Below are 136,075 nucleotides of genomic sequence, written 5' to 3'. Positions count from 1 at the left end.
CCAGGGCCAGTGCTCCAGGACTCAGTTTCCATGTCTGAAACGAGAGCAAGGAGCTCAAAGGGTTCTTCAATCGGGGAAGCATTCTAGTCCAGCCCCGTAAGAAATCGTCACCCCATCTCAGCTCACGCATGTCCTGTGGCTTCTGTGTGACACACCGTGAAGGGCCAGCATCACCCACGATCTGTCCTCACCCAAATGCCTCATCACCTGAGTCCAGCAATTTTACTGGAAGTACAGGAGAAGAAGGAACGCACCTAACAAGAGGGGAAACAGGGAGACAAATCCTGAAGGTGGCACATTTTGCAAGATAAGTGGTCCTATCTTCCCATGTCTTTGTCATAAGAAAAGGATCTGCCAGACCAAAGGAGCCCAGAGGGCATCCGACCAGAGGGTCCTGACTGCACCCTGGCTCCCACGAGTCAGCCTAAAGGATGGTTAGCAGACAATGAGGGCATTTGAATACAGCTGTGCACAGACAAATAAAAGTGTCTTGGCAGGGAGGGGTCGAGATTGCTAACTGAAAAAAACCAAAAAGCTGATTGCAAAGCAACAGGGACACTATGTTCTCGTTTTTTGTTTGTTTGTTTTGTTTTGTTAAGATTTTATTTATTCATTTGAGAGAGAGAGAGAGAGAACACAAGCAGGAGTAGAGGCAGAGGGAGAAGGAGAAGCAGACTCCCCGCTGAGCTGGTAGCCCGACGTGGGGCCTGATCCCAGGAATCTGAGATCATGACCTGAGCTGAAGGCAGATGCTTACCCATCTGAGCCACCCCGGTGCCCCGATCTCATTTTGATTAAAAAAAAAAAAGTTATATATGCATAAAAAGATCTGGGAGGACAGACAATAAGGCGTGGTAAGTGATACAGCCCGGATGGTCGGAATAAAGGGGATGTGTTTTCCGAAGTTTGCTAATCGGTGTGCTCTAACTTCCTATGATATACAGACACCGCTTTGGTGATTTTCAAAAGTTATTTTAAGTTAGAGAAGTTCTCATGGCGCCTGGGTGGCTCAGTCGTTAAGTGTCTGCCTTCAGCTCAGGTCATGATCCCAGGGTCCTGGGATCGAGCCCCGCATCAGGCTCCCTGCTCCTCGGGAAGCCTGCTTCTCCCTCTCCCACTCCCCCTGCTTGTGTTCCCTCTCTCGCTGCCTCTCTCTGTGTCAAGTAAGTAAATAAAATCTTAAAAAAAAAAAAAGAGAGAGAGAAGCTCTCTGCTCAGTCCCTAACTCTGCCGGTTTCCTCTGGCCTCAGCCATGTCTCCCAGCTCCCGCCTCATCTGCGACACCATCCGCATGACCTGAGCACTGACGTCTGGGGCCATAGCCTCCTTCCCTCCCTCTCATCATGTCTCCTTGTGGAGGAGTGTCCACTGAATCACAGTAACCTTCTGGCCCCTCTCCCACCTCCTCCCTTGCAGGGAAGTGACTTATCAGATGGCCCAGGCTGGGAGGAGCTCTTTTGGAAGCCCTTACTGACGGTCTGCTCCTGCTGGGCAGTCAGGAGCCTCCTGCGTCCCCACTTTGGGCCAGACACTGGGTGGTTTCGGTGAGGGAATGTCGTGTTCAAAGATGAGATGGTAGGAAGCCCCTTGGCCATGAATCTGAAGTCATAGCCGTAGGGAAATATTTTGATCTTTATCTGTCTGGCTGTTGTGTGTCTGTCTCTCTCAGTTGGTTCCAAACTCGGAGCGTCCTTTACTGGATTCTCTAAACCCAACATGCTGCTCTCCCGCTGTGGCCCCCGAGCCCCCCAGCTCACCTCTAGGGCCTGGAGGAAGCCGATCCTTTAGAAACGTCGTCTAGAGATGGAACCTCAAGATTGAGTCTCTACTGAAGAGGAGAAGACTAGGAAGTCCCTGGGTAGAGCCAGAAGTGGATGGTGGGGACTGGGCATCCATCCATACAGAGGAGACTAGACGGGCAGAGGCAGAGGCTGGTGGCCCAATGGGAGGGGAGGGGGAGCGGAGATGGGGTTGTGCCTTGCGCATGGCTCACGGGGGGCTCCGACTTGAGCCACGGAGCACCCAGGGCCACGGAAGGGTTTTAAGCAGAGCTGTAACAGTGTCACCTTCGTATATTTGGAACATCTCTTAGGGCCGCTCCCTGAGGACAGATCCAGGAGCAGGGAGACCAGCAGTGGGATTGTTAACTCTGAACATTCACAGAGAAAAGGAAAAAGAGCCATTTTTAAAAGAATAAATGGCAACAGCCTTCCCATTCAGGGGAACTGAGAACTTCATCTCAGGAACAAATCACTCCTGGTTGGCAGGGGCTCAGAAGTGGGTTTCTTAAATTATGCCAAGGGGGGCCCTTGGGCGGTGGTTCTCAACCCCGTCAGACCCAAGCCCCCTTCGGATGGCAAATATTTTGTAAGGTGCTGTTCACCAAGCTGAAATGAAATTCATAAATAATCACAGATGCTTTAAAAAAAAATCAATGTAATAGCCTAACCGTAATATGAAGGAGAAATAAAAGGAGAGTAATTTATAATAAAATAATTTTGGGATGAAAATGCGCAAGCTGACTGCATCAGGAGACTGGCTGACGTGGCCACACACTTGCTCCTAGAAGTGGGGCCACTGGGAACACCACAGCCAAACAGGCAGACGGACCCAGGTGGTTCCAGTGGTGACTCAGACACCTCGAGCGGTGTTGTCACTGCTGATGTGAAATGGGCAACAGGTCTTGGCAAAATTCCGAACAAAACAAAGGACGATCTTCGCTCTCCATGTACATAATAGTCGCCTTCCTGGAAAATTCTGTGTATGTTAAAAGCATGCAAAAATTATTTCATGTTTTTATATAAATAGGTCACACACACACACACACACACTATGACAAAGGAAATACCCTTACAGATTTCCCAGACTCCTCCTGAGGGGGTTGTTTTGGCCTCATTGAGCATCATTATCTTAGATATTGACAGTAATTGAGACCAAAATGTAGATGCTCTGCAAAATCAACTTTGTATCTTCTCCAGGTGGCTGAGAGGGGGATGGGAGGCTGTGGAACTGGGAGGAAGGTCCAGAGAAGGAGCTGGTGAGCAGGGCCCAAGAAATGGCATCAACCCCGAGCCAGAGGACACAGCTGACTGGGGAGAACTTTTCTGTGATGGGGATGGACATGATAAACGGGGCAAGAACTGTGGTTCAGTTGTAAGTTGTTCTGATGCTGTAATTCCCCTCCCCACCCTAAACCTCCCATAAAATCAGTTCCACACAGTACTGCTTGGTGGGAAATAAGTAAAAATGAGGGTTGGGGCACCTGAGTGGCTCAGTGGGTTGAGCATTGGTTTCAGCTTGCTTTTTGGTTTTTGGCTCAGGTCGTGATCTCAGGGTCATAGGATCAAGCGAGACCTGTGTCGGGCTTTGCACTCAGTGTGGAGTCTGCTTGAGATTCTCTCTCCCTCCCCTTCTCTCTCTCTTAAATAAATAAATAAATAAATAAATAAATAAATAAATAAATAAATAAAATCTTTTTTTTTAAAGATTTTATTTATTTATTTATTAGAGAGACAGAGAAACAGCATGAGAGGGGAGAGGGTCAGAGGGAGAAGCAGGCTCCCCGCTGAGCTGGGAGCCCGATGTGGGACTCGATCCCAGGACTCTGGGATCATGACCTGAGCCGAAGGCAGTTGCTTAACCAACTGAGCCACCCAGGCGCCCCAATAAAATCTTTAAAAAAAAAAATGAGGGCTCATGCCTCCTAACTGCCAGGCACTGGGTTCTCTACCCACATCAACTCCTGTGACCTTCAGTCAGCTCAGAGAGGGGCTGTTTTCCCTGTTTTTCGTTTTTTTTTTTTTTTTAAGATTTTCTTTATTTTTTGACAGAGAGAAAGTGAGAGAGGGAACACAAGCAGGGGGAGTGGGAGAGGGAGAAGCAGGCTTCCCGCGGAGCAGGGAACCCGATGCGGGGCTCCATCCCAGGACGCTGGGATCATGACCTGAGCTGAAGGCAGATGCTTAACAACTGAGCCACCCAGGCACCCCTTGTTCCTGTTTTATAATGAGAAAACCCAAGCCAGAGAGAGAGAATACCTTGCCCAAGGTCAGCCAGCCTGTGGATGGCAGAGCTGGACCTGGAACCCTGGCAGTCTTGTGGTCCTGCTCAATCACCCCGTCAGCAAGGGCCCGGGCTGTGTCCTGGTGAAGCACCAGGGAGGGAAACGGCATCCGCAGGTGCAGAGCTGGGGGAGGGGAGCAGAGAGCTGCACGAAAAGGTAACAGGAGACTGATCACAAGCATCCCTCAGAGATTCTCGGAGACACGGAGAAGGATGCTAGATTTCCCCTGGGACAAAGAAGAGGAATGCAAGCCATTCAACTGGGTCTTTCAGGCAGGGCTGACTCCAGGGAGGTGAAAGAACCAAGTGTTCCATCATCACACCCTCCCCACCCCATTTTGAGAAGCCCAAAATGGCAGCACAAACTTACACCCAGGGCCCATGTGAACACTTCTGTTTTCTACACACTAACATGTCCGCCATTTTACCAATTCCCACCCCATTTGCTAATAACTATATTTTTATGTATTCATTGGCTGAGAAAATATAACACAAAAGACCACTGTGAATTCAGAAACGTTTTTAGTGAATTTGAACGTTATTAACACAATGGCATCCACATGCATTTGAAAAACATTACATATGTGAAAATGCTTTCCAGCTGCCATGCTTGGGAAACGTACGGACACTGCTGGCTGAAGGTACAGGTGGGAACTCAATCCCCCAGGCCCCAGAGCACACCCCTGGGGAGGCTCTGGGTCACCGCGACAGTCCCAATGCATGATATGTCACCTCCTCCCTGCTGGTATATGCCCGGAAGACAGGCTTTGACTGGGTGGTCCTGATGCCACACGACTTTTGTTCCTGGCCCCAATTCCAATGTGTGGGGGAAGGGTGAGGGGCATTCCCCACACCAGCTAGGAATTCTCCTACACCAGCAGCGTGTTCAGTTCAACTCAATTCTAACACGGTCTACCTGGAGACCGCATCAGATTCCACAGGTGAAGGGCTCAGTCCCGTAAGACTGTACTCCACTTTAGGTGCCAATTGCAAGTCCAGGGTGTTCCCTGTGCTTCTGACCAACTAGCTATATATCAGAGGTTCCCATAACCCCCTCCTTGGGTTCCACTAATTTGCTAGAGTGGCTCACAGAACTCCGGAAGCCCATATACTCACTAGATTACCAGTTCACTACAAAGGATATGAAAGATACAAATCAACAATCAGATGAAGTGACGCATAGGGCAAGTTCTGTCCTCGTGGAATTTGGGGCCCAGTATCATGGCACATGGAAGTATTCTGGTTCCCCAACCTTGAAGCTCTTCAAACTCTGCTTTTGGGTTTTTGTGGAGGCTTCTTTACATAGGCATGATTGGTGAACTCATTGGTTATTGGTGATTGATTTGACCTCCAGCCTGGAAATTAGGATGTGGGTATGGTTGGCTCCCCTGGCAACCCTCCCCCATCCTCAGGTGCTTTCTGAAAGTCACCTCATTAACATAAACACAGGTATGGTGGAAAGAGGCTTGTTATGAATAACAAGACATCCATTTCACCTTTATGTCTCTGAACGGATTTCAGGAACTGAGGACAAGAGGCCAAATATTATAACAAAAGATGCTCCCAAGGCTCTTTTGCTCAGGAAATTCCAAAGGTTTTGAGATCCGTGAGCCAGGAACCATGGAGGAAGACCAAATATCTATGAGAAACATATTCTGGTCATCTGAATGACTGAATATATATTTCTTAGGAATCACAACACCACACACTCACTATGGAACAGCTCAGTGGGGTGGAGCTTAGACCAACTCCCACCAGGGGCTTAGCTGACCTGTCCAGCCCATACAGTGGCCTTCAGACTGGAGGCCAGGCCAGGGAAATCAGCTCTGACCAAGGGACCCACTGCAGTGGATGGGGAAGAGAACACACTGGAGACCCATTCCTCAAAAGGTGGCTGGAAAATTAGCTAAAACTGAAAGGAGTGACCATACCAAATGTTGGCAAGAATGTGAAGCAACTGGAACTCTCATACTCCATGAATGAGAGTGGAAATTGGTAAAATCACTTTGTAAAACTGGAAGAATTGACCAAACCTAACAAACATATGTCCTATGACCCAGCAATTTATCCCTAGGAACATACTCAACAGCAATAGATGCATGCATAAGTTCACCAAGACATATACACAAATGTTCATAACAGCAAATATCCATCAACTATATAATGAATCCATATTAGGGTGAGCATTATGAAATGGCCTTTTTTTAGTAGACAAAAAGGTTGGAGATTAGCAATTTCATTTGATTAATCCTCATAGATTTGGCATATTTATGCCATGGAATATTATACAGCAATGAAAAAGAATAAGCCCCTGCTACCTGAAATGATATGGATGCACCTCACAGAGAGAACAATGAATGAAAGAAGCCAATCACAAAAATAAATATACTCTATGTTTCCATTTCTTTGAAGTTCTAGAACAGGTAACCTTATCTGTGGTGACAGAAGGTCAGAATGGTCATTTTCTTCAGGTAGTACTGACTGGGAGGGGGCATCAAGGACTCCTCCAGGATGCTAGAATGTTCTAAATTTGGATATAGACAATGGTTACCCAGTTGATTAATGAATTAATCAAGTTGTTCAGACTTAAGATTAGTATGTAACGGGCGCCTGGGTGGCTCAGTTGGTTAAGCGACTGCCTTCGGCTCAGGTCATGATCCTGGAGTCCCGGGATCGAGTCCCACATCGGGCTCCCTGCTCGGCAGGGAGTCTGCTTCTCCCTCTCCCACTCCCCGTTTGTGTTCCCTCTCTCGCTGTGTCTTTCTCTGTCAAATAAATAAATAAAATCTTTAAAAAAAAAAAAAGATTAGTATGTAACTTTTATCTCAATGAAAGAGTAAAAACAAAGCAAAACAAAACAAAAACCACCTTAAAGATGGCCAATAAGCACATGAAAAGATGCTCCACATCACTCATCATCAGGGAAATGCAAATCAAAATCACAGTGAGATGTCATTTTACACCCATTAGGGTGGCCGTTATAAAAAACAAACAAATGGAAAACAACAAGTGCTGGCGTGGATGTGGAGAAACTGGAAGTGTATTACTGGTGGGAAGGTGAAATGGGCAGCCACTATGGAAAACAGTATGGCAGTTCCTCAAAAAAATTGAACACGAGGGGCACCTGGGTGGCGTCAGTTGGTTAAGCGTCTGCCTTCGGCTCAGGTCATGATCCCAGGGTCCTGGGACCGAGCCCTTGGTTGGGCTCTCTGCTTGGCGGGGAGTCTGCTTCTCCCTCTCCTTCTGCAGCTCCCCCTGCTTCTTCTCTCTCTCTCTGTCAAATAAATAAATAAAATCTTAAAAAAAAAAAAAAAAGAAATTATCACAGGATTCTGCAATGCCACTTCTGAGTATTAAAAGCAAGACAATAGGCCCAAAATGGAATAGCTTATGCTAAGCCTCAACTACCAAACCGAGGCTTTACTTCACGACGCTTTTGGCTCTCCCAGAAATAAAATCTTAAGCCAATCAATCAGGAATCACCTGATGGGCAATGAATCACTGGATTCTGCTCCTGAAACCGGTGCTGCACTGTATGTTCACTAACTTAAATTAAACTAAACAAAAAGGGCGCCTGGGTGGCTCAGTTGGTTAAGCAACTGCCTTCGGCTCAGGTCATGATCCTGGAGTCCCGGGATCGAGTCCCGCATCGGGCTCCCTGCTCGGCGGGGAGTCTGCTTCTCCCCCTGACCTTTCCCCCCTCACGCTCTCTCTCTCTCTTTCTAATAAATAAATAAATCTTAAAAAAAAAAAAAAAAGGAATCACCTGGCCAGCACTCATTAATAATCTGCCTGATAAACGCCTGCCATCCCCTAAAGGAAAGTAACTTAGCAGTACCTAACCCACTTTCCCTTGTTCTCTCTCCCTTCTGCCTATAAAAGTCTTTCATTTTTTTTTTAAGATTTTATTTATTTATTTGACAGAGAGAGAGAGAGCACAAGCAGGGGGAGCAGCAGAGGGAGAGGGAGAAGCAGGCTCCCTGCTGAGCAGAGAGCCTGATGCGGGGCTCCATCCCAGGACCCTGGAATCACGACCTGAGCTGAAGATAGATGCTTAACCCACTAAGTCACCGAGGTGCTCCCGAAGTCTTTCATTTTGGACAGCTCCTCAGGCTCCTTTCTATCTGCTAGATTGGATGCTGCCTGATTCAAATCAATTTTTGCTCAAACTCTTAAAATTTTTAACATGCCTCAGTTTCTCTTTTACCATAAAGACATACCCCAAAGAACTGTAAGCAGGGACTTGACCAGATATTTGTACACCCACGTTATATCATTCTTGTTATTATTGCCAAAAGGTAGAAACAACGTAATTGTCCATTGATGGATGAAATGTGGCTTCTGTATACAATGGAATATTACTCAGCCTTAAAAAGAGGTTCAATTCTTTTGGGGGGGGGTTTATGTATTTAAGCAATCTCTACACCCAATGTGGGACTCAAACTCAAGAACCCTAGATCAAAGAGCTGCATGCTCTACCAACTGAGCCAGCCAGGTGCCCCAAGATGCAGTTCTGACACCTGCTACAATAAGAATGACCTTGGGCCGCCTGGGGGGCTCAGTTGGTGAAGCACCCAACTCTTCATTTTGGCTCAGGTCATGATCTCAGAGTTGTGAGATTGAGCCCTGTGTCGGGCTCCTTGCTGGGTGTGGAGTTTGCTTAAGATTTTCTCTCTCCCTCTTCCCCTGCCCCCCCATTAGAAAAAAAAAGAAAAAAAATAACTTAAAAAAATAGGGATGACCTTGAAGACATTATTCTAAGTGAAATGAGCCAACTCACAAAAGGACAAATATTGTATGATTCTACTGATAGGAGGTTCCCTAGAGTAGTCAAATTCATAGAGACAGAAGGCAGAGTGGTGGTCATGGGGGGCTGGAGGAAGAGGGGAATGGAGACTTCTTGTTTAATGGTTATAAGCTTTCAGGATGGGATGACGAAAAAGTTCTTGAAATGGTTGCACAGCAATGTGAATGTACTTAATGCCACAGAAGTGTACATTTAAAAATGGTTAAGATGGCTAATTTTATGTTATGTACATTTTAGCAGACACACAGGATGTTTTTTTAACGGCTAAGAAGGGGTGGGGGACGGGCAAAATGGGTGAGGGGGAGTGGGAGATCCAGGCTTGCAGTTATGGAAAGAATAAGTGACGGGAATAGAAGGCACAGCACAGTGATATTGTAATAGCCTCGGATGGTGACAGATGGTAGATACACTTGCGGTGAGCGCAGCATAATGTATAAACTTGTCAAATCACTATGCTGCACACCTGAAACGAATGTAACATTGTGTGTCGGCTAGACACAAATAATTATTTTTTAGAGAGGGAGAAAGAGAGAGAAAGGGGGGAGGGGCAGAGGAAGGGGGAGAAAGAGAATCTTAAGCAGACTTCATGCCCAGCCCCATGCAGGGCTCAATCTCACGACCCTGAGATCATGACCTGAGCTGAAATCAAGAGTGGGATGCTTTAACCGACTGAGCCACCCAGGTGTCCCTTAAAAATGTGTCTTAAAAACTACGAAGGAGAGGGCGTCTGCAATCCAAGGCCAGCCCTGTGGTTTCCTCGACTGGCCCCACGGGTTGCAGCCGGGCTGGTTCTGTCCCCTCTGATACCTGCTCTCCTAGGGAGACCCACGGCAAGCCTGTACCAATGTCCTACGGAGCAAGAGCTTGCTCACCCTCTGGACACCGACTTCAAAAGGCAGGGAGGCCTCTGAAAGAGACTTTGGAGCCCATTAGGAAGCCGCTGTCAGTCATAAATTTACCAAAAAGTCACCTTCTGACTCACACCTCAGGAGGGGACGTGTGACGTCAGTCGGTCTGATCTCGGGATCAGCCTGGAGTTTCTGCTAACTATGCTCCAGTTTGTCACTGAAAGCCCAGGGCAAAGGGCAAAGCCCCTTGGCTGAGCACCTACTATGTGCCAAGCGTGCCATGCCTGGAATCCTTATCACCGCCCCACCAGGGCAATACGATTAGACCCATTTTCCTGACTAGGCAACTTGAGCCTCAAAGAGGGTCTCACAGCCAGAAAAGTGGGGGCAGGGGGTGGACTTTAAAGCCGGCTTTACTTGGCGCCAAGGCCTGTTTGCTGACCTTCCCGCTTCAGGCCTGGCCCGGGAGAAGCAGGTTCTGGGAGCTTGGTAGCCCAGAAGTACTTTCTCAGAAGAGGCAGGAGAGAGGGCAAAGTCCACTCTTGCAGGCCTATCAAAATAGAAGTCCCAGCTCACCCCACACCCTGCGGGGCTTCTTCATCCAGAAGTCGGTCTGGTAGAAGAGGCTTCTGCTAGAGGGACTTCCGGGGTCTCCCACAGACTATAGCTCTCCTCTCGCCTTTGCCTGTCTCCCCACCCACTGCCAGGGTCAGCTTGACCCTTCCCAGAAAGGAAAGCCTCAGGAAGAGAGAGAGTGCATGTGTGGGGGTGGAGGGCGGGGACAGTAATCCTGAATGGAGGAGAAGCTGATGGCTCAAAGCAGGCTGAGGGGGGTGGGGCAGGAGGGATGGGGAGTTGGTGGGGGGTGGGGGGGGTCGGCTAGTGATACCAAGTGGACGGAGCCCTGGAATGGAAATCAGGGCCTTGAGTTTTAGTCCTAATAGCCTCCATCATGCTGTGCAGCCGGGCGGATTCCCTACCTTTTCCGTTCCCCACAAGCGTGGGGTTGGAGTTCATGATTGCTAAGGGTTCATCCACCAATTACCCCAGTATAAACTGAGACTCTGGTCTAGCCAGCAGCCAAGTTGTGGGGACACAGAAGACAGACGGGTCCCCTACCCTCCTTGGGTTGGGTCTAGTGGGGAAGATGGACACTGATAAGTAATCACAAGCACACTGTGTGCCATGGGGGGAGAGACATGGGGGGCTACAGAGACCCATAGCCAATAGATCCAACCCCACCTCAAGGATCAGGCTCCAAGAACAAAGAAATCAGCTCAAAGAACACCCTGCTCTCTGTCTGGCCTTTATTCTGGGACCCCACATGGCTCCCCCAAGTGCTCTAGACCCCATCGCCTGCGAGCAGCATGTCAGGGGCACAGGGATCCCAAATGGGGGGCTCCTACCCCTGCTTTCCTGATGAGCCTGGGAAGAGACAGAAACCTTCTTTCTCTGAAATGGAAGCTCTTCACACTCGACCAGAAAGGGCTGAGAGGAGTGAGGGCAGAAGAGCCTGGCACAGAGCAGCTTGCAAAAGGGAGCAGTGGAGACCGGAGAGGTCCCGAGGGCTCTTCTGGGAGGCCAAGAGCAGAACAAACGTGGGTCCTGCCAGCACCGTGGTTCTCAAACTCCACTGCATGCTGGGATCGCCCAGAGAGCTTTACAAACTCCTGATGTTAATTCTTACCCCCGGAGATTCTGCTGTCACTGTCATGGGGGGCAGCCTGGACAGATGCGTCTAATGAGCTAAGCTGAGGACCAGTGACCTGGCAGGAGGCTGGAGTCCGCTCAGAGGCCACGGAAGGCGGTTCGAGGAGGCCAAGAGGTCAGGGGGCACCCAGGGGACCAGCAGTCTGTGTGATCGGAACAGCATGGGGACACTGGTGCCCAGAAAGGCCTGCTTGGTGGTGAAGCAGAGATTAATCCCCACCTCACCCGCAGCCCCACCCTAACCCTGACCCCCACCTCGGATTGCCAGATAAAATATAGGATGCCTAGTTAATTTGAATTTCAGATAAATGGCAATAATTCTGTATATGTCCGTGCAATATTTGGGACATACTTGTCTTAAAAATATTATTTGTTGTAGGGGTGCCTGGGTGGCTCAGTCCGTTAAGTGTCTGCCTTTGGCTCAGGTCATGATCCCAGTCCTGGGATGGAGCCCCAGGTCGGGCTCCTTGCTCAGTGGGAAGCCTGCTTCTCCCTCTCCCTCTGCACCCCGCCCCCCGCTTGTGATCAATCTCTCTCTCTCTCTGTGTGTGTCAAATAAATAAATACAATCTTTTAAAAAAATTATTTGTTGTTCACCTGAAATTCCAATGTAATTGGGCATCTGGTTTTTTTATTTGCTAAATCTGGCAACCCCTCCCCATCCCACCCCTGACCTGTTTCAGAGAGACCTGTTTTGGGTCTCAGCTCGGATTCTAACATGTGGGGGAGGGGGAGGCTTGGGCAACTCACTGTCTGTTTCCCAGTCTTGGTCACCTCACCCACTTAAAAATCCCTCCTGCCTTGGGGGCCAGGCCAACTCTTTCCAAGGCAGTAAGCATGAGTCACAGGTCCCTGGGAAGGCATCGAGCTGTCTGTTAAGGAATACAGGGCCTTTCTCACTAAGAGATCATTTCCCTCCTGGGGGTCTGATGCACATGAAAAGTTTTTTAAGAGTCTTCTTGCCCTGGGGATCAGGCTCCAAGAACAAAGAAATCAGCTCAAAGAACACCCTGCTCTCTGTCTGGCCTTTATTCTGGGACCCCACATGGGTCTCGGTCTCATCTTTTCTCTCTCCTCCTGTCTTCTTCCCTCTTCCCTGCTCCTCCTCTCTGACTTCCTCCTTGAGTCTACTCCCCCTGCCTCTCAAACAGAAACCCTTCATCCAACATTGAGCAGGTCGGTGCTGTGGGCCTGCTGTGTGCCAGGCACCGGACGACGTGCTGTGGACACCGCGGTGACCCAGAGTCTGCCCACACGGAGCTTTGGCTGGGCGGGGAGGGGGCAAGACTCGATTACTTAAAGGAACATGCCATGGCAGACCTTGACAGGGCCCTGGAGAAAAAGAACACATCAGTTAAGGAAACTGATCTCCCTCCTTGAGGACATATCCTGGGCTCTGGTATCTAAAGAGTCAGGGAGGGGGTGCATGCAACAGTGGGAATGGCACGCGCAGAGAGACATCTGGGGAATAGCGTGGCTGGTGTGGCTCACATGGCCGGAGAGTGGAGGACAGAGCAGAGAGTGGCTTGAGATGGGGCTGCACCTGCTGGCAGGACCAGACATGCTGGGGGTTGGGGACCGTGAGAGGAATTTGAGACGTTAGCCCATCCTAGGACCTAGCAATTCCACACCTACCCATCCGCCTGTACGAATTTCCTATTGCTGCCACAACACATCGCCACAAAATTGGTGGCTTAAAACAAAAACAAATCTACTATCTTATAGTTCTGAAGGTCCGAGGTCCAAAATGGGTCTCGCTGGGCTAAAATCAAGGTGTTGGCAGGGCTGCGTTCATTCTGGAGGCTCTAGGGGATGATCCATTTCCTTGCCTTTCCCAGCTCATTCTTTGGTTCATCTTCAAAGCCAGCAATGGCTGTTTGAGTCTTTCTCTCGCTGGTTTGCTCATTGGGCTTCCCTTTTCTACGTACAAGGACACCCTTGTAATTACAGGAGGCCCACCCAGATAATCCAGGATAATCTCTCCATCTCAAGGTCAGCTGATTAGCAAACCTAATTCGATCTGCAGCCTTAATTCTCCCTTTGCCGTGTAATGTAACACATTCACAGTCTCTGGGGATTAGGATGTGACATCACTGGAGGGCCATAATTCAACCCATCACACTATCCAAGAGAAATAAGCATGAAGTCCACCAAAAGACTTGTACAAGAATATTCATAGCAGGCTTATTCATTAGAACCCCAAACCAGAAGAGACCACATATCCATCAATAGCTGAAGAGACAAACAAATCATCGTATATTCACCCAATGAAACACTACACAGTAATAAAAAAAAGAATGAGCTACTGATATACAATAACATGGGTTAATCTCACAGACTTAATGTTGAGCAAAAGAAGCCAGACATAAAAGAGTACATGCTACCGATCTTCCTTGACTTACAGTGGGGTTATGCCCCAATAAACCCATCATAATTGAAAATATCGTTAAGTCGAAGATGCATTTCATATACCCAACCTACTGGACATCATAGTTTAGCCTTGCTTCCCTTAACTGTGCTCAGAACATTCACGTTATCTCTGGTTGGGCAAAATCATTGACGCAAAGCCTATTTTATAATGAAGTGTTGCCTTCCTCATGTAATTTATTGAATAGTGCCCAGCATCGCAAGAGAGGATCACACTGCATGTCGCTAGCTTGGGAAAAGATCAAAATTCAAAAAAGTGTGGTTTCTACTGAATGTGTATTGCTTTTGCACCATTGTAAAGTTGAATAATCTTAAATTGAACCATGGTAAGTTGGGGACCATCTGTATATGATTCCATTTGTAGGGGGGGCGCCTGGGTGATGCAGTTGGTTGAGCGTCCGGGACTCTTGGTTTTGGCTTGGGTTGTGATCTCAGGTTAGTGAGATCAAGCCCCGCTTCCAGCTCTGCACTCAGCTTGGAGTCTGCTTGAAATTCTCTATCCCTCTGTCCCTCCCCCGGCACTTTCTCCCAAATAAATAAATAGGTCTTTAAAAAAATGATTCCATTTGTAAGAAGTTCAGGAACAGACAAAACCAGTCTATGGCGTAGAAGTCCGAATAGTGATTACTTCTGGGCAGTGTGGGTGGGTACTGATTGCACCAGGAATTGGAAATGTTCTGTATCTTCCGCAAGCTGTACATTTTACTGTATACTGAAAAGAAATGGGGTCTGTATTTTAAGAGCAATAGGAAACCACAGCAAGATTTTAAGAAATGACATGACATAATCTGATGTCCATTTATAAAAGGTCACACTATTTATTGGATAGAAAATAAATGAGCAGTCAGAGCAGAGAGGAATCTGTTGCAGTTGCCCTGAAGAGAGACAAAGTTGTCCTGGATTGGGTGGTGCTGGTAGAAATGGATAGAAGTGAGTAGTTTCAAAGACAGTTAGAAGGAAGAATCAAAAAGACGTGATTTAGGATATAGTTGGATAAATGGATGGGAGGATGTATGAAAGAGTTGATGGACAGATGTGTGGATGAGTGGATGGATGGATGGATGGATGGACGAGTAGATGGATTGGGTGGGTGGATAGAGGAGTAGGTGGGTAGATGGATGGATGGATGGGTAGGTGGGTGGGTAATGGACAGACTGGGTAGAAGGGTGGGTGAGTGGATGAATAGGTGGGTGGCAAGATGGATGGGCGAAGAGGCAGGTGGGGGAATGAGTGGCCGAGTGAATGGGTGTATGGATGAACTTCCTCAAGAGTCTCTCTTCTCTTGTTATTTGTGTCCAGAAAGTGCAGATGAGTTGCACTAGTCAGTAAGCACGCAAGCTTTCCCCTGAGATATCTGTGTTTACACTCCCGTAGTTCCCCAGGAGAAAAATTAGTTACTACAGTACCCATCAGGGAGCAGACACTTACAAATAGGCTGGTTTAATGAGATGCAAGGATCCCCCAATCCTCTGGGCATTACAGTCAAAATGCTGGTGATACCCAGGTGGATGGAGGATGAGGCGGGAATAGAAAAGCTTCCCAGTACTTCCCCCATGGAAGCTAGCAGTCCTCCTCCTATCATCACCGCCACCCAAACCATCTTCACCATCACCTCCTTCAGCATCTCCACCCCATGATCACCCCATCACCATATGGATTTGTTGAGGCTCTGCAAATTGTGCTTGCTCAGGTAAAAGGTACAGACTTGTAGGCTCCCCTCTGTGGGGCAGGAACAACTTTTCTCCTCCTTCTCCTTCTTCTCCCCCTCCCCCTCCTCCTTCTCTTTCTCCTTCTTCTCAACTTGCTTCTTGCACAGGACCTCAGCACATCCCAGTAGTGTCTGGCCTTTTAATGCCGGGTGGTCCAGCCCCCACTTCCAGGCTATTTGCCCCCATGACCCATCCCTGTATCTCCTAGCAGGAGAAACAAGAAGGCAGGGAGGGCAGCAGTTTTCAGAGGGAACAAGGGCTGAAATCCTGCCAGTAGGTGCCCTGGATAATCCAAAGCTGGCTCCAGGTGCCCTAAACCCCAATTCACATGCATTCCCTAGTCCTCACAACTGGCTCATTTCTCTCCCTGTGGGAGTCTGACAGCTCAGCCTCCTGAGAGCTTTTCTCTCACCTCCCCAGGCAGGCTGAGTTTGTGCTATTTGGGTAAACAATATTCCCCTTGGTTGTCAGATGCAGGCTTATTTACCTGGTGATGGGACCGAATGATTCCTTCCCACCACAACACAGGTACTGGGACTCAGGGTGGGAGCCAGTACCCGACAACCCTCAGGGAAGGGGACTCAGCATCTCACAACAGCTACGGGGACAGTCACATTCACAACTACACTCAGGGGCCTCTCTGGACTTTTGCACCTGGGAGCAAGCTAGAGCTAAAGTCACCATGCCCCAGAGCTGTGATTTCATCCAGTTATCCTATACCCTGCATCCAAGCTGAAATAGAGTCATTGGATCTTCCACAACCACGAACAGATACTCTGTACTTTAAAACCCTGCAAGCTTTGAGTCCCCCCAGCCTTCAGCCCGTGTGCTGTGTTGGCCCTCCCTCCCTCAGGCTGTGAGGAAAGGTGGTCACTGAGTCCCCTGTGCCATGGGGTAGTGCAGTCGGCGGCTTGGTGCCCAGCTCAGAATTCTGCAGTTGTCCTTCTGCAGGCAGCTCTGCCCTGAAGCAGTCACTGGCCACACCATCCCATTCTGCAGCTGCTGGGAGCTGAGAGTCTGGGGCAGGGCACAGCTGTGCCAGCTTTCGGAGACAGGTTACGCTATGGAGCTCAGCCATGACACATTCCAGTACAGGGGAAATGTGCAAAAGTTATACACTGTCTTTGGAGTGCCAAAAATCATCTTGGTTTTTGTCTTGCAAAGTGTTCAGCTTGCGGAGCATGGGGCAGACGGAGGAAGGGGGTGGGAAGAAGGCGAAGGGAGCAGATCGGTCTCCAGTCGACGCTGCCTGTCACCCATCCTCCGAGGCTCTAATAACAACGCTCAGCATTTAATCAGCCCCTTTGTGGAAGCAGACGATGTCACACTCATTAATTAGTTAATCTGCACAGCACCCCCTGGGATGAGAAGCCATGTTATTATCCCCACTGGGACCCAGAGGGAAACTGAGGCCAGAGTGGGAATTTGGCACTGAACTGAGAGAAAACAGCCCGGCAGCTGGACCGGGACCAGTCTGTGGCTTACGGCCCCTTCTGGGAGCCTCACTGTTGTCCTCCCCCCGCCCCCCGCCCCCAGGATTTCAGTCTGCTCACAGCGCTGGTGGCTGTCTCCAAAGACACCTGGCCAAACTCTCAGAATTGGGCCTGAAGGCACTCCTGGGAAAGGAAGCAGGGCATTGGAGCAGAGAAAGTTCGGCCTGGCAGGTGGCCCACACCAGGCCCCTGGAGAATACGTGCTCTGAACCAGACACCTATTCCATTATGCTTCTTCCAAAAGGTCTCAGAAGTGGGGTTGGAAATGATGGTGGTGACTCTTGCCATCATCAGAATGTCTTCCGTCTGCTTCCTGTTCAGACCGCTCTGGGTTTTGATTGTCTTTAAACTGAAGGAAGGAATAGTTCCACCAGGAGGCACAATCATGGCTCCATTGAATTGGAAATTGAGACCGCCACCTGGCCATTTGGGGATCTTCATCACACACACACACACACACACACACACACACACGGAGAGGGTGTACGGGTGGAACCGAGGGTCCCCAAGGAGTACCTCCTACATCATCCTGCCCGATGGTAAATGTAGATGGAAGCGAGTTGTGATACTTTACAGCTGGGATCACCAATGGCTCAGGCCTGCAAGGATGAAGACAGGTCAGTCCACCAGGCGAAGAATCCTGACCAGAGGAGACGCAGGCTGGAGGCCAGCGGAACGTGAAATAAGGAGTCAGAGGACAGAAGTCATAAACACCTTTCAGGAGTTTGCAACTGTTGCGAAAATAAAGAGTTCAGCCCCTGCTTGTGTTTTCTTGCTGGCCACTGGAGTTGCTGAGGATGAAATCATTAACCCCTCCCTCCTTTTCTTTTTCAATAGGAATGACTGCAATGAAAAAATATTTTTCATATCTTTCCTTTTCCTTCCCCCCAATTTTTATAACAACAATTAAGTCAAAGTTATATTTATATCAAACTTTAATATGCACACAAATCGCCTGGGGATCTTAACCTGCTGAGAGTCCTGGGCCTGAGATTCTGCATTTCTGAAACACTTACAATGGTGTCAATGATACACTTCAATCAGGAAAATTTAAAAGACATGTTGGTGGTGGTGAAATGTGCCCTTTAATTCAGTTGTTAGATGCCCAGATGGACTCACTTGAGGAGAAATGGACAGCACCTTGAAAATCTTGGACTTGGATATTAACCATGACATGACATTAAGTCTGGAGGGGCCTGACCATGGAATATTGATACTCGTTTGGATGAATGGAAGGACGGTGTGTGTGAGTGTGTGTGTGTGTGTACGTATACATGCGAATTTGTGTGCACAGGGCAGCTAAGGTTGTAAGTTACTACGATCGACCATGGGCCAAGCTGGACCAATAAGATTCCTTCTTCTGGGAATCTAGAACTTGGAACCAAGAGACATTAGATTTGGCAGTTTTGATTCTGATTAATTACAAGGATCTGGTAAAGGTCCGTAAACTGTTAGTGCTACAGTCAGTCCTTAAAGCCTCCCTGATCATCCCCTTCCTTCAGGCTAGGAGGGTGCAACATTTCCTTGAATCCTCTCAGGCACCCCACCCCACTATTGGTTTCCCCACCCACCCCATTTTCTTTGTTTTTTTAACCTAAGCTGGAGTTTGCCTTCAAAATAACACAAGTAACACAGAATTCCTTCTAGAAGTAGTAGCTTCCACCTGCTTCAGCAGAGAGGCAGTCTGCTCTGAACTCAGTCTCACTTCAAACCCGAGTGGCCAGGTAATTTTCAGGCTGATGCTCCACGTCAGACCCCCTTACACACAGCTTCTTATGCTCTACTGTGGCTCCCGTTTGCACTGAGCCAGTGCCAATCACCCTGTTTTCCTGGGATGACAACAGGGCCCAGGAAACACTTTAGAGGCCTTTCCCCTGCAGAAGCACACTACTCCCCTTTTTGCCTCTGAAGAACTTCTGCTGGACTTTTGAGACCCAACTGGGTCATCCAGTCCTCCAGACCCAACTCCCTCCCCTGGGGCTTCCTTATAAGTGCCCCTTGTAAAGAGCCCTCCCTGCTTAGGTCCCACCCACAAACACCCTGAGCTCCCTGAGGGCAGGGCCTGGCTTCTGCTTCTCTCTGTGCCCACTCGCTCTCCCCACTCCCCACCCTTATTAGCACAATGCTCGGGGACAGTAGTGCTCCCAGCTCAAGAGCAGCTCTCAGGGAAGGTGTGGTAAGTGATTTACAGCTTGAATGAATGGGCGTGTGTGTGTGTGTGTGTGTGTGTGTGTGTGAAGCCAAATAGGAGGGGAGATTTTCTTCAATTACCAGGAATTTACAATTGACCAAGGGCCCCTCTGGATGTCAGGCACGATGCTGGGCACTGGGGGGATGGGGAACGGGGGGCAGGACACAAGTGATGGAGTGTTCCGACCCCTCACGGACCACTCAGTCACCCCGAGGAGGTGGAACCCATCTCTCTCTTTCCTCCCCCTAAATGAACCAGTTCTCCAGTGATCCTACTTGCTTCTTTACCTCTCCCACGCTAAGCCCGGTCACGCGGGGCCTGAAGGAGGTGGACCCAGGCGCTCCCTTCCCCGCGTGCCGCACGGCGGGTCCTGCCTCTCCCGGCCGCCTTCGGAGCCCCCGCGGCTGCCGGAGCCGGGCGCCCACCGCCCCCACGCTGCGGGCCCGCGCCTGCCAAGGCTCGGAGGGCCCCGGCCTCAGCGCCGCTCCCCTCCCTGACACCAGGGGGCGCTGCCGCCCCACGACCGTCGCCATGGTCACCGCTGGCGGCGGAGTGGGGTTTACGTAAAGGACGCAGCGTCCCCCGGGGGGCGGAGGCGGCCTTCGCGCCGGCGCCGGCGCCCTGCGGAAGCGGCGTTAGTGAATCGGGGCCTTGGGGAGCCCAGGATGGAGGTGGCGGTCGCGGCGGCGGCGGGCCGAGCCCTGCGGAGGGCGGGAGGTAAGGGGGGCCGCGGGCGCGGCGCGAGCGGCGCGACGGGCTGGGCAGTGTCCAGGGCGCGCGGTGGCCGGCCCGACGGGTCCGCTGGCGGCGGTGCGGCTGCCACGAGCGCCGGTGGCAGGTGTGAGATCCGTGGAGCTCCTGGCACCGGCGTGGGGATGGTGACACCCGTGGCACGGGCGTGGGCAGCGTGGGGCTGGCACGGGTGTCAGAAGACTCACCCCCACCCTGGTGTGGTGGTGGCCGCCCAGGTGGGAGGCGGGTGCAGCCCTCTGTGCAGGTCGGTGGTGGGCACCGCGCTAGGACTGGCTCGGGGTGTCAGTGGCCAGTTGGTAGGCGCGTGGCGGTTCTCCTGGCATGGGTGCTAGGGTGTTGGATGGTTCTGGCCTGACATGGTCTGGAATGATGGCACCTGGACTTGAAGAATCGGTGTCCTCAGCATGACAGGACTTTCTGGTGTGACTGCGAGAAATGGCCTTGGCACAGCGTGGTGCCGGAGGCTGCTTGGCCCCGGGAGGGGAGACTCCGTGGCTCCCAGACCCTGGTGGATGGGAAGGGTAAATGTCCATCCTGCCACTCTGGTGATGATGAGGGGCATGGCCTCTGTCACCAGGGCCCACTTTTAATGCCTCTTGGGTACACCGGCACTGAGGAAGGAGAAAGGCTGGGAGAAGGTTGGTGTCCTTTATTAATGGACATGAAAGAGCGATGCCAGGAGATGCTTCTACCACGAGGAACCCAACGGTGACCCAGATGGAAACCTGACCAGGTACTAGCATTGTCCTGGGCTCATGTATTCATCTAGCTTTGGAGAAGCAGGAAGAGGGGAATGGTTCTCAGCTGCGATCACTATACTTGAACATGTGTCACGAGAAATGTGCAGGACTGAGAGGTGACCGTGTCAGAGCACTGGGAGAGGTGGGGCACCGTCTGTCTGTACTCTCCGGGCCCTGTCTTCACTTTGGGTTGATGCTTCACTCCAGGGTAGCTGGGAGTTGCTTCTCTTCTTTGATGCTTGGGAGCCTTTGAGTCCAGAGGATCATTGTTGGGGGGGGGGGGGAGGTTACTTGAAAGATGAATCTGCAGCCACTGGGAGTGTGCCAGGATTGCGTCTGCTCCCACCAGTCTTTTGGGAAGCATTGGGTGAGGGTCTCACTCTGCACCGCGTGGTGTCTACCTCGCAGAGGGGCAATTTAGAGTTCCAGGGAAGTCTTCGGATGTGGGGGGCATCTTTAGGACTTTGGGGATCTCTGGGGGCAGTGGAAACGGGGTAGAAGAATAAAGGGGGTGAACTTGGGCTGGGCCTGGGGAAGGCCTTTAGTAGGAGTCCAGAAGAACAATGTGGAGGGTATGGGAGATTAGGGTGGTGGATGGCATCTCGTTTGCCAAAAGGTGGGTGCTTGGAGATGCCACTGAGATCCCTTAAAGCTGGCGTGTCGTCCCGGTGCACAGGGAGCCAGAAGACTTACACTCCGGTCTTAGCTGTGTGACCTTGGGCAGGTGACTACCTCTCAGATCCATGTCACCAAGTGGTCACAGAGCAGGAAAGGAGATGGTGCACATGGAAACAAACGCTCTGTAAACAGTGAAAGGCTGTACAAAGGTCAGAGATTCTCATCAGGTAGAGAGACCAGGGTGGGAGGCCATGGAAGTGGAGGCCTGGAATGTGCTGGGGAGAAGGCAGCCGGAAGGTCGAGAGCCTGTCACAGGGAATTAGAGGCCCTGAGTGTCAAGGCTCCTGGTGGGGGGAAAAGTGGGATCTGTTGACACTGTGAGTCAGCTGCTGAGCTGGAACCAGGCCCCAGGTCTCCCGAGGACGGTCCCGAGCGGGTGGCCGGAGCAACTGTGTTGTCCTGCAGGAGCGGCCCGAGCGCGAGGAAGCCCTCGCTTGCCCTGCAGACACGCCTCATGGTTGCACAGGGTTGGGAGGTGTATGTGGCTGACGGATCTGGGGGGCTCGTGTGGCGGGGAGACTTGGAAGGCTGTGTGTTTTCTCTTGAGAATTTCCTTTGGCTCCGGGTTCTGAGGATGGGGGTGGGGAGCAGTCACATCAGCGTTTTTGGGGCTGTGGCCTGAGGAAAGCAAAGTGGGTCAGAGCCACCAGAGTGGACGCAGGGCTGGGTGGTCCTGCCAGAGAGGTTGGGGCTGCGTGACAGGAGGTCTGCGGGCAGTGGCGGGTGCTAGCGGACCCCGGGGCAAGGAGAAGGGGCGATGGGCACCCTCCAAGGGGTCCTCGAGGGCGGATGGGTGTGGCACAGATTCCCCAGGACGTCTCACCCCGCATGGCCCCGCTTCTGTCCGAAGGGCCTTCCCACATGGGGAAGGTGAGGGTGGATGCAAATTGCTTTGCTTTCTGCCTCCAGGGGCCTAGTTCCTGACAACAGGCTGAATTATAGACCCCATGAGCTCAGGCCAACTTCTCCAGCACTCCGTGTGAGGGTCTGTTTTAGCCAGCAACCCATTCTACCGGCTTGCTCCCCGAGGCAGAAGGGTTTTGCCCCACGTCCAGGCTGCACTGTCAAGCCTCGTGGGTAGAAGAAGGACACAGCTCCGCCAGACCCAGGGTGGTGAGCTGACTCTTCCATGCCGTGGGACTCACCCTGGCGCCGTGGCTGCTGCCTGGGCCCCGGCAAGGGCTTCCGGACCATTCCTTCCCAGGTTGGTGGGAGGGGTCCGAGGCCTGTCCCACACGCTCCCGGCAGCGCCCTTCTCTGCCTCCCTGGGAGTTGCCCACACTTCAGCTCCTGCTTGGAGAGCTCTCCACGGTGGAAGCCCGTTAAGAGGCAGCCTGGAGCCTCCCCGTTGTGAATGTTGAGCATTCACGTCCCCTCAGCTCACCCTCCACACCTCGGCCCGTTTGTTCTGATTTGTGGCTCCGCCTTATGGGCTTGGGCTTCGGGAGCCCTTTGCAGCTGCCCCTTGCCATCTGCTTGGGATGCTGGGACTCTGCACAGCAGGGCTGGGTGGCAGGCGGGGCAGATAGGAGACGAGGAGGAGTTGGCCTCCGTTCCCCAAAAGCAGAGCTGAGCTTTCTTCCGAGGCTTCAGGGTTTGAGCCAGCAGGGATCCCAGCCAGGTCACCACCCCTGGTCCTTAGGCACAGATGCTGCTTTTGAGCAGACTCCAGCTGGGGCAGGGGGCTAGTCCCATAGGAGTGGACATCAAGGACCGAGATGTTTTCAACTCTGGTCCTCAGTCCTGTCCCCATTGCTTTGTCCATGTTTTTCCAAAAGTTGCTTAAGTCAGTTCCTGGCAACCTTCATTCCTCAGCTGCCTCATAAATCATGGTGCCCGGCTGCCCTGCTTCAGGGGTGCCAGGGAATCGGGCATCTCTGGACAGAGGATTCTGGACCAGAGCTGAGAGTGCCAGGCCAGCCGGCCACAGCTGAAGGCAGCGCCTGTCGCTGGAAGCCACTCCTCCCCCAGCCCTCCTGCCAGGGACCAGAGGGGGACCTCAGGGTTTAATCACCTGTTGGCCCAGCGCTCCACCGGAGTTCAGCTTCTCACTGGAATCGCTTTACATTACGTGCTAGTGGACCGAGCAAGTAGCGCTGGGGGAAACATCAATGAGCGTGTGGTCAGGGGAAGATAAATCTTTTAGAACCGCGGAGCCCGGGACATTGCAGGATGTGGTTACCTCCCCAGCGGGCAAGGCTGAAAATGGTTTATCTTGATTTTCTTTTCTCCTCTCTGACTTTGGCTGGGCTGGATCTCTCTGGGGTGGACCGGGGAGTGTGCGTGTAGGTGAGGAAGACCCAGGAGACCGCCCGCCCGGACCACCCCCCTCTCCCCGACCTTGGCCGCGGAGGGAGCAGTCCAGGAGATGAGGTGCAGGGGAGTGCTGTGGCCACAGGTGAGGGTGTTTGGCAGGAACGCCCAAGCCCTCCCCATGCCAGTGGTTGAGATGAGCAGGGGTGGGGCTGTTTCCGAGGCAGGGCGGTCCAGGGATTGCACGTGTGTGTAGCCGCGTGTGCCCGGAGCTTTCCGTGGGAAGTGAGGGCTGAGGGGGCGGTGTGGGAACTTGTGGGCTCCTGTGTCTGGCTGGCCTGGTGTCAGTGGGTGTGAGGAGCGGGGCGTTGCTGGGTTCCATGGAGCAGGAGAGAACAGTGGGAGCGGGGCGGGGGGTGGGCGCCTTCCAGCTGGGGGGGGGCCCATGTCTCTGGTTGTGATTCCTACGGAAGGAGCCTTTCTGCTTTCTCGGTATTCCTTAGAAGGAAGCCCAGGATGGAGGTGTGGCTCTCCAACGCCCATATGTGCTCACTCATGCCTGCTTCCGTGCTCCTCCTCAAGCCCCCCTGGAAGTCAGCTGGACATAGTCCACTCGGATGACAGAAGGTAGCATGGTAGCCACGGGCATTAAGACTTGGGGCTCTGTGGTCAGACAGACCCGGATTTGAATCCTGGTACCTCTCTATACCTCAGTTTCATCATCTGTAAGATGGGGACAGTAAAACCTCCAACCAGGGTGGTTGTAAGAATTCCACGACCTAATAATGTCTGGTGAGCGGAAAGATCGTGATGAAAGCAAGAACACACACACACACACACACACAACACACAGGTATTTTTGCTCTTATAGTCAGAATGTTTTCTACAGAAAAGCAGTTACATCATGATCTGCATTATGTTAGTACCAAGGAAGATGTAATAGGTCATGACCTTTTTCTTGATAAGGAGAAGTTAGCTCCACCCAACCCTTGGCTTGGATAGAATCTTGCTTATCTGTCAACAGAATCCTACACAGGAATAATATCTTGACCCCTGGGGACGGTTTCCACTTGGAATTCATCAGAAGTCCTTTCTTGAGCACCTGCAGGGGTTTGGGCTCGGTGAGGCCATGGAGATGAATTGGGCATACGAGCCTGTAAGGTATAGACTCTGCCCTCCAGGTGTTCGAAGTCTATCGAGAAGCTATGCGACCGACGTAAAGGTCTGTGCCACAGTTCCAGGAGAGGGGCCCCTATAGGCCAAAGGAGGTTGAGCAACTTGAACGAGGGAGGTCAGCAGAGACTTGGGTGGTGATGGCCTTTAATCTGGGCTATCCAGGTGATGGTAGAGGAAGTGGCAGCAATGGGGGATGTGGCCGGGAACGTGAGGTGCTGGCGTGTTGTGGTCCGGCTTGAGCGCAGGGCACATGGAATGGAAGCAGCGAAAGCGAGGGTTCACAAAGTGACTTGGAGCTGGTTCCCCGGGGGCGTGACAGCAGGGTTGGGTCTGTGGAAAACACGGGCAGCCACTGAAGTGTTCTGAGCAAGAGGGTAGTGGCAGGCATCTCCATGGGCGTCACCTCCATCGGCATCTGGCAGCAGGTGCCGGGAGTAGGGAGGCCGGCGGGCGCTAGGGCAGTTCCCAGGTGCGGAGGGCCCTGGGGAGGAAGGGGGAAGGGCCAGCCTGCCTGTATGGAGGGGAGGTAGAAGCCAAAAGATCTGTCCGTTTGGTCAGTAAGGGGTGGGCCTGGGGAAGGGCCAGGAGGCCAGGCCCAGGATCAGAACTTTCTGTTGTCTTGATTCCTGTCTGTTCCCTCCTGGGAGTCTGAGGAGAGGCTCTCAGGGACCCCTGTGAGGCTGGTTGTTCTGCCTGCAAGACTGCTCTCATCCCTGAGGACCCATCGAGGGGGTTCCAGCGTTCCTGGCATTTATTTCCAGGCGTTTGATCATTTTCTCACCAGATTACCCATTGAAATTTTGCCTGCCTGAGTTCAGCCCAGAAGGTTACTATTCTGGGAAGTTTCATCAAAACCCTTGCAGCGTTTGAGAGTTCTCTGAGCTGGGGGGCAGGTGGGAGGAGAACAGAGCTTGTCTTCACCTGTGTTTTAGGGGCCACCAGTTCCAGTACCAGGAGATGCTCCTGGCCACGGAGCCTGCCGGGCAGGGGGCTGGGGACGCTTCTAATCCATCCCAAAAAAGCCTCTTATCGTTGCCTCTCCTGGAGCCATTTAATTAATTTATGATTGATGTTCCTAGACTTACTTGAGGTTCATTTATTATTGATGCGCCTTCATTATATACAGGGTGGGGTGAGTGCTGTGGGGCTGCTTCTCTGGCCCTTACCCCCCTCGCCGCTGGGGACAGAGCCCTGCACTCGGCTTTTGTCCGACTCTCTCAGGTTTGGGGGTCCGAGCAGACCCCAGGGCTTCTGTCTCCGGGAGGCTTTGCTCAGACACAACGTAACAGTAATAATACCGGTTTCCTTTTTGTGAGCTTGGGGGAACTAATCCGACACGGTGCATTCTCGCTCACTCCTTCATCTCTCCGACCCCCAGGCTTACAGGAGGCTCAGGGAGGACACATGGCAGGTAGAAGGGGAGCCAGGTGTGAGCCCAGGACCCTCACCTCCCCTCTCCAAACCCTGCCTCTCCTTCGGGCCCCACACAGGTCGTTCCCCAATCAAGCCTTTCTTCTGCTCTCCTGAACTCCGGCTCTGTCCTAGCTAACATTAGGGCCCGTAGCCCCAGCCCCCCCCCCCCCCACCCCATATGTCCCTCTCCCTAATCCATGGCCTCATTGAAGACTAACAATAAGGGCCGGATAGCACTTCCTGAGCAAAGATGCCAGGCGCCGTGCTAAGCACTTTTCATGCATTAGCTCATTTAATCTTCATGACCACCCCAAGGAGCAGGTGATGTTAACCCATTCTGTAGATGAGGTTTATAAATGTGCTCTGGGCACTCAGCTAATAGATGGCAGAACCAGGATTTGGACCCCGGCAGCCTTGAGATCCAGGGTGCTCACTGATTCTCTCCCTGCACTCCCTCTCTCTCCATTCATCTCCTTGGGCCTGTTTATCAAACATCTGTATGTTTATCCAGTGGCCACATCCTCCTTCTCACATCTGGCCTGAAGTGTTGGCCTGCACGGGGGGGGGGGGGGGGGGGGCTCCTTTGCTTTGGGAATCGGGAGTGCACACTCAAGTGGGATGGGTGATTTTAGGGAGACAGCAAGGCATGTGGAGGGTACTGGGCCTGGATTCTGCTCCTGACCCAGCTGGGCAACTTCAGATGAGTCAGCAGCCTCTCTGAGCCTCAATTGCCCTGTTTGTATATCAGCAACAGTGGTATTTATTCTCTCCCTCGCCGGCTGTGCCCATGGTCAGAGGTGATGAGGCATAGGAAAGATGCTGTACTGATCAGGGGTTAGATTGCTTGTGCGTGAGTTCTAAGAGCTGGCATGAAGGCCAGGAATGCTTAAGGCTGGACGCAGAAACCCAGGCCAGGGGATCTGTACCCACCTTCTGAGCCACCCTGGATGGGCTGATGCACTCCGTGGCTTGCCAGCTGGCAAGGACTTACTCGAGGACCCTGCGTGGCCAAGAGCTGGGCAGGAGGTCCCTCCAGTGGGGGCCAGGCCACAGTCTGGTGTCCCAGTTGGCTGAGTAGTCCCTGGGTCCCTGGAGGTGGTCCCTCACGCACTGGGTGCTTGGGTTGTGTGCAAGGGCATGGGGCCCTCCTGGTGGCCCTGGGCCCCACTACCCTCTCACCTGGGCAGCCTGCCTAGGTCGGTTCAGGCTAGGTTTAGTGAGGACGGAGGATAGCTTGCCAAGCAGCTCCTGGACCCCCCCTCACCCCTCAAAATATGTGGAAAGCCCGGTGAAGAGGTGAGCCCGGCGTCTGTTCCGGAAAGCCGTGAGGCTGGCCGCCTCCCGATGGCAGGGTTCCCGGGGCGTTGGCTAGGCATCCGCTGCTTTCTCGTCAGCCTGGGGAACACGGCGCGGGCTGCCAGGGGCCCCCGGGGCCCGGAGAGGCGGGCAGAGGTCTGAGACAGTGGGTCGGGGTGAGGCAGGCCTGGCATTGCTGTTGGGAGTCTGTGGCCGGACTGCTGTTAGGGGACGTTCTGCTGCGCTTCCCGTTTCGGACTCCCATCGCCGGGCTCGCCCTTCAGCCAACTCCCACCTCATCCCAGGGCCCACGCTGCCCTGGCATGGCCGGTCCCCTGCAGCTTCGGGCCGGCCGCAGAATCTGGCGGCGGAGGGGGGCTGTCCCGGCCCGTCCCAGGCACCCCGCGGGGGGTGGTCTCCCAGTCCACACCTGCCCGCCTCACCCCTCAGGACCACTGGTCTCCGAGACCACGCCACCCTTCGATTCCTTTGATTATCCACCTCTGATTTGTTCTCTCTCTCTCTCTATATATATATATATAAATTTAGCATAGCATAGGCCTGCAAGCATGGACTTTAGCATAAAGATGGAGCTTTTTTTGAGTCCACTACTGCTCGGGCAGGTCACTGGACCTCTGAGCCTCAGTTTCTTCATGTCGAAAATGGGGGCTCTAATGGAATATGGCACATGGGGTTGCTGCCAGGATCCAGTGAGATACCACTTTGGAAGTTCTGCCCGGTGCCAAGAACATCATAGGTACTCAATAAACGTTACCTGCCGTTATTAATTATCGTGATTATTTCGGCTCTTCTCGGTCAACCCAGGTGGGCGCTCAGCCGAGAGGACCCTCCCTTTGCTGAGGCTGCTCCCTTTCTCCTCTGCAGCCAGGCAACCCTAGCATGGCTCCTGAGATGCAGGCCGGCCCCTGGGGCTTCCTCCTCTCCCCTCCCACTTCTGGGCCACTTCCCAGGGCCTGGCAGTGTCCCACCTTCCCTCTGGCATCTTACCCTATTCCTGCCTCAACCCTCTTTTAGGCTGGCCCCCATTTCCCCACCCTTCCCCTTTCCTTTCATTCCTCTCCTGGTTCATTTCCTTCCCCTTCGCATCTCTTCCTTCTGGCTGCTTTTCTTGGTACATCTTTTCCTGTCCCGAGGCCTCTGGGGAAAGCCAGTGTCTTTCCTCAGAGACCCTCCGCCTCTTGTGCAGAGTGGTGGCCTCTCAGCCCCTGCAGTTGCACTCGGCTGTGGGAAGCTGGCCTGGGGGTCAGATTGTGCATCCTGAGGGTGGGGGTCACGACTTGGCCCCTCAGCCAAGAACACTGGCAACCTTGACAAATCCAGACTCCCACAGCGCCCACCTCCAGCCCTGGGAGCCTGCCGGGAGGACAGCCACTCCAGGGGCTGCAGAAGGAGGCCCCTGCTGCCAAGGGGAGGGGGCGGGCACCCATGGTGAGCCCACAGTGTGGGGGCCCCAGAGCCCCAACCGAGGCTGGAGGTTCCAGTCACAGCAAATCCTCTTGGGTTCTAAGGACACGCAGAAGGAGAAGGCCGGAGACAACCCCCGCTTCCTGGAGCCAGAAAACCAGCCACATCTGGAGTCTCTTTCCTTCTGGGAAGTCAAGGAATTTGTCTCAAGAGGTTGCTTCAGTTTCATACCTTTGAAAAGAACTTGGTCTTCCTCCACCTCCTTCCCTGGGACGGGGGCCAGGCTGTGGAGAATTGTTTTCCCCCTCTGTCTGGACAGAACCCGGTTCTTTCCAGGACATTTGTCAAGCACCTGCTGCATGTTAAGTTTGTGCCTGGAGCTGAGAATGATAAAAGTTCTCATGTGGTCCTCAGGGAGTTCCCAGGTTGGGGACTGACCTATAACAGGACAGATGTAACAGCAACGTGAGCACGCACTTCCTGGCCTGTCCTCTGCCAGGCGCGGTAATGAGTGCTTTACGTGTAGTAGTTCATTGAATGCAAAGAACAGTGACAGTGGGCAGTGCCCACCCACCCCTCGGAAGGACGCCCTCGTATTTCACAGCAGAGGGGCGGGTCCAAGACCTCAGCTTTCTTAGAGAATTGAAGGGACCCGCTAAAGGCCATAAATTTGCTGCTGGCAGATTGGGACCCAGACCCTCATCTGTCTGGGCCCTGTTCCCGGGGTGTTCCTTCTTGCTCTCCCACCTTGCATCGGGTTTAGGGACCCTCTGAGCCATGGGAAGAGCGGGCTCCTACAAAAGGAAGGCTCCCTTTGGCCACCCTATTGCTGGGAGAGCGACCTCGCCCACCGCCAGGAGGCCCTGTCATTCCCCACATGCAGGCCGTCGGTGGCTCGCAGCCACCTACCTCCTCAGACCCCGCACCTCTCCGGCCTCGGCAGGCGGCTTTCAAGCACATGCAGGATTGTTCCTCTCACCCTGCATGCCCCCTGCCAGTAACGCTGAGCCCTTGCAGATTGTTCTCCATGCTGCCTCCCTGCTCTCCCGTATGGTTCGATTAACGGGTTCATGGAGGGCCCCTGTTCCCTGGAGCTGCCTTCTCCACTTCTTGGCCCCTTTTGAGAGCCTGGCGCCCTCCCTTCGCCAGGTGAACCCTATTCAGCAGGCTTCCGGCAGTGGTAACTAAGCCAGGCACCCAGCCCACCACCTGCTCAGTACTTTATAAAAGTTTAACCTAATGGTGTAACAAACTCCCATCATAAAGCAGCTGGAGCAGTGCATCCTGGGATGTATAAATTAGAGGAGCCCTCTGAAGTTGTAATTGGAAATGGCAGCAACTGGAAGGTTGAAAGAGGCCAGCCTCGTTGGGCTGAGCACAGCTATTCTCTACTTCCTTTCAAAAGGCACACAGAACTGAGCCTGGCTGTGAAAAAAGAACGTCCTCAGACCAGACCGAGTTCCTGGTTCCTCCGCCCCACTTCCCATTTCCTGCCCCCCGACTGTGTCTGCAGAGCCTGTGGGCTTCGGAGGCGGGACCCCCACCCAGGCGCTGTGCTCAGGCTCTGTGCCGCAGACCGAGTGAGCCAGGGGCCGGGAGGGACTGTAACTCGGGCACGGCTCATGGCCTGGGCCCCGGGCTCACCGTTTCCCAGTCTCCCAGGTCCCCTCTACAAAGTGGAGAGCTCGAGCCCACCCGGGTGGTGGGTTTTCAGCCGGGGAGTCCCCGGGAGTGTTGGGGTGTGGGGTTAGGAGCTCAGACTCTGAAGCTGGACCATCTCCTTCCTGCTGCAGCTCCGGCTCGTGGTACCTGTGAGACCTTAACCAAGTCATGTAACCTCTCAGCTGCACCTGTAAAATCAGGGGACTCATTGACCTACTTCTGAGGCGTGTCAGAGGATGATGTGGGATGCTCCTTGTTAACGACTCAGCATGGTGCTGCCTTTAATGGGCACACGGATCACCTAGGGAGTTTGCAAATGCAGATCCCTGCGGAGGCTGGCTGGGGTCCCAGATCTGCTCCTAGTGATGTGGCTCACGGACCACACCTTGAATGGCCAAGACATGGTGTTTGACCCATAGAAGTGCTTCGTGAGAGCTAGCTGGGATTATCCGCCCAGGAGAAGTGCCCGTCGCCTGCACCTGCTGCCCTCTTGGCTTTAGTTCAGCGCTCCTGAGTGTGGCCCGTGGGCCAGCAGCAGCACCTGGGAACAGGTTAGAGACACAGAATCTGTGCCCCGTCCCCCAACCCCGGCTCAGAATCTCTGGGGGTGGAGCCTGGGGACCCATGGTTTAACCAGTGCTCCTTGTGTTCACTGCAGTCAGGGAGGTACTGCTGGGCCTCACCCTCTAGAGCAGGGCTTCTCTGAGTGCAGGCTGGTTAACCCGAGCCTCAGAATCTCCCAGGGATGGCCATGGTGGGGCTTGCTCCAAATATAGGTCCCTAGGCCCTACCCCAGACCAGTGGATTCGGAATTTCTGGATGGAGCCTGGGAATCTGCATTTATCCATCTCCTCACTACCATTCCAGCTGAGAGTCACTGGGACTCACTGTGGAGAAGAGCAGGGCCCCCACCCCCGACCCCTCCCCACGTTGTGCAGGAGGCTTTGCCTCTGCTGGTGGTGGGGTGTGGGAAAGGAGTGCTAGGTGGGGGCCAGGAGCCTGTCCCACCTGGGGGGCTGCAGCTGCTCTGCCTTGGGCCCAGCTGTGGGGTTTTCTCACAGTGAGAAGAGGGGAACAACCACCTATGGGGAATTGGGCGAATGAACTCGCGTACGCCAGGACATGGTCTACTCTACAACGATGAGGGAAGATTGGGCCAGAACAGTGTTTAATGAGGAGAAATGCTCACCTTCTCTACTCAGTGGAAAAAAGCGGTAGGTACAGAATGATCCCATATTTGGACAGAGGAAAGACTAGACGGATGTTAATAGTTAATCATTTTCCTAGGAGGATCATGGTGACTTCTGTTTCTCTCCTTCTATTTTTTATTTCTGTGTTCTATAGAGAACATGTATTTGGTAATAAGAAGAAAAAAGTAGACACAGATAAGCATGGGTGGCCCAGGGTCCTTGGGTCACCTTTCCCAGTGAAAGGCTAAGACTCCCAAGACAGTGCTCCTTCCACTTGACCTACCTGCTGGGGTGACCTTCACCACGATCCCCCTTACCTCCAGGCTGTGACCTCATCCCCTCTTCCCCTGCCCAGTCCTTCACACTGTTTTTCCCACCTTTTTTTACTTCCTCTTTGCTTTGAGTCTTCCCTGGCAGGGGCGGAGAACATTTCATGTAAGGGGAGCTGGGAGGGGAGAGTGGAGGGGTGGGAGCACCCCCTCCCCCCATCCTGCAAGCCTCTGGCAGAGTTCACTTTTCATCAGGGGGCCACCTAGGCAGGCACCTAAACCTCTGTTCCAGAGTCTGGCACATAGGATGTGTTTGGGAAGTCATGGTTGAACGGAAGTTTGGATGCAGCCGGGGACTGGACAAGACGCATAGCTGTGCTGACCTTGGGCACGTCAGCTTGCTTCTCTGGGCTTAGGGTTTTCGTCTCTAAGATTCGCAGAGGCTTGAGCTCTGCTTCCCCCCAGGCCCTTCCAGCTCCAACTTGCGGGGAGTCATGTACCTTCCCACTCCTGCCCCCTTGCCTGGTTTTCTAAGCAAGTTGTGCTGTCCAAGAAGACCCCACCTGTCTGTCCCAGCGGCCCTGGGAGGGTATGTGCAGAAGCAGCTGCTCAGGGCTGGGCCTCCAGGCAAGGGCGGTGGGAGGGAGGGGACCTTGGTGCTGGGAAAGAGAGTAGGCCCCAGAGCCAGAGGACACTGGACGGTCCCGAATCCGCTACTGGTCCCTCGTGAGCCCCGGGCAGCCTCTGTGCCGTCTGTGGGTCAGGTGTCTGCGGTCCAGCTCTCCTGGCCAGAGCTGCCTTTATCCCAGTCCCCCTGGGCGGCTTGGCGGCCGAGACCCCGCTTCCATCAGGCCCCAGCTGCCCGAAGTCTCTGGCCCTTTCAGCTGTTTTCCAGTGAGTGGCTCAGGGAGGAGGAAGGGTGGGAGAAATCCATTCAAGCCATTTGTTTTAAAGACATTTAAGTAAACCCATGGGATTTGTGTGGCCACATCTTTTCAGTCTTCTTTCAAAGAAATGGATAGGTTTCTGGGACTCTCCCACCACCGGCTTCCCTGCCCAGCAAGTGCAAGAGGCCCGGGCTTCAGGAGGAATCATGGAGAGGGGAAGTCCAGCCAGGGTGGGAGGAGCAAAGGGGTGGGGGTGGGGAGGCGGGGGGGCAACCTGAACTTGAGCTTCATTTCCCCAGCTGTGGAGGGGCTCCTGTCCAGGTAACGCCAAGGGTGTGCCTGCCCTTTGCACCCTCCCTGGCCCAGGGAGCCTGTAGAAATCAGCTTTGCCAGCAACCCAGGGGCAGGAGTTGGGAGCTAATGGTGGTGCTCGGCACACAGCCCTGCAAGGGCAGAAGTGAGGGAGGCAGGGCTCTGTGCTGGCTGGGGTCTGGCCCAGGAATAAGGTGAATTTGCCTCTGGGGTTCTGGGAGGCTTTCTATGGGGCAGGAGAGAACAAGCGAGCCTTACTTTCCTGCCTTTTTCTTCCTGGCGGTGATCTGTTCAGCCTCCAGCACCTCTGGGAAGCTTTCTCTGTCCACCGTGGGCTGATAGGTGTCCCCACTGTGGGGTCCCCAGCATCATAGCTTCATGGCCTCTGGCCTACATGTGGGTTTCCTTCTGCACTGTGAGCTCCTCGGGGATAGGGCTTGCCACCTCCATGTTCTGATCCCCAGAAGCTCCTCCTTTTTTTTTTTTTTTTTTTTTTAGATTATTTATTTGAGAGAGAAAGAGCATGTGTGTAGTGGGGGGAGGAGCAGAGGGAGAGGGACAAGCAGACCTGTGCTGAGCACAAAGCCCAAAGTGGGGCTCCATCCCACGACCCCGAGATCATGACGGAGCCGAAACCAAGAGTCAGATGCCCAACCGACTGAGCCACCCAGGTGGCTCCCAGAAGCTCCTTCTTAAGGTCCCATTGAGTGGATCTGAAGCCCCATCTGGCAGTCCCCAGGCCCCGGGTCTGGTCTCCTGCCCTGGTCTCGGAGCCTACTGAGGCAGTGTGTGGCGGGAGGCATGCTCAGAACATCACTCTCCCCTCACTCTCCTCTCCTATGCCCTGGCCAGGAGTCAGGCTGGAAGGGAATGGGGTAATGGGGTGGACAGTGAGGCACTGGCCAGAATCCACCACAGGACGGACAGAGCCTGCAGCTCCCCCAGGCGGGATCTCGCAGACCCCCTCCCCTGCACGCTCAGCCCGCAGCAATGAAGTGGCCGCTAACACCAACCGGTCTGGCTGGTTTGTGGGGACCTGGCCCGGTTTCTTGAGGGACAGGATGTCCTGCTGGGAGCAGCCTTTGTGCCTGTCCTTTCTGGCCTTCCCCTTTCAGGCTCTCAGGCTGGTCCTCTCCTGGCCTGTTCTCCTCACTGCCCTCTTGACCCTGTCTTCCTTGAGATGCAGGGCTGCATGTGGTGGGCGTGCCCGGGCAGGAGTCACGGAGGCCAGGGCCTCGCAGGCATGAGGTGGGGGTGTCCGTGACCCTGGCCCGGTGAGGCCCGGGGGTGCTGAGGCCCTGGCAGCAGGACACCCAGTGGCTGGGGGGACGAGTCCCAGGCAGGAGCTACCATGGCTCGTGGAGGCCAGGCCCCCACCTCCTCCCATACTGCCACGCCGAGGCTAAGGGACCGGAGGCCTGAAGAGCCTGCAGGACCAGCGCCTCATGGCAGGGCTCCTTGGCACTGTGACTCCTCCCTGCCGCCACCGCCAGGCTCCCCTCTCAGGGAACAGGAAATGGGGGTGGGGGAGCCCGGGTGTTCCTCTCGCCCTCTGCCGGGAGGGGCTGGGTGCCCCACTCCGTAGGTGTCAATGGAACTGTCACCCAGCGGCGGGCGCCGGGCTGGGATTTCCCTGGCTGACTCAGCCCCGGCCTGGCTGTGCCGCAGCCTAGGCAGGAGTTACTTGTGAAGGTGTCTGAGTCGCTGCAGCGACTCGCACGGGGGGAGTCCCGGGAGTAGGGGAGCAGGTCCCTGGGGCTGGCTGTGGGCAGGCCCCCCATGGGGCGGGAGACCCTAAGCTCTCCATCAAGCACAACAACCGGACTTCCCGACCCAGGAGGACTGGTGAGGAGGCATCTAGGGACCTGAGCACCAGCAGGGCTACTCCCTGCCTCCCTGCGAGAGTCTCCCCCCGCCCCGAGGGTGAAATGCCTTCCCTCCAGAGAATAGAGAAGCCATTGATTCCCTTGTTCCCCAGGCACTGCACAGACAGGCCCCGGTGGGGGGGGGAGGCAGGAAGTGGGGCCAGCACAGTGACCCAGCCAGGGGCCAAGGACCCTTGGAGAAAGGGGAAAAAACCCCGCAGCCCAGAGGAATTCACGTAAGTCTGCGTGAGATTTCCAGGCCCCCAGACGCCCTGGAGCACATCGCGGGGCCCTCCTCGGCCCCAGCTGCCGGTGCCGCCCTCAGCTGAGAACTGGCAGCAGGGTGGAGTGTCACAGCCACGGTGTGGGGGGCTGGGGGCGGGCCGTGCCGACGGAAATGTGGGGTGTGCGCCTCGCGAGCAGGCCTGTGGGTGGTGGCAGCAGAGCAGCGTGGGGCGGGCTGGGGGGGGAGGTGGGATGGGATGTGCAGTTCAGAACAATTGCCCCAGAGTCTCTGCCTTCCCCTTGTTGATGGGAGGAAGAGTCACCCCCTGACGTCTGTAGGCTGGAATAACAGGGGCCTGGCAGCTCCCCAGGGGCCAGGCTGCTGCGGCCGAGGTTCACAGGGTGACATTTGGGCCCCTGGCCCAGCTCAGTCTCAGCGGACAGACGTCTCAGTCCCCTACCCACTGCCTGGCCTGCTGAGAAGTGGAGCCATTTCTGTGGGCCAGGTACCACGGGGCAGCCCCAGTGTGTCTGATGAACAGGCCACTTAAACCCCTGCAAGCATGCCTGGCCCCTTTGGCCACACTAGTCCCTCCACGAGCAGGCACAGGGCAGGGTGGCCCAGGGAAGGAATGTGGCCTGTGGGCCCAGCCTCCTGAGTGACAGGGCGGGGGGCACAGCCAAGGGGGCGGGGCAGCAGTGAGTCTGACTGGCAGTGGCCTGAGCAGGCAGCGTGGACAGGCAAGGTGCGGGGGAGGCCTGGCCTGAACCGCCGTGGCCCTTAAGGCAGGGCCAGCCCTCTGAGGGCAGCGCTCTTTGAAGGACAGAGGACAGCCCTGCCTGGGAGCCTGCCAAGGGCCCGGGAACTGGGCAGCGGGGCAGAGTTCCAGGTTCTGCTCCTGGCCCACGGCTGACCTCAGCGTTGCCTAGGGCAGGGGATCTGCATCCTTGGCCCTTACCTTCCTTCCTAAAATGATTGTATGTGACTCAGGGGTCCAGAAGGTTCCTTCATACCCAGATGTTCTCCTGTCATTTACCGAGCCCCCAGCATTAGAGAACAAGGGAGGGCCCCAGAACTTTGTCCTGGCATCTAGGTGGCCAGGCACTTAAACTGAGGAGCACGACAGTGATCCCCCCCCTTGGACTCTCTGTCTCCTCCTGCCTCCTCTCCAGGATGATGGGACAAGTCAGATGATGGCCCAGAGTTCCTTCAGCAGATAGTTGGGCTGGAATCGTACCTTTATTATCACCATTATTGTGGCGTTGGCTCCCTAAAGCCTGCAGGGGGGCTCCCTGGAAGAGGCAGCATGGCTTGTGTCCTGGGCTGGCTTCCTGGCCCCATGGTCAGGTGAGTGAGTAATGAGAGGTCAGAGGGGGGCAGCCGGGGGCTCCGGGTGGGCAGGAGGGGTCCCTGGCACCTCTTGGGCTTGGCTAAGCCACCGGCTCCCATCTGCAGAGGGGCGGCTCACCCTCCCTGAGTTGGCGGGGAGACCTCAGAACTGAGGAGTGCATGTCCCCAAACATCTTGTTCACAGCAGATGGCAGCCGCAACTCCCTTTCTCCTTGCAGTGACAGTTGCATTTCCCGTCCCTTTGCTCACCCCTCCTGTTAACTTTTGTTTGCTTTCCAAGTTGGGGAGGCAGCCTGCAAGGCCGCAAAGCCACCTGTGACTGTGGGTGAGGCTAGGTGCTCAGATCAAGTCTCCAAAGGAGAGGAGATCTCCAGCCCCCATCTGTTTGTCAGGGAAGCTCGGTCTTGCCCTGGTTCTCAAGTGCTTAGTCTCTAGAGGCCGCAGCCAGGGATCCGCAGCCACAGGATCTCAGAGGAACGAGGGAGCAGGCCCAGGGCCTGGTCTGACATTCTTTTCTTTCTTTCTTTTTTTTTCTTTAAAGATTATTTATTTGAGAGAGAGAGAGACTGAGAGAGAACATGACAGGAGAGAGAGTCAGAGGGAGAAGCAGACTCCCCACTGAGCGGGGAGCCCGATGTGAGACTCGGTCCTGGGTCTCTGGGATTATGACCTGAGCCGAAGGCAGTTGCTTAACCGACTGAGCCACCCAGGTGCCCCCTGGTCTGACATTTCTGGGGCAGCTGCAGAGCACCAGGCCCTGAGCTGGGTGCCGAGGATGCAGGCAGAGGGTGCAGCCCTGCCCTCCGGGAGCTCCCAGCATGGTGAGGAGCCAGGGTACTCAGGGGAGGGGTGGAGGGACACCGATCTGGTCTGCTTCGGAGTTCGCAGGCTTCTGGAGGCTTCACAGAGGCTGTGGTATTTGGGCTAAGCCCTGAAAGACTGAGGAGTTCCCAGGCGAGCAGGATTAGAAAAGGCATTCTGTGCAAAGGCACAGAGGCATGAAGTGCTCTGACCCCGCAGAATGCTTGGCTGTGGCAAAAAGCAGAGCAGATGAAGGGCAGGCTGCCTCATCAGCATGCGCCGTTCATCACTAGGGGGGATCTGCAAGGGGAAACCTCGCTCCCCTGACCAGAAGCCCTGTATAGGGAATAGGTGTGGCACAGGCCTGGCTCAGCTGCAGGGATTCTGGGACCTGGCTCGTGGCTGCACTGAGTTGGGGCCCACAGGAGCAACCCCCTGCTGCTGGAGCATCCTCCCCTGGAGAAATCTACCCTGGAGGCTGAGGCCAGGGGGTCACGGAGTAGCTGAGTGAGTATGCCCTTGGAGGGTGAGGTGCCCAGGCTTCCGGAGTGCCACCCCATGTTCTGTGACCTGCCCCGGCTCTACCCTACGTCCATGTGACACTGGGCACAGCATCCATGTATTGAGACCCTCATCTATGCCAGACTGTGCTCGAAGTGTTTCCCATACAGACCTCGTCCCATTTAACCTTCCCAAGGGCCACTCAGATGGGCACTGCTAAATGCCCCAGCCAGGGACATGACTTGTTCAGAGTCCCCCAGCCAGGACGTGGCCAAGCAGAGGCTCCAGGCCCAGGTCAGCCTGACCCTCCTCAGCACACCTCCTTCTGGATGACGTACCCTGTCCCCTAGAGAAGGCTCACGGTGCCTGGGGGGTTGGCACCCAAACATGATAAGCCCGGCTCCCTGAGGACTTGTGCCCTGCCCATTCGCCCCTGCCGCTGCCTCCCCCTCTCCTCACGCTCAGGTTCCTCCCAGGGGCCTCAGCAGCTGCTGCGGGCAAGGCCACCGTGAGCAGCCGAGTGCCATCCTGTAGGGCAGCAGGCCCAGCAGAGGAGTGGCCTGCGGTGTTTGCTTTTCCCAGCCCTGCGTTTGCTGTGTCACTCACACCTGGCTCACTGTTTGCCCAAGGATTTGCCCTCCAGGAAGATGGGGTGGGGTGGGGTGAGGCTGGGCAAGGGTGGCAGGCAGGTGGTCCGCCGCTTCTGGGCTTCCAGCTTTTCTGCATGACCAAGGAGGTCCGCACTGCCCGTAAGGGCCAGCCCTCCAGGCCCGCTGCTGCCCCAGCAGGGCCTGGCGTCGCCCGCGCGGAGCACGTGACTCGGCAGTGCCGGGCCTCGCATGCCTGGCGTGCCAGGGCGGTGGTGGCCGCGGCAGCTGGACAGGCGGCAAGGAGCAGAAGAGGTCCCCCGAGCCCTTATGTGGGGCACTGGCCTCAGAGTGTGGGGGCGAGGGGCGGCATCAATGGGGCTTTTGTGTGACTGGGCAGGAGCCCGGGCCCGAGCCAGGAGCATCCTGCTCAGGCGCATTTGCCCCCTTCCTTCTCGGAGCTGCTGCTGGGGGGGGGGGGCCCCCGCCTGCCAGGGGGGAGCTTGCCTGGACTCAGCCAATCCCTGCCCTGCCCTTCTCCCCTTTTCAGATGAATCAGCCCCCGAAACCTGACGATTTCTTCTTGGGCCCTGGGCCTGCCCCTCTGCCTGGCCTCCTGACAGCAGGCTTCCAGCGCCCTCTCTCTGGTCCGGCTGAGCTCTCTGCTACATGGGCAGGCGCTGACCAGGGGATGTGCTGCTACCTCCTTGAGGCCACGGACCTGCTCCTCGCGGCTGACGGGACTAGACTAGGTAGACAGAGGCAGGCTGGATCTGGCATCCCAGGGAAGAGGCCCTTTCTTCCCTGCAGCTGGGACCCCAGGGAGAGGCCTGCCTGCATTAGCTGGGGGGGAGCCAGCACCTCCCTCCTGGCAGTCCTGCCTCTGGTCAGCCTACCGAGTGGCTCTGGTCCTGCGAGGGTGAGGAACCTCGGCATGCCATGGGGTGTCCAGCCTGCTTTGCACTGTGGCCTTTAGCAAACCCACTGCTCCGGCCTGTGGTCTCCCCGCCACTTGGTACCTGTCAGACAAGCTGTGAGGACAAGCAGGCTGTCACCAAGAGGCTGCGTGGCCCCCTCCATGGGCAAAGAGCTCTGTAAACAGAGGGCGGCCGAGAGAAGGCTTAGGGACAGCCTTCCCAGGTGGGCACAGCTTGCTGGAGGTTGCCTGGTCACTCCCATCCTGGCCCTTGGGGAGCTGGCCGAGTGCGTCTGGCTCCTGGCTGTGGGGATCCCAGTTCCCTCCACCACCACCTCTTAGCTGGGGAGGATGACAGATGCAGAGGAAGACAGCGTTGATCTGCTGTAACTTGTTTAGGTCACTGTGGCCGCCAGGCCCTGCCCAGCCTTCCCTCCAGCAGGTCCGGGATGGGTGCCCGCCCCAGGATGGACAGTCCTTGTACCCCACCTGCCACTCCTGCATCAGCAGTAATGACCCCGATGTGTATCGTGCCCCATACCCAACTGTTGCTCCTCACGGCAACACTGTGGGTCTGGTACCTGGTGACCCCGTTCGCGGGGAAGGGAACACCTGTCTGTGTCGTACTCTACCTCACATCGCTCAGATGCTATTTATCCCCCTTTTACAGGAACTGGGGTCCAAGGGGCTGCGACGTACCCACATGTATTCATGGCTGGGCCCAGGACCAGGCCTGGATTCTCGGACACCAGGCTCCACGCATGTCCCACTCTGGCTCCTGCAGTAAATCGAACTGCTAATAAATGAGCACATTGATACATAATTAATCCCACCTTGGATCCCTCTGTTCTTTTCTCTCTGGGGAGCTCTGAGCACTTCCCAGACGTGATCTCATGCATCCTCCCGAGGCCCAGAAGAGGTGAAAGGAGGTTCTGTGTAGAGGGCGGTGGAAGAGCCGGCACAGGGGGCTGCGCACGTCAAGAAACCAGCCCCCTCCCCTGTCTGCGCTGCCCCTGCCTCTGGTCCCTCCAGGGTTGTGCCTGCGTGAGCCAGGAGGAGAGAACCTGGCGTTAGGCCCACGGGGACAGGGATGTAGAGGCCCAGGGCTCTGTCTTCAAGGGAAGTCATCCCGTTGCCCAGGCTTTTTATAGAGTTTTCCTTCCAAGAAGCCCCTGCTACTTCCTGTTTGCTCTCACACTCCTGGGAAGTTGGCAGAGAGCAGATGAGGGTCACGGGGAGGGAGGCAGAATGAGGACCTGCAGGGCAGGCCCTTTACCAAGCCATCTGCTCCCCAGGTGGCCCAGGAGGCAGCCCCATTCTCATCCTCGTCGTCTGGAGAGGAACCCAGGTGGAGAGACTTCCTGCGGTCACTCGGTCATGGTCATGGGCAAGTCAGCGACTGGTTAGGTTTTGAACTTCGTTCTGGCTGACCTCACAGGCTGGTGCCCGTAAACTGCTGGGCTGTAGTGTGGCTGTTCTGGCCCATTCTCCCTCCCAGGGCACTCTGAGCCTTCGGAGGGATCGCATTCTGGAACCGGAGACTGAAGAGCCTCGGAAATTGAGCATTCAGGGGACTAAACAGGCGAGTCCTAGGGAAATTGGAAATGATCTGGTCACTCACCTTGTTTTCGGATGAAGATGCTGAGGCTCTAGGAGGGGAAGCCAGATCCCCCCTTTTCTTCTTGCTGACACCCAGGCAGGCTGGATCTGGGCTATAGGCCACGAGGGTTCCACGGGGAACCCTGTTGCTGGGAGAGGGAGCACCCATGGAGGTGCTCCCTTCCTCCCTGCCGCGTGCTTGTCGCCCTCCCGCGGGCGGGCAGGGAGAGCGGGGCGTGGAGGTGCAGAGGAGCCCCTCAGACGGCAGGCCTTGGGCATTGCTCTGCCGCTCTCTCTGTGCCCCCTCAGGCAAGTCACCCAGCACCCCCTTCCTGCCAGTTTTCTGCATCCGTGAAACAAAGATGCCGCCTCCCCCTGCCTCACCCGTGGCATGGTCATCAGGGGCGGGAAGGCCTGGGTGCACCTGCTGCTGGAGGAGGGCAGTTCTTGGATCCAGCCGACGGGGCCAGTGGATGCTGTGCAGAGGGCCCGGGGCTGGAAGGCAGGAGCCCTGGGTTCCGGGCTGGGCTCTGCACAGGCTCCCTCAGCCTGTGCTCTGGCCCAGCTCCTCCTCCTGCAGCAGCAGGGACTCGGTGAGTTCCTGCCTCCTGCAGGGCTCCTGCCCCAGGAGCTGCACCCTAGTGGCGGGGGGGAGGCAGGTAGTAACGAGGCTGACAGACAATAAGGCCAAGAGTGCTAGATGCTGGCGAGTGCCCAGAGCAAAATGCAGGAGGGACAGAGAGGTGATGGAGAGGGACAGGGATGGGCACAGCTGAGATAGGGCAGGCAGGTCAGAGGAGTGAGGTTTGAGCTAGGAACTGAGTGGTGGGACAGAGCCAGCCACGCAGAGATGGCAGGGACGGGGGGCATGTCCAGGCGAGGGGAGGCCTGAGGGCCTGGATGTTGAGACAGGGCACACTTGGCTGCATGAGGGACAGAGAGTAGGCCCGAGCATTGGGGGGTGATCTGCAAGGGCAGCCTGGGAGGAGGTGAGGGCAGGCAGGCCAGCAGAAGAATCCCTGTCTTCATTTTCTAAGTGGGGAGACTGGAAATGGTGGTGGGGGGTTGACCAGCAGACAGACATCCTCTCTCCGAGCCTCTGTTTCCCCTCTTATGTGGGGTTGGCATCGGCTCTGAGATGTCCCCTGCCTGGGTTAAGGCCCCTCCCCGTGGTCATATTTGTGGTCAGAGCTTGGTGGCAGGAAGAATAAGGAGTTGAATATTCAGGGGAAACGCCTCCAACCTCAAGCTCAACACCGGCACCCTGAGCAGTGAGAGAAGAGCCTAGTGACTCCCCTTGAGCAGGTGTGGGCTGGCCAGACACCGGAGCCTGCCGCCCACCTGAGGGCTGGACCAGACTGACCTGGAAGTCCAGGAGAGGACGTAGATGTTGGGGTGGGGCAGGCTGCCCCAGGCCTGGGTTCGAATGGTGCTCCTCCAGGGTCAGGGGAAACCAGAGTGCCATCCATCCTTCCCTGTCTGCAGGGAGAGAGAGGCTCCTGGAGTATGATGGCCTCCGGAGTCAGGATCACTTGGTGTTTGTCCAGTTACACAGACCACCTGGCTGGGGTGTCCTTGACAGCACCCTCTCCCTTACTGCCCCGTGTCATCTGTCACCACTGCCTGCTGAACCTCAGTGTGGGCCCCCACTTCTCTCCAGCCTCTCGCCTGCTGTGGCCCGTGGTTGCCCTCTGTTCTCCGGATGAAGTGCAGACCCCCTGGGCCCACTGGCCTTTCCACCTCGGGCCTCCTTCTTGCTTCTATCCCGTTCATCTGGTCTCCGCTCGGTCCTTCCTCCTCCTCCTTCATGGGCCTTCCTGCTGAGGGGCGTCCTCTGTGTTGCCCCCCCCCTTGTAGCCTCTTTCCTCTGGCTTGTCCTACAGTCCCAGTTCTTAAGGCAGCCGGTCCTTACCTCCTCACTCAGGCTCTGACGGGTCACCCCCTCGGAGCACGCGTCATGGAATTTTCCCTGGCCGTATGTGAAGATTAGCTTCAGGTCTTTATTTTTTTCTGGCCTGTGGGCCCTGAGAAGGCTGGCCCCACATCAGCCCCTGGTGTGTGGCAGGTACTCTGATGACTTGCTGGATGGATGGAGAATGGCCGCATGCACGCATTTCATTTTAACTAGATGTCGCCTGTATTTGCACCACCTGGAGCCCACCCCTGGAGCTGTTCCTAGTCTTTCTTCCTTTCACATCCTCCCCTGCCCCAAGGCAGGGAGCCTGGAACCAAACCCTGGCCCTGTGGGAGGGTTGGGGGTCCTCATAGCTGCTGGGCCCAGGGCCACCTCCTGTCTTGTGCTCCTGGGCTGGGCAAGCAGGGGGCTTGGGGCCTGGTCCTGTCAGGGGTCTATCATGGAGAAAAGGGCCCTCTCAGAAGCATGCTAGCGGCTGGAAGAATGAACAAGGGCCACACATTCTAGTAGAGCACTATCAGGGCCACTCCGGGAGGCTTCCAGGGTGACGAGAAGTTGGGAAACCAGGTAGAATCTTGGCATCACAGTGGGCCCAAGGAAGTGGGGGAGGGGGCCCAGGATCAGGTGGTTTGGGAACCTTCTCCCCTGAGCTTGAGGCCAGAGGTGGGTGGTGTCAGGGCCGAGCTGGGAGCCTTAGGCACGGCATCTCCTTTGCAGGCTGGCCAAGCCTTTGTTCTGCAGGGACCTGGTGTCCTCAACACTTGCCATAAAATGGTAGAAATGCTGGTCTTAGCAGGCTCGGGGCTGGAAGCCATAGCTGTCCCCCTCGGTGTTGGGGCTTTCCCGTTCCCGGCCAGGGCCCCGCTTGGTGTCGGTGGGCTCCCAGGCTGCCAGGATGTTCTAGTCAGACAGGCTCGGTCTAACACCGGCAGGGAGGAGGCGCCCAGGAGGCCCCAGAGCCCACGATTCTAGGTCACCTCCTGCAACATCTAGAGGCAGGAGTGGTATTTATAGCAGCCAGTGGCCACCAAGGGCGGGGAAGTCAGCAGGAACTGTGATGCAGGCCACCCCCCACCAGGTCCCCTAGCTTACTGCCACCCCGCACTCCGGAGCCTTTCTGGGACGAGCGGTGAAGGGCTGGGCCTGCTGTGAGAGCAGGCATCGTCACCCTGCCTCCCCAAGCCCTGGAGGAGATGAGGTGCCACTTTCTGCCTGGCAGGAGCCTCGGCCTCTGCCTGTCTGGCCGGGACCTTGTCTGTCTCCCTGGTCCCAGGTGGGCATCCTGTTAGCACTCAGTGTCTGGGCCTGCTGCTGTCTCCTGGTGCCATCAGCTCTCTGTTGAAAAGTTCATCCTTGGAGTCCCCAGCAGCTTTGCCGACCTTCCTGGGGCTAGCAGGGGTCTGTGAAAGGCCTGCCTCATTCCTCCTGTAGCAGGCAGTTCATGGGGCCGTGGACACCTGCCCCACGGTGACTGGGAAGAGGTCCTACCAAATGCCTGTTACCTCCCTGCTGTGTCCTTGTTAAGTGGGCTAGAAGGGTGGCAGTCGCAGCCCGTGGTCACCAGCACTGGGCTGGGCATGCAGCCCTACCTAGCTCCACCTCCTGCCACACCCAGGGAGCAGGCAGGGAGACAGAGGCCACGGAAGGGACAGTGTGGCAGGGTCAGGCCCCAGGCCCCGAGGGTGAGTCCTCTGGGAAGGAAAGTGACGCCAAGCCCTGGAGTCCGAGGGCAAGCTGGCCGGGCCCCGCGCTCTTGGAGCCTTTCCCTACCCAGATACAAAGCGGGTCCTTTGGTCCTGCCCCGGTGTGAGCAGACAGAAGAAGGCTGTTTGTCAGCTGCCTGATGCGGTTACCCCCAGAGTGGATGCCTGCGCTCCTCTCCCAGGCTTACCCCATTTCCAGACTGCCCACAGCCTCCAGGCCCATCCCCCCAGGCTGGAAGAGAGGCAGGGGGAGCCGAGATTTCTCCCTGGGAGCACCTGCAAGCAGGAGAAGGTGCAGCAGGCAGGCCAGGAGCCCGCAGGAACGTGGGCCCTGGCTCCCCTGGCCCGTCGTAGGCTGATCAGGCAGGACAAGGGCTTACGGCCAACCGGGGACAGGCCCTGAGCGTCACTAGGGAGGGGCCCCTGAAGTGAGTGGGCCATCTGGAGAGGAGGAAACCCCTGGGCTTGCTCAGTTCTGAGCGGATGAGAGACATAGTCAGGAGCAGGAAATGGGCTAGTCCGATGCGCAGGGATGGAAGGGGGGGCAGTTGGTGGAGAGCTTTACAGCCAGTGGTTGGCAGCTTTAATCTTATTTAAAGGGCATTTCAGAGCCTAATATGCTTTTGAGGAGGGGGTTGATTTAATTAAAGCCGTAAACTGTGTGTACATGTAGCTAATGCTGGCAAGCACCTCCCCTGCGCGGTCCCTGCTCTCAGCACTTTACGGCTTTGAACTTTGTCCTCACAGCAGCCCCACGAGGGAGGCACTGTCATCACCATCCCGGCTTACAAAGGAGGAAGCGCAGGGTTCTGTAGTTGATTTGTCCTGGGAATGGTCCCTGCACTGCGCTCTGAAGGTCGCAGCTCAGTGGACGTCTGAGTGAGCAGAAGACAAAAGCAGGGCTAGCCCTGCCCTCCATCCAGGAGCAGAGGACCTTCTGAGCCCCTACCCCTTCCTGGAGGCCGCGGGGTAGCTGGGGCTTGGGTCCGGCTTTGTAGTGCCCTGGGAGGTGGGAGGGGGTGGTTGCAGGGGAGGGCTGTGTGAAGGGGAGCCGAGTCAGCCACAGGCCCCCGTCGGAGCCCCTGCCGCGGTGTTTCCTGTGACCCCTTCTTCCCCTTGGGGCTCAGGCCAGGCAGACTCTGTGACTGTAGAACTAGTTTGGGGTCCTGCCTGGAGCCCCAAGGCCCTCTCCTTGGCAGTTCTACACCAAAACCAGGTAGAAGTCAAAAAGTCAAGGCCAGAGTGGACCTGAGAGGTCATCCTGTCCAGTGCCTCCCAAATGTTTTTAAGCACTGAGACTGTTTCGTTCCAGTAAAATGTTACAAGGAACCCCCATATGTAAAGCAGCTAACATCAACTCTGACTGACATAGCCTGCAAGCCCCGGGAAGCCCCAGCCCTGCCTGCTCTGGCCACTTCCCCTTATCTGGGGGTCCCTGAAGGTTTCCAGAAGCCCACTTTGAAGAGTATTGACTTCCCTTCATTGGACACAGAAGAGGAGGCCCACATAGCAGTGGGGCCCGGGCCCAGGCCTGTGTGCAGTTGAAAGCCCCCCATGCTAACCTCCATCCATGTTCTGTGGGGCAGAGGATGTTGGCTCTTGCTGTTACATACGGGGACTCTGCAGATCTCCCCCCTTGGGAAGGAGCTAGGGTTACGTTGTCACTCGATGCCTGCCTGCTTCCTTGATGCCCAGGGAATGGTAGAAGTGAAACCCAATCGCCCAGGAGGCTGGCCCGTGCCCTAGATGGCCACGCCACCCACGGAGGTGGCCCCTCCATGGATCCGGGGCCCATGCAGACCCTGGGAGGCATTTTCCCCAGGGGGCCAGACCCCGAAACCCAGCCCACAGCCCGAGGCGTGCAGCAGGACCACAGCGGCACAGGGTATGCTGGGCATGGGGCGAGGTGTCAGGCTGGGTGTGGCCCACTTAGCATTCTTGGTAACAACCTCCCTAGGGGACCTCTAATGAAGTGGAAGGTGCTAATTCCTCTCGGAGGTGTTGCCAGCCCCCGGGACAGGGAGTCTCCTCTCCAGGAAGCTCTGAGAAGCCAGACCAGGGCGTTGCACTGAACTGCCTGGTAGAAGGGGCCGTGGGGAGGGTGGGGGGCTCCCAGCAAGGGGCTTTCACACAGGCCCTGCTGGAGGCTGGACAGGGAGCAGCAGGGGGGCGGGTGAATAGGATGCGGAGGGCAGATGAGCATGAATAGTGGGCCTCTGCCCCTTGGGGTGTCCGGAGTTTGAGCAGTGGGACATCCTGAGGCTGCAGACACAGATGCAGGGAATTCTAGCAAGAGCACAAACATGGCCTTGGATGGAGCTCCGTGGTACACGCTGACCCGCGGACCCGCGGGATGGTGATTCCCACCTCACCGGCTCCTTATGGGGTAAAGGAGGAAGGGCCAGTGGCGCCTCAGCATGAGCAGGTGGGGCTCCCAGGAGAGGTCGGTCAGGCATCACGTAGGTTGGCAAGGGTGAGGGCAGGTGTGGTAGCCAGGGATAGAGAGCTGGGCCCTTCTGTTCAGGAGGGTTGTCTTAGAGGGCAGAGAAATTAGCACCCCTGCCACACCTCCGGGGGTAGGGGCTCGCTGCGGTGAGGAAAAGGTCTAAGCTCTCAGGAGACGTGATTAATAAAGATCAGTAATGGCAGCTAGTACTTTCTATGAGCGGAGTGCTTTGTATGTATTATTTCACTTACTCCTCGTGACTCCCTTTGAGGCAGGTACCTTCACTATCCCATTTTGCAGATGAGGAGTCTGAGGCTCGGAGAAGTGAGGGTCACAGGCAACTAGAAAGGATGGAATCAAGATTCACTCCGGGGCTGGAGGGAAGGCAGCCGTGGGCTCACTGGTTGGCTGCCACCCTCCAGGTCGGTGCATTGGAGGGAGGGAGGGTTCCAGGGGAGAGCTGGGCAAAGGCACATATGTTAGAGCATGTGGAAGGGCCACAGGGGCGGTAGGGAAGGGGCTTCCCCTGGATGGAGACAAGCCCTGGGGCTGGCCAAAGCCTGCCAGCCTGCCCCTCGCCCCCCCACCACACACACACAGACAGGCAGGAGGAACTGGCCTGGGGCTTGGAGACAGCCAGGCAGCACCATCAGAAGGCCAGAGCGCCCGCCTCCCCGGGCCACTCCAGGGTACCTTCGCCCCAGGCACAAGAATGAGTGTGGGACAAGGGCCCTTTCCTAATTTCAGGAAAATAAACAGCCTGAGGAAGAATTCAGAAGCAAAATCTGGCCTGGCCAGAACCTAGGGACCCCTTTCACTATTGGAAACAGGTCCTTTGGGCTCTGGCGTTAACCTCCGGGAGGGAGGAGCAGGGGAGGGCCGGGGCGGGAGGAGGGCCCAGGCCCTGCCTCCTCATTCCTCAGCAGCCAGTTGCCCTCCCAGAGCAACTAGCAGGAGACCCAAGTTGATTCCCGGGGAGCTGGCTGGTATCTGTGACAGGGCCGTGGCAGATGGCAAATCCTGTTTGTTGTGGAGGAGTGGAAAATAATTTGCGTCAGAAGGAGAAGCTGGAGCCTCTGTGATAAATGGAGCCCTGAGGAGGGCTTCTCAAGAGGCCTGGGAGCACAGCCTGTGGCTTCCGGCCTGGCTCTGCCACTTCCTAATTGACCTTGGGCAAGTTGCTTAACTTCTCTGGGCCTGAGCTCCCTCATCCTTAGAATGGGGTAAGACCAGCACTAGGTTTGTTAGGGTTGTTAAAAAGATTACATTAAAGGAGGCAGTATCTGTGAGCTCCTTGCTGAAGTGCCTGGCGTGTGCTAAGTGCCATCTAAGGTTTTTTAAAAAAATAAACAGGTGTTGGGGCGCCTGGGTGACTCAGTCAGTTAAGCGTCCGACTCTCATTTTCGGCTCAGGTCATGACCTGAGGCTCCTTGCTCAGCGGGGAGCCTGCTGCAGACTCTCTCTGCTCCCACCCCCGCCCGCACTGGCACACTCTCTCAAATAAATAAATAAATCTGTAAAAAAAACCCAAACAAACCAGGTGTTAAAGTAATTGTTGGGGCTACTTCTGGGCTAGCAGTCAAGGCCCCCAGCAGTTGGGGCTCCTTGTTTTCATTCTCTTCTCTGAACTCTGTGCCCGGCCCCCGATTGCTTCTCTGCGGGAAGGGCTCTGATCAGCAAGCAGGTAGACGTGGCCCCTCACTCATTAGATTATTTAACCTCCTGAGCCTCAGTTTCCCCTCAGGTGACGAAAGAACAGCCATACCACCCCCCAGGGCTGCAGTGAGGAGCAGAGAAGGCGTCTCCCCGTCAAGGCTGGCCTGGTCCGGAGGGAAGGGAAGGTGCTCTGGGGACAGAGGGGACAGAGGCAGTGGCGTGCCCCTCCTGCTCCCCGCTGCACCAGGCACGCTGTGTTAGTCCCAGGACCCATCTCGTGCTGAAACCCAGCCCCAGCCCTGGGCAGGCTTGGCTCTGCCTTCTGCTTGGGCACAGCTGAGGCGTGAAAAGCAACAGCTTTTGGGCCCCTAACTTGGGTAGCACATACCCGGGCCCAGGCTGGTGGCGCACGCGGCCCCCAGCCCACGCGTGCTTTCTCTGTGCCGCCTCCTTCGGCTCCTTCCCCCTTCCCGTGCCTTCCAGAGCCCAGCCTCCGTGTGGGGCCACAGACCTGGGAAGGAGAAGGGGCATTCGGGGTGCAAGGAACACGTGTGGGTCTCGGTGTCTGTGTGTGGGAATAAGGAGTCGGACGGAAGGAGGCAGAGATTCTTTTTTTCCTTGCAAGTAACTCAAGGAGACTGCTTGAAATCCCAGCTCCTTGTCGTGGGATCTTTGGGCAAATGCTGCACCGCCCTGAGCCGTGGTTTCTTCATCTGTGAAGCTGGGGTAACAGCCTGATGAGGCTGGAATAAGACCACATTTACAGCGTTCGCTCTGTGCCCTCTCCTGGCCCCGCAGCGTGCTCGCCTGCAGACAGGCCGTGGGGCCCTCCTGGGCTCAGTCTTCCTCTTCTGCACAATAGGCCGATCCTCACTCTCTCCCACGTGGCGGTGCGACCATGAGTCTGCAGCCACACGGAGACCTGGAGACTTCTTTATGGTTTCCAGGGCCCTGCCCCCTCACGCTGGGAGGGGAGCTTTGAAGCCAACTTCTGCATTCAGAAGCAGCCATTTGATCAAGGCCTGCTCCTCAGAGGCAGCGTGTCACGGTTAAGACGTGGGCTGTGGAATTAGGCTGTGTGACCCTGGGTAAGTCACTTCTCCTCATCTGTAAAATACAGGTAGTAGCAGAACCCGCCTCCCAGAGTTGTTCTGAGGACTGAGTCATGTGTGCCAAGGGCTTAGCCCAGGCCCAGGACATGGTAGGCAACTGACAAACGCTAGAGGAAGTGAAACGACTGGGTCCCCCACCTTACAGGTGGGCTGTCTCCTCCCCATCAGCCTGACACCCTGGGACCGCCCTGCAGTTTCAGGAAATCAGAACCAGGTTACTCTGTGTTGATCCCCTCCCTCTGCAGGTGCTCTTGTGGACGCCACGTGAGTGAGCAGGGAGGTTAACCTAGCTCTCTAACTAGCCATGGAGCTGCAAAGGTGGTGGGGTTGGGGCCTGCCCACCACCGAAGGCCATGCTCTGGACACTGCTAAAGACGGCAAGAACCATCTGCCAGCACAGTTTGGCAAGGGGGTGGCCCATTGGTAAGCCCGTCCCAGCTAGGATGGAGCCTCTGGGGGCCACCAGTCACCCTGCAGGCTCCCCGGGGCCCAGCCGCACTGCAGTCATCCCCCCAGGTCAGACGCCCTTCCGCACTGAGACTAGACGAGCTCCAGCATCCAACACAGGAACAATCTGAATCCGACCAAGCTAGCAGGCAGCAGGCACCTGTCCCTCTCACCTTGTTTGGAGTACCTTCCCATCTCAAAGCCCTTCCAAATGGGGCATCCCATTCATTGTGGGGTAGGGAGGGAGTCCTGGGTCCTCCCCTCAGGGAACCGAGGATCAAAACAACCTGCAGAGCTCAAAGAGACCTTACGGACTACCCAGTTTCCTTTTTCACTTTGGCCACCGGGAAGCACGGAGTCTAATAATAGTTTTACACATGGTTCCTATGAGAGCTTTTATGTCTTCTTACACGTGTGCAACCGATTCCCCCCCGCTTCTATTTTAATTTCCTTATTTTTTGTGCTGAAGTGTGTTCGTTCTTAAATTCATACTCCCCCTCTTCATTGTTTTTGGTTCCTATAAGGCACACACAGCCATTTGTTGTGAAATCACGTAAATACTAATATGAGTACAAAACCACAAGCCTCCTATTGGTAGCCCAGGCTCCTTGTTGTCCAGAAGAGGAAACTGAGGTTTGGAGGGGCAGTGACACTCTGGCCTGGGGACGCTGCTCTTGGTCCGGGACTGGCAGTTCTAGATGTGGCTAGGCCCGGCCTTGTTGCCAGCCGTAGTGGGGACCCTGCCATGGGAGGTGGAGGGCCAGCCACGGATGACTCTGTTTGAAACGGAACATGTGGTTGATGGCTTCTTGGGGACGGAGCTCATGTGGACCGGCCAGCTTCCAAGAGGGTCATGCGTCAGGAGCGTGAGAGAGTGCTCTCTCGTGGGGAGTCGGGGCGGGGGGTCCTCTGAGCTGCAGGGCCTCCTTCGGGAGTAGTGCTGTCGGGGGGTGCGTTGGCTGGCAGCCGCTGTCCTCAGCATATGGCTCATCTAACCCTGTGACAGTTCTGAGGTAGGTACTGTTCTTAGCCCATTTTAGAAATGAGCTGAGGCACAGAGAGGTCAGTAACTTGTCCAAGGTCACACAGCCAGTCAGTACAGAGCCAGCACTTGGGCACGGTCTGTTTTTAGAGCATGCCTGCCATGAGGGTGGAAGGTAATTAGTCCAGAACTTGGGGCATAGGGGGTGCTCACCTGATGGCAGGACCCATAGCCTGGACCTGGTGGTTATCCCTTTCTTCCAGCTCAACCTTCAGCCTGTCCTGGAGGCCTGGGGCCAGCTCAGGCCAGGTGGGAGATCTCATGGGCTGACCTGGAAGCTGGAGGTGGCCTTCGATGGACCTCCCACAGCATGCCATCCTGTTTCCTGTGGGGACTGGGCTCAGCCCGGCTCCAGTGACCGGGCCCCGCTCCCGTCTCCCACCAGCTCTGGGCCATCTGGAGGATAGACACGACAGCCATGCCCTCCTCCTCCCTCACCTGGGGGCTCTCGGCACCCTGCTGGCTAGCACCCACTGTGAAAGGGCCCTTCTCCCCAAAACCTGCTGCCAGGGCCACGCCCAAGGGGACCTTAGGATCAGAGGATGAGGCCCAGCCTGGGGTGCTTTAGCCAGCCACCCCCCAAGGCCCATGGTGAGGGCAGGTTAGCCTGTCTGGGCTTATAACCTGTTCGTTCCAGCCCTTTCCTACTAGCTGGAGCCAGCCACGGGCATCAGCAGCACCTGCCCAGACCCCAGAACCCAGTCACAGATCACCCTGCCAACAAGTCCCCAGAGAGCCCCCCAGGAGCTCGATTACGACAGCCCCACGAATAGACCCTTGGCGTCTACTGGGGCCTGTGCAGGCCTTGGTGACAGTGTCCCAGCCAGTTCCTGCTATAGCCCTCTGAGGGCTGGGGTTATCCCCGATTTGCAGACCGAGAAACTAAAGCCCCAGACTGTCAAGAGAGCCAGAGGAGGGGGAAGATGGTTCTCCCTCAGTGGTCAGGGGAGGCACTGGGGTGGGACATTTCCCAAAAAGCCAAGGATGTGCATGAAGAGGGAAAGGAGCCATGTCTCTGGTCCTTGTGGCTGGAGGGGAGATGTTGCAGCAGCTTCGGGGGGCTGGAGTGGTGGTTTGGGGCTCTGAGGCTGCTCAGGAGGAGAGGGGCTGGTTTGATGTGTTCACACCCCAGGGGCACAGATGGACAATGCTGCAAGACCCAGGCCCTTAGGGGCTCTGATTGAGCTGGGGTGGGGCTAGGCAGCCAGGAATTGGCAAGTTGGCTGTAAGATACTGTGCCCAGGGCTACACTGGGATGAGAGGTCTGGGGATCCCGTAAGGGAGCAGCCTGTTCTGCCTGAGAAGAGTGGGGTTGGGGGGTGGGTGCTGTCAGGGACGGTTTCAAAGAGGCCACGACTTTTGGCTGGCCTGCAAAGCTGCAAAGATGAGTAGGATTTTGCCTGGCAGAGGACCTGGAGTGAGCAAAGCATGGAATTGTCCAGTGAGGTGTTTTTAGGGAGACAACGAGATTTGGGGGGAGTTGGGAAAGAAAGGTGGGGGCAGTGTGAGAAGGGGATGGAGTGCCTCCCCAGCCGGAAGGAACTGGCTGGCTGAAGGCAGGTCCTGTTCCTGTAGCTGACTACGTCCTGAATCCCCAGGGGTTGGAGAGTATCTTTCTGGCGCAGGCCTCAGAGAGGGCAAGGCACCCGCACAGGGTTGCACAGCCTGCCAGCCAGAGACTAAGATCCTTAGCCACTGCCTGAGGGGGCTTGGACTTTATCCTGCAGGCATGGGGAGCCACCGAAGGTTTTTAAAATAGGATAGCATGCGCATTTTTAAAAAAGAGTTTTGTATCTTTAGAAAGGAACTCCCAAAATGGTTAATACTTAATTTGGGGGCCTGAATCAGCAGCAGGGAAACGGGGTTTTGTGGATGGGGGCAGAAAGGGACCCCCAAGGACCACTCAAGTCAAACTATCCACGTGAGGAGGTTCTTGGCACCCCATTCAGACCTGCCTGAGCTGGGGGCCCAGCCAGGGGACATGGGGGGCCCCCAGCAGTGCCTCTGTTCTCCCCTGCTGGAGGGGGCCCCACTCCTGCCCTGGAGGTGCCACCGGTCTGGGCTAAGGAGGGGAGGCTGTGTGTCCTACAGATGCCTTTGTTGGAGGGCGTCGACCCTGTGCCCCAAGGGAGGAGAGCCAGAGGAGGTGCTTTGTGGCAGCTCCAGACCAGGAAGGAGCCTCTGCCCTCCCCCTCCTGAGACATTTCCTCCGGATGAAATCACATCCCAGCAGGGGAACAGGCCCCCTTTGTGAAGGGCTGGGGTCTCAGAGAAAGGGTGCCTTTCAGGCCCTTAAAAATAGCAGCCCTGAGATTGATGAGTCCGCATGGAATGGAGTGGCCCAGCCTCTCCCAGCAGCACGGGCCCTGTCACTCCCATCCCACACCCCCGTGACCTGTTGTTGACCAGCTGGAGTATCCACTAGCCCAGGCGGGGGAGGGGCGGCTGGTCCACCGGGGCTCTCAAGCTCGTCCTCTGCCTCACCCGCTCACTGGGCCTGTCCCTGGCATTATCCAGCACGTCTGGGGCCTCTGCAGACGTTCTCCCCTGCGGTCCTCACCAGAACTTTAGCAGGTGGGGTCAAGCGACATTTTACAGATGAGGAAACTGAGGCACAGCTAGTGAGTCACACGACCAGTGGGTGGTGGGGCCCAGCTTCGAAGCCAGGCAGCCTGGGCACCCAGCCCTGTGCCCAGGATTCTGCAGTGGTGAGCTGGCCGCAGGGACAGGCTGGAGGAGCACCGTGTGGTGCAGTCAGCCCGAAGGAGCCCTGCCACGTGATCTAGGTGGGCACTGGCCCCGAGCATGGCTGCTGACCTCAGGCTGGTCGCCCCCTGAGCCTGGGCAGAGGCCACCACTGGCCGTATCTCTGCGGCGTCTTGACACATCTCGGGCTACGTCTGCACGGCCGGGAGCCAGGCTCTCCCCACTTGCCGCCAGAGAGCGGGGAGGGCAGGGCCGTGTGCACAGGCGGGGCTGTGTGTGCGCGTTTGCAGGTGTGAGGTGAATGGCTCGTGTGAGTTGAAGGAGCGTTAGCCAGTCTAGACTCCCAGAAGTGAAGGGTGGGGATGAGAGGCGGGTGCCCCTCGAGGTGATTGGGGAGAGGGCCTTCCGCGGGGCGCACCTGAGAACAAGGTGTTCTGGGCGGGACCCTCGCCCCTCCAGCCCCTCTGGGACGGCACTCCCCTTCAGCCACCCCCGCGGGGGTCCCTCGGATTAGTGCTTAGAGGGGATTGGGAGCTGCCGCACCTGCTGGGACCGCCCCCCCCCCCCCCAGCCTGACCTCTCAGTCATCCCGTTCGTGTGAGGAGGCCCCTGAGCCCAGTATTTTTAAGGTGAGCCACCTGGAGACAGGGAGGGGCCATAGAGAAGAAACGGGGGCTGAAACACCACTCTTGGCAGCTCTGCCCTGCCCCAGCCCGGCTCCCAACCCACGGTGTCCCAGCCCCTCCCGTCCCGGGCCGTCAGCTGCTGGTCGCTGGTCGGGGACTTGCACCCTGCTGGAGCCCCAGACCCCCGCCCCCGCCCGGCCACCCCTCCAAGCGGCTCCCGCGCTCTTCATCCTTCTCCCCACTTCCCACAATCCGCGCTCTGACTCCTCCTTGGAGAGAGTGGGATGACATCACTTCCTGAGGGGGGGAGGAGTAGGCACGACCCCGCCAGGCTAGCCCGCCAGGCCTCCAGCTTGCAGGGAGCAGCCTGGCTGCTGAAGTGGCTGCACCAGAGAGAGAGGGACCGAGACGGGCTGGCCTGGACATGCCGGCTGGCCACCCGGCCCCATGGCCCCTCGTCCGACCTGAGCGCCGTGCCCACCGGCCGGGGGATACTTGGTCACTTGCTTCCCGAGTGATGCTGGTCTCCGAGGACACTTGCTTTCCCCGGAGCCGTCACCGGGGAGAGGAGGACTTGCCGCCCACCTCTGGACCAGGTGCCATGTAAGCCTCTGAGCCTGGGGGCAGCTGCCCAGCAGCAGGGCACCCACCCCCACAGCAGGGGTTCCTCTGCACAGTTCAGCGCAGGGCTACCCTGGAGCCCCTCACCAGTATCTCCCAGACCAACCCCCCCTCGCCGTGTGGGGAGCCTCCTGGCCCGCAGCGCACCCCTTGCTCCTAGGGCTCTAGGGCGTGGGGGCCCTGGATTCCTGGGCCCTCCTCCTTGAGCTTGCCTGTGGCTGATCGGAATTCAGCTTCAGAGAGTTTTGAACCGGGCAGCAGAGGCTGCATGGCTCAGGGTGGGCATGGGAGCTGTGGTTGCCAGGAGGATGGGATGCCCTGCAGGACTTACTCACTGCCCTTCCAGCAGAGGGGCTGGGGGGCCCCAGTCACGCCCCTGACCCCAGATCCCAGCTCTGTCCCTCCCTACCAAGAGGCGTAGCTGTGGTTGGGCACTGTGATGAGTGTGAAATCGAGGCATAGAGCATACTCCCGGGGGTCCAGCAAAGCAAGAAACTGGAGACCTCATTCAGCACATCTTTACTGAGCACCTGCTATGTGCTGGGTGCTCTCCTGCCTCCATACTTGCTAGATCCATGCGTGCCCTTCCCCCCCTCCCCAAGGTCTTCAGCCTTCTACTTGTCTTGCTTGGTTTGTGCTGAGGAACAGGCTCATGCTTGGTCTGGGAAGCCCTCACCCCACCCCCAAGGACTACATGCACTGGGCCAGGTCTCCTTGAGAAAAGGCAGCAGGAAAGCTGGGGCTCCCCTCATCCCATGTAGGGGGAGGCAGAGGTGAGCCCAGGTCTTTAAGGGACGTGATCAGTTACTATTGCAGTAACCCTAGGGAGAGCCGATTCCAAAGGGCTGGTGCCAGTCTTGGGGACAAGAGAATCCTCAGGGGTAAGGCCGCAGCCCGTCTCTGGCTGTGGAGGGTGGATAGGGTTGGAGGTGGGTCCTGCCCAGGCATGGATCAGCATTTCCAGTGGCCTGGAAGTACCCGGGCCGTGGGGCCTGGGAGAGATGCTGGTGTGCTGTGCCCACCTGGCCAGGAGTGTGGTGGCTCCGGATGCCGCAGCAGCCCAGGCAGCCCACAGGGTGCTCTGCTGCCTTTCAGGAGGTGAGCACCAGGCCCGCTGAGCCTCTGCAGAGCTGCCAGCCATGCCCGGGATTGTGGTTTTCCGGCGGCGCTGGTCTGTGGGCAGTGATGACCTCGTCCTGCCAGCCATCTTCCTTTTCCTCCTGCACACCACCTGGTGAGTCCTAGGGCCGTGCCACAGGCCTGGAAGAAGGCTTTCTGGCCATCCGTCCCGACCCTGTCATGCTCCCAGCTCCTAGCAGTTGGTGTCTGGAGCACCCACCGCTTAGGGAGATGCCCACGTGGAGCCCAGAGACCCTGCCTGGCCACCACTGGACCCAGCGCCATCACCGGGCAGGGCTGCCACCGCTCCCCGCCCACGGCCAGCACCTGGGCTCCCTGCTCTCGCTTCCCTGCCCCCAGCCGCCCGTGTCCTCAGAGGCATTAGCTGCCAGGTGGACAGCGGTCCTGAGCCCGAAGCAGTGAAGCCCTCTAGCTGCCAAGTCCCAGCTGGCCAGGGTCCATGGGAGGTGCCCAGACTGCCCGGCCCCCTCTCACGTGTGCGTCTCTGCAGGTTTGTGATCCTGTCTGTGGTGCTCTTCGGCCTGGTCTACAACCCAAACGAGGCCTGCTCCCTCAACCTGGTGGACCACGGCCGCGGCTACCTAGGCATCCTGCTGAGCTGCATGATCGCTGAGATGGCCATCATCTGGCTGAGCATGCGCGGGGGCATCCTCTACACGGAGCCCCGCGAATCCATGCAGTACGTGCTCTACGTGCGCCTGGGTAAGGGCCACCCGCCGTGGGTGGGGGCTGCTCCAGACCACCCCCACCTCCACCCTCCTCCTTGTGCTCCACCACTGAGTCGGCTAGCATTTGTGGGGCACATGCGATGGGCCAGGCCCTGGGCCAGCACCAGGGTCCAGCCGCGAACCAGCAGACTTACTGGGCTTGTGTTCTAGACCAGGGGTGGGCAGACTGCAGCCCGAGGGCCACATCCAGCCTGCCGTCTGTTTTTGTAAATAAAGTTTTATTGGAACCAAGCCACACTCATTCACTGATGTACTCACTGTCTCTGGCTGCTCGGGCACAGTGCGGCAGAGCTGAGTAGTCAGGACAGAGAAGAGGACCCGCAAAGTCTAAAATATTTACTCTGGCCCTTACAGGGGAAGTTTGTTGTCCCCTGTTCTAGGCCAAGCACCTCTAGCTTCTGCTACTTTGAAATCCTCCCCCAAAGAGAGCCCCCCTTCCCCGGAAGCCCCTCAGGGGTCCGGATCAGCTCCCTGGAGGGCCTGCCTGTGTCTTCTTTCCAGGCTCGGATTCCAACCACTCCTCCCCATCTTTCCTACGCGTGCTTCCAGGAGCTGTGCTAAGCCCTTCCCCTTGTTAGCTGAGGGAGGAGCCATTATTGGTCTCCCTTTACAGATGAGGAATCTGGGGGCCCCCCTCCCCGGGGGGGTTAATAACTCCCTCAGGGTCACATGGCGTGTGTGTGTGTGTGTGTGTGTGTGTGTGTGTGTCAGAGCTGAGATTTGAACCCAGGTTGTCTGTCTCCTAAGCCCGGCCTCTCAGCTGCCTCGGGCACTGCCTCTGGAGCTGGGTCCTCTAAGGCTGCCCTGTGCCCCCAGCCCCCTGGCCTGAGCAGCAGCTGCTGCCCGCAGGGGCCCCTCCCTCCTCCTGCCCCAAGTGCTGGAGCCTCCTTCTGGGAAATAGCAGTCTCCGTGAGATGAACCCTCTCTCATCTAATTCTCCGCAGTCCTGTAACGCAGACGTTGTCACCCCATTTTACAGATGAGGAAGCGGAGGCCCAGGGAGATTAGGTAACTTGCCTAAGATACGTCTGATAGCAGAGTTCATGGACATAAGTCTAAAATCCTGAAAGAAAAGAGAAATGCCTCTTCATCATCCACCCCTGCGCTCACCCTCTCGGGGAGGTGTCGGGGGGCCTGAGGACACTTACACTAGAACAGGTGGTGGGTGCGTCGGAGCAGGATGGAGCGGTGGTGGGACAGCCGCGCTCCCTGGGCCCTACCTGCCACGAGGCCTGTGCCGGGGGCGGGGGGCGGGCGGGGGTCTGGTGCCCCTGCTGCCGAGGGGCCAGGCAGAGGCTCCGGGGCCCTTCCCGGGCAGGCCGACCGTGGCCGTCCTTCAGCCTGGCCCCTGCTCTCCTCGCAGCCATCCTGGTGATCGAGTTCATCTATGCCATCGTGGGTATCGTCTGGCTCACTCAGTACTACACCTCCTGCAACGACCTCACTGCCAAGAATGTCACCCTCGGTATGTCAGCCAGCCCCAGTGGTGGCCGGGACAGGGTCAGTTCAGAGAGGACGAAGCTCAGGCACCTCCCAAGGGGGACGGTTGCTGTGAGGATGCCGGGCAGGATGGTGGCTGAGGCTGTGGGCTTCCTCCCGAGCTCGGCCACCCGCCCTCAGGGGAACCTGCTGTGGAGGGGTGGGCAACAGTGGAGGGCCCCTCAGCTCCTCACTGGAAACCCCCAGAGCTGCCTGCTCCATACCCAGGCTGGGCCTTGGGGTCATGGCTCAGCACGGGGCAACCAGGTGGCCAGAGGCTGGGGTCAGGGGCTTCTGAGCCTTGCTCTTGGGCGCCAGAAGCGGATGATGATAGGGAGGCGCCAGGGCCCCTTTCCGCAGAGCAGGTGAGCCAGGGAGGTCCCCGCCAGCACCTCCACCTCTTGCTTCCCACTGCTGCCCTGCAGGGATGGTCGTCTGCAACTGGGTGGTCATCCTCAGTGTCTGCATCACCGTCCTCTGCGTCTTCGACCCCACGGGCCGCACCTTTGTCAAGCTGAGAGCCACCAAGAGGCGGCAGCGCAACCTCCGGACCTACAACCTCCGGTGAGTGGGCCGGGCGGGCGGGCAGCCCCCTAGGAGATTTGCGGGCAGGTGGGCAGAGCTGGCCCCCGTGCCTCCCAAACCATGTATCAGCTTGTGGGAGCCATGGGCATTGGTGACAGTCTTAGCCTCCCCCGGCCTCAGTTTCCTGGTCTGTAAAGTGGGAATCGTGACTGCTCAGACTGCAGCCGTGAGATTTAAATAAAACAAGCGCAGAGCGGTTGATGTTCTGCTCGCACATTTGGTACGTGCTCAGTCAGTGCGGCCATCGTGCCCATTGGCACCATCTTCAGTGCTGTTAACCATGCGGTCATCACAGCAGGACGCACGCCCGAGCCAAGCCAAGCACGTGGGGCTGCTTGAGGGGGCTGTTAGCATCATCCCTGCAACACAGACAGAGCTGGGACTTGCCCAAGTGACACAGCTGGGATATGGTGGGGCTCGGCTCCAGCCCAGGCGGTCTGGCTTTAGGACCCTTGCTCTTTTTTTTTTTAAAGATTTTATTTATTTATTTATTTATAAAGATTTTATTTATTTATTTGACAGAGAGAGACACAATGAGAGAGGGAACACAAGCAGGGGGAGTGGGAGAGGGAGAAACAGGCTTCCCACTGAGCAGGGAGCCTGATGCGGGGCTCGATCCCAGGACCCTGGGATCATGACCTGAGCCGAAGGCAGACGCTTAACGACTGAGCCACCCAGGCGCCCCAAGATTTTATTTATTATTTGAGAGAGAGAGACAGCACAAGTGGGGAGGAGAGGGAGAAGCAGACTCCCCGATGGGGGGCTTGACCCCAGGACCCTGGGATCATGACCTGAGCTGAAGGCAGGCGCCTAACTGACTGAGCTACCCAGGCGCCCCTAGGGCCCTTGCTCTTAACCACTAGGCTGGGCTGCCTCTAGGATTAAGGGGGCTGGAGAAGGTTAATCAAGGAAGGCTTCCTGGAGGAGGTAAGTTTTGCATGATGTTATGAGGGAAGGGGAATGCTGTGCCATGGTAAAGAAAATGAGAGAATCCAGGGTCACAGGAATTCCTGTTTAGTGAAAGAAAAAGATGGGCGGGGTGGGGTGGGGGCTTCGGCGGGAGGGGGCATGGAGCTTCTACTATGACTTAGGCCCTGCCATGAGTCCTTTCCCACCATCAGCCCATTCAGTCCTTTTGCCGACCCTGGTGTCCTTAGGAGACCCATTCTACAGATGCGGAGTCCAAGTTCTGGAGAGGGCAGGTCACTTGCTGCAGGTCACGCTGACGGGGAGCAGACCTGGCACTCCATCCCCAGGGCAGGGGAGTCAGGAGCCCTCGGCCAGGCCAGCGGGTTGCCCAGGCCCCCAGGCCCAGTGGGAATTCTCCTCACCCCACCCTCCTGCACCTCTGCTTTCAGCTCCTCTCAGGCCCTCCACGTCAGCTCGGCAGATCGGCCAGAGCCACACCCGCGCCTGGGCTGGCCATCTCCCAGCCCAAAATACCAGGTCTTGGATCCAGGGCCCTGGAGCCTGTTCTCCCTCCTGGCGTAGCAAGCCACCACCACCCGTCCCATTTTGCTCATTCTGAGCATACGCCCCCACCTGACCTGGTTTCTAGGCTTCTGGGGCCCTGGGAAAAAATCTCCCCTCCCTGACTCTGGGTAATTGCCTTTGGGGCCCAGGGAAGCCAGCGCCTTTGCAGCTGGGGGCTGTCGTTTTAATTAGAAAGTTTTCCTGCAGTTTCGGGCCCTGTGGGGGTGAGTGAGAGGCCTCAGAGCTCACAGGCTCTGACCTGTTGCATCTTCTCCAGCTCTCTGCAGGGGTCAGGAGGGCAGCCTAGGCTGCGGCTTGGTTAATGTGACCACCTCTTGGGCTTGTCTCCACTGGCCCTCCCTCAGCTCTGAAAACATCAGTTTTTCTAACAAGGACATTTTCAAACCTGCCTGCCCTTCATCCACTTCCAGGTTTGGGGACGCACACAGACCCCCCCGTGCCACACTGATAGGTTGTTTTAGCATCTCTGGAAGTCAGGAAGCTGTTTAAGTCCCGGGCCCTCTCTCCTGCTGATGAAATCTGGTAGGGGTGGGGAGATGGGTTCTTCCCAGCACTGCTCCCTGGGAGCCTCGACCTTGGATCTTTGCAGGGGCGTCTGCATTCCCAGAGGGGTGCTGGGTCCATGTACTTGCTGTCCAGCTTCACTATCTGCCTGTGCTGGTCTCTGCAGCCTAACTGATGCATTAGGCCAAACCTTTCCCTGGCTCCATCTGCCTCCTGGTGGGCATAAGGGGTAGTGCAGTAAAGCGTACAGTCAGCACTTGATCAGCCAGAGGCCTGGCAGGAAATATGCTTTGAATGTTTAAAAGCCCATTAGATTAGAAAGGGTTAAAGAATGTGATGCTCTGGGATCCCGGCTTGCCAGCATGCTGTCCCTCTATCAAGCCCCTGGCAGGGGGATGTTGCTTTATGATGTAAGGCTGCCCAAGTCCCTTAGAGCTCGTAGATTCCAGAAGCAGCAGTTTCCTTGTATCCTTCTTACGCTCTCCTAACTCCTCCTCTAGTCCTGGAAAGCCCTGTGGCCTTCCCTGTCCTTGTGGCCCACTGCCTTATGGAACTAGGGCTGTAGGAAGCAGCGCTTTGCTGCAGAGGGAAGCCAGAGGGCTCAGGAAGGAGGGCCTGGCCTGTCGCTCCTGATGGATACTAAGTGCCTTGCAAGCATTCGGGGTCACCGTGCCTTCCCCTACTGACCACTAAGCATCAGCATCTGCAGGGACCAGAGGGAGGGGAGGGCACATGTCACGAAAGCAAACCAGCCTCTTCTTGCTCAGTCTGGAAGCTTACATATTTAATGTTGCGTCTCTTAAATTTATGCTCAAAACACATCGATTTCGGGGCACCTGGGTGGCTCAATTGGTTAAGCGTCTGCCTTCAACTCAGGTCATGATCTCAAGGTCCTGGGATCAAGCCCCACATTGGGCTCCCTGTTCAGCAGGGGAGTCTGCTTCTCCCTCCTCCTCTCCCTCTGCCTCTCCTCATGTGCTCTCTCACTCACTCTCTCTTGCAAATAAAAATAAATAAAATCTTTAAAAACAGAACAAACAAAAAACCACACCGAGTTCTGGGCACCCAGCATTGGAAGGGCCTCTGTGGATAATCGGCCAGCCGCTCTGCCCTTGGGTGTGGACTGCTGGATACCCTGACTCACCATCAGAGCAGCTAGACACGTTGGGGCTGGGGCTGGGGGCGGGAATGGACAGGCGCCAGCCATGCAGATGAAAGGCGGGGGCCCTTGTCCCCTCTAAAGTAACAGACCCAAGGAGTTGGGAGATGCAGAGCCTCATGTGCCCCTTAAATTTCCCCCAAGTACAGAAAGTGCTGGGTATCTGAAATCCTTTCCAAGGGGAAGCAAGTCTGTCCTACAGGTCTGCTCTGGTGAGTTGGCTAAGAGGCCCAGCTACAGTGTCCCGGGGCTCTTAGTTTGAGCCGTTGGACACCTGAGCCACAGAGCGGCCCCCAGTTTGGGCTCCCACCTCTGAAGCCCGCTGGGCATGCTGGTGTTCAGTCTGCCAGAAGCTGGGAGCATGGCCAACCGTAGGCCATCTTAGGCCAGCAGGGTCCCCCCAGGGGACCCTGGCCAGGCCCAGGCCTGTTCTCTCCTAGACCCCCTGCTGGAGAGCCCTCTGGTGGGTCAGGGCCACCCTGTTCCCCTCGCATCTGGTCCCGCCCCCTGACCTCACACATACCAACTCTGTCCTCTTGCAGGCATCGCTTGGAGGAGGGTCAGGCCACCAGCTGGTCGCGCCGGCTCAAGGTGTTCCTGTGCTGCACTCGGACGAAGGACTCCCAGTCAGTAAGTACCGGGACGTCGCTTCCCTCCGGCACACACCCGGCCGCCAGCCACTGAGGGGCCGCCAGTCCTCGGCACAGCCGGTGGGGCAGGGCTGCCAGAAGGGCGCTGGGTTTTGAGCAGGAGCAAGGTGAGGACCTGGTATCCACTGACCAGCTGACTCCCTCCTGCATGTGAGATGGCCGATCCCTGGCTTTGTCGAGGGGACGGAAAGGTTTCAAGACCTTTCATCCACCCCCTTGCAACTTAGAGTAGTTTAGGAGAGGAGACACTAAACAAGCAGGGTGACCTGAAAGCACAGAAAAGCAGCGTGTCACCAGCTGCAAAGGCCTCTGGAAGATCCGTCGCAGCTGTCAGGCGCCGAGCCCAGACGCGCGCAGCAAGCCTCCGGGCCTGGTGCTCGGAAGAGCAGCCTGAGGGGCCTGGTGCTGCCGAAGCAAGGCCGGCTCAGTGGAGGGCAGCCCCTGGGGGGGAGGTAGGGCCCCTGGGGTCCTCGAGACAGACCCCCCATGCCAGCAGGGCCCTTAGAGACCATCTAGTGTCCCCCCACCCCCCGCCCCTCGTTTTTCAGATCAGACAGCTGAGGCCCAGAGAGGTGGTGTGACTTGCTCAGCGTCCCACAGCTAGTTAGTGGCAGAACCAGTGAGGTCAGGAGACCACTCCTCCCTGAGCCAGACAGCAAGTGCCCTCCATGGAGCCACCGGAAGCCTGAGTGGCTCCTGCCCTCCAGCAGCCCCTGGTGAGCTGTAGAGTGAGTAATCAGGTATAAGAAAGCCCCCCTCTCCCCGGAGGTTCCCGGGTGGGCGGGGATCCCCCCCATGGGCCTCTCTGGGGGGTCGAGGGGGATGCACCCAGCCCTCCTGGGCACATGGCAGAGTTGGGGCTGATGTTAGGGCACTGCGGGGAGGGGTGGCCCAGGATCTGGGTCCCGTCAAACACTGGGGATCAGGTCCAGCCCAGAGCACGTTTTGATCCCTCTGTACCTCTGGCTTCAACTCTGAATTGAGTGCCAATGTGAAGAAGCAGGGCATTCATATACAGGTTCGTATTTCTAGATCTGGCAGTGGGGGCCCCTCGCAGGGCAGTCAGCCGGAGCCGACTAGTAGCTAGCGTCGTTTGGCCTCATTAGGCCTTTGAGTTTGCAACCCCCGATTTTTGTTCTCTTACAAATGCCGGGCACTCAAGGGTGAAACCCAGCGAGAACCACTTGCCGTGAGTTTGCTCTCATCGCAGCGCCACCCCCCCAACAGGTTAGGGAAGAGGTTCCCGACTCCCACGCGGACCGAGGCGGGGAGGATGCCGAGCGCAGGGACGGGCGGGGCTGCCTTTGGATGTGCACCTCCTGCCTCCTGCCCTGGGCTCGGGCTGGCCCGAGAACCAGGCTTGCGGGGAAGCCAGAGGGGCCACAGGCCCAGCGTCCTCACCCTTATCCAGGCACATCGTGAGGGTCCCTGAGCCGGCAGCTGTGGGCAGGTGGGGGAGGGGGCCTGCCACCCCCCCACCCCGGAGGCTCGGCCCTTAGGAGGCCTTTCCAGGTCACAGCTGCTGGGAGGTGGGAAGCAACTCAGTGTGGGGAGGCAGCAGTCAGGAGCTCAGTTTGGGCTTCTCTGCTAGAGAGAAAGGCGGAGGAGAAACACGCCGGGCTGAGCAGGCCTTGATTCCTAGTGGCTGGGGAAAGAACAGGAAATGGCTCACGTTGGCATTTGTGCGTGGTGGGCGGTGACGGTGAGTGCCGTAGGAGCTTCGAGGACAGGAGAGGGCCGGGAGGTGGAGGCCGGACAAGGCTCGGTGCCTGTCGCAGACAGCTCTGGCCACGTCTGCGGGGTTCCAGAGCCCAGGCCAGGGCCCTCGGGGTCACGGCTGCAGAGGGCCAGGCGGGGGTGGGCGAGCTGGCCCTGGGCCCGGAGCAGGGCCCCAGCCCCGGGGGATTCACGCCTGGTCTCTCACCCTCTCTCCCGCTCCCCTGCCCCGCCTCCCGCCCACCCCCGGACCTCACAGGACGCCTACTCAGAAATCGCCTACCTCTTTGCCGAGTTTTTCCGAGACCTCGACATCGTGCCGTCCGACATCATTGCTGGCCTGGTGCTGCTTCGGCAGCGACAGCGGGCCAAGCGCAACGCCGTGCTGGACGAGGTGGGCGCCACCCTCCTCCGGGCCTCCCCCCGCCGCCCTGCTCCCAGGGTCCCTCCGGTCACCCCCTGGTGCCAGCTCCCCTCCTGGCTCTGGCTTGAGGGACGTCCCTCTGCTGGGCCAGCCGCCGTGGGCTTCTAACCACGTGGCCCTCGTGAATAACGATGCTCAGCGCCTCGGCCCTTCGCACTTGCCTCCATCCCACCCCCCCAACGCCCCGATCCCAGCCGGGACCTCCCAGCATCCCCTACAAAGCACGTTACCCTCAGCCTGGGCAGGAATGTCCCTGGGGCAGCGGGGGGGTGTTTGATGCTTTTGGTGGAAAGAGAGCAGTGGACATGTGAGGAGACCTCAGATTTGGGGAAACTGGCTGGGTCATGGAAGAGCTAGAAACCACACCCTCGTTTGGGCGTTCAGGCCCTTGGGAAGCAGGCAGGGTCAGAGCCTAGGGGGCTGGACCCCCTTTCTCAGCCATGCCCCCTGGATCTGGGACAGCCACCTTCACACCCCGGTTTTGCAGGCGAACAATGACATTTTGACCTTCCTGTCTGGGATGCCAGTGACCAGAAACACCAAGTATCTCGACCTCAAGAACTCGGTGAGTCAGACCCCCTGCCCCGGGTCCCTCGCCCTCTGCTGGGGCGGCCTGAGCGGGCCACCTGCCCACTGCCCCAACGGCATGGGCAGCACCTCCTCCTCTGTGGGTCCCCCTGCAGCTCCCCACGTAGCCTCCCTCCTCAGTTCACACCCCTTCCTCCTGAGGACCGCCCCCATCATGCTGGTCCCACGGTCAAAACCCTGGAATCGGCTTCACCACACTCAGAATGTTCGGTCCTGGCCTCTTGAGATCCTAAAGTGCTTCCCAGGCATGCGCGGCTTACACGGTTGCTACTCTGTTCTCCTAAGAGGCAGCACGACGTAGTACCGCACTGCTTACGGAACCTCTTCCAGGCTTCTGTACTAGAGCCCCAGTGTTTCACAGGTAAAGGTGGGGCCGGTCCCGTGGCCAGGGGAGCCCCTGCACCACCACAAGGGTCCTGGGCTGCCCAGGCCGACGCTGCAGCTGGCAGCCTCAGGAGCAAACCGATTTGGGGGTGCTTCAGCTCTGCCACTGTTGCTGTGACCTTGAGCAAGTCCTCCGTCCCCTCTGAGCCCGTTCCTGAGTGGGTAATGATGCTGGGCATACCTTCCCCCCAGAGCTCTAGTGGGGAGGAAATGAGCCATTCTGAGTCCAGTTCCGCAGTCGGGACCGACTCGAAAGGATTCCTCCCTTGTATCTAGATCCCCTAGAAAAGCCTCCAGTCCCCGTCTGTCCCCACTGCCCAAAGTAGCTGCGTGTATCCCCTCTGAAAATGGCCCGCCCGCAGCAGGTGCCCCGCCTGGCCTCGCTTACCTGGGTCGCCCCGGGCTCTCTCGCCATGTGAGGGGGGGGCAGAGGCAGGCCGCAAAGCCTTGAGGTGCTGGGGTCCCTGCCTGCCACTTGGCAGAGCCTGCCAGCGCCCCGCCCTCCAGCCGGAGCCGAGCTCCGACACACGGAGAGGATAATTACCTTCTCTAGCTCATTCCTAAAGAGCAGACAGAGCTGGCCCGGGGATGGTTCCACCCCTCTGGGCTCTTATTAAGGAGCTACCTATTTCACTTCAGAAGATGACTAATCACCCTCTTTAACTTTTACAAGGTGACTAATTCCCCCTAAGTGCAGGAGCCCTCCGGCGCCTGGCACTCCCGGGACACTGGAAGCCGCTTAGCTGGGACACCTGTGTCTCCTGTCTCCTTCCAGCGCATTGGGCTGATAATTACAATAGCCACCGGCCTCAGATGCTGGGTTTCAAACTGGCGCCTTTCTCTGCAGAGATCCCAATCTGCTCCAGACATCCATGGGGAGCCTGTGACTTGCCCAGTCAAACTGGAGTCTCCCCATATTTGCAGACAAAGAACTTGCGGGCTGAGAGAGTGTTGCTGATTTGTCAGGTCACCCAGCGTCTACAGGGCCAGCCCTACTGCTCAAGGCCCGGACACCCCCAGCTGGAGGGCAGGGCCCAGGGCCTCTGAGGGTTAAACTTCCCTTCCCAGGCCTGATTGCTAAGGCGGGTGATGGCCACTCACGCCTCCCCCTCACTTCCCTTCTCTGGAAAACAGGCAAAGAAATCGATCCAGTGCTCCGAGTGGTTTTCTGTCCCCAAATCATTAATTTGGAGGTTGGAGCATCAGGACAGGCCCCAGGAGGCTTCGTGCCCTGGTTGCATGGAGATAATTAGGGAAATGGAATTATCATCTGGAGGAGCAGTCCTTCCTCCAAGGCGGGAGCACGGTGGGCTTGCAGTCCCTGGGGAGGTCAGGAGGGCCGCTCCCTCCTCCATCCAGGGGAGCCCTTGGGCCTAGAGGCTGTAGGCCGGAAGGGTGAGAGGTGACCACCTCCCCCTGCTTTCTTCCAGCAAGAGATGCTCCGCTACAAAGAGGTCTGTTACTACATGCTCTTCGCCCTGGCCGCCTATGGGTGGCCCATGTACCTGATGCGGAAGCCAGCCTGTGGCCTCTGCCGCCTGGCGCGGTCCTGCTCGTGAGTACCCCTGTCCCGTCCTTCCGGCCGGCCAGCGTGTGTGGGCGAGCAGCGGTCCTGAGGCTGGGCCAGCCTGGGGGAGACTCTCCCCCACCTCCGTGGTCTGTGGCCTGCGTGGCTTCTCTTCCACACCGCCTCTGGGCTTCGGCCTCTCTAGGTCTGCATTATCCTTAGGCAGGGAAGAGCGTGGGCTCTGGAATCACACAGTATTTGGTTTGAATCCAGATGTTGTCGCTGGCAGCCATGGGCGAGTCGGCCTACCTCCGCAAGTCTCAGTTTCCTTATCTGTAAAGTGGGGATGGCCATACCTACCTCCTGGAGTTGGTTTGAGAGGATTGAATGAGGGTTGCCCAGCATCGGACCCTGCTGGCTCCCTTCTCCTCCCGCCCCTCTCTGCCTCGCTCCCCTCTGCCTACGTCTTTCTTCTCCTGCTCCTGTCCTGTGGTCTGCCTTTCTGAAAGAAGGGACTTTCCTAGTAGAGGCCCAGTCCATGGAGGCCTCTGGAAGGGCGTCAAGAAGGCCCTTTAGTGAAAGACTTTGACCCTCTTCACAGGGATTGGGCAAGCACCTGCCCCAGACCTGCCCACAAGCCAACCCTGGGCACCAGTGGACTCTGCTTTCCCAACTGGGCCAGAGAAGGGCACAGCTCCAGGAGGGGCCCTTCCCCGTTGGTGTCTGCACCTTCAGCCTGGCCCAGACAGAAGGAGGACAGGTCCCTGGCTCCCTCGTCTGGAAAGGCTGACCTTCTGTCTGTGACACCCCTGCCCTTGGGGTAGCCACACCCCTCCTGCGCTGCCCTTCCTTTCTGCAGAAGGCTGGGTGGCCCTTGGGACCCTGTTCTCCCATCCCCAGTGACTCACCGAGTGAGTGGACCAGGCACCCCATGCCCCCTCCCACAGCTGGCGTTCCTTCCAGCATCCTTGGGAGTCCCTGCCACTGCTGAGAAGCTTCTCCAAATGAGCACCAGACCAGGAGCCTCGAGCCCTGGGCTCTGACAGGCTCTGCTCCGTTACTCATTGGCGGGGGGGGGGACATCGCCACCTGGTGCCTGTCCCGCCTGCCCATGGGGTATTTGAGAAGCCAGGGAGTCGCTGGCAGGCTGGGCCCTCGGGGGGATGTGCAGACAGGAGGGATGCTTTGTCAGCTCCTCAGGGCTGCGAGGAGAAAGCCCAGGTGTATGTCCCTGAAGGCCACATTGTGGTGTCCACATGCCAGCTGAGGCTGCAGAGAGGAGGCAGCTCCCTGGGAGCAGGAGTCTGGCCCCCAGACCCGGGCCGGCCCCCACTTGGCCCTGCAGTCGGGGGAGGGCTCCCCCCATGTGCCTTGAGGTGGTCGCCCACCACAGGCCCCGTGGCTTCCCAGACTCGGCTGGACCCTGAGTTTTCCCAGCGAGGCCTCTCCTCATTGGGAAGTGGGTAACAGTCCCTTAGGCGCTGCTTGGGTGAGGACAAACCTCTCAGCATCCCCGAAATTCAGGACTCTTCACAAAATCTCAGCTGTCCTCTCCAGACAGGGAGCCCCCAGGGGCCTGGTGTTCTGGCTCACGGCTCCAAGGCCCCATCTGTTGGCTGCTGGCTCCCTCTGGCGGCCTGAGGAGCCGCTGCACCCCGAGCAGCGTGCCCCCCTCAGACGCTCCGCTGTTCATTTGGGAGACGCCTCTGTGTGTCTGGTGCTGGGCACGTGGCTGCACACGGGGCCGAGCAGCCCCGGCCCTGGGGAGCCGTTGCCGGGGGGAGACGCAGACAGTACACAGACAAGGACGCGGAGCCTCTAGGACCAGAGGCACGCTTGGGAGAGAAATAAAGGGGGTGTTGTCCGGCCGGGGAACACTGGCAGGGGGCTGGCTGGGCTAGAGGGGCCGTCCAAGGTGGACCTCACCATGACAGACATTTGAGCAGAGGCCCGAAGGAAGTGAGGAGTCCGGTTGGGCAGCCTGGCCAGTGCATCCGAGGTGGGCAGGAGGGCCAGCAGGGCCCGAGGGAGGTCGGAGGCAGCGAGCCAGGGAACCGGGCCAGATGGGGCAGCGCCGGTGACCCTCGCAAGGACTCTGGCTCTTACACTGGACGGGAAGGGCATCGCTGTCGGGTTTCGAGTGAAGCGACGCGGCTCGACTTAGATCTTAGGGGGTCGCTCTGGCTGCCAATGGAGAACGTCGAGGGCAAGAGTAGACGAGGGAGGCCCGTCAGGAGGCCACCGTGACGCTCTGAGGCAGAGGTGATGGTGGAAGGGGGGCATCTGGGGGCCCGGAGCAGGTCAGGCGGTTCGGGAGCTCAGAGGCGGGAGACGGGTGAGGAGCTAGGGAGGAGAGAAGGGCGCAGCTATGGCAGAGGACGGGCCCAGGGAGGCCGCCAGTGAGGGGGCAGCGATGGAGGGATGAGGCGGGGAGAGCGGTGCGGGGAGAGGGAGAGGCCCACCGGGTCCCCTGCCGCCAGGAGGCCGAGTAGGGCGAGGACTGTGGGACCTCTGGGGGGCGCTCCAGAGAGGCTGGCAGGGACAGGTGCTCTGGGGTCTCTGAGCCCCTGCCCCCCCCCCGCCAGGTGCTGCCTGTGCCCCGCGCGGCCCCGCTTTGCCCCAGGAGTCACCATCGAGGAGGACAACTGCTGTGGCTGCAATGCCATTGCCATCCGGCGCCACTTCCTGGACGAGAACATGACCGCGGTGGACATCGTGTACACCTCCTGCCATGACGCGGTGAGGGGCCACGCCGGCCCACGTGCAGCGCCCCCCAGCCCCCAGCCTTTGTCCTCGGTGGGCCTTGGGACCTGTCCCCTCCCCCCAGCCAGGCCTGCACCCCCCTGGGGCTAGGGAGTGGTCCCCGACCCGCACCGTGGGGGAGGGGGCGGGGGACTCAACAGCGAGGCCCTGGGGAGGGGGCGCCGGTCCCTGCAGGCTCCGCAGGCAGGACGGCAGCTCTCAGGTGGCCTGAGCTGGAGGGGAGCCTACAGGGAGCCCCGGCAGCCTTGCAGGGGCCCAGGGAGCTGGTTCCTTGGCCAGGAGACCTGTGTAGGTCACTCCCCGAGTCTGGCCCCATCCCAGGGCCACTTGGCTCATGAGCCCCCCTTATCCTAGGTCTACGAGACCCCCTTCTATGTGGCAGTGGACCACGACAAGAAGAAGGTGGTGATCAGTATCCGGGGAACCCTTTCCCCCAAGGTATGCTGTGTGTGGCTCCCAGCCCACCCCTCACGGCCCCTGAGGGGTGTCCGCCTCCCCCTTCCTGTCCCCACCCCAGCCCTCACCTGTCCTCTCTCTCCACAAGGATGCCCTGACAGACCTGACCGGTGACGCCGAGCGCCTCCCCGTGGAGGGGCACCATGGCACCTGGCTGGGGCACAAGGTACTGCTCCTTCCCGGCCCCCGAGGCCCCTTGCCTCCTCTCCTCCCTTGCCAGCACACACACCTGTCCTGCTGTCGGGGTGGGGGGTCCTCCCTGCTTGCTGGGCCCCCAGGGAGAGATGGGTCAGAGGAGCATGGATTCATCTAGAAGATCCACTGTGGCCCACCCACTGGGACCCCCACCGTCCTTCCTGGCCCAGATCCTGCCCCAGAAGAGCCTGAAGAGGCAGCTGGGAAGAGACTGGTTTCCGTGAGACACACAACTCTTCTGAGCCTCAGTTTTGTCATCTGTGAAATGGAAATGATGTGATAAAGTGTCCACCAGCCCCCACAGCCAGGTTGTTAGGAGGGCCAAAGAGGAAATAGTTGGGACAGGATTGGTGAGATTCCAGTCATGGTTTTGCTGGTCTCTGAAAGACCTCCCTCCCGGGGCGCCTAGGCTACAGCCTGTTAAGCGTCTGATTCTTTTGGTTTTTTTTAAATATTTTTTGTTTTTCTTTTTTAAAGATTTTATTTATTTCAGAGAGAGAGAGAGCACGCACATGAGCAGGGGGAGGGGCAGAGGGAGAGGGAGAAGCAGACTCCCCACTGAGTAGGGAGCCCGATGCGGGGCTCGATCCCAGGACCCGGGATCATGACCTGAGCTGAAGGCAGACGCTTAACTGACTGAGCCACCCAGGTGCCCCCAAGCATCTGATCCTTAGTTTCAGCTCAAGTCATGATCTCAGGGTCGTGAGACCAAGCCCTGTGTCCAGCTCCACACTCAGCACAGAGTCTGCTTAAGACTCTCCCTCTCCTTCTGCCCCTACTCCCTGCGTGCTCTCTCTCTCTCTCAAAATAAATAATCTTTAAAAAAAAAAAAAAAAAGATAAAAGACCTCCCTCCCCATGACACCCACCTCTGTCCCTCCTTGTCCAGGGAATGGTCCTCTCGGCTGAGTACATCAAGAAGAAGCTGGAGCAGGAGATGGTCCTGTCCCAGGCCTTTGGGCGAGACCTGGTGAGGCATTTTCCCTGGCACTGAGCCCTGGCCATGCCGACTCTGCCTCCCCCAAAACAGCCCTGGGGGCAGGGTGCGTGCATGGTGGAGCCCCCCTACACCGCACAAGCCAGGCTCCTACACTCCCCTTTGATGCCTGGCTCGCAGCCCCCTCCTCACTTGCTCAGTCCCTCTCCCGCCTCTGACCCCTTCCTCTCTCGTACCAGCATTTCTTGGGCCTCCCTGCCCAGCCCCCCCAGTTATGAGCACCTGCTCCATGCCAGGCACTGGGGGCACGAAGATGGTTCTGGTCAGGGCCTTCAAAATATAGAGCAGGCCACAAAGAAAAATAATTCCAGAGCCCATAGGAAGGGTGTTGCTCTGGTTGGGGCAATCCGGATCCTACCCAGCCCCTGCTCCCCGGGCAGGCAGCCCCCAAGGTGCTCCAACCACCCTTCCCAAAGCCAAGCAGTCCCTGGCCTCAGGAGACCCCAGTCTAGTAGCTGGGGCACAGAAACAGGGGCAGGTGAACCAATGATTATTCTAGAAGATAATCTCCGTAGAATGTACACAATTACAGTAGAGTATAATCACCATATAGAAAGGTCTTCCATGCGTATAGACACAGCGTCTAGGAGGGAGTAAGTCTCTCCTGGAAAATCAGGAGGGGCTTCTCCAAGGAGGTACTCTGAACAAGGTTTTGAAAGGTGAGTGGGAGTTTATTAGAAGAGTCTCCCCAGGAAGTTGCTCTGTGCGAGTCTAGCTTGGCTCTTCCGCTGCCTCAGTGACCATGCCACGCACACCCCGTGTCAGGACTCTGGGAAGACCCCTCTGCCTGCCCGGTATCAGCTGTAGTCCAGACAATCCGTGGGGCAGGGCTCTCAGACTTCTCCTGGTTTTCAGGGCCGAGGAACGAAACACTATGGCCTGATTGTGGTGGGCCACTCCCTGGGTGCAGGCACCGCGGCCATCCTCTCCTTCCTGCTGCGCCCCCAGTACCCTACCCTCAAGTGCTTTGCCTACTCCCCACCAGGAGGCCTGCTGAGGTGAGCAGCCCGGGGCCTGAGCTGCCTGGGGTTGATGGGGGCTAAAGGCCTGGGAGCTGGCCTGGGCAGGCTGCCTTCTGGTCACATGGGGGCCTGGAAATGGCCTGGTAAGTGGAGGGAGGGGTGCTCTGTCAAATGCCAGGCAGACCCCAGGATCTGCACCCCGCAAAGCCTCACGGGCAGGAAAGGTGCGACCAGGAGCACGCAGCCCAGCCTGGCACCTGTGAGCTCCCCAGAGGGCCTTGAACCAAAACATGAACCCCAGGAATGCTGGAGCAGGGCCCCCTCACCACCCCTGCCTTAGCAACCCCTGGCTTCCTTTGCAGCGAGGACGCCATGGAGTACTCCAAGGAATTTGTGACGGCCGTGGTTCTGGGCAAAGATCTTGTCCCCAGGCGAGTTGCAAGTCACAAGTCGCTCCCTCTCACCACCATCCTGGCCAGCTATTCCTGCCTCCTTGGGACCTCTCCCTCAGATTCCCATCTCCCCAGGGAATCCCAGAGCCCCCAGAGTCCCCAGAGCGAGAGGACAGGTGGCCCCACCCTGCCTGAGCTGTGGACTCACCCCTGCCCACCCATCCCACCCCATGATACCGACGGCGTGGTCTTCTCCTTTCTGTGGCTGCCATGGGCCTGCCCCTCTGCCCCCACACACCACACCCCTCCCAGTCCCCGGCCCGGCCAGGCTGACACCCGGCTTGCTTCCTTCCCCAGGATCGGCCTCTCCCAGCTGGAAGGCTTCCGCAGACAGCTCCTAGACGTTCTACAGCGAAGCACCAAGCCCAAAGTGAGTCCCCCGCCCCTCAACCCACTTGGGCATGCTGGGCTTGCACAAAGCACAAGAGAGCCCAGCCATGTGAGGCCAGGCTCGATGTGGCTGATGTCACGGGAACCCCGGGCCATCAAACTCTCAGCACCTCCACACTCATCTTGTCTCCCCTATGGCCTGTCGTTGTACAGAGGGGGAAACCGAGGCCCAGAGTGGGTAAGGGACTTGCTTTTGCTCACACAAGCTGTCAGGACTGGGACCAAGGGCTCCTGAGTGCCAGCCCTGTCACCCAGAGCTGCCTAAAGTCAGGAAAAAGCAGGCCCAAGGCTCAAACTCGAGGTGCTTCGAGTTCGTGACAGGAAGGCCTCTGCCGAGCCCGCTGCGGTTCCCCAGACTCCACGAGTCCTGATGCCACCGCCGGAGGGGGTCTGGGTGCAGTTTGTTCTGATGCTCCGCTGGGGCTAAGGAGAGGCTCAGCCCTGCCTCATCCCTTATCAGGTCTCCAAGCACACGGGGGGCTCTTCCTGTGCCGAGCCAGCCTCAGCGTGCCAGGCGGGCGTGGGTGCTGTGGCCAGGTACCCCGAGGCAGGCAGGAAGGGGCCAACCTGAACCAGCATGTCTTCTCTGACCCCCGGCCCCACCCCACTCATCATCTCCGCCCAGTTTGGACTGTTCCCAGCCTTGGTGCCCATGACCTTCTGGCAGGCAGGGCCCTGGGCCAGGCACCAGGTGGCAGGGGTGGGCAGGGCAGCAAAGCCTTAGGGGGCCATGTCTACCTGCAGGAGCCTGGTTCTGGGAGGCAGAACTGCTCCTATCGGACCCAGGCCTGCGCGCTCGTCAGGCCCGGGAGGTGGGTGGCTGGGGGCCAACCCAGACGTGGCCAGGCCTCGTAGATGCAGCTGGACTGAACTTCGGGGTCTGCTCTGTCTCTGATGCGGGACATGACCCAGAACAAGTCCCTTCCTTTGCTGGGCTGTTTCCCCATCCTCTAGATAAGGAGTTGACTGGTCTTCCAGCCCCTTTCTAGCCCTGAAATTCAACACTGTCATGTCATCTGTCCTTGGCATCTTTTTGGCCATTGTGGCCACCATATGCCTCAGCCACTGCCTCTTCAAGTGGGCACTGTTCTTCCCTCTGCCCCATGGCCATCCATCCCAGCTCCCACCTGTCACCCCTGAGCCCCCTTCTGAGGCCTCTCCTGCCGCTGCCCACCAGCCAGCCCTGGTCAGCTCTGTGCCCATCTCCCCCCCGACCCTGCACAGTGGCGAATTATCGTGGGGGCCACCAAATGTATCCCCAAGTCGGAGCTGCCTGAGGAGGTCGAGGTGGCCACCCTCGCCAGCACACGGCTCTGGACCCACCCCAGCGACCTGACCATCGCCCTGTCCGCCAGCACCCCTCTCTACCCACCCGGCCGCATCATCCACGTGGTCCACAACCACCCAGCAGAGCAGTGCTGGTAGGTGCTGCCTGCGACCCTGGGTCAGCTGGGAGGCAGCAGTGGCCAGGGGCGTGGGGGACGGGGCTGGCCTTGCTTAGCCGACCCCTGGGACTGTGGGCAGAGGCGGGGAGAGGATTGCCCAGGACACTCATGGCAGGGTTGCCCTATCCTTGGGCCGTGGAAGTAGAACAAAAGAGCAGAGCAGGACCCCAGGCTCCTCTCTGGACAGTCCCAGCCTTTGTTCCCAGTGCCAGGCCTTCCCTGGTGTCCCCCAGGGTAGCTCTCCCCACTTATGGTCCATTTAAAAGTGGATGCCCTGGGGGGTCCCCCTGAGGCCCTGGCCAGCTCCCACCTCAGTTGTATGGCATCCCCTCTGGAATTAGTGGGCAGCATTTGTGAGCAGGGCTGGGGCGGGGGTGGGAGAGATAAACGGGCCAGCAGTACATAGACTTCTCCCACTTCAGGCTCTTTCAGAGGGTGGGGCCTGAACCCTCTGTCCCAGTGACAAAAGGCTTGTGAGCTGGGCCTTGCCCAGGGTGGAGCAGGTGTGGCCCAGGCCACGAGCAGGTAGTAGGCTATGTAAGGACTGTGGCTTAGGCCCATTTGGCATCAACGTTCCTGGCCGGGGGCGGGGGAGGGTAAGGGCTTCGGGTGAGGCCAGAGCAGGGAGCCCAGGGACCTGGGGGCCGGAGCCAGGCTGCCACCCACCCTCAGCTTCCCTCCGGCCCCTATGCCCCCCCAGCTGCTGTGAGCAGGAGGAGCCCACGTACTTTGCCATCTGGGGCGACAACAAGGCCTTCAACGAAGTGATCATCTCGCCGGCCATGCTGCATGAGCACCTCCCCTATGTGGTCATGGAGGGGCTCAACAAGGTGAGCCCCCGGGGCATCCTGGGCAGGGACGCCTCATCAGAGCCCTGCAGTGCCCTGTTGGCCAGGTCTCCGTCCCCGTAGGACAGGCAAAGGTGCGGATGCTCAAGAGAAGTGAGCCAGAACTTGCCTTTTGGTCCCCACACCTCTGCTGTCCACATCGCTATGTGGGCCCCATGGCGGGGAGGGGTCTGGGAGTCTCCCAGGGACCTGGCCCATGACAGATGCACAGCCGAGCAGGGGCACCCTCAGCCATCATGTGGCCACGGAAAGGCTGACCATAGGGAAGGAGAACACCAGCTTGGTCCATCTGCAGGGCAAGGCATGATTGCAGGGCCAGTCCCAGGCCGTCCTGGTGGAGCAGGGACCTGGGCTGGAGGTGGGGGGCAGGAGTGGGGCCCGGCCGACCCCATGAGGCTCTGGCCTGAGAGGCTTGGCCTGCTGCCCCGCCCCCACATGTGATTGTCACCCCTCCACCACCGCCACCAGCTTGCCCGACCTGTCCCCAGGTGCTGGAGAACTACAACAAGGGGAAGACGGCCCTGCTCTCCGCTGCTAAGGTCATGGTGAGCCCCACTGAGGTGGACCTGACTCCCGAGCTCATCTTCCAACAGCAGCCGCTGCCAACGGGGCCACCCGTGCCTGCTGGCCTTGCCCTGGAGCTGCCCGCCGCGGACCACCGAAATAGCGTCAGGTGAGCCCTGCCTGCGCAGCCCCATCCCGCCGCGGCGGGGGGGGGGGGGGGGGGGGCGGGGGGGGGGCGGGCGAGTGGCGCCACAGGTGCGTTCCGAGCATGAATGCCTGTGTGCGTGCGTATCCCGTGCATGCGCTGGGCCTCCGGGTGTTCACGAAGCTCTGCACAGCGACGCAGAGGGGTAAGGGACTTGCTTTTGTGCCCGGGATCTCCTGGCCTGCTCCCCGGGCCCCCTAGCCTGCCATCACCGAAGCCCACGTGGCGTGGTGGTCACCTAGGGATGCACAGACCTGGGGCCACAAGCACATAGATTCACTCAGAGCCGTTTAGCCCACACAGATGGGTACCGTGCGCTTACATACACGCACACAAGTGTACTCGTGGTGCCACTTACACGTGCATGTACGTACGTGCTCACAAGCAGTAGCTCTGGGTGCACGGAGAGCCCCACACAGACATACTCACGTACGGGACGTACAACAAGACAGGGGCCGAGCCACACGCACAGAAGGGCTGCAAGAATGGGCCCCCGTGTACGTGAGTGTGTGAATGCACGTGGGCCCAGACACACGGACGCATGCAGACACCTGGGATGCACGCTGCACACGTCACAGGGCCTCGCGTGCCTGCCCCTGGTCCCGCACACACGCCGTATTCACACACACTCTTACAGGGGTTGGCTCTGAAAGGGTGGCTCCTTCGGTGGCGGGGGGAGTCTTCCTGCCTCCCTGGGACCCTTCCAGGGCAGGTCACAGATTTGGCCAGGAGGCTGCTCCGAAGGGTGGTCGCCACTTCCAGGCCCTTGGTGGGGACACCTGGACACCTCTCCCCACCATTTGTGCATTTCCTGTGGCCGCTGCATGGACCATGTCTGCTCGGAGGAGCTGCTGGGCCCCCTCTCCCCCCCACCCCCGCCTCTCTCCTGTCCGTCCAGCAGAGGGTCTAACCCATGGCAGAGGGGGGAGGAACCCCAGTGTGTGATCCCGGCCGCCGCCGCCCCCCATGCAGAAGGGGCACTGGCCCTGAGGGTGTGAGAGAACCAGTGGGGGCAGCTCTGGGCAGTGCTCTCTCCCTTTCTCCCTCCCCCTCCCCGCTCTCCCCTCCCACCATTGCCTCATGAGTGACTGGGGCAGTGCTCTGGGCACCCCAGGGCTCCCAGCGGGGCCTTAGGCCTTCAGTGACCCCACCCACAGCATCAGCCCCTTTTGTCTTCTGTCTTGGGTTCTTGTGAGTTGTTTTTCCAAAATAAGCCTCCCTGCCCCACACTGTTGAGCAACCGCTAAATTAACTCTTCCCTCCTCCCTTCCCCAAGTTCCCTGCAGCCCAGGAGGGGGACTCCCCCCCACCCCGGTGTCCCTGCCCCTCCTGAGTCTCGCGCCCTCCTGCCCTGCCCTCTGTAGGAGCAAGTGCCAGTCTGAGATGAGCCTGGAGGGCTTTTCGGAGGGGCGGCTGCTGACGCCGGCGGCGGCGGCCCGCCAGGACCCCGTGGAGCTGCTGCTGCTGTCCACCCAGGAGCGGTTGGCGGCCGAGCTGCAGGCCCGGCGGGCGCCCCTGGCCACCATGGAGAGCCTGTCCGACACCGAGTCCCTGTACAGCTTCGACTCGCGCCGCTCGTCGGGCTTCCGCAGCATCCGCGGCTCGCCCAGCCTCCACGCCGTGCTGGAGCGGGACGAGGGCCACCTCTTCTACATCGACCCCGCCATCCCCGAGGAGAACCCGTCCCTGAGCTCGCGCACCGAGCTGCTGGGGGCCGACAGCCTGTCCAAGCACTCCCAGGACACGCAGCCCCTGGAGGCGGCCCTGGGCAGCGGGGGTGTCACCCCCGAGCGGCCCCCCAGTGCGGCGGCCACCGAGGACGAGGAGGAGGGTGGCGGCGGAGGCGGGGCGGCCCCCGGGGGGGAGCTGGCCCTGCACAACGGGCGCCTGGGGGACTCGCCCAGCCCTCAGGTGCTGGAGTTCGCGGAGTTCATCGACAGCCTCTTCAACCTCGACAGTAAGAGCAGCTCCTTCCAGGACCTCTACTGCATGGTGGTGCCCGAGAGCCCCACCAGCGACTATGCCGAGGGCCCCAAGTCCCCCAGCCAGCAAGAGATCCTGCTCCGCGCCCAGTTTGAGCCCAACCTGGTGCCCAAGCCCCCGAGGCTCTTCGCCGGCTCAGCGGACCCCTCCTCGGGCATCTCGCTCTCGCCCTCCTTCCCGCTCAGCTCCTCGGGCGAGCTCATGGACCTGACACCCACGGGTCTCAGCAGCCAGGAGTGCCTGGCAGTGGACAAGATCCGGACTTCTACCCCCACCGGCCACGGGGCCAGCCCCACCAAGCAGGACGACCTGGTCATCTCGGCGCGCTAGCACCCCAGCAGTGATTGCTGGCTGAGGCCCGGGCGGGGGGGAGGGGGGAGCAGGTGGCCCCTCGGGCTCCTGGTGGCTGCCCCCAGGGCCAGGCCGCTTTGAGGAGAGCCCCCCCCAGGGGCCAGTTTAGCCTCAGGCATGGGGCACTGCTGCTGAGCTGGGGGTCCGCAGCCCTACCTCAGCTTAGGGCCACCGGGCGGGCCGGGATCCAGGTCCTCTAGATGGGGGAGGAGTGTGGAGCAGGGAGGAGCCTGGGGCAGCCTGTCAGGTGGGCAGGGCAGCACTCCGCCTTCTCAGCCTCACTGTGCCCCACAGGACGGGCTGTGGGCCTGGCGACTCCCCATCACTGCCCTCCGGCTGCTCTCCTGGGGCCGAGATGGAGAGCAGCTCTCTCCCCACATACTCACATCTGTGGTCCAGGCTGGCATCTGCCCTGGCCACCCCCCAGATCTGGTGCCTGCTGGCCAGCCCCCTGGGGTGACCCCACACCAAGATGGCCCGCAGTGCTGTGTATGTTTACAGATGCTGCTGGGCTGGGCTCAGGATGTTTCCTGGGCTTGCAAGCACCCCCCCACACACCCTGCCCTATCATGGGTTCCGAGCAGGGAGGGGAGGGGGCCCGTCTCCACAGAGCCCAAGGCAGCCACGGGGCCTGGAGGGGGCCTGGAGGGGCCTGGAGGAGAGTGGGGTCGAGACTACCCCTTCTCTGCTTGGTGCCCCTCATGGTGATCCCTCTGGCAACTGGCCCGAGGCACCTTGGCCTGCCCCATCTGCCCATTACTTCCCGGCTTGCCTTCTACCCCCAGGGATCCTGGCCACTCAAAGGGCAGAAGTCACAGGTGTGACCACCCCTGGCTGCAGGGTCAGTGCCCTGGGAAGAAGGAGGACACCCAAATCCCCCTTCCTTTGAGGGCCCCATGTAACCCCTTTATATCACCTCGCCCCCACGCCTAGGCAGCCTCAGGCCCTGGGATCTGAAACCAAACACGCCTCTGCTCCTCTCAGCTCCCCCTCCTCACTGGCCTGAGCTCTGTCCTAGCAGCAGGGCTTTCTTCCTCCCACCCCCCATCCTCAACGTCCTGTTGGCAGGAAGTGGAGCCAAGAGTGGTGTATTGTGGAACCTGGCTAAAAGGGGAGCAGGAGGGCCAGGGGCTCTGGGGCCTTCCCCGTTTAGCTGGAGGCCTCCAGAGCCCACGCTTGAGGGGTTCCTTCCCTGCTGGGTTGGGGAAGCGAGGGGGAGTCGGAGAACGCCCCCCCGCCCCCGCCCCGGGGAAGCTGGCTGGGGAAGGTTGTGCATGCTGGCGTGGGGCGAGTCTGTGCATGTGCATGAGTGTGTGCCGCTCCTGAGGAAGGGGCTGCTGGGGCTCGCACCCCACCCGACCTGCCCTGCCTGCTTGCTGCCCCTCCCAGCCCGCGAGAAACTAGACTAGGAGGGGGGCCTGTGCAGCGGGGGTGCATAGGACGAGCTCAGTTTCAGATGTCGCCGTCCCCCGTGTCCTTCCTGTTGCTCTGACCCCAGGTCTGGAAAACTGGTGTGTGCCCAGGCGCTGATCGCCCGCTTGTGCCTTCGTCTTGGAGGCAGACCCCCCCATGCTGGCCCTTCCACGGCCTCTCCGGGGCTGCTAGACTCCCCTGACCAAGAAATCCCCCCCCCCCCAATCTCATGATCACTGGTACCTGGGGCCTGTGTCCTGACCTCCGGCCCACACAGGGACTGGCCCGGCTGCTGCTCTGGGACCCCCGCCCACCCTGACAGATGGAGACAGAGAGCGGGGAGCTGGGCCTCCCTCCCTCTCTGACACCCACCCCCCCAACAAGACTCCAGGATGCCCCTGCTGAGGGGCCCGCTGCTGGCAGAGCCTGGGCCCAGCAGAAGCAAGATGGAATCAGCGGCTCTTAGAGTTTAAAAAAACAAATCGTAAATCAGAGTAAAGTTCCAACAAGCACCTCAGCCAATTGCTGGGCGAGACTTGGTGTCTGGCCTTTTAATTCTTCCTCTGCCAGGGTGGGCCCTGGGACCTCTAAGGGGGCGTGATACCCACCCATGCCCAGGACTGAGCCATCAGGGACAGACTCCCCACCCCCAAGGCTGCAGCCGCACAGGGTTACAGACTTGGGGCTGGGGTAGGCTCGGACTCAGCCCTGGATGCCCCAGGGTCAGCCCGCCCCGAACCCGCCCCTGCCCCCCATATCCCTGAAGGAATGGGCCTGCTGCGCATCTCTCCCTTCCTCCCCACACCACACTTTGGGGGGTCTGAGCCACCCCCCTCAGCCCAGCTAGGCTCAGACCCACCCCCACTCGCTCCCCCAGACCGCAGCACAAACTCTCCCAGCCGTGAGCTGGCCTGTTCCCCCAGGGGCCCGGGTGACCCCCATATGCAAACAGTAGCGAGCAGCTGGGCCCCAGAGACACTCATGCACTGTCCGTGCCATTCGCCCACGACTTTTTGTACTTACTGTATGAAAGATCCAAACTAATATTGCTGTAAAAAGGAGAGACAAATTAATATAGCTTATTCTATAAATATATCTGTATATAAAGGTTTCTGTATATTGTATAGAGCTGTGTATAAACTGGATGTAGAAGCACGCTGCCTTGAGTGACCTCTCTTCCCAGCAGGGGGCGATGGGCTGGGCCCCCCCCCCCCCCCGCAGCTGAGGTCAGTGGGGGGGGTCCTCTGAGCCTGGCTCGCGCTGCTGTCGATGTCCTGGTCTAGGACCACACTTAAGAGTCACAGTGAGGGACCAGAAGACCCTCAGAGCCCCACACGAATGGGGGCAGTCCCTTGTTGAGCCCTGCCCCTGTGAAAGATGTACGGGGTGTGGGGGGGAATCCACGTTCATGACCTCATCAGGGCCTTGAAAGACGGGACTTGTCAGCCGCTTTTCTCCTCCCTGAAGGGTCTGGGGCACAGAGAGGGTAAGTAAGCTGCCCAAGACCACAGAGCCAGCATGTGGGGTACCAGGCTGGTCTGACAGTTCCCACCCCTTCCTAATACCCAATACTGAGAACTAGAGCAGAGGGGGAAGGACTCCACTAAAACGCCCCAGCAGGGTAGCACTGAAATGTGAGGGCCACTGGAAACCTTTGCTGAGTGTTTCTTTAGGAGGGTGCAGAATAGCTGGCCAGGCCCAGCCGGGCCACCCCAGGGTCCCCAGTGCATGAAGGCTCCAGGACCGTGAGGCCTGGGAGGCAGCTGGCTGCAGGCCTTGGGTGAGCAGGCAGTTTTGTTGGGCCTCCTGGAGCCCCAGGCCCGGCCTGCCCCCGCCCGCACAGCAGGTGGCGCTGTTCCTCCAGCCAGTCCCAGGGTGCCTGCAGAGTGGGCCCAGGCACTGAGCCAGCCAAGCTTTGACCTGACCTTGACCTTCCCCTTCCCCACACTGCCCACCCTCTCACCACCCCCAAGTCCGGAGGGACCCTACTTGGTGGAGTCTGGGGGAAGGTGACAGACCAGTGCCTGACTTCACCCCTAGCCTCTTTGAACAGAAGAGGCTCCATGAGGGCAAAGACCTGCTTAAGGTGACTCAGGCTGTGGGGACAGATGTGAAGACCAGAATCCGGGCCTCCTAGCTGAGGACTCTGGCCTCCACCCTCATTTTATGGTTTTCCGAGGTTCTTCCTCAGAAACTCAGTCTCACTGAGTTTGCAAACTGTCCTGTCGGATCAGTGGAGCAGAAGCAGAAGAGACCTGGGGCCAGAGAGGCGCTGTGACTTGCCCAAGGTCACACAGTCAGACTGTGTGGGGAAGGGCTCTCACGAGGGGCAGTTCCGGGAAGGGCTGGAGCAGCGCTGTGCCTCCCATCCCCACGCAGGCCCTGTGGACGGCCCTGTCCACCTCAGCTGGGAGGGAGGTGGGAGGGCGGTCGTTCTGCAGGGCTCCCCCTGCCCCTCTCACCCCAGTCCGGGGAAGCCCGCACCCCCAGCCTCACTGACGCTGGGCTCCCACTCACCACCCCTTGGGCCTTCCTCCCGTCCTCTGCAAAGGGGGGCAGGTGCCAGGGCTGTATGAGCCCACGGGGGGTCGGCAGTCCCGCAGCAGGGAGGCCTGGCCCTCTGGCTAGCTGATGAGCCCCACCCTCTCCTCGCCTGGCCACCAGCCCGGTACTCTGTTCCTCCAGTCCCCCTCAGTCCCTTCCTCCCGCTCCCCAGCGCTGCCTCCCGCTGGCCCTGCTGTCACTCAGCGGCCAGAGCTGAGCACCAGGAACTGTCCTGGAATAGAAGAAAGCAGGATTTATTGATCACTTCCCTGACATTCTACCTGCTCAGAGAGGCGGGAAGAATAGGCTGATTTACAGATGAGTCCTCCAAGGACCCGAGGGCAGGCCCTGGGGGATGGCTGAGATGACCACAGGAACAGCTGTGTCTGCAGGACCAGGAATGACATGTCGGTTGCTCACTCAGTAGGGCTTGGTGGGGACGGGGCACAGATGGGGCCCCTCTCTGTGGATGGCTCCCTCATAGTCCTGGTTACGCAGGTTCCTTTGGGCTCCCTTACCAGCCCTCGCTGTCATCGCCGTGTCCCAGACAGGCTTGGGCCCCACCTTCATTATGGGCTTTGGGGGTAGCAGCATCAACTTTTGGCTGAGCCCCGGAGTCTGGGACTGCAGCCACTCCTCTCCTCCAGCCCAGAGGTGGGAAGCCCTGGGCCCGTTGCTCCTTGGCTCCGTGGCCCAGGGGAATCAGGGGAGATGGTAAGGCCAGAACCCCCTTAGCCAGGCCAGCTCCCACAGGATGAACCGGAAGCCCCATCCCACCCCATCCAAGTTCAAGGCTACCCCAGAGGCTTAAGGATCCAGCTCGAGGAGTTGGGGTGTTGGGGACAAAATATGCACATCCCACTCCTTTGAGGACCCATACAAGGACAATGCTTAGCTCATCACGATGGCCCTCAGATGGTGGACATTTCAGCACCATGTGGAATATGGTGGAAAGACCTTTGGGTAGGTGGAGGCTTAGGAAGGAGCTAGTTTTCCAGCTGGTCCCGGGCAACTCCTAAAATAAATTCATTTAAAAAAAAAAATCACATGGCGTAGGCGGGTGTCTACTTTGTCCACAGGCAGGCCTGACCGGGTGGGGGAGGGGACAGAGCAGAGAATAACAATTGTCTTAAGGGAGGCTGCGGAGGGCGAAAAAAACCTCTGGGGTGTATCAGCTGGAAAAGAATAGGCGTCTCAGTGTGGCCCTCTCCCCCCTTCTCAGCCCGGCCCCTGCGGGGGGAGCACTGGCAGCACACACAGCTGGGGCCTCTAGCAAAACCCCATTCTATATATCTGGGAGCAACGGCTCGGAGAGCGGCCCCCGGAGGGACAGAACCTCATTGTGAGGCGCCCGCCGGCCTGGGCGCTCCCTCCCCCAGCCCCAGAACTGTCGTGGCATTGACCCTCCTCGGTGGGCCACCACGGGCCTGCTGACTGGGCCACATCTGGGGCTCAGGCACCGGCCGCCCCTCCCCCACAGCTGGCCGCTGAGGAAGGGGAGGGCTGCCTGGGTGGGAGCAGCCTCGCCGGCTCTCACCCCCATGCCCACTGAGCAGCCCGGCTCGCCCCCCACGCTCCTCTGGGGGGCCACTGGCGGGCAGCGTGGCACGCTCTTGGCCGGCGGGGCTGCGATCTCGGTCGGCCGGTGGTCCTCCCGCCCCTCCGGGCCTCGCGGTCTCAGTCCCAGTCCCATCATCTGGCAAACAGGGGTCGGGTGGGATCAGTTTTCCAGCTCTGACTTGCTGTATCAGAGGATCCCGAGCGGCTGTCAGCAGCACCACTCCGTAGGGAGATGATTTGCTGGGTCCCAGATTCCAGAATTCTCTGCTTCCAAAGTTTCAGAGATCTAGGATTCTGCGGTGTGAAGATGCTATTGTCCATCCATTCCACGTCTATTTACTGAGAACGTTCTGCGCCCCGGCTAGTGTTCTTGGGGTTGAAGCTGTGGCAATGACCAAGCCGGAAAAATCTCTTACCCTCACAGAGCTGCCAATCTAGAGCGAGAAGGATAATCACAAAGACTAAGTAAAAATCTTTTATGTGGTGAGAAAGAAGGGCAGGTAGGGGGAATTGCTTCAGGTAGGGTGGTCGGAGAGGTGATGAGTGAGAAGGAACCAGTCATGCGGGGTCAAGCATTGTAGACAGATGGAACCGCATGTGGCAGACATGTGGCGCCTGGCATGTTTGAGGGAGGGCAAGGAGGCCTTGGGGGCTGTGACTTAGTGAGCGATGAAGAGAAAAGGAGGCGCTGAGGTCAGTGGTACGCGCAGGGGCAGATCACAGAAGGCCTCAGAAACCAGGACAAGAGGATTAGGTATTGTTTTGAACACGATGGGAAACTACTGGTTTTCGAAAAGGAATGACATGATCTGATTGACATTTAAAGAGTGATTTGAGGGGCGCCTGGGTGGTTCAGCTGGTTAAGCATCTGCCTTCGGCTCAGGTCATGATCTCAGGGTCCTGGGATCGAGTCCCGCATTGGGCTCCCTGCTCAGCGGGGAGTCTGCTTCTCCCTTTCTCTCTGCCCCTCCCCTTCAGCTCGTGCTCTCTCTCTTTCAAATAAATAAAATCTTTAAAAAAAAAAAAAAAAGAGTGATCTGGGAGGTTCTAGAGGCCATCACTGAGGACAGACGCAGTGCTGTTGGGCAAAACGGATGAGGAAGCGCTGCCGAGATGGAGACAGAGGGACGGGGATGGTGGGTTTATCCTGGACACACTAGGACAGGAGGTAGAACCTGTGGGCCGCACACTACCCCACAGGGAGACAGTAACCGAGAGGCTGCCTTTCCAGGTCAGCCGGGATCTGGCTCTGAATGCGGCTTGGACCCCAATTACCTTGAAAGCCTCAGACCTGGGCCGTCCAATACCGCAGCCGCACATGGCTATTGGCGCTTGAGCTACTGAAAATTAAATAAAATTGAAAAGCCAGTTCCTCAGCCTCACCGGCCACATTTCCGGTGCTCGATAGCCACGTGTGGCTAGTGGGCGCCCTACTGGATCTCCCAGTCACCCAGAGAACATTCCGGTCACCAGGGAAAGTTCTACGGGACAGCGCTCCCTCCGACAGGACTGCTCATCCCTGAGCCTGAGCGCGGGTCCTCCTCTGCAAAACGCACACAGTAGTGTGTCCTCGGTGGGACACCTGCCACGGTTAGATGAGGTAACACGGTTAAGTCCTCAGTGCGAGTGTCCCTTCACCAGACGTGGGTGCTACTCTTGCTGGGGTGGGGGGGCGGGGGAGGAAATGGGGGTGTCTTCTGAGGTTTGGCCCGAGAAGCTAAGATTCAGAAGCCCGCTACCCTCTCGTGCCCAAGGGGAGGGCGAGGACTGCGGGGGGACGCCGCCCCCCCCCCGCCGGGGGAAGTCACCCCGCGCCCAGCGCCGCCCGGAGGGGCTGCAGCGCGGGCCGGGCCGGCAGGGGGCGCCGGGCGCGGCGGGCGGGGCGCGGGGGGCGGGCAGGGGGCCGGGCCAGGGCCGCGCGAGGGGCGAGCGCGCCGGCGGGCCGGGCGGGACCGTAGCGGGAGCCGAGCCTGGACTGTCGCGCGGGCCGCGCCGGCGATGCCGCGCCCCCGGGCCGGGCTGTAGCGGGGCCGCGGCGGAGCGCGCGCCGGGCAGGCCGGACATGGAGGTGGTGGACGAGACGGAGGCGCTGCAGCGCTTCTTCGAAGGTGAGGGACCGCGGGCCGGCCGGGAGGGCGGCGGGGCGGGGGGGGGGGGGTGTTGAGGGGAGGGCAGCGCCCCCCCCTTCGTGCTGGGAACCCCCAGCCGATCTCCCCGGACACCGGGACCCCCAACTCTGCTTCGACCACGCTGGGACTCCCCAGAACGCTTCCTCTGGGCCGGGGTGGGGGGGGCCTCTCCGGGCGGGCTCCCAGGGCTGGGAGTCTCCTGGAGGTTACTGCCCACCTCCACCAAAGTTGGGCACCCCCTCCCGGTGCCCCCAGCACACAACTTCCTTGGAGCTGTGTCGCCTCCCATGCTTGGTCCTTCTTCATGCCTTCCAGGACCTGCAGTCCCCTCTAAAGTCTGACACCTCCCACCCCTAGTGCACTTCTCGAGTTTGGGGACCCTCCGCTGTGCTTCCCTGGAACCTCATACAGACCCAGACTTCCAGACCCCCTTTGAGGCCCGGACCCCAGCATGCCTTCTAGGATCTTCCATGCCTCTTAGGCTGGCACCCCAGCCCTCCCGCATGCCTTCCAGAGGTCAGGCCCCCTGCCTAGAGACTCAGGCCCATGTGTCCTTTTCAGGTGGACACCGTACCCCCAGCCTGACTCCTAGGAGCTGAGACCTCCCCACTGTGCTTCCCTGAGACTAGGACCCCCTTCAAGACTGTCACCCACCTTCTGCAAAGCTGCTCCCCCCCCAAGGCTGAAATTCCCCTCGAAGCAGCTACTACTCCCTTACTCAGGGCTTGGAACCCCTCCCCAGCATTCCTCCATGGGCTGGATTCCCCCCAACCCTGAAAGGCTTTCCCTGGGCTAGAACCTTCTCGAAGTCGGCAGCCCTGCTGCCAGCCACCTCCGCACTCTGAGACCCTCCCAAAGTGGTGAACTGCATCCTGCCAGCCCTCTGAGGCTCCTCGGGGCTGTTCCACCCACACCTGTCCCTGGAGCTCTGCCTCCTCTGATTGTTGCCCCCCACCCCTGGAGTGACCTCACCCCCTCACCTCGACCCTGAGAGGACCCTTCCCAGGGTGGGGATCTAGACATCTACACACAATCTACGATGTTTTCTTCTACCCCTGCCCCCACCCCCAACACACCCTCTGTGGTTTTGGAGGTCTGCTCCTACATCTACCCAGACCCCCCTCCCCTTTTCCTGGGTAGCCTCTGCACCTCCTCCAGGTCTTTCCCCCTCCTCCAGGGTGCTGGACGCTGGAGGAATGGGACAGAGTGTGGGAAGGGGGGGCAGAGGTGCAGGCAGACATCTCCCAGCCCACTCGGCTTCTCAGACCCTCACTGGAACATCTCGCCAGCCCCTCCGGCCCCTCCTGTGCTCCTCTCCACCAACCTGGGTAGTCAGGCCTCTGCCCCCACCCTCTGTCCCCAGCCCCTAAGCCCACAGCCTACTCCTCAGCGTGAACCTGCCCCTAGGGATGGGGCGGTCCACAGGGCACCACTGTGCTGGGGATGTTGGGCTACAGGGTGATGGATCACGGCCCAAGTTTCAAGCCTAGCACCCAGATACCTTTGGAGTCCGGGAGGGAGAGAGGAAGGCCTTCCTTTGCCTCAGTGTCTCCGTTTCTGTGACTTGGGGGAGGGGGCAGCCTTTGTCCACTCCTGCTTCCTGCATAGGTAAGGGCATCTCCTCCTCACTTCAGGATTCTGGACACCCTGGCAGACCCAGACCCCAAGAAATCAGGCTTGGACTAGATTAAATGGTTGATCCTGAGGTAGTTGGGCCATTTGAGGGTCCTAGGCAGTCCCCCCATCTGTCCCAGGGACTGTGGTTCTCCCTAGACACTGTTCATCCTTTATGAACCCTCAAGGGGCCTTATGGGGGCTGGGGGCCCCTGGGGAGGAGGGAAAGGGTACTGTTTTGGGGGTGCCCTGAGCCCACTAGATACCAAGGACGGCCATGGGCCAGGCCTCCTTGATTCCTGCAGATGTCCCCATGGGTCCTCTCCCCCAGGACCCTGCACGCAGGCAGAGCGGTGGGCCTGGCTCGCTCAGGCTCCCCATCTCCTGAGCCAAACTTTCCCTCCTGGCCGTGGGTGGGGGGTGGGGGCTGACGCCACAGCTCAGCCATGCGGCTGGCCTGGCGGGGAGGCTGTCCTGCTCCCTCCAGAGAGATAAGAGGAGACTCAAGAATGTCTGTGGGGAGCAGGGGGGGGTGTGGGGCTGCCCGCTGAGGCGGGTGGAGGGAGCCAGGGGCTGGAGAAGGGTTCCCAGAGCCTGAGATGAGCGGGAAGGTGGGCCGGTGCTGCGGGCCAGGAGTCTTGGGGGCCACTTGGGAGGGGGGGGCCTGGCGGGGAGCAGGTATGCAGTGGTGTGGGGGGGGGACCTCAGGGCCAGGCCTCAGTGTGCTCATGAGTGCAAGTGTGAAAGCAAGTGAGTGTCGTGCACGTGGCTATGTTGTTCCTGAACTCTCGCGCTTGGGGCTGGAACCTGAGTTCTCAGTCTGGTCCTCACTTGGCCTTGGTCACTCCCCGTGGACTGTGGGGACAGGGGCAGGGTCTATGCTTTCAACTCGGGGCCAGAGATGGAAAAAGCCTTTGCTGAAGGGCAGGGGCGGATCGAGACCCCTTGTCTGCCATGGCCCACTCTCTAGGAACACCAGACCTATGTCCTAGCTCCTGCCCTGTGCAGTGGGCCAGGCTGTGCCCCACCCCGGGGTGGTGGGCTCGGGGCTAAGGCGCTTTGGGCCTCGGGTGGGAGGCTGGGACGGGGCGGCCCCCTCGAGGCTGGTACAGCCGGGCCCCCGTGACCGCCCTGCTAATCCCCTAGAAGGAGGCTCCGGCCGCCCGGATCGGCGGGCACAGGGCCTGCAGAGAGGGGACCCTCCAGGCAGGATGCCCTGGCTCCCGGCAGGTAACAGGGTCGTGGTGGCAGGTGCACTCCTCAGCATCTTGATTGGCCGGGGCCTTGGATTCCCAGAGCCTGGTCAGGGACGGGGGCAAGACGGCATCAGGGGAGCCCAACAGAACCTTAGAGGTTCCGGTACAGGCTCGGGCCCTGCCGCTGAGACCTTTGTGACCCTGTGCTGAGCTCTCACCCTTTCTGGACCCCTTTTCCTTACCTGCGAGACAGGAGGGGGTGGCAGAGGTCTTAATGATGCCTTCAGGTCTGATGAGCCTCGTCTCCCAACCCTGGGCAGGAGGGCCGTTTTAGAGCATGGAAGGTGGAGGGTGCTGACCCCTGGTTCCAGGGGCACCTGGGGCTTGGGGGAGCAGCGCCCGCCTCCTCCCCCAAGAAAGCAGGTGCTGTGGAGGAAGCCTTGGAGATCTAGGGGAACTGGGCTTCCAGCAGGTGCTGAAAAGGCCACTGAGAGGTGGGGGGACCTCCACTTGGCCTCTAGAGCCCCACCAGGGCGTTTACTCCTTCCAGACCTGATGGGTGGCTTGGGCTGGTCACTTCCCTTCTTTGGCCTCATTTCCCCTCCTGGGGTAGGCAGGTGGATTGGACCAGACCCGGGGCTTCCAGTGAGGTTCTTTTTAGCCACCAAAGAAAGGCAAACTCATGGCCTCCTGATACACAGGGGGTGGGGGCGGCGGGGCTCCCCACAGCCCCCAGAGCACCGGGACCCTTGAGGTAGGGGCCGGCACTGGCCCCCTTTTCCAGGGGCCAAGACTCCGAGAGAAGGGACTTAGCCAGCATTAGTCAGAGCTGCCAAGCCCCCAGCTCTTTCCTCTGCCACCAGGGTCTTGGGGCAGGAAGCGTGGCCTTCCGGTGGGGACCAGCCTGTCTGCCTCCAGAGGGCAGGAGGAGGCCGCAGGGGGAGGCCACCTGACGATTTTTGGGAGAGGATGCCCACCCTGGACAGGAGTCTGGGGCTGAGTTGGGGTGTGTGATCGCATGGCCCTGTGCCCCATGTCAGCCTGTCTGTCTGTCTGTCTATGGTGCACCAAGGATGGTGGAAGGGTGGATGGGGGAGGCAGCTGGACCCCTAACTGTCGAGAAGATGAGATGGGGTGCCTTCTGGAGGAGTCTTGTCCCAGCCCTTCCTCCCCAGGTCCTGAGTCCAGCTGGAGGAGAAATAGTAGTGGGGGGTCTGACTCATCCCATGTTCCCGACACCCAGCACAGGGCACAGGGCGGCATGGGGCTGGGCGGGGAGGGGGGCGGGTAGGAAACGTTCTCAGGGTCATTGGAGGCAACAATGGCTATGTGAACAAAGGTGGGGTGGGGGGTGCACCCGAGGAAGCCATCTCTCTGGGAGGGCCTGGGGTCAGTGCAGGGGGTGGGGGGGGGTGGCGGGGGAGGAGAAGGCTGTCTCCCACCTGCTTGCCTCAGGGCCTCTCCTGAGTCTGGGGGCATTGGCAGAGTGCCCCTTGGGGTCTTAGGCAGGGCCAAGCAGGGTATTTGGGGGAAAGACAAGTAGGTCGCTCTGGGCAGAATGGCCTCCTCCTGGGGACCTGGCCCCCACTCTCTAACTCTCAAGGGCTTACAGGACTGGGGGGGCCCTGGCAGCTAAGGCTGCCGGGTAACAGCCCAGCAAGGCTGCTGATTGGCTGCTACCCTTGGACTTTGCCCTCTGATAAGAAGGGGAGCAGAAATCATTAACTGGATCATTAACCGGGGGGTGGCCCTGCCCTACCCAGGCTGCCTGCCCTTCCTTCCCGCCTTCTTCCTCCTCACGGCCCCCTGTCTTGGGCCTCAGTTTCCCTCACAGCCTGGCTGTGTGTACGGGGCGGGGGGGGACTCCTCTCCCCTGTGAAAGTCTTCAGCCCCTGCTGCCACCGGGTATGGGTAGACCCTGGGTTGGGGGCAGGTGTCAGATATTTCATGGCCTTATGCACTCCCTGGAGCGCCAGTTTGGCTGCCTGCCCACAGTCCCTCTCCTGGGCAGATCTCTGCACTTCCTTGTGCCTCCACTTTCTCATCCTTAAAATGGGAATACAGTTGCAGCCCCAGCACCCAGTTCTCAGGGTTTCTGCAGGGATTGGGTAAACTGGGTGTTCTGAGGCCTGGTACAGTGCCCAGTGCGGTAATGCCCCAGAAACATCAGCCTGGATGGTGATTATTGTCCCATGGGGCTTGCACAGCCTCGTTCACCTGGCTCACGGCAGGTATTATGCCGCTCACTTCGAGGATGTATTGACCCACGGGGTAGGTCAGTGCCCCACCTTGGGCTGGGGCCTGTGGCCGGCGCTGTGTGCTTTGGGAAAGCCCTCACCCTCTCTGGGCCGCTTATGCCAAGGCTGGGGGGACCCCAGCAGCTTTATGGGGTACACTCTGCAGGCAGGGACCCAGCGTCCTGCGGGGCTGGCCCCGCGGGGTCCTGATGCCTGCTCCTGGTTCCTGCTGCCTCCAGCTGGGGCCCCACCCTGTCCCTCAGCGATGGGGAACTTGGGCCTCGGGGGCTGGTGGCAGGGGGAAGGGGCTGACTGTCCTTTGTCTTTACCTGCTGCACCCAGGCCAGAGGGTTTTGCATAAGTTGCCTCCTGGGAGTCCGGGGGCTCTGTGCAAGTATGGAGATGTCTCATGTCCAAGAGGGTGGTGCTGAGGCAGGAGAAAAAGGTGATGTGTCTTCCTCACTCAGGGCTGCCACAGCAGGGCCACAGTGGGACCCTGGGGCTCCTGTCACAGTTGGGTGCCGGCCTAGAGTGGGGCAGGGAGGGGGCCCCTGGAGTGCTGAGGGTCCCGAGCCACCACGGATGGCTGGGCTGGGTGACTTCCATTCAGCCCCTTGACCTCTCTGGGCCTCAGAGCCCTCCCTCAGAGGGTCAAGGCTATGTGCCGCGTGATGTGAGCAGTGAGACCCCTGGAGTGCCAAGGCCTGGACGGGGAGGGGAGAGAAGGGCAAAAGCCCGGCTTGGTAGGGGGCAGGCAGTTGGGTCCAGAGGCTCCACTGGCCTGGCCTATGGAGGCCCCAGGGCATCCTGTCCTCCGCCTGTCTCCAGGCTGCATCAGTGAGAAAGCACTGCCTGCCTCCGACCTGGGTCCCTCCAGCCCTCAGATGGGACAACCACAGCCTCTGTCCGTCTCTGGAGTTTCGGGACCCTTCCTCCCTCGGGGCCCTCCTTCACTCTCCTCTTCACCATCTCAGTCCCTGAGCTCTCTTGTCCCTCTGTGGTTTTCCCCTGTGGGGTCTGCGGCCTGGGGTAGGGGTAGCCGGGGGTCTGCGACACTGTCTCGGCTCTTTTGGATCCGGCTCCAGCCAGACCCAATCGGGAGGGCTGTTGGCCTGGGCCTGCCGTTGGGTCAGTGAGCATTTGTGTGCATGAGCGTCCAAGTCTGGGAGGGGTGCCGACACGGGAACAAGCACAGGCATGCTTATGCCTCAGGGCCTTTGCACTGGCTCCCCGCTGCCTGGAATGCTCTTCCCAGATACCCCTGTGGCTCACCACCTTCCCATCTCGTCGCACTGAGGCCCTCCCTGACTGTCCTATTTAAAACTGCAACTCGTCCCAGCCCTCCTGCCACCCCCGCCCCTCTCTCTCTGCTTTATTTTCCCCGTAGCCTTTGTTACCTTCTGAAATGCTATGGATTTTTACCCCTCTATCTTGTCATCTGACTCTGCCTCCAGAAGGTCAGCTCCTCATGGGCAGGAGGTTTTGTTTTGTTCATTACTACAGCTCCAGAGCCAAGCATCGTGCCTGATGCATGGCATATCCTCAGTAATTGTTTGAATGAATGAATGAGCACATGTGTGTGTCCGCGTGGGGAGGGTATGCCACTCTGTGTGTGTGTGTGTACGTATACGATCGTGTTTGTCAGTGGGAGTGTGCCCTTGTGTACACACGTGTGTGTGTGGTGGGGGGACGTGCTGGTGTGTGAATACAGATAGACATGGGTAACCCTGGTAGAGACCTGCCCCCACCCCAAGCTGCGGGGTCTCTACTCTGCCCCTGTGGGGAGGGCCTTCCCCAGCCTGCCTGGCTTGGTCCCTGTATGACAGAGATGTGGCCGTCGGGTGGGAGCTCACTTGGCCCTGTAGCATCAGGGCTGGGGGCCCCCCAGAGCAAACTGAAGATCCCTGGGGACCAGTGTGGGTCCCCACAGAACACGTTGCAGCTTCTGGGCTCAGTTCTGTTGGACCTGGCTTGGGAGCCTCTTGGGGCTCTGACTTCAGCCTTGTGTCGACCAGAGGACAGGGTGGTAGCTGTGTGGGGTCTAGGGGGGGACATAGCTACAGCCCAGGGGTGGCCAAAGATTCCAGGTCCCCTGGAGGAGATGGGGGTTCTTTTGCATTTTTGGCAAATAAAGGCAACCATGGTTCAGATTTAAGGGCCTGATGGCAGTGACTTAGGAGCCATATCCTTGTCATTCAGCCCCTAGCTAACTGGAGACTTGATGCGGAGATGCAAAGGATAGCTTGCAAAATCAAGCATCTCACCGGAAGGCATTTTGAGTGAGAAGGTCTGGTCACAGGTTGAAGCCTGAAACGGGGACCGCTAGCAGTTACTACATTAATCACAGATCGTATTAATAAAGATAGAAAGTTCAAGCCGAAGGAGGTGAGAGCCTACTGTGCCCTGTCCCACAGTGAACTAGTTTGGAGCGTGTCGATTAGCTCAGGCCATGTTAGGAAAGAAGCGATGGCACTGGGGGCCCGCTGTGATGGAGGAGATTGAGGAGGGGCTTCCAGAGCAGGGAGGCAGTCACAGGCTTACCCATCGGGGTAGTGGGTGGGGGGCTATAGCCAAGGCCTGGAGGCTGGACTTGGCTGTGTATATGCCAGAATAACAGTATGGTACCAGGCATGCGTCAGAGGGACTCGGGAGGAGGTCGGAGGCCCCCTCAGAGGCTCTCTGGAGCAGATATGCAGTCAGGTGGAGAGGCATGGGTGAGAGAGGTAGACCCTGGGCAGGAGAGGAGAGGGGAGCCCCAAGAGAGAAGGAAACAGCGATGAATGTTATTTGAGGAATGGCCTCTGGGGAGTGAGGAGCTTTCCTACCCTCTTGTTGAAGACTGAGGACCACTCCGTGAGGCAGGGATCCCTGCTTCCCTTGATAGAGAAGGAAGCTGAGGCGCAGGGAGGTCAGGTCACTTGCCAAAGGTCACATAACATTGAAGGGGGACCCACATTAGCTGCTAGGCCTCTTTGACCCTAGGAGTCCCCGAGGGCATCATGGGGGTGCTGGGTTGGGCAGTCCCCTGAACCCCTACCATCCCGGCTCCCAGCCGTGGCCTGGAGCCGGGGTGCCCTAAGATTCAGACGCCTGGGGTGGCCACTCAGGGCGGAATGTGGGGAACAGACTTGGGCCCTGTCTGCCTCAGGTTCTGATCAGCTAGGCCTGGCCAGCATCCTTAGGCCCTGGCCTCCCCTGCCCACAGCCACGTGGCCGACGGGATTTCCGCCATGTTTGGGACATGAATTGACAAGTGCCCCATTGACGGGTGGGGGGGAGGTGTGGGCAGGGCACAAGCCTCCCACTGTGCCGGGTCCCCACCCTCCCCCGTTCCCTGGGACAATGGCTCAGACTCAGCCAGCGGCCACAGCTGGTGGGGGGGTGGTCATGAGCATGAGGAGGGGGAAGGGAGGAGTCCAGGGTGGAGGACCACCTGGGCCCCCACCCGCCCTCATCCCGCACCTGGCTCGTATCCCCTCGGTTCTTCTTCTGCCCAGCTGGGTGGCCTTAAAGCGAGGAGGAGAGAAGAGAGGAGGGGGCTTCCTCTCCAGAGCCCCTATCCCAGCCTGCCTGGGACAGGGCAGTGTCTGGATCCTGTTAGAAGCAGGTAATAAAGGTCCTAATTAATGAGGAGCAGCTGGGGCGAGTAGCTCAGCGGGGCAGAGGCGGTACCTAGAGAGGCCCTGTCTAGCCCTGGACCCTGACCATAACACGGCCGGGTGGAGGTCCCCAGACCCAGGCAGGCCTGGTTCTAGCGTCCTGCATGCCACTTTGCTCATTCATTCCATGAACCTCAATTGTGTGCCTACTGTATGCTTAGATGCTTATATCCCAGAAAGTCGGAACAGGGCCGGGCTCATATCCCGGGTCCCACACCTGTAAACTTTGGGCAAGGCATTTATCCTTTCTGAGCCTGCTTCCTCATCTGTAAAACGGAGAACAAGAAAACCACCTGTCCTGTAGGGTTGTTATGGGAGTTAAATATGAGCCATATAGAGCGTGGGCACAGGGTGACCACTCGGTGAGTGAGCTGTGGGCAGCGGATGGGCAGGGGACAGACCCTCCGCCCACCTGTGAGGGCTGTCCTAGGCAGCCGAGTAAGGAGCTGGATGAGAAAGGAGGCCGCCAGTCACGGGAATGGGAGTCAGAGGGCGCCTCTTGGAGAAACTTACATCTAAGCCCAGTGAATGGGAATGGGCTTCCTCCAGCAGAGGGAACAGCATGTGCAAAGGCCCTAGGACCGAGAGAGGTGCGGGGAGGGAACTGGTTAGGAGAGGAGGCTGGAGGAGGCAGGTAAGGGGACCACCGTGGACCTCCAGGAGGGCTCTGGTTATCCTGAGCAGTGGGAAGTTGTGGAAGGGTTTGAGGAGGGGCAGGTATCTGTTGTTGGCTCGAGGATGTTCCAGAGCTCTTTCTGGGAACAGTTGGGGAGAGGGGTCCCCCAAAATGTGCTGATGCCTTCATCAGCTGGGTTCCTGGGGGCTCTGCCCCAGCCTCAGGAATCTCTGGGCTCCGGCAAGCCCCCACCCCCACCCTGTCCTCCCAAATGTTTGATTAGAAGTTTCCAGTATGATTTCTGGGGCAGTCTGGTGGCATTTGCCTGGTGGCTGGACCCTTTAGGCTGAGCCGTGTGGGGAGAATGTCAGGCAGGCCTTGTGGGGTCCCAGAGAAGGAGAAGATGTGGGCTCAGGGTTCCTCAGGAGGCCCACCAACTACCCAAACCTTAGACTTCTTCCCCACCCCGCCCCAGTGGTTCCCTCCTCCCTCCTCTGTCCTCCCGTCCTCCCGGCCCCTGGCACGGGAGGGTCTCTCCTCCCCTCAACCACATCTGGTTCTCGTTAGGGTCTCCCAGGATGCCTCTGCCTGAGGCCCCCCTATCCCAAGGGAGGTGGGCAGGAGGATTAGGGGTGATTAGGAGTGCTCCTGGCCAGAGGAGGGGGAGGAGGGGAGGAGGGGGCCTGGCCTATTATAAATAGCAACACCATGACTCCATCACCCCATCATTCACTGTAGATTCCAAGTTCAGTCTCAAAAACCTGCAACATCAGCAGCCAGGGTGGGGGGTGGGTAATGCTCCAGTGCTCCCTCCCTCCCTATCCCCTGAGGAACCCCTCCTCCCCACTGCCAGCCCATAAGGTGGGGCAGCCCAGAATGGCCAGGAAGTCTCATCTACCACCAACCACACCTTCCCACTTGGAGTCAGGCCCCTGTGCCTGGGTTTGAATCTCCTTGCTGTGTTGCCTTGGGCAAGAGACTTGACCTCTCTGAATAAAGCGGATGATGCTAATAATTGGGTGATCATCCTGTAAAGCCCTGAGAATAGTGCTGGGACCTGCTAGGCAGGCGCTCGGTCCGCCGGAGCTGCTGTCCTTATCGTTGTCCTCTTGTCATCATCACCATTCCCGACTAGGGCATGAAGAACCCGCGGGATGCCTTGCGTATAATAAACTCCTATGATTGTTAATGTCTTCGGCTCCCAAAGTGCCTGGCATACAGTAGGCATTCAATAAATGGGCTCTTTGGGTAACAGGGAAGGATGGGGTGGGGGCCAGGGCGTAGACGGGAATCCTAGAACCTTGATGTGCAGGCTGGTCATTCCCAGCTTGAGAAGCTTCTCTCGCCCTGGCCACACTGGGCCCTGCATGGCCACTGGCAGTGCTCGGTGGGTGTCCCTGGTTCCTGGCTGGGTGAGCCAGGGGTGGGGGCCAGCAGGAGGGCCTGTCCCAGGCAGCGCGTGACTCCTAGGAGGGCTTAGCCACTCATTAATCACCTAAGCGGGGCTCAGCATTCTTGAAATGCCGGCTGGGGCCAGGGAGGGGCCTGGGCCAGGGGCTCCTGGGGACCCCAGGGCTCTGGGTCTGTGAAGTGAGGACATCCACTCCGTTTGCTGAGCACCCATTATATGCGGGGCGCCTTACGTTCCTTAACTTGTTTCATAGTGAACGCTGTAAAGTGTTAGCTGTTCATGTCCCCATTTTACTGATGAGGAGACTGAGGCTCAGAGAGGGTATGTGATCCGCTCAAGGTCACACAGCGGGCAGTAGGCAAGGCAGGACTTGTTCCTGGATCTTCCTGAGCTGTTCCCAGGGCTCGCCTGGGAGAAGGCATGAGGCGCAGACCCTAGGCTCACGGCACCAGGGGCCTGTGGGAGGGGTACCTCCTGCCTCAGGGGGGCTGGTCAGCCCAGGTCAGCAGCGTGGGTAGGGCCGTCCTCCATTATCGGGGCTGACGCATCTCCTACGTCAGCCCCCTTATCACCCCGCCCTCCTGCTCCCCCCTGCAAGGTGACCCTGGGAGGGGAAGGGCCAGTGCCTCCCCCTCTCCTCCCCTGCTTATGCCCAAGAGCACTGGGCTCCTTTTCTGTGAGCCCCTCCCCTTTGTGGGGCTGGGGCCAGCAGGGAAGGCCCAGGAGAGGGTGGTGGAGGAGCAGACCTCTGGCCGCCATCATTCCCTGCTGTGAGGCCAGGCAAGCCCTTACCTCTCTGGGCCCATTTCCTCCTCTGGAATACGAGGGCTGGGTACCCCAACCCCCGTTATGGGGGCGACAAGCTATGCAGTAGGCTGAGCCGGGCACTTCTGATTCCATTCCCCACTCCGTCTCCATCTGCAGCTGGGGCCTGGGGTGCAGGAGGCTCCCCTGGCCACACGGCCCCCCCACCCCAGGACGTGTGATTCAGCCCAGCCCCGCATCGTGTTCCTGGGTGCCCAGCAGCTGGGCCATCTGGAGGGAGGCAGCGCAGGACAGAGTCATCGAGTCTGGGTCCAGCATTCAAGGGTGGTGGGCATCCACTGGGCACTCAGTTCAGTAAAGTACCTCAGTTTCTCCTCCCAGCCCCCCATAAGGCTTTGGAACGATGACCCCATTTTACAGACAAGAGGAAGGACTTGCTCATGTCACAGGAAATGGCTTGTCTGTCCCCGATCTGCGCTCTGGGCTCCTCCCCTCCTCAGAGACTCGGGGCAGGCTGGCAGGGGAGGGAAGCATCAACAGTGTGATGCCCCCTGGAGGGGCGTCAGGTGATAGGCACTGAAGGACTCTCCCTGGACATGGATACGCAGATCGGGAGGAGCCTGGGGGCATATGTTTTGGAGAGCCCGGCCTGGGGAGAGCTGCAGGGCAGGGCCCAGAGGCCTAGGGGTAGCTCACATCTGCCCCTCCCCTGCAGGCCACGACATCAACGGTGCCCTGGAGCCCTCCAACATAGACACCAGCATCCTGGAGGAGTACATCAGCAAGGAGGACGCCTCTGACCTGTGAGTGGCCCTGCCCCCACGCCCCTGGCCTCCACCTTTCACCTGGAAGGTGTCTGCGGCCCCAATCTGCAAGCTGCTCCCCCCGTCTCTTCCCATCCGCGGACTCCACGCGGCCTGGCAGGTGGGGGCCTGGGGAGGGGCTGGGGTCCTGGCTGGCGCTGAGCTGCTTCCTTTCTCCACAGCTGCTTCCCTGACATCTCGGCTCCAGCCAGCGCAGCCTCCTACCCCCACGGGCCGCCAGCGATCCCGGGCTCCAGCGGGGGCCACCACCTGAGCCCCCCAGGGGGCGGACCCTCCCCGGGGCGCCACGGCTCCCTCCCCGCCCCGAGCTACAGCTCCGCGCTCAACTGCAACAACAATGCTATGGCCAGTGCTCCCAAGCCCTTCCTGGGGGGCTCTGGGCCCCCCATCAAGGCCGAGCCCAAGGCTCCCTATGCCCCAGGGTGAGTGAGGGCGGGGAGTGTGGGGGGCAGGCGTGCGGGGTATGGGGGCAGGGGCCATGGCCTGGGAGGTGCTGGTGGTGGCCTGGCAGTGGTGACGGCTGCCCTGTGGGTAGGGAGGGTGGCTGAGGAGGGACTCGTGGCTTTGTCCCGAGGCCGTGGGCAGCCCCAGAAGATTCTGAGCAGGGGAGTGATGAGGGCTGACGTAAGTGCTAGAAAATTCTCTGACAGCTGTGTAAAGGGGATGGGAGGAGGTGAGCCTAGAGACCCGGCTACGTACCCACACGGATACACACAGGCGCCCACGTTGTACACACATACATCACTGCCCCAGGCCCATCCACTCCCGCATCTAGCTGCTCTTTGCTGGGGCCGCAGGGAGCTGGCTGACGGCACAGAAACGGGACCTGCAGCTCCCCCCACCCAAGCCAGCCTCCCAGGCCCTTTCTCTCCTCTCTCCAAGGAGTCCACACCAGGGGCCCGGCTGTGACCGCAGGATGCAGGCGGTCAGCAGCCCAGCCAGACTCCGGGGCCGCCCACAGACCCGTGCTCATGAGGATAGGCAGGAACATGGGTCTGCTGGGTTCTGCAGAGGGGCAAGGAGAAAGTTCTGGGTTCCCCAGTGTGCGGAGCAGGAGAGCAGGGGACCCTGTCTTTGGGTAGAAGAATAGTAAGAGTGCTGGGGGCGTGATGCTGTCTACACAGCCTGGGTCTACCCCCAGCTCCAGCATTTGCAGGCCGCTGGCGTGATAACCCACTGCCTCGGTCAGGGCCTCAGCATCTGCGGCTGTGGAGTGAGCTCAAAATGCTTCCCTCTCCAGGATTGTGGAAATAAGGGGAGGAAGCTCAGAGCAAGTGCGGGGGGGGGGGGGCAACTGGAGCCAGCTCCTGGCTTACTGGGGGAGGCCCGCGGGGCCAAGCTGGGGTGTTAGGGGTGCGCTTTCGCTGTGGAGGGCAGACATCCGGCCGAGAGGCTGTCCCTGAGCCCAGACCCCGAAGGGCAAAGACCGAGGACGAACACAGGAGGAGCACCTGCCTGCTGCAGGACCCTGTGGCTCTCTTCGTGAACGCTCATCGAGCCTCTGCAGTAAGCAGCTCCTGGGAGATCCCAGAACCAGCTGGCCTGCCAGTGAAGCCGTGCTGCCCCTTGGCGGGATTCGAAAGGCACACCGAGGCCATTTCTCAGGGAGAGAAGGGGCTTGCCCAGAGGCACACAGAGACCGTGTGGCCCAGGCTGTCCCCCCGGGAGGGACCCAGGGCCCTTCACCGCCCCTGCGCCTGCCAGACCCTGTTCTAGGAGCCAAACGAGACAAACACGTCCCTCCTGAGGTGGATCCTGCAGGCCGGTTGGGGAGGGACTTATTAATCAAAAAATCACCAAATCGAGGACTAATGAGCAGCAGGAGGAGTCGTGGGGAAGGAACACAAGGTCCCACGGACTGGAGACATTTCACTGCAGGGACCAGAGGGTGTGCGGGACCTTTACACACCGGAAAACCCAACGGCCACTGTACAGAAAGCAGGCAGGAGCTGGTGGGCGCAGGGCAGAGGCCCCAGGCAGCCCTCGGGGACCTTGAGGGCTGCAGAGGATCGGGTCTCTGTTGCCTTTTCTGTCATTCTCACACAGCCTGGGGGGGCTGGGTGGGTGGCTCATCCAGGGGAGCATGAGGACTCTGGAATCAGCCCAGGGCCGTGTCCATGAGGGCTTGGCTGCCTGGGCACGGTGGCGGGCAGTCTCTCCAGATGTGGGGACCAGGACGGCCAGAGAGCTGGGTCCCTGCTTGGCCGCAGCCTCCCCTCACCGGGCGAACGCAGGGTTCACGCAGGACGTGTTGATCTCTCAGGGTTGAGTTTGTTCTTTTGCCTGAACCGCTGATAAAACAAAACCAGCAAGAAAAAAATACACCCCGACCTGGTGGGGCTGGCTCCCTGCCCAGCCCATACCTGCCCCTGGTGGGGCGGCCCAGCCTCCTAGAGCCCCCGAGAGCTCTCCCCTAGAGTTTCTAAAAAGTGGGGCTTCAGTGGGTGTGGGAAGCGAGGAGCAGGCCTGGCCCCTGCTCCTTGAATCTCTGTGCCATCCCTGTGTCCTTGAATCCCTGTGCCATCATTAGGGACACTGGTTCCTGGTCCCCAAGCGCCTGGTAGGTCTGAGGGGATGCTGGGCAGGAGCCCAAGGCCCACCACCTACAGCTCAGCCCCAGGCCCTGCCTGGCACCCCAAGGTGGCTCATACAGAGAAATTCCCCTGAAGGGGGTAGTGAGGGGACCTCAGGGCCTGCAGCGTCTGTGGTCTCCCGGCCGCGGCCCCACAGACGAGCTGCCCGCCCAACAGCCCCTTCTTCCTGCTCCTGCAGCACGTTGCCAGATTCTCCCCCAGACTCGGGCTCCGAGGCCTACTCCCCCCAGCAGGTGAATGGTGAGTCCAGCGGGCACCGCCCTCCCCCTCTGGGGTTTGGGCAAGTGGTTGGGGCGGCCTTATCGGGGAGGGAGGGAGCGAGGGAGGGAGGGGGCCAGCGGCCGCCCAACAGGCCCAGATTATCGCTGGTCAAATACTCCCCGGTGCTGGCTATTGTTTTCCCACGGGCGGGTGGGGAGCCTGGCCCTGCCTCTGAGCAAGTGTCCCTGCTGGTGATGCCACCCGCCTGCCCGCCTGCGCCATCATGGACGCGCCCTTCGGCGGTAAGTGGACGGCTGGGGAAGGCTGTGGGTGCAGCCCGAGTACAGGCCTGGCTGGCCTCCTGGGCCCACCTCCCCTGGTGGGGGGGTGCCAGGGGTGCAGCGGCCCCCAGGTGGCCCAAAGCAGAAGGATCTCGGGCAGCTGGCTCCCCACAGCCCAGAGAGGGGTCAAGAGTTCTGTTTATCTTACCAAAAACATTTCTGGAATGCCTCCTGGGGAACAAAGGGAGCTGGGGGGCTGGCCCCTGGGAGCCCGCTAGAGGGGCTGCGGGATGGAGGAGGGCTGCCGCAGGACTGTGCTGGGGGTCCCCGAGAGACTCCTTCCTGAGGCCCGGAGGAGGACCAGGCCTGAGAGGGGCTGGGGGAGGACGCTGGGATGCGGGGGCCTTCCCCCAGGAGCTGGGCAGCCGGGCCTGGGGGGAAGGAGCCGGTTAGGATGGCGGCGGGGTGGGAGAGAAGCTGCCCACCCCCTGGACAGGGGCTTGTCTCCCTGCCGGGGCCTCTAGTGGCCAGCCTCAGGCTGCCCAGCCCTCCTCCCACGTGGGTTGGTGGGAGGGCAGCCCCCCCCGGGGGCTTGTCTCAGGAGAAGGTGGGAAACCCTGTGCCCGGGAACCCGAGTGATGTAGGTCTCTGATGCCTACCCCCCCATCTCTCCCGCAGACCCCCATCTCCTGCGCACCATAACCCCTGAGACCCTGTGCCACGTGGGAGTGCCCTCCCGCCTGGAGCACCCGCCTCCACCTCCGGCCCACCTCCCAGGCCCCCCGCCGCCCCCGCCACCCCCACCTCACTACCCTGTCCTGCAGCGGGATCTGTACATGAAGACCGAGCCCCCGATGCCCCCTTATGCTGCCATGGGGCAGGGGCTCGTGCCCAGCGATCTCCACCACACGCAGCAGTCCCAGATGCTGCACCAGCTGCTGCAGCAGCATGGAGCTGAGTAAGACTGGGCAGGTGGGCTCGGGGGTGGGGGGCCAGGGCAGCGGCAGGTGGGACAGAGATGGACGTGGGGACCGGGATGAGCCAGGAGGGCAGAAGGCTCTGCCCCCAGGAGACGGGGGTCAGCACGTGTATACGGGTGTGCCCACCCAGCAGCCAGATAGCCCTGGCCAGATGCTTCCGACTACCTTATTTGGTGAGCATGGCCACCCCCATTGCCCAGATAGGTAAACTGGGGCTCCCAGGGGGAGGAAATGCTTGTCCGGGTCATGGAACTAGGAAGGGGCAGAGCCAGGACTTGAACCTCGGGCCTGTGCCTTTCCCCAGACACCAGTGACTTTCTAACCTTCTCACGAAGTCTGGGGGCTCTGGAGGAAGTTCTAGCTATGGACCCAAGCTCCCCCTCTGACTCCAGCCAGGAGAATTGTCCTTTTATCTGTTTGTTTGACACATCGAGATGTCATGAAAGGTTTAGTTCAGGGCAAGACTCCACAGCCTCCTCCCCAAGAAGCTCTCCTTCTCAGCCTTGGTGGCCCACGCCCCCTGGGGCTTGTTTCCAGCCTCGGAGGCTGCTCTCCGTGGAGCCCCCACTATAAAGGGGGGCACTCTGTGCGCCCGATTCGGGGCACTCTGTGCGCCAGGCCCATGGCTGGGCCTGATGGGACACACAGATAAGTCAGGTGTGGCTCCTGCCCCCCGGGTTCCATGAGCTGCAGGGGTAGAGATGAGTGACAGAAGCAGAGAATGGCATTACAGAGCGATGGGGCAGCACTGAGGAGGTAAAGCCCAGCGGCTTTTTGGAGGAGGTGTCCTCTGGATTGGGCATATCCTGCTGAAACGGGGTGAAGAGGGAAAGGGGGCTACTGCCCAGGGGGGAGGGGGCTCAGGAAGAGCCAGCCCCCCATGGCACGCCTCTGTGTCACCCCCAGGCTCCCCACACACCCCTCCAAGAAGAGGAAGCACTCCGAATCACCTCCCAACACCCTCAATGCCCAGATGCTGAATGGAATGATCAAACAGGAGCCTGGGACAGCAACGACCCTGCCCCCACACCCAGCTCGAGCCCCAACCCCACCCTGGCCTCCCCAGGGCCCCCTCTCACCCGGCTCCGGCTCCTTGCCCCTCAGCATTGCCCGGGTCCAGACACCACCTTGGCACCCGCCAGGGGCACCCTCACCAGGTATGTGCCTGGCCTGCTGGAGCTCACAGCGAGCCAGCTCCCCTTGAGGTGGGGGCGTGGGGCCCAGGGCCCACGTGGCTGCTTCCTCCCTCCAGGTCTCCTGCAGGACAATGATAGCCTCAGTGGCTCCTACCTGGACCCCAACTACCAGTCCATCAAGTGGCAACCACATCAGCAGAACAAGTGGGCCACGCTGTACGACGCGAACTACAAGGAGTTGTGAGTGCCCCGCCCCACCCCTGCCACCACATCCGGGGACGTCCCTGGTGTCGGGGTCCCAGAGCAGGGCCTGGGAGCACACTGGGCACCACGTGGGCCCCGGTTACAGGAGAGCAGCAGGCTCGGGTCAAAACTAGGACAGGCCCTCGGGGTTCCCGACTTGTGGGCCTGCCCCAGGCCTCCTTAAGGAGGTGGTGCCTGTCAGGGAGGGGCCAGTGGGAGCCTAGGCAGGGAGAAGTGGGTGGCTCCTCCTCCCCCACTCCTTCGGCATTCCAGGAAGGTAGCAGGAAGCTGTGTTGGCAGGGCCCTTCCAGCAGCCCCCTCCCTGGAAGGGAGGGACGAGGGGGTGGGGGAGGACAGGGCTGTCCGGGCATTCCTAGCTCTCCCTCAGCACCCACCCATGTGGATTCAGCCTCCTGGGACCAGGCCAGGAGCACTGTGGGACCACTCCCCTCACTCCTGCAGAAGTCCGGTGGGCGTGGGAGGGTGGCTCACCGACTCCCTTTGGGCATTGCCAGGCCTGGGTGGGCTGGCTGAGAACGGCGTCCTGGAGTTGGGCGCCCCAGGCTGTGCGGCTGAAGCCCTTAGCCAGAAGCCCTCGGGGCTGGGGGGGATCCAGCTGCTGTCGTGGCTGAAGGATCCCTTGAGGCCCTGTGAGGATGGGGGGAGAGGTCTTCAAGGATCCCACCCTTGTGACCTGGGGAGGACTCCCCCCCCACTCTTATTACCATGCTTTCCAGGCCAGCCCTGCCATCTCAGGCCCCAAGGCCAGGAAGCTGGCAGCTGAGGCTCCCAGTGTGGCCCATGTATTTCCTGGGTGTTCCCCTGGGGCAGGCAGGTGGTTGGAGCTCCAGGCCTTTCTGTAGATGTTAGCCAGGCCCCCAAGCCTTTTCCCCCAAGTGTGGAATCATTCTCTGCCCATCTTCCTCCAGGCAGGCCCTGGGCACTGGGGGCACTGCTTTGTGCCTGGGGACCTGGGTGAGAATGAGCCAACAGTTGCCCCCTGTCCCACCGCCCGGAGGTCCCCCAAAGGATCCATACTTGGAATCCTTGCTCAGCCACAGATGGGTAAAGGGAGGCTGCGTCTACGCTGCCCAGAGTGCCCCTCTCCCCACCTGGGCAGATGGAGGAGTCAGAATGAGGACTTTGGGGGCTTGAGCAAGCCAGCAGGCCGGGGCTGGGCCAGTCCCGAGCCGGCGCCTGGTTCCACCGTTTCCATGGCAACCAGCTGTCAGGCCAGTGAAGCTCTGCAGATGCACCCCCTCTCACCCCATCTCCTGTGAGGGAGGGGCTTCGGGCAGCCTTCTGGGAAGGAGCCAAGGGTGAGGAGGGGCCGTCAAGCCCCCTCCTCAGGAGTTCACTCCCCTCTGGTGGGCCTCAGGGGTCTTGCCCTTCCTCCCCCCATCACCAGGGTGGGCTGGGCCCAGCCACATAGAGGAAGGAATATTGGCTGAAGAGTTGGCAGACCTGAGCTCAAATCCTTCCGGGGACTCAGTTTTCATTTCTGAGAAGTGGGGGGCAGCCCCGTGAGTGGTCTGAGGATTGGGGGGTGGCGGTGGGGACTGGGTAGGAAATCGCTTTGCAATGCAGGCATGGGGGAGGGACGTCCCAGGCCTGGCTTTGGTGGGGGGGCCTCTGGTGAGTACCCTCGCCTGCCCCCAGGCCCATGCTCACCTACCGCGTGGACGCTGACAAGGGCTTCAACTTCTCGGTGGGCGACGACGCGTTCGTGTGCCAGAAGAAGAACCACTTCCAGGTCACCGTATACATTGGCATGCTGGGCGAGCCCAAGTACGTCAAGACGCCTGAGGGCCTCAAGCCCCTCGACTGCTTCTACCTGAAACTGCACGGAGTGAAGGCAGGTTTGGGGGCTCAGCCAGGAGGGGAGGGGAGCCAGGAATGCTTGGGGACCTGAACGACCCCAAGGCAAAGTGAGTGTACCTACACCCCAACCGTCAGCCTCCTCAGCCCCCTTCTCAGCTGTGCTTCCTGATTCCTTCTCTGCCCGGTGACCCCAAATCTATACCCCCAGCCCAGACCCTTCTCCTGACCCCTATGTCGGCTTAGATCCCAGCCCCAAATGAGCTCCCTGTCAGCCTGCCCCTCCGTCGGGGCCCCCCACTCAGGGAGTAGGGCTCCAGGGTGCTGGTCACCCAAGCCATCCATCCAGGGGCCCACTTGCCCCCACCTCATCATCATGCACCAGGCCTGGCCCACCTCCTCTCTCTTCTCTCCTCTGCCTCTCCCTGGCCCCGACCACACCCCCACTTCGTCTAAGTGACCACAGCAGCTTCCACGGGGGCCACCAGCTCACGCTCCCCCTGAGACACCAGCGGGCACGACACTTGCCATTCTTCCAGAGCTCCTGGTGCCCTCCAGCAAAGCCTTGACTTCCGAGCTTAGCCCACGAGCCCTTCCCTCCAGCCCTGCCTCTCGTTGTGCCCCAGACGGGTTATGCCCATTCACAGGCCCCGCTTTCCCGAGGCAGCTCCCCTCCTCTGGGACACCCTGAGAACGCCCCTTCCATCCCTCCTCCCCTGGCCTTCCCATTCACTCTGCTACAGTCCTCGGCCCTTGGGGACACCTGCCCTGAGGTTCCTCCCCTGGGGCCCCTCTAGCCCCAGCCTCGGAGTGGCTGATTTGGAGCCTGCGAGCTCCCTGGGGGCATGGCTGCGTGGGTGTCCTCCATTGCCTTGCCGGGAGCTGGAGCCTGGTGCCTTGGCGTGGCTCAGCCGCTGCTCATGGAGGGGCCGCGGGGACGGGGGTGGGGGCCGCGTGTCCGTGCAATGCGTGAGTGGGTGCATGTGGAGCTGGGAGAGCCATGTGACTGTCTGTGCCCTCACTGAGGGGAGGGCCTCGCCTCCAGTTCCCGGGGAGCTCGGGCTGGGCCAGGCCCGGGCTGAGCGGCTAAAGGGTGGCAGAACCAGGCGGGGTCCCCGGCCCTCATGGGCCACCGGCCTCTGCTTCTCCCCCAGCTGGAGGCCCTGAACCAGTCCATCAACATCGAGCAGTCACAGTCGGACCGGAGCAAGCGGCCCTTTAACCCTGTCACGTGAGTGTCAACCCTGCGGGTGGGGGTCCCCGGGTGGGCTGGCCCTGGAGCTGGCTTGGGAGCTGAGGCGGCCAGGCAGGCACCCACGATATCTGCCTCCCGCGCATTCCCGACTGGGCGCCTGGCTCTAGGAAGCCCCCCTCCCTGCGTCCTGAGTCCCCTGCCGCTCCTCTGCAGGGTCAATCTGCCCCCTGAGCAGGTCACGAAGGTGACTGTGGGCCGTCTGCACTTCAGCGAGACCACTGCCAACAACATGCGCAAGAAGGGCAAACCCAACCCTGACCAGAGGTGAGCAGGCTGCACCCCGGCCCTGGCGGGCCCTCCATCTCTAAGGAGGAGGGGCAGGAAGACACCACCTGCTGTCGCAGTGTCCCACACACTGACCCATTTTACAGAAGGGAGACCTGAGCCTCCCAGCTAAGGCTAATGGAGTTAAGGATGAGAGAGCAGAAGCCTGGCTTCTGGATGAGCAGCTCCCGGTGTCCTCGATGTGGGCCCTGGGGAGTTTCTGCCCCCTGGTGGAGACTCAGCTTCCTCCTCTGTAGGATGAGGTGTTAATGCCCTCTCCCCGCTGGGGTGCTGGGAGCCCGGGCACTGTACAGCAGACATGGGACGGGGAGAAGGGGGTGGGCGGGCAGGGGCAGTTGGAGCAGGACCCAGTGCCTCTAAACCCCTGTGTGCCACAGGTACTTCATGCTGGTGGTGGCCCTCCAGGCCCACGCCCAGAACCAGAACTACACGCTGGCTGCTCAAATCTCAGAGCGCATCATCGTGAGGGTGAGGGCTACCTCCTTCCAAGGGATCAAGAGTCCTCCCCAGAGCTGGGAGCGGTAGCGCCCAGGAAAAACACTGGGGTCCTGGGCAGTCAGGAGCTAGAGTGCTGATCCTGCTAGGCCCTAGCTGGGTGGCTTCGGGCAAGTTCCCACCCACCCGCTGAGCCACAGTGTCTCCTTCACAAGGGTGGAGGTGGACAAGGCCCGGGTAGCCTTCTGAGATCCCAGGAGTGACTGAAAGGTGCCACAGTGGGAGGGGCAGTTTAAGTTGGGCGTGGTAGGGTGAGGAACCCTGCCTGGAGCTGGAGGGGTAGCTGCAGGGTTTCCCCTTTGCCCAGGGCACTGCAGGTCCCCCGTGCCCTGGGACTGACCCAAACCCCCGCCCACTTGTGCTAGGCCTCCAACCCAGGCCAGTTTGAGAGTGACAGCGACGTGCTGTGGCAGCGGGCGCAGGTGCCCGACACTGTCTTCCATCATGGCCGTGTGGGCATCAACACGGACCGGCCCGACGAGGCGCTGGTAGTGCACGGCAACGTCAAGGTCATGGGCTCGCTCATGCACCCCTCGGACCTGCGGGCCAAGGAGCACGTGCAGGAGGTGGGGGCGGGGCTGTGGGCGAGGGGCGGGGCCGGGCGGCGGGGAGAGCGGAGTTCCCGCGGGAGGGGCGGAGGGCGAGGGGGCGGGGCTCGTGGGGGCGGGGCCAGGTGGAAGGGCCGGGCGGCAGGGGAAGGAGGTGAGGGAGGCAGGCCCTAGGGTAGGGGTCTCCCCGCCACACCGCAGAGCCTGGGCGGCCGCCGTCTACACCTCCGGGGCTCACCTCGGATGGGCCCAGGAGGGAAGGGGTTCAGTCTCGGTCCTGGCTCCCGGGCAGGTGGACACCACGGAGCAGCTGAAGAGGATCTCGCGCATGCGGCTGGTGCACTACAGATACAAGCCGGAGTTTGCTGCCACAGCGGGCATCGAGGCCACGGCACCAGAGACCGGTAGGGACCAGCCTGCGCGGACTGGGGCTGGGGTCCGGGAACCCGGCAACCTCGGCCCTCAGTCACCCCGCCCCCTGTCCCAGCCCTCTGGAAACCCCACTCCCAGGCACCCCTCTCCTTGACTCCTGGAACTCCTACCCAGGGAATCCTGCCCTCTAGAAGCCCCACCCCTCAGCCCTTGGAAAATCGGGCCTCCCCGGGTGTCGGCTAGCTACCCCCTTGACACTAGAAGTCCGGGAATCCTGGTCCCGGGATCCTCGGCTTTTTAGGTGAATCCTGCTTTTATCTCTGCCCACTTCCACTGGGATCCTTCCTCCCAGGAATCCACCCTTGCCCCAGGCCAGGGAACCCCATACCTGAGCCCCGGAACTGCAACCTTCTGAACACTTGTCCGTCGGAGCTCCCTGCTCCAGGGTGCCTTGGATCCCAAATCTCTAGCCCCCAGAATTTCACCCTCCTCAAACCGGGCCCCCTCCTTACATGATGGTGCTGTGGGCGTTCTCCACCCCACTCCGCTGCCCCCCAACTCCCCAGGTGTCATCGCCCAGGAAGTGAAGGAGATCCTGCCTGAGGCCGTGAAGGACACTGGAGACTTGGTCTTTGCCAATGGGAAAACCATAGAGAACTTCTTGGTGGTGAACAAGGTCTGCAGGGTGGGAGGACTTGGAGGGCCCAAGGGCAGGGGGTGGGCCAGCTGGAGGGCATTCATCTCCCCCTTGGAGACTGGGAGCGTTGAAGTGCAGGGGGCGAGGGCAGCCCAGTCTTCTCTCATGCGTCCAGAGCCCCCTCCCCACCCCCCAGGGAAGGGGGTGAGCATCCAAGGGCCAGCTGGGGACTTGGCGACACTATTGTTGTGTGGTCTACAGCAAGACGAAGCTCACCGGGGGTCATTTTCCTCCCCTTCGAAAGGAGGTTAAAGAGTCACTGCCAAGACCCTCTCAGGTGGCTATGGCAAAGCTTAAACATGGCTTATGGTGAGGGTGAAGTCCTAGGTTTTGGCCTCGGCTGAATACTAAGGAGCCAAAGCGTGCGACCCCACGTTCATGAGATCAGAGGCTGGGCGCCTCCGAGAGACTGTTCCGAAGGGGCAGGAAGGGCCGTTCCGGCTGGACGGGTGGCCCAAGCAATGGTGCAGAGGTGGGGCAGCTGTTTGGAGGCAGGCACAGGAAGCTGGGGGAGCTAGGGCTGGCCTGGGTAGGGAGGCTTGGAGGGCCTCCCCGCGGCCGCTCCCCATAGCCCAGGGCTCCCCAGGGGCTGACGGCGCCCACCGCCCGTGGCAGGAGCGCATCTTCATGGAGAACGTGGGTGCCGTGAAGGAGCTGTGCAAGCTGACGGACAACCTGGAGACGCGCATTGACGAGCTAGAGCGCTGGAGCCACAAGCTGGCCAAGCTGCGGCGGCTGGACAGCCTCAAGTCCACGGGCAGCTCGGGCGCCTTCAGGTGGGGGCGTGGGCCAGGCGGGGGCAAGACCCCCTTCCCAGAGGCACCTCTGACCCTGGCCCTCTTGCTGCAGCCGTGCAGGGAGCCAGTTCAGCCGGGCGGGCAGTGTCCCCCACAAGAAGAGGCCCCCCAAGGTGGCCAGCAAGGTGAGGGTGGGCACGGATGGGAGAGGGGAGGCACGTTGGGCCGGGCCCTCGCTCTCCAGGCTCTCTGACTGCGAGGGCTCCTCTTTCCTCCCAGCTCTCTAGCTCTCTGGCCCCGTTTCTCCTTCCTCTCCCTCTGTCCATCCCCTCACTCCCACCGTAGGCATGAGACCTTAACACCACCCCCTCCAGCAGAGCCCACACCGAGGGACACCACGGCTCCCTAAGTCTGGGCCTTTTCTGCTTCTTCCCCTTTTCCTGTCGGTCCTCAGTCATCCTCTGTGGTCCCAGACCAGGCCTGCATCAGCCAGCGCTTCCTGCAGGGAACCATCATTGCCCTGGTGGTGGTCATGGCCTTCAGGTGACTTGTGCCCAGGGCTCCAGGCGTGGCTGGCTGGGGGGAGGTGAGCTGCCCTTGGGCCCAGGCCTGGAGGAGGAGGAAGTTGGGGCTGGGAGATGAGACCTGGCTGAGGTCTCAGGGAAGGAAGCGGGCTGCCTCCTTCTGTCCCATGCCCCGAGGGCGGGGGGAGACCGTGGAGAGGCATCATTCATTCGCAAGCCCAGCCCCTGGAGCCGAGGTCCACAGACCCTGCCCTAGAGAGAGGGCGGGGACCGTGGTGGCAGCTCTAACAGTGGCCCTTTTTTGTGGCTCCCAGCGTGGTGTCCATGTCCACACTATACGTGCTGAGCCTGCGCACCGAGGAGGACCTGGTAGAAACTGATGGGTATGTCACTGGAGGCCTGGCTGCCGGCCAGGCTGCCAGGACAGGTGGGGCTTTGGTGGGCAGCCCAGGGGCAGCGGAGCTGTGGAAGCTGTTTCCTCTGAAGGGGACCGCGCCTCAGGCTCTCAGCCCGCCCGGGCTTGCAGGGCCGGGTGGGAAGGTCTCCCTGGAGGAGGGGCAGCATTTTCGCGGTCCCTGCTGAAGCCAATGTTTCTACTCAGTGCTCCTTGAGGTAGCTGGGCCTCTGCGAGTCAGGGGGCATCTGAGGGGCCCAGGTTGGAAGGGGGAGTTGGCAGGGAAGGAGGGCCAGGGTGGGACCCTGGGCTCTGTCTGCCCACTGTCACCTCAGCTCCGAGGCTATCTCTGACCGTGTCTTTTCTCTCTCCTCCCCTGCACCTGTCCCCCCCGTCCTTTTCCTCTCTGCCGCCCCTTAGCTCTTATGCCGTGTCCACTTCCTGTCTTCTGGCCCTGCTCCGGCCCCAGCACCCTGGGGGGAGTGAGGCCATGTGCCCATGGTACGTGTCTGGACCAAGCCCCCTCCCTCCTACCTCTGGCTCCTGCCATCCAGCTCCCTGCCTGTTTTCTGCCATTCCTGTCCACCTCCTCCTGTCCCTTCTGTCTCTCCTGTCCACTTCTCTGGGACTCCCAGGCCTCCCTGCTCAGGCTCTGGCAGTCCCTCTGAGCTCAGCTCGCCCCTCCCCAGCAGGTCCAGCCAGAGCTTCGGGACCACCCAGCTCCGACAGTCCCCCGGGACCACTGGGCTGCCAGGCACACTGCCCTCCTTGCTGCTGGGTGCGTGCTGGGGGGTCTGGGGGGTGGGGGTGGGGGAAGGGAGCGGTGTTGTGGGCGGGGACTCAGCTGCCCGCCTGTAGCTCATACAGCCTCCGGCTTCCTCAGTTGCCACTGGCCCGACCAGCTCGGCCCCAGGTCCGGTCATCCCCACCTTGGACTTGTGCTCTAGCCGCCCTTGCCCAGTCGTCTGCTGCTCCTCGCCCACCCCCAGCCCTATCGCTGCCCCGAGTCTTGGCCCCAGCTTTAACCCTGGCCACGGGCTCAGCCCCAGTCCCAGCCCGTCCACCAACCGCTCAGGTATGGCTATCCCGGGTCCAGGGTTTGGGTTGAGGGGGTTTTATGTGAGTCCCGAGAAAGGCCCCGAAGTCTCATTGGGGGGAGGGTATCCTGGAGCCCAGAATGGGGCTCTGGAGAGATTGGTGGGTCTCCCCGAGGGGACGAAAAGACAGAGGGGCGTCACCCAGAGTCTGCTGAAGTGTTAGAGAAAGCAGGACAGGAGACAGCCAGTTCCCTCTGCTCAGCCTATCCCTCATTCTTTCCACAGGCCCCAGCCAGATGGCCCTGCTGCCAGTCACCAACATCAGAGCCAAGTCCTGGAGCCTGTCAGCCAATGGTATTGGCCACTCCAAGCATCCAAAGAGCTCCGAGCCTCTGGCCAGCCCTGCGGTCCCCTTCCCTGGAGGGCAAGGCAAAGCCAAGAACAGCCCCAGCCTTGGTCTCCATGGCCGGACCCGCCGAGGGGCCCCCCAGCCTGGCCTGAGCCCCGTTCAGCCCACTCAGGCCCGGGGCCAGCCAGGTACTTGCCCTACCTGCCCCCTCATCTTCTCAGCTCAGCCAGCGAGGCTCCCTGGCCAGGGCACCACTCAGCCCAGGCTCCGGAAGGCCTGGCGCAGGGCTGTCCGTCGGCAGCCATTCGCTGGGCGTTGTGCAGTCTCAGCCATGAGGCTGGGGGCCATATGTAGCTCGCCTCATTCAGTGCTCACACATCCCAGCAAGGAAGGGCTCATCCCCACGGTTCAGATGGGGAAACGGAGCCAGGTCGTGTGGCCGGGCAGCCGCAGAGCTGGAATCCCACCCCACGTCGGCCTGATGCCAGGGCCGCGGAGGTTGCGGAGGAGGCCAGGGGCCTTCTGGGCTTCAGCCGGGTGGCTCTGCTCTAGGTACTGGGCCTCCTTATCAGCTTTCATTTGATGGGTTTTGTGGCTTAAAGAAAAAAAAAAAAAAAGCTTAGGAACGGTGACTCGCTGAGGTTGAGGTTCAGAGTGATGGGGAAACCCCAGAGGCTCCTGCTCTGTGGCCGGCTCTGTGCAGGGTGTGGGGGTGATGAAGACAGGCACGCCCTGACCCCGAAATGCTCAGAGACCTGAGAACACAGTAGTGTAGTAGCGTGACGGGGCTCTGAGGGGATGGGTAGGCAGCCTGGTGACTGGGGAGGGCACTTCGTCCAGGCTGAGGTGGGGAGGTGATCAGGAAGGCCTCCCTGGAGGAGGTGACATTGGAGCTGAGTCTCTGAAGGACCACAGGAGTTTGCCCAGAAGAGAGACGAGAAGGGTACCTTCTATCTTGTCTGTATCTAGGTATCTGTCCGTGACCCCAGGGGCATGCTGGGTCCTGTGGGGGGTCCTCGCGTGCCTGGGTTGTGCATCACAGAGCTGAAAACGTGCCAGGTCGAGCAGATGTTCTGTGGCCCCAGCTTCCCCTTCCTAGTTGGTGGGGAGGAGGAGCGGTTCAGGCGCAGCCAGCCCGTAGATGACCAAGAAAGCCTTGTCTCCCCCACCCGCCATGTCACACTTCAGTCCCACCCCCACCCAGCCAGCCAGTCTGTGGTGGGTTTATCCACAGAAGGCCACAGGCCCTCACGAGTGGGGTGCTGGTAGGTGTTTACCAGTTGGCTCTTGGGGGAAAAAAGCCCTGATTTGTGGTGACTGCTCCCACTGTGGCTGACTTCAAGCTACCAACTTGATGCCGCTGAACTGAATGTGTTGGAGATGTGTGCAGTCAGGAAAAAGGACTGCGAGCAGGCTCCTATAAGCCCCTGGCAAAGGATATTGAAGACCTGTCCCTGCTCCTGGTGTTCAGGTTCTGTCAAGGAGGCAGACCTCAGGCTCACGGGAAGCGGCTCTGCGTAGTGTCGCGGGGGAAGAGGGTGGTGGAAAGAATAACCTGAAACTAACTTATACTAAGGTGTGAGTGACTGAATGCGAGCCTAGCAAGGAACAGCTTGGCTGCTGCTGATTTGTATCCTGCCTTGTCACCCTCCTCCCTGCCCCCACAGCCTCTCTCCTTGCAGACCCAGTGCCCTCCCTGACCTCCATCCAGGTGCTGGAGACTTCAATGCCCATCACTTCCCAGTACTGCGCTCCAGGGCATGCCTGCAGGTGGGCCTGGCTCCCTCCCTTCACCCCAAGGACAGAGTCCCTCAGGTGCCCAGATGCCGTCCCCCTGCACCCCCCCAAGGTGGGGCAGCCCCTTTCCACGGGCTTCAGTACCGGTCTGGGGCTGGGGTGTGCAGGCAAGGGGCCTCAGCAGGGAGCCCTGGTCCAAGGAGCCGTGTTTGCCCCTGCAGGCCTGGAAACTTCACCTACCACATCCCTGTCAGCAGCAGCACGCCGCTGCACCTCAGCCTGACTCTGCAGATGAAGTGAGTGCCGGCACGGGGCAGTGGAGACGCGGCAGTCCGCGGCAACTCGGGGAAGGGGTCTGAGGAGGGACGCTGAGTGGCTTCATCCCTTGCTCTGTGCTTGACTGGCTGTGTGACCCTGGCGGTCTCGGGGCTTCAGCTCCTGATCTAGAAATGGCTGTTGCTTCACGGGTGTGAAGACCACGTGGGATGGTAGATGGGAAGGGGCTGTCTAGGGCCTGACCAGGAGGCATCATTTCCGGGCTGTGTGAGGACTCGTGGCTTGTTTTCAGCGGGGCAGGGGAGGTGGTGTGGAGGGCTGGCTGGGGCGGGCTGGGGTTGAGGAACTCGGAACCCCACTTCCCCACTAACTGGGCCTTCCCCCAGCTCTTCGTCTCCCGTGTCTGTGGCGCTGTGCAGCCTGATGTCAAAGGACGAGCCGTGTGAGGAGGGGGGCTTCCCACAGAGCCTGCACACCTACCAGGACACCCAGGTAGGAGGCGACTGGGAAGCTGGGGGCCAGTGAGGCCCCAGAGCTTCATCTTCCCTGGCACAACTGGGCCCCCAAACAGGTGAAAAGAAGGAGCCGGGAGTCAGAGTGAAGGCATCTCCACAAGGGACCCTTAAGGCCTGGGCCTCTGGGCTCACTGCGGAACATCTCCCGGCCCTGTCCTTGCTCTGCCCCATCGCCAGCCCTGCCCTGCCAAGAGCCTCTGGCAAGGAAACAGTTCCACCAGGACTAACCTGGAATGAACGCAGTGGTGGGGATGAGGAGGGTATTCTAGAGATCCTTGGCAGGGAGAGCTAACCTCGTCTGTGCTCAGGGTCAGAACAGCCACCCCGAGAGTCATGTTTAATGAAGACGAAACCTGCGGCATGATTTGGGGTCAGCTGGACAAAGAAAAGAGGACACTGTCCCAGGAGCAGAACAGCACGTGCAGAGGTTTGGAGGCCAGGGAATGTGTGGCCTTCTGGCAGAGCTGGACACGTCGCAAAAGGCTAGGAGTTGGGGAACAGGAAGGAGCCTGGTCCTCAAGCTCAGGCTGGGCAGTGGCATGCTTCAGTCCTCCGCTTTGGAAGATCTCTCAGCCCACCTTGTAGAGGCCTACCTCCTGCTCTGAGAACCAAATGACCATGACCCTTTCCTTGTCCAGCTCCTCACTGGCCACGTGACCCCCATGTGACCCAAGTTGTGACTCTCCGCACAAGTAAAGGGAATTTCTTCTCACCAATTCATGTTTATTCAACAAAAATGTATTGGGGTTCCTCTGTCCCAGGCCCTGTGCTGGGCCCATCTGTGGGGAGATGGGGGTGCGGGGGGCAGGCGGGCGAGGAGTGGGGGTGGACCCAGGCCTTGCCTTGGAAGAATGCACTCCCTAGCCGGGAAGATGTGCAGAAAGTCACTTGAGTGGGTGAGAGCCTCGAAAGAGGCGCAGGCAGAGGAGAGCGCACCCGCGCGTAGAGGGAGAGCCCAGCCAGCCGCTCTCAGGATGCGGAGCTCAGGCCCGGGGCCACATATGGGGAGGCCACGCCAAAGCCTCAGCCGGGACATGGGCAAGCTGTCTGAAGGCGGGCCTCAGGCTCCCATGCAAGGGAGAGAGCATGACAGCGCGGGGGCCTGTGTGTCAATCCCTGCTCTGCCACACGGTGCCGTGTGATTCAAGCAATAGCTCAGCTTCCTCATCGATAAGCAGCATCACCTTACTGGGTTGGGGTGAGGATGGGGTTCATGAAATACTCTGACGTGCCCGGAGCATAACGGGGAGGGAAGGCAGCAAGGGACAAGGCAGGGACCAGGGGAGGGCAGCTTTGGACTTGCGTGAGCCTGGCTCCGAGTCTGCGTAAAGGGTGCCACTGCTCCCCAAAGCAGAACGTGCTGCCTCCCTTTCTCTTCCCAGCTCTGACTTTAGCCTCCCTAACACTTGCCCTGGAGCCCAGGGCTCCTGGCTGGGATAGGGCCAGGGGGCTGTCTTCACCCCTCCCTCTCCCCTTTCTCCAGGGCACTTCCCACCAGTGGCCAGTAACAATCCTGTCTTTCCGAGAATTCACCTACCACTTCCGGGTGGCCCTGCTGGTGAGTACAGGCACCCCATCTGTCCCCAGAGGCCCGGGCACCTGCATCTCAAGTGTGGGGCTTGGGGAAAGGATGTGGGGGTTCCCAGAGCACATGGCAAGACCTGGGGCGCAATGCTGGGTGATGTGGCCGGGGGGGGGACTGCTTCCTGTCCTGCACCCCGAGCCATCTCACCCGTTCCTGCTGCCCTCCCCCGCAAGGGTCAGGCCAACTGCAGCACGGAGGCCCCGGTCCGGCCGGCCACGGACTACTACTTCCATTTCTACCGCCTGTGTGACTGAGCGGCCTTCCCGGAGGCGGCACCACACCCGGGCCGGGGCCCCGCGCCCCTTCCACACTGGACGCCATGGCGTTACACTGGAGCCCGCCGCCCGCCAGCTCTCTGCCGCTCGCTGGTGCTCCCTCGGAGAGACTGAATCGGGCTTGGCCCTCCCCACAACTGGGGAAACTCGTCGGAGTCCTCACACTGGAGTTGCTGTTCCTGCTGGTCGCCCCTCACACACCACAGGGGGAGCCCGAGAGACCCCCTGGGGCCAGGACCGGACCACGTCGTATCTGTCCAGATATGGTGGTTGGAGGGCTGGCTGCAGGGGCCCTGGAGGCAAGGGTAAGCCTGTGACCGTCCAGAGCCTATCCTCCCACTCTCCCCTTGAGACTGCGAGCCACCCCTCTTCTGGAGTGGGGACTTGGCTGGAGCCCTAAAAGACTTGGCTGGATCCATGAGTCAGCGGAGAGCATACAGCCCTCACCCTGGAAGCTGCTCCCTGGGGGGTGGCGAGGTAGTGGACTTTTTGGGGTTTGACTGTTACGCTGGACTTGGGACTTTGAAGCTTTAAGTGTGGCCCAGGAGGTGTCTTCTCCCGGGGAGCACTGGCTCCCAAGAGCTCCCAGGGCAGCTGAAGCCAGCTCTGGAGAGGTTGCAAAGACTGACCATGTGCCTTATGTATACTTAGTGCCTGGCTGAACCAGTGGGGGGGCCAGGGGGCCAGGTCACCCTTGGGCCCTTGAACCTGGAGTATCCTGGAAGTTCCCTGCGAGCTCCCCCAGCTGGGTGTTGTGGCCCCATGGCCTGGGCTTCTGGGAGCTTCCAGAGCTTGCAGTGGTATCAGTGACCTATCATTCTCTCTGAGCAGAGGAGCAGGAATCCCTGTAAGGCAGCAGGCTGGTCTTGGCTGGTGCGTGGAGACAGATAGCTTTTGCTGTTATTAATGAAGTAATTACTAAAATGCACTTAAGCCAGGGCACGAGTGGAAGGATGGAGATGGAAAGGCCAGAGAGGTGCAGAGCCCTGGGGAAACACAAAGACAGGGCCCTCGCTCTGATCCACCCCAGGGAGGCTTGAGACACCCATCTCACTCCCAACCACTAAGACTCTGGCTTCTCCCTCCTCTCTTGTCTGCTGGCAACCTTGTCTCCCCAAATCAAGGGCTCCCATGTCGGGCTCGGCAGCAGATTCCATCTCCGCCCTCTCCTCCCGGACGTGGAGCAATGGGCTTGCGTTACCGAAGAAGTCTTAACTCAAGTGCCAATGTTAAAGTAACCGGTCTTGGTGGGAGCCTGGAGTGTTCTGAGGCCACATCCAGGCTCAAAGGAGTGTGGAAATCATTTAGCCACGGCTACACAGGTTCAATGAGGGGAACAGGAATTGCCATCCCTGCCCTGTGGTGTTCTGCCACCTCTCTGGGAACCAGGCCTTACCCCTCTCATTCTCAGCTTTGAATGGGAGGCCTTTCTGTGGGGAGCTGCAATCTCGAAGAAGCCTGTGAAGTGCGGGCCCCCTTCTGCCGTGGGTCTCAAAGCACTTATCCTCAGGGGAGCTGGGGGAGAGGGACACCCCGCCTCCTAGCTCCCTCCTCAGTGTGGCTCCCCTCCCTCATTCTAACATAGGAATTACGTGGCTGCCCACACCACGCAGGGAGCCAGGGAGCCAGGCCTTCCGCAGGACTACTCTGTTCTCTCTCCACTGTCCCCCTCGGCGGGGAACCCTCCCTAAATGCCTTAAAACTGCTGAGCCCCACCCTTTGCAATAGGATTCTGGGGCTTCCTCAGTGAGGGTGCCTGTCGTTGGACTGTGGTCCCTCAGTCCTTAACTGGAAAGTGACCCTCCATTGCCCCCTGGAGCCCTTCCAGACACAGCGTAGCCCCAATCTGGTAGCAGCCGGCTGTTTCCATGCCTGAGGAGGGGTCCTCAGTGCAAGGATTGGGGCCAAGCTGGGGCTCCAAGCTGCTTGGGGGGGTGGGTGGGGGGTCAACCTTGGACCAAAGTTGCCTTAAGCCCATGAAGGTAAAAGGGCTTCAGGGGAGGGGAGTGGGTCACCTGCTGGAGGCTGACAGCTGCCTGCCTGGCACTGGTAAGTGGGGGTCTTGGCTCCATTCCCTACATGGGGTCCAGCAGCCATCCCTCCCTTCCCTTTGGCATTTATTCCTGGAGCCACTGGGCTAATCTCCCCCAAGCTTCAAGCTGTACATAGGGCCTCTTAATGCACAAATTCCTCTGCCCATATTGTGCCCCCCCCAAAAGCCTGCATGTGCATAGAGCGCCCCTCCCTCCCAGTTAACCCCCAGTTCCTGTTCCTGAGTGCTGACTCGTATTTATCATGTACCAACTCTGACTCTGGAGTGGGCAGAGGGAAGCAGCCCTGGGCCTGCTTGCTTCCTGTCCCTGTTCTTTCCTTCTGAAGTAAATATACATATATAAATAAATGTAAAAACATGGCTTTGTATCTGACCTTGCCTCCCCATCTCTTCTTGAGACTGTTGTGGTAGAAGATGGAGTTGCCTGTGGGGCTAAGACCAACTGGAGTTCTGGGGTTCCTGAGCCAGATGAATGCCTTGTATCCCATTATCCTTCTTAGCTTCATGCTAGGCTTGGGAACAGGACTCAGCAGCTCCCTCCCCTGGCCACATCCCATGGACCTACTGCTGCCCCCCCCCCCCCGCCCTCCCCCCGGGTAAAGGAGCCACCCTAGGATAAACAACCTCTGGGCACAAGCTGAGCCTTGTGAAGGTCCCCAGCACACAGAAGGGTGCCTACATTTAGAGGATGGGATTGGCCCAGGGCAGACTTGACTGGTGCGGGTTCTCAGACAAGTCTGCTCTAAAAACAACAGAAGAGGATAGGCCTGGCCCCTTCCTATCCACAGAGCTTTAAATTCCAAGGACAGACACCCCTCCCATACCCTCCTCACCCCTCACACATAGAGAAAGCAGGGTTTCCCAGCAGGAGGAACCATCTGAAAGGCAGAAGAAAGATGGGAAGGGGTGGGACCGGGCAAGTCACATGGGTCCCGGTGCCACCCCCCCACCGCTCCACCCCTGCGGAATGGGTGCCAGACAGACGGTCACACATCTGCCTTTATTGGGAGCAGCAGGTGGGACATTTCCAGCAACAGTAAAAAAATTAATTTACAAAAGCAGGAATTCAGTGAAGCTCCTGGTTGGAACCTGAAAGAGGAGAGGGGGTATCAAAATGAGACCGATGACCCTTCTTTCCACCTCCTTTTCTCACTGGACCCTGTGCTCCTGGGGCAAGGGCTGATGGGCACACTACTCTGAAGCTGAGCCACCAAAGCCGATTCTCAGTGACCTGTTCAGTGGATTATCTGCAGCAAGGGTTTTGGGGTTTTTTTTTAATCACTTAGTCAAGATTTATTTTACTCACTGAAAACATTCAAACTAACCACAATGGTACTCCTAGATTCTGACCCCCTTCTAATCCATTCCCAAGCAGCCTCGCCAGGTCAATGGTGTATGATGTGTAAGGATGCAAATGTCTAACATGGGAAGACTGTGCGCACAGCCCTATGAAGTGTATCCCAAAGCCCCGGGCCGTGTGCAGAACTCAGAATGAAAATGTAGGTCTCAGATCCCCATTTGGGACAGGGAAAGAGGCACACGTGCCTGGTGTCCCTCTCCACTCTGCTGAGTCTGTCACCATTAACCGAAGTCTTCCACAGGCCTGAGGACCCTGCTGATGCAGACGTGGGAAGCTTCTGTAGTGCCCACCTTTTCGCAGCTCTTACCCTTGGGAACTCATACGTAGATGCCAACCCAGAGCAGCAGGAAGAGGACTCCAAAGCCCATGAAGAGTGAGGCCACCAAGGAGATGAGGAGCTCTTTGTAGATATCCCGAGTGTACTTGGTAGAGGTAACCTCATAACTGGCAGGGTGATTAAGGAGAAGCGAAGGGATGGACTGCCTAGGACAGGAAGCCTGGCCAGTGCAGCTCTGGGAAAAAGGTACAGGGTGAGCCTTCTAGAAGGCTTGCCTGGCTCAGTGTCGCCAGGAAGAGGGGCCTGAGAGACGACCTGGACTCTTGTTGCTTCATACCAGCCCTCAACCACCCATGGAGAAAATCTGCCCAGAGGGGTTAGGTCACTTACCCCAGGTCACACAGCTAGTGACCAGTGGAACTGGCACTAACCCTCAGATCTCCTGCCGCCTGAGCATACCCTTTTACCACTTGCCCAACTTCAGATTCCCTATCCCCAACCTCCAGTCCGGCCAGGCCTTCTGTTCACTATCCTGGAAATCTGAAGAGCAAACTGAGCTCCCCTGAACTTGGGAAATAAGGCCAGCACCTGACCTTGGACATCAACAGCTTTTCTTCAATCTCCTTACCTTCCCCCTACCCCCACACCAGAGCAAAACTGGCAGGGTGCATGTACCCAGCATGGTTTCTCCCTCGGTTTCCCACACTGCTAATTCTGGCCCACTGGCTGCTCAGTAAAAGGATACACGAAGAACCAGGCGGTAAAGAACATGCCAATTGCCAACAGCACCACGGTCAGATGGGGGAAGACAGCAGGGTTCACTGGGCTGGTATATCTGCTCATGGCCTCGAGCTCCTAAGGGAGGGCATGAGATCAGAGCTATCAAAGAATCCCGCGACTTAATCCTGAGGGGGAGTGTGAGGTCATCAAGGAGCCTCCTCCTCTAGGACTGTTAAAGGTCTGTTTCAGCCTGGGAAATACGGAAGTCCTTCAGAACCAACGTCAAGCGATTCCATTTGTAAATGATAACAATGACATCTTAAACTAAGGTGACGCTTTGCTTTTTCAGTATGAGACAAGAAGGGCAGCTGAGAGTCAGAGGCTGACACAGAAGGTGATGGATTAGCTATCGATCAGGGGTCCCTAACATTTTTTGAGACCACTGATGACTATGAAAAAAAAGTATGGACCCTGCCCAGGGTAAACCAGAAGCAAGAAAAAGTTTGCCTATAATTTTAGGAGCTTTATGGACCCATGTCTGTAGACACCAAGCTCAGAATCCTGCTGTAATTCAGAGCCTGGGCCAGGACCCAATCTCAACTTCTACATCTCTAATTTTCACGCTACGCTATTGTGAAATCTCAGGATCTACTGGCAAAAGACTTCAGTTAATAATCTGGCTCTACTGAATAATATGAATCTCAGTAAAATAGTTATAATAACACCACTCACAGAGTTGATGTGTGATTTAAGAAAGATGACGAACGTCAAAGCATCTAGCTCACTTCCTGGCATAGAGTAGTCATTCAAAAGGTGTTTGTTTCCTTCCCAAGCTTACAGGGAAGATTATGAGATAATGCTTGTGAAGGAGGGCTGTAAACGTAAAGTTCTGTACAAATGTTGACTTCTATTGTCACTCACCAGCCAACGGTCCTAAAGTCCAGAACATAACAACTCTAGAGAAATAAATTGACCCCATTGTTCTAAGAGACACTGGAATTCAATTCAGTAAACATTTATGCCCCCTCCCCCCCCCCAAAATGATAAAGACAATCGCTGCCATTTATTGGGCCTCCAATTGCAGGCCCTGTGTTTGGCACTGGGAACACAAAGATGAATAGACATCATCCCAGGGCTAGATGCACGTCAGATGGTGGTCACTAGGAGGCGTGGCAGATAACAAAGAAGACCGTGACATGTGGCAAGAGGTCTGTACAGAGGTTGTGGGAGCTCCCAGGAGACAGCGGCCAAGTGCCTGAGAGAGTTGGACGTGCTTCACCAAGAAGGTTGACATCTGCCCTGGGCTTTGTAGGATGAGTAGGAGTTCAGCAGGAGGAAGAAACTTCCAAATAGAGATAACAGCTTAATCACAGGTAGCAGGAATAAAAGCTTAAGGTATTAAAAATGCACCTCACACGCCTCACCCCTTAAAAGTCGCGAGATCAAAACCTCAGCCTAACGAGTCCAGGGCAAGGGGCTTCCCTTCCCGTCCCTCCGCCCAAGCCGGAGGACACAGGAGCCTCCCGCTGCCTGGATCTCGGGCGTCAGAGGCCTTCGCGAGAGAAACGGGGTGTGGAACGGGCCCCAAGGGGTCCTCACAGCCCTGCCCGGAACGCCCCAACCCCCTCACCATTTTGCCAGGCACAGGATCATCCGCCGCTCCGCCACCGGAATAACACGTCGGCCGCAGCAGGAGCCCCGCTCAGCGGAAGAGGAAGTGCGCCCGCGCGAGTGGCATTGTGGGATTTGTAGGCCCGTGGGTCAGGGTGTAGCTGGGGCTGGGACCTGTGAGCCCCTGATGTGGAACTGGGGCAAGCGATAGGGAAGGGTAGGGCAGAGCCGCTGAGAGGGTTCGTTCTCCCCGGCGGGACTGTTTGCCACAAGGCGAGCTGGCCGAGGGGGTCGGGCCCTGCACCGCATTTCCCAGGAGGCTGTGCGCGGCGGCGGGTCACGTGACCGGAGCGCGGGCTTTGGAAGGTGGCGGAGCGCGACCGGACCCGCGGCGGAGCTGAGGAGGGTGCGGGGCTGAGCACCGTTCTGGGCAGCACCGGACCGAGCGCTAGCCGTCGAGACCTCGCGCCCCAAAGGCCAGGTGAGACCCCATGGGAAGTGTCTTCGAGGGCGGCGGGGTCCGCCTCGCTCTGGGTGCTGTGGGGGGCCGTCTGCCGCGCGCGGGGCGAAGGCCGGAGCGCGGGCCCGCCACCTTCCGGCTGTGCGACTTGGACCGGTCGCCTAACCTCCGAGACTCTTGCTTCATTTGGGGGGGGGAGAGATAGCTTCCACTTAATGGGGCCGTTGTGTATTTTGACCAAGATCCTGGATGAGAGACATTTTGGAGACTTCACTGGTTTAGATCTCTTTCCCGCCTCCCTCTGTTGGGGGCTGTGGGAGGCTAGCCGGCCAGCAGGCACTGACCTCCCCGTAAGCCTTCTAGCAAAGCAGCCAGCCTGAGGCCGGACCCAGAGGGTCGAATGACCTCTGCGGAGGAACGGTTCCGAGCAGGAGAGCTAGAGGATGGCGGGAGGAGGGCACGGCTGAGCAGCGGTGAGAAAGGGCAGGCCTTATCTCAGCCTTGGCGTTGGCCCCCAGACTGTGAAGGTAGGTTGGGAAGCAAAGCATGGAAGATCTTGAGGACAGGTTGAGGTGTTTGGAATTAAGGGGGGGGGGGATGTAGCAGGGTCACTTACGCTTTAGAAAGAATCCTGTGAAAAGTGGGAGCAACGAAAAGGTCTAGTGTAATATTTCTTGGAGTGTTGGACACATACCACCAGTGGGCACAAGATGACTTTAAATGGCACCCAAAAAATCCTTTTTTTTTTAAAAGATTTTATTTATTTGACAGAGAGACACAGCCAGAGAGGGAACACAAGCAGGGGGAGTGGGAGAGGGAGAAGCAGGCTTCCCGTGGAGCAGGGAGCCTGATGCGGGGCTCGATCCCAGGACCCTGGGATCATGACCTGAGCCGAAGGCAGACGCTTAACGACTGAGCCACCCAGGCGCCCCCAAAAAATCCTTTTTAATGGTTACACATTTAACACATCAAAATATAACTGATACGGCACAGACATTACTGCTTAAGAGGAGTTCTCTTTTTCAAATTACCTGAGTTGTTTTTTTTTTTTAAGATTTTATTTATTTATTTGAGAGAGAGAATGAGATAGAGAGAGAGCATGAGAGGGGGAGGGTCAGAGGGAGAAGCAGACTCCCCGTTGAGCAGGGAGCCTGATGCGGGACTCGATCCCGGGACTCCAGGATCATGACCTGAGCCGAAGGCAGTCCCTTAACCAACTGAGCCACCCAGGCGCCCCGAAATTACTTGAGTTTTTAAAACAATGGTGTCCATTTAAAGAAAATATTAAGTGAATGAAAGTACAGGTTTTAGATGGAAGTGGCAAAAAATTGTGAGGGTGGTTTGGGTCTAAACGAAGTTCAGGAAACACTGCCCTAGGAAATACTTGTGAAGGGGCCTGAACCACAGAAGTGCAATGTGGGACTGAGCAACTACAGGTTGCCAGGCTTCTAGATCAGGACCTAGGGTCAGGTAGGAGCCATGGAGTTCACATTTTCAGACTTAGTGGTGGAGAGAAAATACAAAGAGAAAGACTAAGAATTCCTAGCAACCTCATGGTAGAAGTAGAAGCCAGTCTCAGTGCTGAAGGATTACTGAAGGGAGACTCGAGCAGCAGCGTGTGAGGAAGCCACATAACTCCCATTCAGATATGGTTTTTTGCTAGTCCTTCTTCAGGGCTACTGTATCAGGGTTCTCTGGAGAAGCAGTAAGATATAGGATATGGACGTATATAAGGAGATTTATTTTAAGGAATTGGCTCAGGTGACTGTAAGAGGTTGGCAAGGTTAAAAATGATCGGGCTGGCCCACAGGCTAGAAACTCATGCAGGAGGTGATGCTGCAGTCTTCAGGCAGGATTTCTTTGGGAAACCTTACTCAGTTTTTGCTGCCAAGGCCTTAAAACCAATCAGGCCCACCCATATGTTGGAGGGGAATCTCCTTTGCTTAAAGCCAACTGATGATAGATGTCACAAAATAACCTTTACAGCAACACTTGGATTAGTGTTAGAGTAAATAACTGGGTGCCTTAGCCTAGCCAAGTTGGCACATGAAACTAACCATCACAGCTGCTAAGAGGAGCCAGAGGAAGAGTTGGGGATGTTCAGTGACTGGCGTGAAGGTATACAGGAGGAATGTATGAATTGGCAAGAAGTTAGGTAACTCGTGTTTATTTTGCCACTGTGCACATTCAGCCTTGTATTATGGTTGCTTTTGTACCTGTGTCATCTTTGTTTAGACAGTATTTGCTTGTCCTTCAGGGCTTGGTTCTGTCATTATGATCCCTGGGCTCCTCAGGCCATGCACTCTCGTCCTCCCACACCAGTTGTAGCCCTTACTGCATGCGAGCCCTATTGCTGCCTTATCCACGAAACCTTAATAAGTCCCTCGACATCAGCAGGATCTTATTCCTCTTAACACCCAGGTTTTTCCCCGATATTCAGGAAGCCTTGGTATTAACTGAGTGGGCTCCCTTGCTAGACAGTAAGTTTTTTTGCAAATGGTGACCTTGTCTTGTTCTTCTTTTCATCTTCTGCGGTCCCAAATTGGCGTCCTTTTTGTTGTGCTCAGTTTGGTCAGTTGAAGACATGAAGTTGGTGACATAGCACCAGTTATAACCCTTGATCCTTTGCATGCATCCTTTAAGTTCCTCCTCTTCTTACTTTACTCCTTTCTTTTTTAGCTGTCCCTCCTCTGTGTTGCTATGGGAATTCAAGGCCTGGCCAAACTGATTGCTGATGTGGCCCCTGGTGCCATCCGGGAGAATGACATCAAGAGCTACTTTGGCCGCAAGGTGGCTATTGATGCCTCTATGAGCATTTATCAGTTCCTGATTGCTGTGCGCCAGGGTGGGGATGTGCTGCAGAATGAGGAGGGTGAGACTACCAGCCACCTGATGGGCATGTTCTACCGCACCATCCGCATGATGGAGAACGGCATCAAGCCCGTGTATGTCTTTGACGGCAAGCCACCGCAGCTCAAGTCAGGTGAGCTGGCCAAACGCAGCGAGCGGCGGGCTGAGGCCGAGAAGCAGCTGCAGCAGGCTCAGGCTGCTGGGGTCGAGGAGGAGGTAGAAAAGTTTACTAAGAGGCTGGTAAAGGTCACCAAGCAACACAGTGATGAGTGCAAGCATCTACTGAGCCTCATGGGCATCCCATACCTTGATGCGCCCAGTGAGGCTGAGGCCAGCTGTGCTGCCCTCGTGAAGGCTGGCAAAGTCTATGCCGCGGCCACTGAGGACATGGATTGCCTGACCTTTGGCAGCCCCGTGCTGATGCGCCACCTGACTGCCAGCGAGGCCAAGAAGCTGCCCATCCAGGAATTCCACCTGAGCCGGATCCTGCAGGAGCTGGGCCTGAACCAGGAGCAGTTTGTAGATCTGTGCATCCTGCTGGGCAGTGACTACTGTGAGAGCATTCGGGGCATTGGGCCCAAGCGGGCTGTGGACCTCATCCAGAAGCACAAGAGCATTGAGGAGATTGTGCGTCGGCTCGACCCCAACAAGTACCCCGTGCCAGAAAATTGGCTCCACAGGGAGGCCCAGCAGCTCTTCCTGGAGCCCGAGGTGCTTGACCCAGAGTCTGTGGAGCTGAAGTGGAGTGAGCCAAATGAAGAAGAGCTCGTCAAGTTCATGTGTGGTGAAAAGCAGTTCTCTGAGGAGCGAATCCGCAGTGGGGTCAGGCGGCTGAGCAAGAGCCGCCAAGGCAGCACCCAGGGCCGCCTGGATGATTTCTTCAAGGTGACTGGCTCGCTCTCTTCAGCTAAGCGCAAGGAGCCCGGACCCAAGGGATCTGCCAAGAAGAAGGCAAAGACTGGGACAGCAGGGAAGTTCAAAAGGGGAAAATAAATGAGTTTCCCTCCTACCTCCTTGACCCCAGAATACCTGCCTTATGGTACCCTCAAGAGCTAGCACTAGAGAAACCTCTGGGGGCGGGGAGGGGATTGCATTGCTTCTCTAGCTCTACCCTTCTCAAGTAGTGCTTTTCTCTTTTGTACTTGATCTTATGGCAGGAATGCCATAGAGCTACTTTGTTTTCTCTTTTAGCTCAGGAAAGTATGTCAGGCTCAAAACACCTCTCAGGCAATTTACGGACACTGAATCTATTTTTAAATGAAAGTGAGAGCAACAAGTTTTGAAGAGGGAGTGGGAGATAAATGGTAGAGATAGCAGACTGGACAAAAATGATTTCCTGGCTGGCCAACTGGTGGCCGATGGGAGTGGGTGGTGGAACCAGACTGCACTTCTCTCTGGCTCAGCCTTAACCCACCCTGTGAGACAGCCATCAGGAAGTCTGAGTCTTAACAGATGGGGAGAGCTGATGAGAACTAAGACAGGCAGGGAGAGCTGGAGTCCCTGGAGTTGGCAGCAAGGGTCTGATTACTGGTTATGTGTCCTGGGGTGGGCAGAAACTTGAACTTGCTATGTAACTTGAGTCTTCACATTGGTTATTTAGGGGCATAAGATGGCGAAATTCTAATGTCCTCTCTGAGGCCGTCAACTGAGTTGAGACTTTGGGATAAGATGCTATTTTCATGTGCTGTTTTTGTTTTAAAGATATGAGAAAAGCCAATAAAATTATAAAAGTAACCAGAATGTCACGTTCTCTGAGAACATTTGAAAACATCTCGAGTGTCCCCAGGCTTCAGGCAGTGTAATGTTCTTTTCACGCTGAAGAGAACATCCCAGACTTGTACCGTTACAAGAGGTTTGAGAGTGGCCACAAGATGGCGCCACCCTCCATAGAATGGCTAAAGCCGCTTTGGCAGTACTTAAGCCATTTGGAGGAGGACGCCTCGTTTAACTAGGAAAGAAGTTTTAATAAGTTGAATGGGTTTCTAGTTTCCCACCTACTGTGTGAGATGAAGGAACTCCTTTGAGAAAGCCTCACAATTTCGACCAACTACTTCATAGCATCCAAGCATTTACCTTACCAGTTTATAAATTGTGAAAAAACTGCACTTCAGAAATGACTTTCATGTTTCTTCTGTGACATCAAATTCAGGTTGCCATTTCCCATAGAGATGGAATGTTTTAAAAGTTTTATAATCCTGCTAAAACTTGGTGGGGAGTTTCTAATTTTTTAGCATTCCTGTCGCTGCCATTTGAAGTTAACAGGCACACTTAAGCAATCTGAAATTTAAACTGCCAATATTCTAACAGATTAAGCGGGTAAAGACTGGTGGTTTTCAAAATTTCTAATGGAGCAACGTATTTTTCAAGTGAAATCTTATGTGGAACCTCAGGATTTGAGCTTCTCTGGTTGAAGCAGGAGTGGGACATAGTCTCCCCAACAGTGCTCTCATAACTAGGGGACTCCCAGACCACTGGTAGACAGTTTTGTTTTGTTTTGTTTTAAGATTTTATTTATTTGACAGAGAGACAGCGAAAGACGGGACACAAGCAGGGGGAGTGGGAGAGGGAGAAGCAGGCTTCCCGCGGAGCAGGGAGCCCGATGCGGGGCTCGATCCCAGGACGCTGGGATCATGACCTGAGCTGAAGGCAGATGCTTAACGACTGAGCCACCCAGGCGCCCCTGGTGTAGACAGTTCTATTCTGAGGGCAGGGATCTTGGTTTTGTTCACTGCTGTATCCATCAGTTGAATGGAACGGGTTTTCTCAGATTGGACTAAGCCACACAACTTCTGGGAGTGCCAAGTAATCTAAGTCTGTGGTAATGATGATGGGGCCCAGAGGTGGAAAGACTTCTTAGGGAGTGATGGTCTCAGTGCTGTAGCTCTAGGTAAGGGCTTGTACCCTGTAGTAGTCAGACATGTAGAGTGGTTTTCCTCTGTTTTTCTTCTTTTAAAAAAAATTCTTTTTAAGATGTTTTATTTATTCGAGACACAGATAGAGAGAGAGAGAGAGCACAACCAGGGGCAGAGGGAGAGGGAGAAGCAGGCTCCCAGTGAGCCAGGAGCCCGATGTGGGGTTCAACCCCAGGACCCTGGGATCATGACCTGAGCCAAAGGCAGACGCTTAACCAACTGAGGCACCCAGGCGCCCCCCCTTTTTTTTTAAAGTTTTTAATTGCCCCTTTTCTTTTTTAAAAGATTTATTTCAGAGTGTGCATGTGCACATGAGCAGGATGGGGGAGGGGCAGAGGGAGGAGCAGACTGCTCACTGAGCAGGGAGCCTGATGGGGTTGATCGCAGGATTCTGGGATCATGACCTGAGCCAAAGGCAGATGCTTAACCAGCTGAATCACCAAGGCGCCCCTCCTTTTGTTTTTTCAAGTTGAGTTGTCTGGTCTTCTCTAGTTTATTAACCACTGCACACTGCAGGGAAAACCAGTTCTGCAAATTTTTACCTAGCATGTTCTAATGTTCTTGCTCAAAGGGAGCTGTTCTATCAGGATTGAGGTTAAAAGGCATTGCTTTGCAGTCCCGCTCTGAAGCACTGCGTCTGCAGACACAGGCAAAACAAGAGACTTTTGGGGACTACCCGTATTGAGACTAGAAACAAGGTCGAAAGGGTGAGGGTACTGCTTCGTGATAGGAGACGCATGCACACCTGGCTAGTGTATCTGCGCAGCCTAACACCTGACCATACGGGGTCCTGGGAAGGGGTTGGCTTTGCTCTTCCTCGCCATAGCCTACCTGGGCCTTGGTGTTCTTTTGGAAGATGCAGGTGTTCCTCTGCCCAAAGGCCTTGTGCAAACGAGTCTGTCTGGGAACTCCTGGTCAGAAGGTTCCAGCCATAGAGGTAGGTAGGTGGTAACTTACAGCACTGGCATGGGGAGTCCCATTGACATGTGCAGAAGAAAGTCGTGGATTACAAATGAATAGCCTTCGTTTGGTCAAAGTGAACTTTATTTTTCAGCTTTCCTTGTCTGGATGTGGTAACAAAATTGGCACACACGAAAAGGATACAGATGTGGGACCTAATCAAAGAACGTGCTTCCAGTAAAGTGGTGGGAAGATGAGACTAACAAAGAAAAACGTAGGTTGGAATTCTAAAACAGAGTTCAGATGTTGGTATGCCGCCACGATCTGTGACTGGGGGTGACTTGTCCTCTTTAAGCTTGTTTTCTCATGTCATTGCTTGGATTTGAGATCACTCATCGTACTGTTAAAACAGTCTGAGCCTTTTTGTCACTGGTGTGTCCCTCTGTGGCCATGTGAGACTACACTGGTCTAGGTTAAGGAAAGAAGGCCACAGTGGTTGAAGTGCTTTGAGGACCTGGACTTGGCTCAGTACGCCTCGCTGGGTTTGCTCAGATTAGCAGCCAGATGGCTTGACAGGCTGGTGACAGGACTCCTAAACCTTGGGTAGTAGGGACAAGAGGGATGGGGCAGGATCAGCACCTATTCTGGAGTGAGGAAGCCAATGAAAGAACTTTTCAATTCTGCTTCTAGTCTTTCTACCCAGGCTCTTACAAACCAGGTTCTGTCCAAATGGAGAAGAGCTGAACTCTTTTGCAACCCGTCCTGCCTCTGTTGTTGTCTCTTTAATCTTTGTTTTGACAAGCCTCTAAGTCATCCCCACAGCCTTTCCACAAGTGATGTCCTAACCCCATCGCAGCTCACTTGCAGATGACCTTTATTCTCTCCTACAACGAAATGTGGACTCTTCTACGGCTCTGCTTTTTCCTTCTAGTTTGAGTTTCCTCTTCTCCATATCCAAAACGCTCTATGCTTAAGAGTAGGTGCTGATGAACAGGCAAATGACCCCCTCACCTGGCGGGAAGGCTGTGGCTTTGGGTGTGAATGCAGATGACAAGCCCTGGGGGTTAAGGCAAGACTCCTGGGCTCATTCCTTTGTTTGCTTAAGAGATGGGTTAAACGTTAACCTTTAAGAACCAGGAGATTTTTTCCAAAAAACTGTATTTCAGTATTAGATGGATAGGCTTTTTAAGAGATTATCCTAAATTCCTACCTGGTGTCCAGCGGAGAAGATGCTTGAACAGAGTTGATACTTCGCAAACTGTTTTTATCTTCCTATCTGGTTTAGAACTGTGAAGTGATTATATTTAATTCACTGTTCCCACTCAGAAGTAATACTGTAACATAATTTAGGTTGCAGAACATTTCTTAACAACTACTATATTCTTTAGGACTGTAGTTCAGGATCTCCCAATGTGGTCACTTGTGCTAACTACTTTGTTAAACGTGGAATTACAGATAGGAAGACAAAGGGAAAGCACTGGGAACCCCCATTTGTTTTTAGGGAGAAGATGAAGTTGCCCCATCTGTTCACTTGTTTATGGATGAAGAATCAAGACGTGGACTCCATCCTAGGAGTCTTGTTCCTTGAGTGGTGGTTACAAGAGGTGATCCCAAGGTGAAGGGGATTTTGAATGGCCAGTAACTCTTCTTGCTATTTTGGCAAGAACTACGACCTAATGCTCCCTGGGTGCCCTGGATGGAACATAAGCTCAAAATCGATAATGCCAGGATCCTTCAAAGTCAGATGTTTCCAGCACCACAGTCCTGGCTTTGCTCTGCCTGCTTCTGGAAGTGGGAAAATTGCTTCTCCAGGAGCCTGAGGCAGACCTAGGTCTCACCTAGCCCTAGAGTGAGCTGAGCCTCCCAGGTGGTGCACTATGCCAGGCCTCAAATCTAAATCTTGCTTGGAAGGTTCAGCCACTCTATCTCCTCAGACAGTACAGGGTGGAGAAGGCACTGAGAAGTAGACCAGTGAGATGGGCTCACCCCTTTCCTGGCTGGAATTTTAATGCTAAATCTCTTACTGATTTTGGGGCTCAGTATGTCCTCCCTATTCTTCCAACACCGACTCCCTCATTGCTCACCAAGCATCTGTATCTGCCAAACTAGAAAAAGGAAAGTAAACTCCCACATCTCTGCCCCAGTAGCTCCTTCCCTCCCTCCAGGGGGCAGGCATGTCCCCCTAGCCCTTTGGGTCTTAGATCTGTGCCGGGAAGATAAAGGGGAAGGTTTGAGTTGAGCCTTTATCTCCTCAGACCACCCCCCCAATATTATAATTACAGTGGCATTGTCCCTCCAGCTCCCCTCTGCTTTGGTGCCAGAAACTCATCTCCCAGGTGGGCTGGTATGATCAGTGAAGACAGGCATTTCTTCCAGATTGGGGGGGGGGGGTTGTTACTGGTGAAGATAGGCATCTAGCCAGAGCTGCCCAGACTCCTTCAGTGAGCTGTGGGAGCAAGATGGGAGCAGGAAGTGAGAGTGAGAGAGAGAAAGAGCGAGCGCGCACGCAGAGCCAGGCCCAAAAGCCAAACCACCCTACAGACATGTAGTGAGGCTCTTACAGAGGAATGGAGGCTGGTCTCCATGGCATATGGCCCCTTTCCTCCCGTTGGCTTCTGAGAACTAGCTTGGGCCATGGCACTGAGAACAAAGGCCTGACTTGGCTGCAAGACCAGCAGAGCACCCTGCCTTTGTCTTGGTGGCCTCCATTCCGGGGGGACCCTGCCTGTTGCTCCCACCCCACACAGCACCAGCCCCATTGCCGGCCCTGTTCCCAGGCTCAGGTACTCACTAGATAATGTCGGCGAAGGCTGCGAGCAGGGGCTTGGACTGGTACTCTATGCCGTGCTTGGCACACAGGGACTGCACCAGGGGAGCCACTTTATGGTAATTGTGTCGAGGCATCGTGGGGAAAAGACTTCAGGGAGAACGGGACCGTCAGTGGCCCCTACTCTGCTCTTTCCACCTCCCCGCTTTCCCCACAGGGACCCTCCCAAGGACCCTGCTTCTCAGGTCTCCCTACTTACTGGTGCTCAATCTGGAAGTTGAGATGTCCACTGAACCAGTCATTGAAGGCAGACTTGTGGACATTGCATGTTGCATGGAGCTGGAGGAAGAGGGCAGGGAGAGCGTGGCTCTGGGTGCCAGATAGAAAGGCCAACCCAGCCGTCTCCAGGCAAAGCCGGCTGGGGTTGGGGGGTCGGGGGGGACGGTCCCTGGTCACTCCCTTCTCCAAATGGTGGCAGGAGAGAAGCTTCAAGCTAATGAGGCAGTGCTGTTTGGGGACGCCCACCCCCTAGCCTGCATCTGTGCCCACCTGCCTTTTTCATTAGTTGTGTCATCCCCAGGTCTTCCAAGTGACTGTCCCTTACCTGGATGGAGACCCAGTCCATGTTCCGGTCGCGATCAATGCGCATGGGGATATGGTTCATCTGTGTGACCCACACAAACCAGTGACTTTCCAGGAACCTGGTGGATATGGCACACAGACAAAAACAGTACAAGTGAGAGCTCTTCTTCTGCCTCAGATAACCTCTGGCCTGGCCATCTTCCCAGGCCAACACCTGGGACACCCCCTGCCGCCTAAAGCCCCAGCACAGCCCCCAGACCAGACTCGTTATTCCCAAACAGCTTTTCTTTGCCATCCCTCCTTCCCCATCAAATACTACCTGACCAGGAAGAAAAGGCCCAGGACGCCTTTCAGTCCCAAAAACGGCCAGTAGGTGAGGAAGAGGCGGGCGTAGAAGGTGATCATCCAGGCCAAGTCCTACATTGAGAGGCAGAGAGCATGATGACTGGCACAAAGCACTTCTTCCTCTTCCTTTCGTTTCACCTATTTGCATGGTACAGCCACTCTGCCAGGGACCCAGACTGGAACATTCTGTCACCGTCAGCTTCTCTTCGTTGCCCAGTCCTGCAATATCTCATGCCACCCCACTCCTTCCTTCCATTCCTGGCGGCGGCCCCCAGTCCTCCTTGCCTGTTTCCTTCACAGGTGCCAAGGCCTACAGGGTTTCCCTGCCTCCAGCTCCTCCCAACCCATCAAAGTTCTTTATCCCTTCATCATGCTGCCAAATGAATCTTCCAGGACAGAGGCTCGGTCTATGCCAGTGCCCTGATCAAGCACTTCTTCTACACCACAATTCTCCCCTGGCACGAGTCACAACATGTCCAAGTGGCCAAAACTGCCCCTCACTTCCCAGAGTCCATCCCCCTCCAGCCCCACCTTTGCCCATCCTCCAAGGCCCAGCTACAAAACTGACTTCACAAAGCCTTTTCTAATGCCTCTCATCCAGCCAGAGGCAGGCAAGACCCTTTTGGAATCCTAGAACCTTCTGCGTCTACCTCTTCCCCACCCCCAAGCCTGGCTCCTGGCTTTATGACAAGCACGAGAACCTCAGGAGGTACCAGCTGAATGAAATAGGCCATTGGTGGTGGGGGGGGGGGGCGTTGGGGTGGCTCAGTCAGTTGAGCATCCGATTCTTGGTTTTGGCTCAGGTCATGATCTCAGGGTCGTGGGACTGAGCCTGGCGCTCTATGCTCAGCACCAAGTCTACTTGAGAGATTCCCTCTCCCTCTGCCCTTCCCCCTGCCTGTGTGTACGTGCTCTCTCATAAATGAATGAATGAATAAATAAAATCTTTTTAAAAAAAAGAAATAGGGCGTTGGGAGTCAGGCTGTCTGCTGAGTCCAGATCATCCCATCTAGAGACAAGGAAGGTCTATACTCAGTTCTATTAACTTTGCTCTAAATTAGGCCTGGAGTAAATCTCAGTGAGCTTTCCTCTGGAGAACCCCCATTCCCCTCCCTCAGGATTCTGAAGACAAAGGATGTGGAACTTGGGGGCTATGGATACTCACCACCCACTTCTTCCGCTGGATAACAAAATAGAAAATATACCACTGGAAGTAGAGAGGCAGCAAGGCTGGGGGCCCAACTAGGAAGGAAATGGAGACAGGGAGGAAGTGTGAGCAGCATGAGGGCAGTTCAGTGCCTGAGAGGTGGCCTCCGGCACGGGGCTGCCCCCTTGCCATCTCTTCCTGTGGCCCCTTCCAGCTGCCTTGGCATTCCTCACTCCATTGGAACTGGCAGGCCCTGAAGGTGGGCATGAGTGCAAGTCTGAAGAAGGCAAAACCTCCCAAGAGGATGCCAGGAGGGTGAGGGTGGGAGTGGCATTCTTTTCCATTCTCGAGCTCCATGCCTTTAGAAGGCCACTGCGGATTCTCCCCGTGTTCCCTGGCCTGCCACTGCCTGTCCTTGCAGTCACCTGCCCTGCATTCTGGGCTGCTCTGCCTACAGGCGA

General features: G+C 58.4%; 5 protein-coding genes and 1 long non-coding RNA gene across 17 annotated transcripts in view; 3 read left to right on the top strand and 3 right to left on the bottom strand.

Moving 5' to 3' along the window:
* The first annotated feature begins 19,825 nt into the window (after positions 1-19,825).
* Positions 19,826-81,894, top strand: DAGLA (diacylglycerol lipase alpha). Of its 6 annotated transcripts, XM_064576335.1 has the most exons (23): positions 19,838-19,964; positions 30,775-31,194; positions 31,705-31,857; positions 36,565-36,739; positions 56,516-56,654; positions 57,051-57,262; positions 58,652-58,753; positions 59,193-59,331; positions 63,052-63,139; positions 65,135-65,269; positions 65,787-65,864; positions 67,702-67,826; positions 70,364-70,574; positions 70,896-70,979; positions 71,086-71,163; positions 72,081-72,161; positions 73,044-73,186; positions 73,513-73,581; positions 73,900-73,972; positions 75,217-75,413; positions 76,138-76,267; positions 76,774-76,958; positions 78,359-81,894. In XM_064576335.1, exons 5-23 carry the CDS (start codon positions 56,560-56,562, stop codon positions 79,305-79,307), a joined length of 3,174 nt encoding a protein of 1,057 aa, XP_064432405.1. In that variant the 5' UTR covers positions 19,838-19,964; positions 30,775-31,194; positions 31,705-31,857; positions 36,565-36,739; positions 56,516-56,559; the 3' UTR covers positions 79,308-81,894. The 6 variants fall into 6 exon arrangements, with proteins under 6 accessions (XP_064432404.1, XP_064432405.1, XP_064432406.1 ...); XM_064576334.1 differs by lacking the exons at positions 30,775-31,194; positions 31,705-31,857; positions 36,565-36,739 and having other exon boundaries at positions 19,826-19,964; XM_064576333.1 differs by lacking the exons at positions 19,838-19,964; positions 30,775-31,194; positions 31,705-31,857; positions 36,565-36,739 and adding an exon at positions 52,948-55,402.
* Positions 81,895-86,759: 4,865 nt separating this feature from the next.
* On the top strand, positions 86,760-120,056 carry MYRF (myelin regulatory factor). 3 transcript variants are annotated; one of them, XM_045893544.2, is made up of 27 exons: positions 86,760-86,953; positions 99,188-99,275; positions 99,458-99,718; positions 102,069-102,130; positions 103,051-103,330; positions 104,259-104,509; positions 104,605-104,728; positions 106,391-106,586; positions 107,704-107,780; positions 107,958-108,068; positions 108,467-108,557; positions 108,950-109,150; positions 109,425-109,536; positions 110,071-110,180; positions 110,817-110,977; positions 111,051-111,123; positions 111,393-111,481; positions 111,777-111,845; positions 112,277-112,357; positions 112,549-112,634; positions 112,740-112,931; positions 113,179-113,430; positions 114,910-115,012; positions 115,201-115,275; positions 115,642-115,747; positions 117,254-117,328; positions 117,529-120,056. In XM_045893544.2, the coding sequence occupies exons 1-27, from the start codon at positions 86,908-86,910 to the stop codon at positions 117,607-117,609; spliced, it is 3,453 nt and encodes a 1,150-aa protein (XP_045749500.1). In that variant the 5' UTR covers positions 86,760-86,907; the 3' UTR covers positions 117,610-120,056. The 3 variants fall into 3 exon arrangements, with proteins under 3 accessions (XP_045749500.1, XP_064432397.1, XP_064432396.1); XM_064576327.1 differs by lacking the exon at positions 112,277-112,357 and having other exon boundaries at positions 117,254-120,056; XM_064576326.1 differs by lacking the exon at positions 112,277-112,357 and having other exon boundaries at positions 112,546-112,634; positions 117,254-120,056.
* LOC135362305 (uncharacterized) lies at positions 109,006-114,931 on the bottom strand. Its single transcript, XR_010406832.1, has 3 exons — positions 114,190-114,931; positions 109,371-113,837; positions 109,006-109,123 (listed from the first exon to the last, which is right to left on the bottom strand). It is a non-coding gene; the product is annotated as an uncharacterized LOC135362305 (long non-coding RNA).
* Positions 120,057-120,664: 608 nt separating the features above from the next.
* Positions 120,665-123,807, bottom strand: TMEM258 (transmembrane protein 258). The gene is made up of 4 exons (XM_045893542.3): positions 123,671-123,807; positions 122,066-122,175; positions 121,351-121,487; positions 120,665-120,772 (listed from the first exon to the last, which is right to left on the bottom strand). The coding sequence occupies exons 1-3, from the start codon at positions 123,671-123,673 to the stop codon at positions 121,361-121,363; spliced, it is 240 nt and encodes a 79-aa protein (XP_045749498.1). The 5' UTR covers positions 123,674-123,807; the 3' UTR covers positions 120,665-120,772; positions 121,351-121,360.
* A 162-nt stretch (positions 123,808-123,969) lies between these two features.
* Positions 123,970-128,695, top strand: FEN1 (flap structure-specific endonuclease 1). The gene is made up of 2 exons (XM_045893541.3): positions 123,970-124,132; positions 126,791-128,695. The coding sequence occupies exon 2, from the start codon at positions 126,812-126,814 to the stop codon at positions 127,952-127,954; it is 1,143 nt and encodes a 380-aa protein (XP_045749497.1). The 5' UTR covers positions 123,970-124,132; positions 126,791-126,811; the 3' UTR covers positions 127,955-128,695.
* A 2,204-nt stretch (positions 128,696-130,899) lies between these two features.
* The window catches only part of FADS1 (fatty acid desaturase 1), a 13,764-nt gene continuing 8,588 nt past the window's right edge, over positions 130,900-136,075 (bottom strand). For 3 of the 5 annotated variants that reach the window (XM_045893537.3, XM_045893536.3, XM_045893540.3), the window contains exons 7-12: positions 135,633-135,709; positions 134,442-134,539; positions 134,145-134,241; positions 133,800-133,879; positions 133,565-133,690; positions 130,900-133,219 (exon numbers count right to left, since the gene is read on the bottom strand). In XM_045893537.3, coding sequence (XP_045749493.2) covers positions 133,168-133,219; positions 133,565-133,690; positions 133,800-133,879; positions 134,145-134,241; positions 134,442-134,539; positions 135,633-135,709 — 530 coding nt within the window. In that variant the 3' untranslated portion in view covers positions 130,900-133,167. The remainder of the gene's footprint in view (positions 133,220-133,564; positions 133,691-133,799; positions 133,880-134,144; positions 134,242-134,441; positions 134,540-135,632; positions 135,710-136,075) is intronic. The other 2 variants (XM_064576328.1, XM_064576329.1) reach the window with 2 other exon arrangements.

This window comes from Mirounga angustirostris, unplaced genomic scaffold (genome assembly GCF_029215605.1).
Source record: "Mirounga angustirostris isolate CCGP_5_RB_7025 unplaced genomic scaffold, mMirAng1.0.hap1 SCAF_13, whole genome shotgun sequence".
Taxonomy (NCBI): Eukaryota; Metazoa; Chordata; class Mammalia; order Carnivora; family Phocidae; genus Mirounga; species Mirounga angustirostris.
This window is presented reverse-complemented; position numbering and strand designations above follow the sequence as displayed.

Coding starts and splice junctions, on each gene's coding strand:
- FEN1 (XM_045893541.3), top strand. CDS start 126,812: ATGGGAATTCAAGGCCTGGCCAAACTGATTGCTGATGTGGCCCCTGGT.
- DAGLA (XM_064576334.1), top strand. CDS start 56,560: ATGCCCGGGATTGTGGTTTTCCGGCGGCGCTGGTCTGTGGGCAGTGAT. Junction 65,865..67,701: donor ATCTCGACCTCAAGAACTCG/GTGAGTCAGACC, acceptor GCTTTCTTCCAG/CAAGAGATGCTCCGCTACAA. Junction 73,582..73,899: donor GGCAAAGATCTTGTCCCCAG/GCGAGTTGCAAG, acceptor TTCCTTCCCCAG/GATCGGCCTCTCCCAGCTGG.
- MYRF (XM_064576326.1), top strand. CDS start 86,908: ATGGAGGTGGTGGACGAGACGGAGGCGCTGCAGCGCTTCTTCGAAG. Junction 113,431..114,909: donor TCAGGCCCGGGGCCAGCCAG/GTACTTGCCCTA, acceptor CTGCCCCCACAG/CCTCTCTCCTTGCAGACCCA. Junction 115,013..115,200: donor GCTCCAGGGCATGCCTGCAG/GTGGGCCTGGCT, acceptor TTGCCCCTGCAG/GCCTGGAAACTTCACCTACC.
- TMEM258 (XM_045893542.3), bottom strand. Junction 121,488..122,065: donor TTTACCGCCTGGTTCTTCGT/GTATCCTTTTAC, acceptor TCACCCTGCCAG/TTATGAGGTTACCTCTACCA.